The sequence below is a fragment of the Ambystoma mexicanum genome, chromosome 8 (genome assembly GCF_040938575.1).
Source record: "Ambystoma mexicanum isolate Mex_15411 chromosome 8, UKY_AmexF1_1, whole genome shotgun sequence".
Taxonomy (NCBI): Eukaryota; Metazoa; Chordata; class Amphibia; order Caudata; family Ambystomatidae; genus Ambystoma; species Ambystoma mexicanum.
The window spans coordinates 979,541,834-979,686,012 of NC_090929.1; positions in this window are offsets into that span (position 1 = coordinate 979,541,834).

Consider the following 144,179-nt stretch of genomic DNA (forward strand, 5'->3'; position numbering starts at 1 on the left):
AAGGTCAGTGGCCACCTATACAGTTATACATATACAGTTAAATTAGTGAGCTGAAGACTCTGACATGTTTCGTTTTCTTTATGATGTTTTCATTTTATAAGTTCTGTTCCCAACCTTTCCAGTTTTGGGGCTCTTGATAAAAGTTTGGTTTAGAACATTTCCTCCATTAACATCCAGCAAGTCAAACGTTATCAGCCTCTCTCAGCCTCTCTGCTCCAAAGTGCCAAGACCCCTTTAAAGGTTTTAAGGAGAAGAGGCAATCCGGTCTGCATCGAATATTTTATTTACATTTCTTTATGGAACGCACAATACATGCTTTTCAACTCACTTGTGCTTCTGTAGCATGTCTACAATGTGCTCCACACCCATTCTTCAAAGATCACAACCCTTTACCTGATGCACTGTCAAACCTGCATCGCTGCAGTGGGTGTGCTCCTTGCACATATTCACTGCACTGTAATGCAACCCTGCATATCAGCATGTCATCCAACTACCACTATGCACATATGCTCCACTGGCACCAGCACTCCTACCCAACCTCTGCACCGCAATGGAGCTGTGCAGCATAAAATGCAACAGTTACCATACTCTGCAAACATTACACGGTCTCCGGCTCCCCTACACCCTTTCATTCACATACTATGGTCTTACCCACTTCCACTCAGAAAGTATTGTCACTGCCAACCTAACCACAAAGTGTTCACAACATTGCCCCTACTCCAAGCAATGTGCACACAGCACACTATCCAAGCACATATAAGCTGTGCTTCAACCATACCCTCTTCCATACTGGCAGCATGCAAAAACTGCACCCAGTGCCCACACTGTGTGTCTTTTCACTGCACCATCTCCAACCACACATGAAAAACTTTACCATGTTCTAACAGTGACCTCACCTGCAAAACCAAACATACACGCATGGCAGCTCACTTCTGCTGCTCTATTCCATCTGAAATGTGCTCCACAATCATTCCATACAAGTCACCACCTTCTAACTGATCCAGAGAAAAAAATGCATTACTGCCGTGGGTGTGCTCAAGCCTTAGGCTCTTGAGTGCATGGCCTATGGCCTACGGCCTTCAGCCATGCACCTAATAGTTTAGGTCTTGAACACACCCACCGCAATATAATGCACCATGCATGTCACCATGTCACCAACTACGACAATCCACATACACAGCACTGCCACCAACACTCATACCCAACCTGTGCACTGCCATGGAACTATGCAGCAAAAAAATGCAACAGTAATGCATTGCTGCAGTGGGTGTGCTGAAGCCCTAGGCTCTTGAGTGCATGCCCTACGGCCTACAGCCTTCGGCCATGCACCCAATAGTCTGACCTTTCAACAGACCCACCGCAACTTCATGCACCCATACATGCCACCATTTGCCCAACTACCACAATCCATCCGCAGAGCACAGCCGTACGTGCTCCCACCCAACCTTTGCATTGTGCAATTCTCTCCCCTTCTGAAATTCACCTGCCTCCGCTCACCACGGAAAGAGGTCGCTGCAAACAGGCCACAGCAGAAGCTATCTGGCCGTTATGACAGCTGCCTCGAATCACCACCCAAAGTAGTCGCCTGTCTAGGTATCTGCAAATTGGCGCAATACGCACGAATACTGAAGGCACTCCATCTTCTTCCACCTATTTACATATGTCACATGAACCCTTTCTCACTCCCCCGCCCTTTCCTTCCCTTCCTACTACCAACACATGGCATACGGTACATTTTCCAGACCCTTCCGCCAGCGCACAGTCCTCCGATACACCATGGCGACGTTAGCCAAAAATGTTGATCACAGCATGCTTCCCTCCAGCCAACCACCGCCGTGTCCAAAGGTTTCCGACAGCATGCCGTACCGCAAGCCAATTACATTTCTGTCTGTGGAGGGAACAGAGGAAGGGGTCCGCATAGCGGACCCAGATATCACTAATTTTTAGAGACGTACATTTCAGTTGTTTGCAACAAAAGTACTGAACGGATTCTCACCAAACACACAAAAGCACACATTCTGACCCAAGCCCCATCTCCTGCTGCAAATTTAGTGCAAATCCGTCCAGCCGTTCAGGCTGTAGCCGTGCACAAAGTTTTTGCCCATTCAGTCTATGGGGAAAAAAAATGTGGGAACCCCTATAACTTTTCCCCCCTGCATGAAACCTCACCAAACTTGCCGAAAAGATTCAGAGCGGACCATATACTTTTTTTATCAAACTTTGGTTCGGATTCCTCCAGCGAGAGAGAAGTTATAAGCCTCTGAAAAGTGGCTATATATATATATATTACATGGCCACGGTAGTGGCCATGTAGTTATGGTTAAGCTGCTGTTTCCATAGGAAGAGCACTTTTTGGGCGGCTTATAACTTCGCTCTCCCTGGACGGATCCTCACCAAACTTTGCAAAAAAAGTATTTGGGTCGCTCTGAATTTTTTTGCAAAGTTTGGTGAGGATTCGTCCAGGGGGGGCAAAGTTATAGAGGGGGTACCAAAACTTTTTTTGCTCGCGCCTACTGCCCAAACCGCTGGAGGGAGTTCCACCAAATTTGGAGCAGGAGCAGCGGCTTGGTCCCGAAAGCGTGCTTTTGCAAATTTGGTGAAAATCCGTCCAGTAGTTTTTTTTAAAATGACCAAAAAGTAGGTCAAAAAAAATTAGTGATATCTGTGTTCGGTTCGCGGACACACTTCCCTGTTCGCTCCGGACAGCGCGGTGAAACTTTGTTCAAAATGTGTATTTTGTAGAGTGTGTTGGTGTGTAGGAGTGTTTGGGGAGGGTGGGAGTGTATGAGATAGGATGAAAGTTGTGTTTTTTATGTGTTAGACGTTCTTTTTGTGTTCGATTTGTTTGCGGACATCACGGGTGTTCTGAAATGTTCTAAATAAACTGACTGGGGGTGTTCTAAGGACTCAATATGTGTCCGTTTTGTTCGCAAGGAAAGTGAAACTGTTCTAAGAACACTCGCGGTGTCCGGGGAGTGTTCGTAGGGGGTGTCCTGAGGACGCTGTCCGTATTGTTCTCTGTCAAGTTGAATGTGTTCTAAGAACACCCGCGGTGTCCTGAAATGTTCGCAAATAATTAAAATGGGGGTGTTCTGAAGACGTTTTTGAGAACACTCCCGGTGTCCTGAAATGTTCGTAGGGGGTATCCTGAGGACGCTGTCCCTATTGTTCTCTGTCAAGTTGAATGTGTTGTAAGAACACCCACGGTGTCCTGAAATGTTCGCAAATAAACAAAATGGGGGTGTTCTGAAGACGTTTTTGAGAACACTGCCGGTGTCCTGAAATGTTCGTAGGGGGTGTCCTGAGGACGCTGTCCGTATTGTTCTCTGTCAAGTTGAATGTGTCCTAAGAACACTCGCGGTGTCCTGAAATGTTTGCAAATAAACAAAATGGGGGTGTTCTGAAGACGCTTCTAAGAACACTCGCGGTGTCCGGGGAGTGTTCGTAGGGGGTGTCCTGAGGACGCTGTCCGTATTGTTCTCTGTCAAGTTGAATGTGTCCTAAGAACACTCGCGGTGTCCTGAAATGTTCGCAAATAAACAAGATGGTGGTGTTCTGAAGACGCTTCTAAGAACACTCCCGGTGTGCTGGAATGTTCATAAGGGGTGTCCTGAGGACGCTGTCCGTATTTTTCTCTGTCAAGTTGAATGTGTTCTAAGAACACTCGCGGTGTCCTGAAATGTTTGCAAATAAACAAGATGGTGGTGTTCTGAAGATGCTTCTAAGAACACTCCCGGTGTCCTGGAATGTTCATAAGGGGTGTCCTGAGGACGCTGTCCGTATTGTTCTCTGTCAAGTTGAATGTGTTCTAAGAACACTCGCGGTGTCCTGAAATGTTTGCAAATAAACAAAATGGGGGTGTTCTGAAGATGCTTCTAAGAACACTCGCGTTGTCCGGGGAGTGTTCGTAGGGGGTGTCCTGAGGACGCTGTCCGTATTGTTCTCTGTCAAGTTGAATGTGTCCTAAGAATACTTGCAGTGTCCTGAAATGTTCGCAAATAAACAAGATGGTGGTGTTCTGAAGAAGCTTCTAAGAACACTTCCGGTGTCCTGGAATGTTCGTAGGGGGTGTCCTGAGGACGCTGTCCATATTGTTCTCTGTCAAGTTGAATGTATCCTAAGAACACTCGCGGTGTCCTGAAATGTTCGCAAATAAACAAGATGGTGGTGTTCTGAAGACGCTTCTAAGAACACTTGTGGTGTCCGGGGAGTGTTCGTAGGGGGTGTCCTGAGGACGCTGTCCGTATTGTTCTCTGTCAAGTTGAATGTGTTCTAAGAACACCCGCGGTGTCCTGAAATGTTCGCAAATAAACAAAATGGGGGTGTTCTGAAGACGTTTTTGAGAACACTCCCGGTGTCCTGGAATGTTCGTAGGGGGTGTCCTTAGGACGCTGTCCGTATTGTTCGTTGTTAAGTTGAAAGTGTTCTAAGAACTATCGCGTTGTTCTGAAATGTTCGTAGGGGGTGTCCTGAAAACGGTGTCCGTATTGTTCGCTGGCAAGTTCAAAGTGTTCTAAGAACACTCACATTGTTCACGGACATTAAAAGTTTCCCATAGATCATAGTTGAAATGTTTGACTCTATGGATGTGATATGCTGCGGTGGTTGTTGCCAGGGCATAGAGTCTTGGGTGCATGGCCATTTGTTGAATGTGTCCTAAGACACATTCAACGTGTCAAGTTGAATGTGTCCTAAGAACACTCGCGGTGTCCTGAAATGTTCGCAAATAAACAAGATGGTGGTGTTCTGAAGACGGTTCTAAGAACACTTGTGGTGTCCGGGGAGTGTTCGTAGGGGGTGTCCTGAGGACGCTGTCCGTATTGTTCTCTGTCAAGTTGAATGTGTTCTAAGAACACCCGTGGTGTCCTGAAATGTTCGCAAATAAACAAAATGGGGGTGTTCTGAAGATGTTTTTGAGAACACTCCCGGTGTCCTGGAATGTTCGTAGGGGGTGTCCTTAGGACGCTGTCCGTATTGTTCGTTGTTAAATTGAAAGTGTTCTAAGAACTATCGCGTTGTTCTGAAATGTTCGTAGGGGGTGTCCTGAAAACGGTGTCCGTATTGTTCGCTGGCAAGTTCAAAGTGTTCTAAGAACACTCACATTGTTCGCGGACATTAAAAGTTTCCCATAGATCATAGTTGAAATGTTTGACTCTATGGATGTGATATGCTGCGGTGGTTGTTGCCAGGGCATAGAGTCTTGGGTGCATGGCCATCTAAGAACACTCACATTGTTCGCGGACATTAAAAGTTTCCCATAGATCATAGTTGAAATGTTTGACTCTATGGATGTGATATGCTGCAGTGGTTGTTGCCAGGGCATAGAGTCTTGGGTGCATGGCCATTTGGCCATGCACCCAAGACTCTATGCCCTGGCAACAACCACCACAGCATATCACATTCATATTTGCTTATAACTTTGGGTGAAAAACAAATGTATAAGGAACAAAGGTATTAGATACTATGGATGTGATATGCTGCTATGGTTGTCCTTATTATTGTATACTTACTGTTTGGTCTAGTAATGGGAGTCCATGTTTTTCTTCTTCATTTCTGTGATAAAAGAAAATAGCATGTTAGTATTAGTATTTTGTAATGACTTATTACATTGTATAAGCAATATACTTTTATTTTTTTTCGACCCTCATATTTAGTAGAGTACAAATCAGAGTACTGTGCAATTTGCCCAGTTTCTGTATTTGTTGCTAAAATCATTGGGTCTGTGGGAGAAAAAAAAAATCCATGTTGGATTAAAAAAAAAACGTTTTCTGTTATGCTACAGTTTATTTGTTTGTTTGTTTTCAATGTTCACTTTTTGTTTCTGGCTAATGCTTTATACTTTGCTTTGTTGTATTTTTTTTGAAGCAGTAACAGATTCTTCATTTGTTTTGATATTATAAAATTTTGGAGCAGTTAGATACCAATTGGCATATTCTAACTGTCTATTTTTTTAATATATTTTAGTGGTTTTGATTTATCTATTTGGATATTGTTACATTTTGGGACAGTTAGATACCAATTGGCGTATTCTAACTGTGTATTATTTGGCCTAATTTAGTGGTATTCATTTATCTGATTAGTTGTTGTAGAATCTTTGAGCTGTTAGATAGCTTTTGGAGTATTCTAACAGTTTATATTATTTTAACACAAATTTATAATTTTGGGACAGTTAGATACCAATTGGCGTATTCTAACTGTGTATTTTTTGGTCTAATTTAGTGGTATTCATTTATCTGATTAGTTGTTGTAGAATCTTTGAGCTGTTAGATAGCTTTTGGAGTATTCTAACAGTTTATATTATTTTAACACAAATTTATAATTTTGGGACAGTTAGATACCAATTGGCGTATTCTAACTGTGTATTTTTTGGTCTAATTTAGTGGTATTCATTTATCTGATTAGTTGTTGTAGAATCTTTGAGCAGTTAGATAGCTTTTGGAGTATTCTAACAGTTTATATTTTTTAACACAAATTTACTTAAAGGTTTAAATACAGTTTATTTATCAAATTTTGGTTTTAAGAACATCAAATAAGCATTTGTAAGATTTGCTGGTAATCTCTGCTTTAGAGTAATGGTACTATCATTACATTCAAACCATCCACATTTCTTTTTTATATATGCCGTGTAGTGCCCTGAATTGGTTGTGGCTCCTGCGTGGTAGATTATACCTATTGTTGTGAAAGTTTTCTTACCAAGTGATATTTGACTATGTGTGAATCCAGTCAGCTTGCAGTTGTTTTTGGTACCATCTGCATTGTAACATAGAAGCATTAGTATTACGTATTTACTATATGTTTGTATTACTAATGTGGAGCGATTATCTGAATTGCAGGTAGAGCATAATACACCATGGTTTGCATTTTGTACAAGTTGCTGAAATGGAATGGATTCACAATTTGGTATTGATATATATATGAAGCGTTCATTGGGAATTTCTTCTTGTGTCACATTGTTGCACAGAGTGCATGTATGTTTCCACATGTATGAAGATTGGAAGATTTAATTTATAGGTATGTTTTTGTTTTCCAGTACTAATAGTAAGTACATTAGAAATTCTTGTGGATCTTCCTGTGAGTTTATAGTGAATTTCACCATTCCAGCACAGTTGTCCAATTGTCGTCTTATTCCAAAAACACTATATGTGTTGTCAGGATTGTTTGCTGCATTTCTGTGAAGTACTAACATTTGCAAACACAAAGGGTCTGTACTGTGTAAGTAAATGTTGTCATCAATTGGTGGTAATTGAAATAGAATATTCATTGCTACATTTGCATAGCAATTTACACCAACTATATTTGAGAATTTAAATGGTCCAGGTAGTTCTGTATCTAACTGCTTTTTTTGGAGTTTGTCTTCCTTCTTTAAAGAAGTACCTGGTTTACTTTCTCTAATTGATTCTTTTTTGTTTGTGGTACTTGATGAAGTATTCGTTTCTTTTACTCTCTTTGGAGGATTTGCAGTGACGTCCTGTTGCATTTCTGTTTGATTTAGTTTTCTTTTACAACGTTTTAGTTTTTGTGGAACAGAATATGTGTTTAGATGGGGAGTGTATAGTGAGCGAAGTCTATTATATTCTAAAATGCAAGGAATATTAGTGTTTACTTTACTTGCATCAAAGTTGATTAGAAATAGACCGTCAAGTGTACGTAAGCGTGATAGTGCTACGTAGCTCATGCCTTCTTTAAAGACTGTGTTACCAATATCTATCATTGCTTTGTCTAGGGTAAGACCTTGTGATTTATGAATCATGACTGCGTATGCAAGAGTTAGTGAAAATTGTTCTCTGCGTACATACATATCTTTGAAGAGAAGGAATCTAGCTGTTGAGCGTCCTATCCGTTTTACTTCTGAAATTTTGTCAAAGAGTATATTGACAAACTGAATTTTCTTGTCACGTGTGTATGTTTGAAAGCCAACAACTGTAGCCAGTGCTCCATTAACTAGTCCTTGGTCCACGTCAAGGTTACGTTTAAGCATTACTGTGCAATTTAAAGATAATTTTAACATCTTTTCTAAGCCTGCTGTGTTTGAGATTGATTTTTCAAAATTATTTAGTCTTGTTGTGGCTTGGTCACACATGGGTAGTGTCATACCATGCACATCTAGTTTGTCTGTGGTGCTAATTTCCATTATTGGTTGCATTTCTTTACTTAACATTATTTCATTGAATTTGAGACAGCTTGCAAGAGTTGGCATTAAGGCCATACAATTGACATTTTTGTGGGCTAATTGTTCCATAACATCTGTAGCACATGCATTATCGCCATAAAGTGCATTAATGTGCCGGGTTTTCAATGTTGCTTCTGCTTCTTTAGAAAGTATACCAACTCTCAAACTTTTTAAAATGTTGGCATAAGTTAGATCTGCAGATTGGCGCATGTTTTCTGTTAATTCTCTGTATTGGAAATGTTGCCAAAGGTTGACATTTCCAATGCTGCCAACAGTTTTACGGCAGAGTTTGTGCCCTAATGTTTTAAAAATAGGTTCACCTTTTACTGGTGTTAATTGAAGCAGATCTCCAAAAACAATAATGTGTTTTCCTGCAAAGAGACCTTCATTGTCTGTTTTGAGTACTTCTTGTAATCTGAGGTGAATCAAAGCTAACATCGGGTTGGAGACCATGCTCACTTCATCTATTAGTAGCATTTTCATTTTATTTCAATACTCTGCGTAATTCCATTGCAGCTTCTGCAGAAAGTTTGTAATAGTCTAATTTGTTCTGGTGTTCTACTGGTAATAGTAGTAATCGGTGTAATGTAACACCACCTATGTTGTAGGCAGCTAACCCTGTGGGGGCAGTGACAACAGCTGACAGTTTGTTGTTTGTCAATTGTTGAAGGAACTTACTAATGATTTTGATTAGGAATGTTTTGCCAGAACCAGCTTCACCACTGACGTACATTAGTATAGGTTTATAATTATGGCAGGAACATTCTTTATTTTCATGTTTTACACCATGTGCAATTTGTTTTGTTACTTCTTGAAAATGCTACTTTGCTCATTGTTTAGTTTTGATTGTAGTATAGTTAAGTCTTCCTTATCTTCATACTGACACATGGTGTTTTCTACTTCTATCATAGCTAATTCTGCCCCATTTGTTATTAGTGGTTCTCCCAGTGGTTCTTGGCTTCCTGTTACAGAAGGTTGACTACTGTCAGGAGTATCCTTATCTAGTTGGGCTTGGAGTTCTTCTTCATGTTGCTGTTCACTGTGCAACATTGTTTTGTACTGTGTAAAGTTTACATCAGTTATAGTGCTTTCATTTGCTTTGAAAGCATCCTCATATGAGTCATAGTTATCTAGTAATTGTTCTTCTTTTCTCCATGGTTTGAAGAGTTGTACAGGGACATGTAATATACTTCTTTATGTTGAGGAGTCTTCAATGACAATTTGATATGATTAATTAAATTTGGTTTAGTGAGTTTAACTAAGCTGCCTTGACAGTCTGTCACTCTATATTTACCTTTTTTTTCATCAGGTTTCATATTCTTTTTGTATGTGTAGTTTTGGGCTATTTGGTATAGACACATGTTTTCCAAATAATTACTTCTGTTTGGGTAGTATGTGTCCAATAAATTGTTTTTTAAAATGTCTTGTCTGTTGGGATCATGTTTGGCTATTGTTTCTATATCTTCATATGATTTTAGAACTCTTTTTCTAGATTTAGCTGGACCAAGACTTAGCCATACTATATTTTCAGATTTACCATACAATGACGTACCAGTTAAACGATCAGCTGCTTCATAAGATCCACATTCTCTATGGGTGAGCATTTTTATGCCCAAGCTGTATAATTTCTGAGATACTGTTTTATCTGATGACAGGTCATTCCAGAGGTCTTGGAGCTCTGTCTTTTCTGCTTTAGTTAAGTATGCTGTGACATATCATGCAACTGCAGTAGAATTGTCTGCAATGTACTGCACATCTATGTTTGCATTCCATAAGTGGGCAATGATTGCATTATAATCATTGATATATTTTTCTTCTTCTTTTCTTTTTATGTAATATGTATTTTTAGGTGACTTACCTTTAACACTATGTCTAACTGAAGACATGAGGTTGTTTACTTGACCTGTATTTGTAACTGGTCTAGGGAAACCAAATCGGCATTTGGTGTAGTATTTGCCTTTGTTTTTGTATTTGCGACGACAATATTTTCCACATTTGTGTCTTTGAAATTGTAAAATTTGTGCATGAAGATCACTATTTGTGGCTTCTGATGGAATTTCACAAGTGACATATTTTTCAATAAACTGTAAAACAGTGGCATCACTGTCTTGACCAAATTTAGGAGCATCTTTAATCCATAAAAGCATGTGGATATGTGGTGCTCCTCTGGCTTGGTATTCTTTTCTCCAAAAGAAGTGTTGCACTTCTCCAAGGGGAGGAACAGTTTTATTACAAATAAAATGTAGCATAGCAATGAAGCGATGGTGAAAATATCTTGAAACATTAACAGGATCCAAAGAACAAAGTTCTCCAGGTGTTAGAATATCTATGTTTGTTTTGTTTTTATTTGAGATGCGTAGGAAATCATGTAAATCTTCGCATGCATATTCTGCACAACTTAATGTAACAAACCAAGGTGGGTGGGCCAAGGTTTCTGATCATACAACGTACATCTCCATGACGTCAAAACCAGTACTCTTTAGTACCAAGCATATTTGCTAATAGATTTGTAATATTTGATTGTAAAACCTCATCCTTTTGTTGCACTTTCTCTAATAATTGTGTAGCTGTCATATTTTGAAAGTGTGATCCTGATTTTAATATGTGTGCAACTCCGTAACATAAAGTTGCTAGTTCACTTTCAAAGAGTAGGTGGAATATGTATTCCACATTTTGTCTAAATCTGGGATCTTCAGAATACATCCGTAATGAGCGGTATTCTGAAGCTGATATTTGAATAGGTCTATCATCATACCTTCCTCCTTTGCCAGTAGGAAAGAGTAGAGGAAAAGCACGTGCTTCTATGCTTTTTTCCCATATACTGATTGGCGATCCTTTTGTTTGACGCATTTGGTAAGTTTCCAGTACATCTTGTACGGTGTCATTACAGTGCAAAGGATGAATTGTATAATGGTCTAAAGTATTTGATATTGTAGCAGGATCTAGTAACTCAAATTGACCAGCTTCTTCTGTTTCTTGAATTATTTCAGTTGTATCTTTCAAGTTTTCTTCCATTTGTACACTAGACGTTCTGATTCAGTTGAATGGAGGGGTAATTCTAAGTTTTCAGGGCATATTTTTGTAAGGAGTACTTCTTGTTCCATTATAGTATTATTCACTTTTTCATAACCTCGACCACTGCTATTTATGGCAATTGTATTTGTTTGCTTTTGTTTGTACGCTTCTTCATTAAAATATGGTTATGTGCTCGTAGTGTGATTCCATTCACCTCCGCAGATACTTAAGAAGTTCTTTCTGTTGACATTTTGCTTATTGAGAAGTCTTTTTTGTAATTTAGTTATTAGTTTCGTTAGTGGTTTCATTTTGTTTAACAGTAAAATAAATACATTTCTTTTGAGAAGAATTGCACTGTCCATCAATGCTTCTAAGATTAATTTCCTACGATAGGTTTTAAGCTTTGAACCTGATTTCTCTCCTGTTTTTATAAGATTTTGAAGGACTTTGTGACGGTATATTTTGGCTAAAATACTTTTCTTGGTATGCTTACTTTGCACTATATTAAAATTTGAAGAAGTAGTTTTATATGTACTGATAGCTGATTTTCTGTTAATTGTTTTTTGGTTTGTTTTACATTTTGATAGAGGAAGCAAAGTTGTTGAACTTGAAACTTCTTGTGTTTCACTAAATGATTGTATTAGCTGTTTTGTTTCAACGTTTTTTACAAATTCTGCTAGAGATGGATGCATATGTTGGACACCTTTATTTTCATTTGCTCTACTTTTGCGTTGCTTTCTACGGACTTGACTTTTGGTAGGCATTCTTTAGGGTCTGTTGAAAAAAATAAAGAAGATATGGGGTGGGGTGTTCTAGAATGTATGTGTGCTGTGTGCATGAGTGTTTGAGTAAGATGATAAAGATGTATGTAATGGTGTGTGATTGTGCATTGGGAACTAAAACTAGTAGGGATAGGTATTCTTGAATTTATGTGTTACTAAACTGGGGTTCAGATGACAAAAAAAAGTAAGCTAGTGGTGTGGAAAAGTACAAATAGTAAATCTAATGTATACAATTAAAACAGTTGTTTGTTCTATAATATGAAAATTGTAGTGGTTCAGTTGGGTAATTTGTGTGTCCAAAAATAGAAATTTGTGGGCCATTCTGGCTGTAAATCGCTGTTTAAGACATGGAAATTTTTGGACAAAATGGTACAAAATCTCTATTTTTAGAAACCAAAATAGCTTGTATTAATGTTATAGTATATTTGATTAAAAATACAAATATTATGGTGATATTTTACTTACTTTTTTTTAAAATTAACAGGTAACTTCTTAGTTTTTCTTTCTTCTTCGAATTCGACTGCTTCTTTTCAGGAAACTGGTCTTCACTGCAATTGTAAAAGCTTCAAATTAGTAACTTTGTTTGTATATAGCACTGTTTTTAATTTAGATATTGATTTTTTTAATTGAAATCCTCAGTGCCTTCTGTAAAACCATTAAACTAATTTATTTACATAAGATACATTGCATCAGTTCAGTACATATGATATGTTCTTAATGAACAAATTGTATTGAATGACTAACTGTAGCAAAAAAAATATATCTTTACTAAGTCTTGTGAAATGTATAATATATTAGTGAATACCACTATTTCTGTAAGTAAACTGGTCTAGGTAATAGCGCCTCAATATCATGTCTAATTTAAAGTAATTAAGTAAATAAATAAATAAAAACAAAAAATATGAAATTGTGTAAGTATTTTTATAAAGGTTTAAACATAGATTGTGTTTGCATGCAATTTTGTTTGAATATATGTAGTCTATATATTTCATTTAAAAAATGTTAGTTTAACATGATTTGAGTGTGTGTGTATAAAGAAAGTAAATAGTATAAAGGTCAATAAGTGATAGTTGATTTTAGGAAATTGAAAAAAGTACAGTACATTCATTTTACAGATTTTACAAGGTAAAAGTCTGTTTGAAAATGTGTTCATCTACTATACAGAAAATATGCATACCTGAAGTTTGTGTTCATGCATATGGATATGCATGGAGCTGCAAGTAGAAATCTTGAAGACTTGTACAGTATTTCTGGTAGATGGTGCTTGCCAATGATATGACACTTGTACTCAGAGAGATTCAGAGTACTTTTGTAGTGCTGATCTATGATGATGCAGTTAGATGTAGAGGTATTGAATGTGATTGGTGCATGGTCATGTGATTTTTGAGGTACATTCAATGAGGGAATGGCAGAGAGAGTGTAGTGGAAATGGTAGAAGGGCTGTTCATGTTACGATATGTCCGCGGACATGGCGGTAGTTCGCGGACATCGGGAGTTACATCCGGGGATTTTTGGGTTCAGAAGTCATGCAAATGAGAATAAGCACTGAAAGGGATTGGTCAGGAAAGTTTGGTGGGTGTGTTGTGCCAGGAGAGATTTTCTCAGATACTCATTTTGCTGAGAGAACAAAAGATAGTTATGGCTGTGTGTTTCAGAAAACAGATTGTTTGGATTTTAGGAGATTTGTGGATACATTGGTTGAAGGTGCATGCAGAAAGCTGTGGAGTAGCTGTAGATCTTGGATTCCCACATGTGGAAGTACACTGGCATGGAGTACGTGGAATGAAGTGGTTGGACTTGCTACCTCTCTGTGCTACTTTGGAGACAGAGCAACATCCAGACATAATTGTAATTCATTGTGGAGGGAACAGTTTAGGACATGTGACTAGAATTTTTTAGCAATTTGCTATGAAAGAAGGATTTAGGAAGGTTATGGACATGTTTCCTAATTCTCAAGTGATATTTTCACGGATTGCGCAGCGACAAATGTGGCTTCGTTCTTCTTCATTTGGTCCACAAATGGAAAAAGCAAGACGCAATGTTAATAAGGCTGTTTGTGCCTTTCTAAGAGATTTTGCCATGTCTTCTTTTCACAATGAAAATATTATGTTTCGTAGTACATACATTTTTCGCAGAGATGGAGTCCATCTTACTTATGCTGGCAATCAGATTTTTCTGAGAAATGTACAAAATGCATTGCAACCTTTTTTGGAATTACAACAACGATTTTGAAGTAGATGTTAAGCAATTACAATTTTTGACTTACAAACACCACCCAAAGGCTCTTTTCAGAGCCACCACTTCTTTCCAGAGAAAATTACAATGTTTGTGATGGAGTAGCAACCCAATTCTTTTAATGTTCGGGAACTGTCTACGGACTTCTAAAAAATACAAAGAGCCCTGCTTCATTTATTTTCACTTCTATTTTTTAACTGGGAAAGGCGGCTCTGAAAAGAGCCTTATTTTTTTTTTGATTTTTGTAATTTTGTATTTTTTTTGGTTTTTCAGACACGGTACACTAGGAGAGGAGGGTAAAGGAGGGTAAAGGGGGGACACCAACCACAGGGATAAGAAAGGGCAAGCTGAGAGAGGAAGATGTAGAGTGGGTTTTATTTGGTTAGTGAGCAGGTCTTCCCGTGCTCTGAGACGATAGTCTCAAAAGCACTCCGAAGTCGCTCCCCCTGCAGAGTACTGTGTCACAGTACATACATACAACTGTGACCCTTGAAAGGTAAGGGTCATCAGAATTCTTTATGGCCTGTGAGGCAGCTTGAGGAAGACGCTGTCCCACAGAGGTGGTCCTTGTGGTGACAGGATCAGAAACAGAGGATGAAGTAGAGGAAATCAACCTGCTACGTTCTTCGCAAGGTACAACCCTGCGAATAGCCCCAGAGTGAAATGACCTTATGTGTCGCTTCATAGTAGTGGTCCCAAAGCTGTACTTACCGTGCTTCCCGCGACTGAGTGTCATTTTGCACTCATTGCAGGTAACACGGTTCGCACGAGCCTTAGGAACATTACCATGAATGGTAAATAACCGCCACACCCAACACTCACGCCTAGTGCGGGTAGTAGGGTTTTCCTCTACCTCATTCTCATCATCCTCTTCTTCCTCCTCCGCATCCTCACTCCTGTTTCCCTCTTTAGGCCCTTGGGGAGGTGGTGGTGGTGGTGGTGGAGGGGGTGGGGGTGGTGCTGAAGCAGGTGCAGCACCAAGTGGCAGTTCATCACTGTGTTCTGAAGAATAGCCAGAAACACAATGGGAATAAGCTCTTGGGCGTGGTCTTTTATAGGGGTGCTTGTGCACGGTTCGCGGACATGCGCACTGTCCGCGGACAGATCGAACACAAAAAAAGGATCGGAAAGTTTCAAAAGGTATATAGAAACTCAAGATTGCTATGTGGGACTTGTGCCATGGTGAGATTTTATTGAAAAATATTATGGATTAACTGAAAATGTACTTTTAAATTGTTCGGGGACACGAACAGTGTCCGCATTTCAGGACACACGATGAGCGTGGGTGCGGTCATATGATCCGTTCGCGAACTAGTCTGCGAAGGAAGCGCCTGTCCGCAGGACACCAAGTGCACGGAGATTGGTTAGCGCATGCGCATTGATGTCCTACGGACACTGTTCGGGTTCTGAAGTAATTAAAAGTGCGTCACACGTGAAACGAACATTTCAGGACACCGCGTGTGTTCTTAGAACAGTTTAAACTTGGTAGCGAACAGTAAGGACAGGTATAGTGTTCTTCAGGACACGTGTAATTTAGGTTATGTACGAACATTTCAGGACACCAATTGTGTTCTTAGAACAGTTTCAATTGGGTAGCGAACACTACGAACAGGTATAGTGTTCTTCAGGACACCTCCATTTTCGTTTACGTACGAACATTTCAGGACACCAATAGCGTTCTTAGAACAGTTTGAACTTGCTAGCGAAGAGTACCAGACAGGTATAGTGTTCTTTAGGACACTTTAATTTTTGTTTGTTTACGAACAATTCAGGACACCTCGTGTGTTCTTAGTACAGTTTCATGTTGCTAGCAAACACTACGAACAGTTGTACTGTTGTTCAGGACACATCATTTTCGTTTATTTACGAACATTTCGGGACACCAATTGTGTTCTTAGGACAGTTTTAAGTTGATAGCGAACATTACGGACAGATATAGTGTTCTTTAGAACACTTTAATTTTTGTTTCTTTACGAACATTTCAGGACACCACGTGTGTTCTTAGAACAGTTTCAACTTGCTAGCGAACAGTACGAACAGGTGTGGTGTTCTTCAGGACACCTCCATTTTCGTTTATGTACGAACATTTCAGAACACTCGCACTGTCCGCGGACACTTTTATTGTTTAAAAAAAAAACCGAAACTGTTCACAATACAATATAAAAATTAAACTTTATTTAACATATATTAATAATTTATGACAGAGAAGCTGAGGCAGAAACAAAAACAAAAACAGGAGAATTTGGGGTTTCAACATGATTGGTATTAGGTGAAGAAGGGATGGAAATCTCATCAAAACGTTTTGGATTATGGAGAGGGTTTGGGGATAATTGACTGGGATATGGTGAGGAGAGACAAGTACATGTGGGGCAATGGTACAAGGTTTTTGGTTTGAAATGATTTTCTACAAAAGTTTTTAAATTATTAAAATTAGCCAACAATACATGCATTTTTTCTTCTATATTGTGAAGACTGTTATCCATAACAGGGTTTTCGGAAGTTTTTTCTATTTTGGTATGCTCTGTACAAAAACATAATATATATGTTAAATGTATATAAAAAAAATAATAAATAAATGGTTTATATTATAAAGTGTTTACCATTAGTTTCACTATCTTGTGACATTTCTTCATGTGCAAAATTGTCCTCTAGCCATTCCAGAGTACTAGACATTTCTGTGAGAAAAAAAAAAAAAGATAATATATTTTTTAATCTAATACAGAAAGTTTATAAATATATGAGTAAAATGAAGTACACTTACTATTTCTGGTAAGATAAGTCCTATGTATTCAGTGGGTCTGGTCTTGTTCTCAGTTCTGTTGTGTCTGTGAGGTAATTATGTTGGAAGCCAATTTATCTCTCATTGTGGTATATTCCATTTCAGAACATATTGTATTTAAATGAATGGTTAGTGTGTTACATATATGGGTTACATTTCTTATGTATTACTATATATAATGTGTTTGTGTGCTGCTTTTTGAATTTGTTAAATGTTCCTATATTATGATATAACAATCAAACATACCCCACCACCCCCCCACAGTTTTTAGGTAGTGGTACTGTTCTCCGAACATGTCTGCAAACATTAAATAAGTTCGCGGACATCAAGTTCATAAGAAGAGATATAGTCAGTTCCATATGACATGTGTATAAAGTCAAAGTCATTATTGTTAGGTTGTGCTACTAAAAAACTATGAAATTCAGTGAAAAAACGTTGTTAAAGGGACGTTATGGTTAAGTCGCGCTACTAAAAACCTATGCAATTCAGTGAAAAAAACTTTGTTAAAGGGACGTTATGGTTAAGTTGCGCTGCTAAAAACCTATGAAATTCAGTGAAAAAACTTTGTTAAAGGGACGTTATGGTTCCAAGTAAAACCGAAAAACCCTTGAAATTCGCCAGTTATGGTAAGCTAAGCAACCATAACTCGCGCCACCACCGTGCACTGCTAAGACTAACACCCAGGACATCAAAGATGACATCACAAATATCATTGATGACATCACTGATGACATCTCATGTCTGGCTCACTATTTTTTCTTTTGCTGACATATCTAGGCCACATGGTTTTCTTCAGTAACAGTCAGAAACTAAGAATTTTATTTTATTTGTAGACATATCCTTCTAGTAGGTTCTTACAGTAATTCCCTTAGAGTACAGTCACATCATATGAAACATATACATATGGGAAAACACGAGCTTGAAAGACAGCAATCCTTTTTGTGCATAAAGATAATCACTAGACTTATGAGCACTTTCTGACAGTTCTGTTTTTTTTATGGCTGTACTTTCCCTATATATGGTCATATTTGTATACATTGTACTCACACTACTTTCCTTAGGGTCCAATCACATCAAGTGATACATATACATAGGGTAAATAGCAGCTTCGAAACAGAGCAATCATTTATTTGCATGAAACTAATCAGTTAAGTTATGAATTGTTTCTGCTACTACTTGTGCTTTTTTGCTAACTTCACTTTCCCTGTATATACCCATATTGGTATGTGTTCTTGTGTCTTTGTGTTTTGTATATAGTAATGCAATTATGTAATACATGGGTTTTATTAGCTACTTATTACATATTTCACAGTACACAAAAATCTATTAAGAAAACAATTATCATTTCATTATTCAACATATTAACATTACGAATATCATACCTTCATCTTGTACGCTGCACACAATGTTATGTTTCTGTATGAGTAGATTAGTATACTAGATAGAACCCCATAATAGGATGCTATTTATATCAATGCATCGTTCAATGCACTTATTAGGGTATATTTCTTTCAATGATTCTTGACACTTTTTTCGCAACATAATAAGAATCCCTTCTACACATATTTCATGAGAAGTACATACACATGTGATGTCGTCAGTGATGTCATCAATGACATTTGTGATGTCATCTTTGATGTCCTGGGTGTTAGTCTTAGCAGTGCACGGTGGTGGCGCGAGTTATGTTTGCTTAGCTTACCATAACTGGCGAATTTCAAGGGTTTTTCGGTTTTACTTGGAACCATAACGTCCCTTTAACAAAGTTTTTTCACTGAATATATATATATATATTACATGGCCACGGTAGTGGCCATGTAGTTATGGTTAAGTTGCTGTTTCCACTTTCTGGGCGGCTTATAACTTTGCTCCACCTGGACGAATCCTCACCAAACTTTGCAAAGTATATGACCCACTCTGAGTATTTTTGCAAAGTTTGGTGAGGATTTGTCCAAGGGGGCAAAGTTATAGGGGGGGGTCCAAAAACTTCTTTTTTTCCCATAGACTGAATGGGGAAAAAAGTTTGCTTGCGCCTACAGCCCACACCGCTGGACGGATTTTCACCAAATTTGGACCAGGAGTAGTGCTTTTGTAGATTTGGTGAAAATCCGTCCAGTAGTTTTTTTTTAAAATGACCAAAAAGTAGGTCATAAAAAATGTGTGATATCTGTGTTCGGTCCGCGGACACACTTCCCTGTTCGCTCCGCGGACAGTGTCCTGATTGGCCAATCGGCTTGCGTCATGTCCGCGGACATGTGGCGTGTTCGCTGATTGGACGGCGTAGAGCGTGAAGCGCGTCAGACTTGCGGTAGCGCCCACCATCTTGGATTCGCGGACATCCGCGGACAGCACAGTGAAACTTGGTTTAAAATTTGTATTTAGTAGAGTGTATTGGTGTGCAAGAGTGTTTGGGGAGGGTGGGAGAGTATGAAATAGGTTAAATGTTGTATTTTTTTATGTGGTAGACCCTCTTGTTGTGTACGATTTGTCTGCGGACATTACCGCTGTTCTGAAATGTTCTAAATAAACTAAATGGGGGGGGTGTTCTGAGGACGCAATATGTGTCCGTTTTGTTTGCAAGCAAGCTGAAACTGTTCTAAGAACACTTGCTGTGCCCTGAAATGTATGTAAATAAACAAAATGGGGGTGTCCTGAGGACGGTGTCCGTATTGTTCTCTGGCAAGTTGAATGTGTTCTAAGAACACTTGTGGTGTCCTGAAATGTTCGTAAGTAAACAAAATGGGTGTGTCCTGAGGACGCTGTCCGTATTGTTCGCTGGCAAGTTGAATGTGTTCTAAGAACACTCGCGGTGTCCTGAAATGTTCGTAAATTAACAAAATGGGGTGTTCTGAGGACGCTGTCCGTATTGTTCGCTGGCAAGTTGAAAGTGTTCTAAGAACACTCGTGGTGTCCGCTAAATGTTCGTAAATTAACAAAATGGGGTGTCCTGAGGACGCTGTCCGTATTGTTTGCTGACAAGTTGAATGTGTTCTAAGAACACTCACGGTGTCCTGAAATGTTCGTAAATAAACAAAATTGGGGTGTCCTGAGGACGCTGTCCGCATTGTTCTCTGGCAAGTTGAATGTGTTCTAAGAACACTCGTGGTATCCTGAAATGTTCGTAAATAAACAAAATGGGGGTGTCCTGAGGACGCTGTCCGTATTGTTCTCTGGCAAGTTGAATGTGTTCTAAGAAGACTCGCGGTGTCCTGAAATGTTCATAAATAAACAAAATGGGGGTGTCCTGAGGACGTTGTCCGTATTGTTCTCTGGCAAGTTGAATGTGTTCTAAGAACACTCGCGGTGTCCTGAAATGTTCGTAAATAAACAAAATGGGGGTGTCCTGAGGACGCTGTCCGTATTGTTCTCTGGCAAGTTGAATGTTTTCTAAGAACACTCGTGGTGTCCTGAAATGTTCGTAAATAAACAAAATGGGGGTGTCGCGAGGACGCTGTCCGTATTGTTCGCTGGCAAGTTGAATGTGTTCTAAGAACACTCGCGGTGTCCGCTAAATGTGCGTAAATTAACAAAATGGGGGTGTCCTGAGGACGCTGTCCGTATTGTTTGCTGGCAAGTTGAATGTGTTCTAAGAACATTCGCGGTGTCCTGAAATATTCGTAAATTAACAAAATGGGGGTGTTCTGAGGACGCTGTCCGTATTGTTCGCTGGCAAGTTGAAAGTGTTCTAAGAACACTCGTGGTGTCCGCTAAATGTTCGTAAATTAACAAAATGGGGGTGTCCTGAGGATGCTGTCCGTATTGTTTGCTGGCAGGTTGAATGTGTTCTAAGAACACTCGCGGTGTCCTGAAATGTTCGTAAATTAACAAAATTGGGGTGTTCTGAGGACGCTGTCCGTATTGTTCGCTGGCAAGTTGCATGTGTTCTAAGAACACTTGCGGTGTCCGCTAAATATTCGGAAATTAACAAAATGGGGGTGTCCTGAGGACGCTGTCCGTATTGTTCGCTGGCAAGTTGAATGTGTTCTAAGAACACTTGTGGTGTCCTGAAATGTTCGTAAATTAACAAAATGGGGGTGTTCTGAGGACGCTGTCCGTATTGTTCGCTGGCAAGTTGAAAGTGTTCTAAGAACACTTGTGGTGTCCGCTAAATGTTCGTAAATTAACAAAATGGGGGTGTCCTGAGGACGCTGTCCGTATTGTTCGCTGGAAAGTTGAATATGTTCTAAGAACACTTGTGGTGTCCTGAAATGTTCGTAAATTAACAAAATGGGGGTGTTCTGAGGACGCTGTCCGTATTGTTCGCTGGCAAGTTGAAAGTGTTCTAAGAACACTCGTGTCCGTTAAATGTTCGTAAATTAACAAAATCGGGGTGTTCTGAGGACGCGGTCCGTATTGTTCTTTGGCAAGTTGAAAGTGTTCTAAGAACACTCGTGGTGTCTGTTAAATGTTCGTAAATTAACAAAATGGGGTGTCCTGAGGACGCTGTCCGTATTGTTCACTGGCAAATTGAATGTGTTTAAGAACACTCGCGGTGTCCTGAAATGTTCGTAAATTAACAAAATGGGGGTGTTCTGAGGACGCTGTCCGTATTGATCGCTGGCAAGTTGAATGTGTTCTAAGAACACTCGCGGTGTCCTGAAATGTTCGTAAATTAACAAAATAGGGGTGTTCTGAGGGCGCTGTCCGTATTGTTCGCTGGCAAGTTGAATGTGTTCTAAGAACACTCGCGGTGTCCGCTAAATGTTCGTAAATTAACAAACTGGGGGTGTCCTGATGACTCTGTCCGTATTGTTCGCTGGCAAGTTGAATGTGTTCTAAGAACACTCGCGGTGTCCTGAAATGTTCGTAAATTATCAAAATGGGGGTGTTCTGAGGACGCTGTCCGTATTGTTCGCTGAAAAGTTGAATGTGTTCTAAGAACACTTGTGGTGTCCTGAAATGTTCGTAAATTAACAAAATGGGGGTGTTCTGAGGACGCTGTCCGTATTATTCTTTGGCAAGTTGAAAGTGTTCTAAGAACACTCGTGGTGTCCATTAAATGTTCATAAATTAACAAAATGGGGGTGTTCTGAGAACGCTGTCCGTATTGTTCTTTGGCAAATTGAATGTGTTCTTAGAACACTCGCGGTGTCCTGAAATGTTTGTAAATAAACAAAATGGGGGTGTCCTTAGGACGCTGTCCGTATTGTTCGGCGGCAAGTTGACTGTGTTCTAAGAACACTTGCGTTGTCCTGAAATATTCGTAAATAAACAAAATGGGGTGTTCTGAGGACGCTGTCCGTATTGTTCGCTGGCAAGTTGAAAGTGTTCTAAGAACACTCGTAGTGTCCGTTAAATGTTCGTAAATGAACAAAATCGGGGTGTTCTGAGGACGCTGTCCGTATTGTTCTTTGGCAAGTTGAAAGTGTTCTAAGAACACTCGTGGTGTCCGTTAAATGTTTGCAAATTAACAAAATGGGGGTGTCCTGAGGACGCTGTCCGTATTGTTCACTGACAAGTTGAATGTGTTTTAAGAACACTCGCGGTGTCCTGAAATGTTCGTAAATTAACAAAATGGGGTGTCCTGAGGACGCTGTCCGTATTGTTCGCTGGCAAGTTGAATGTGTTCTAAGAACACTCGCGGTGTCCTGAAATGTTCGTAAATTAACAAAATGGGGTGTTCTGAGGACGCTGTCCGTATTGTTCGCTGGCAAGTTGAAAGTGTTCTAAGAACACTCGTGGTGTCCGCTAAATGTTCGTAAATTAACAAAATGGGGTGTCCTGAGGACGCTGTCCGTATTGTTTGCTGGCAAGTTGAATGTGTTCTAAGAACACTCCCGGTGTCCTGAAATGTTCGTAAATAAACAAAATTGGGGTGTCCTGAGGACGCTGTCCGTATTGTTCTCTGGCAAGTTGAATGTGTTCTAAGAACACTCGTGGTATCCTGAAATGTTCGTAAATAAACAAAATGGGGGTGTCCTGAGGACGCTGTCCGTATTGTTCTCTGGCAAGTTGAATGTGTTCTAAGAACATTCGTGGTGTCCTGAAATGTTCATAAATAAACAAAATGGGGGTGTCCCGAGGACGTTGTCCGTATTGTTCTCTGGCAAGTTGAATGTATTCTAAGAACACTCGCGGTGTCCTGAAATGTTCGTAAATAAACAAAATGGGGGTGTCCTGAGGACACTGTCCGTATTGTTGTCTGGCAAGTTGAATGTTTTCTAAGAACACTTGTGGTGTCCTGAAATGTTCGTAAATAAACAAAATGGGGGTGTTGCGAGGACGCTGTCCGTATTGTTCGCTGGCAAGTTGAATGTGTTCTAAGAACACTCGTGGTGTCCGCTAAATGTTCGTAAATTAACGAAATGGGGGTGTCCTGAGGATGCTGTCCGTATTGTTTGCTGGCAAGTTGAATGTGTTCTAAGAACACTTGTGGTGTCCTGAAATGTTCGTAAATTAACAAAATGGGGGTGTTCTGAGGACGCTGTCCGTATTGTTCGCTGGCAAGTTGAAAGTGTTCTAAGAACACTTGTGGTGTCCGCTAAATGTTCTTAAATTAACAAAATGGGGGTGTCCTGAGGACGCTGTCCGTATTGTTCGCTGGCAAGTTGAATATGTTCTAAGAACACTTGCGGTGTCCTGAAATGTTCGTAAATGAACAAAATGGGGGTGTTCTGAGGACGCTGTCCGTATTGTTCTTTGGCAAGTTGAAAGTGTTCTAAGAACACTCGTGGTGTCCGTTAAATGTTCGTAAATTAACAAAATGGGGGTGTACTGAGGACGCTGCCCGTATTGTTCACTGGCAAATTGAATGTGTTCTAAGAACACTCGCGGTGTCCTGAAATGTTAGTAAATTAACAAAATGGGGGTGTTCTGAGGACGCTGTCCGTATTGATCGCTGGCAAGTTGAATGTGTTCTAAGAACACTCGCGGTGTCCTGAAATGTTCGTAAATTAACAAAATAGGGGTGTTCTGAGGGCGCTGTCCGTATTGTTCGCTGGCAAGTTGAATGTGTTCTAAGAACACTCGCGGTGTCCACTAAATGTTCGTAAATTAACAATCTGGGGGTGTCCTGATGACTCTGTCCGTATTGTTCACTGGCAAGTTGAATGTGTTCTAAGAACACTCGCGGTGTCCTGAAATGTTCGTAAATTATCAAAATGGGGGTGTTCTGAGGACGCTGTCCGTATTGTTCGCTGGAAAGTTGAATGTGTTCTAAGAACACTTGTGGTGTCCTGAAATGTTCGTAAATTAACAAAATGGGAGTGTTCTGAGGACGCTGTCCGTATTATTCTTTGGCAAGTTGAAAGTGTTCTAAGAACACTCGTGGTGTTCGTTAAATGTTCGTAAATGAACAAAATCGGGGTGTTCTGAGGACGCTGTCCATATTGTTCTTTGGCAAATTGAATGTGTTCTAAGAACACTCGCGGTGTCCTGAAATGTTTGTAAATAAACAAAATGGGGGTGTCCTCAGGACGCTGTCCGTATTGTTCAGCGGCAAGTTGAATGTGTTCTAAGAACACTAGCGGTGTCCTGAAATGTTCGTAAATAAACAAAATGGGGGTGTCCTGAGGACGCTGTCCGTATTGTTCGCCGGCAAGTTGAAAGTGTTCTAAGAACACTCGTAGTGTCCGTTAAATGTTCGTAAATGAACAAAATCGGGATGTTCTGAGGACGCTGTCCATATTGTTCTTTGGCAAGTTGAAAGTGTTCTAAGAACACTTGTGGTGTCCGTTAAATGTTTGTAAATTAACAAAATGGGGGTGTCCTGAGGACGCTGTCCGTATTGTTCACTGGCAAGTTGAATGTGTTCTAACAACACTCGTGTCTGTTAAATGTTCGTAAATTAACAAAATCGGGGTGTTCTGAGGACGCTGTCCGTATTGTTCTTTGCAAGTTGAAAGTGTTCTAAGAGCACTCGTGGTGTCCATTAAATGTTCGTAAATTAACAAAATGGGGTGTCCTGAGGACGCTGTCCGTATTGTTCGCTGGAAAGTTGAATGTGTTCTAAGAACACTTGCGGTCTCCTGAAATGTTCGTAAATTATCAAAATGGGGGTGTTCTGAGGACGCTGTCCGTATTGTTCGCTGGCAAGTTGAAAGTGTTCTAAGAACACTCGTGGTGTCCGTTAAATGTTCGTAAATTAACAAAATGGGGGTGTTCTGAGGACGCTGTCCGTATTGTTTGATGGCAAGTTGAAAGTGTTCTAACAACACTCGTGTCTGTTAAATGTTCGTAAATTAACAAAATCGGGGTGTTCTGAGGACGCTGTCCGTATTGTTCTTTGCAAGTTGAAAGTGTTCTAAGAGCGTGGTGTCCGTTAAATGTTCGTAAATTAACAAAATGGGGGTGTCCTGAGGACGCTGTCCGTATTGTTCACTGGCAAGTTGAATGTGTTCTAAGAACACTCGCGGTGTCCTGAAATGTTCGTAAATTAACAAAATGGGGGTATTCTGAGGATTCTGTCCGTATTGTTCGCTGGCAAGTTGAAAGTGTTCTAAGAACACGTGTGGTGTCCGCTAAATGTTCGTAAATTAACAAAATGGGGTGTCCTGAGGACGCTGTCCGTATTGTTCGCTGGAAAGTTGAATGTGTTCTAAGAACACTTGCGGTGCCCTGAAATGTTTGTAAATTAACAAAATGGGGGTGTTCTGAGGACGCTGTCCCTATTGTTCGCTGGCAAGTTGAAAGTGTTCTAAGAACACTCGTGGTGTCCGTTAAATGTTTGTAAATTAACAAAATGGGGGTGTTCTGAGGACGCTGTCCGTATTATTCTTTGGCAAGTTGAAAGTGTTCTAAGAACACTCGTGGTGTCCGTTAAATGTTCATAAATTAACAAAATGGGGGTGTTCTGAGGACGCTGTCCGTATTGATCGCTGGCAAGTTGAAAGTGTTCTAAGAACACTCGTGGTGTCCGTTAAATGTTCATAAATCAACAAAATGGGGGTGTTCTGAGGAGGCTGTCTGTATTGTTCTTTGGCAAATTGAATGTGTTCTAATAACACTCGCGGTGTCCTGAAATGTTTGTAAATAAACAAAATGGGGGTGTCCTCAGGACGCTGTCCGTATTGTTCACTGGCAAGTTGAATGTGTTCTAAGAACACTTGCGGTGTCCTGAAATGTTCGTAAATTAACAAAATGGGGGTGTTCTGAGGACGCTGTCCGTATTGATCGCTGGCAAATTGAATGTGTTCTAAGAAAACTCGCGGTGTCCTGAATTTTTCGTAAATTATCAAAATGGCGGTGTTCTGAGGGCGCTGTCCGTATTGTTCGCTGGCAAGTTGAATGTGTTCTAAGAACACTCGCGGTGTCCACTAAATGTTCGTAAATTAACAAACTGGGGGTGTCCTGATGACTCTGTCCGTATTGTTCACTGGCAAGTTGAATGTGTTCTAAGAACAATCGCGGTGTCCTGAAATGTTCGTAAATTATCAAAATGGGGGTGTTCTGAGGACGCTGTCCGTATTGTTCGCTGGAAAGTTGAATGTGTTCTAAGAACACTTGTGGTGTCCTGAAATGTTCGTAAATTAACAAAATGGGAGTGTTCTGAGGACGCTGTCCGTATTATTCTTTGGCAAGTTGAAAGTGTTCTAAGAACACTCGTTGTGTCCGTTAAATGTTCATAAATTAACAAAATGGGGGTGTTCTGAGGACGCTGTCCGTATTGTTCTTTGGCAAATTGAATGTGTTCTAAGAACACTCGTGGTGTCCTGAAATGTTTGTAAATAAACAAAATGGGGGTGTCCTCAGGACGCTGTCCGTATTGTTCGGCGGCAAGTTGAATGTGTTCTAAGAACACTTGTGGTGTCCTGAAATGTTCGTAAATTAACAAAATGGGGGTGTTCTGAGGACGCTGTCCGTATTATTCTTTGGCAATTTGAAAGTGTTCTAAGAACACTCGTGGTGTCCATTAAATGTTCATAAATTAACAAAATGGGGGTGTTCTGAGAACGCTGTCCGTATTGTTCTTTGGCAAATTGAATGTGTTCTTAGAACACTCGCGGTGTCCTGAAATGTTTGTAAATAAACAAAATGGGGGTGTCCTTAGGACGCTGTCCGTATTGTTCGGCGGCAAGTTGACTGTGTTCTAAGAACACTTGCGTTGTCCTGAAATATTCGTAAATAAACAAAATGGGGTGTTCTGAGGACGCTGTCCGTATTGTTCGCTGGCAAGTTGAAAGTGTTCTAAGAACACTCGTAGTGTCCGTTAAATGTTCGTAAATGAACAAAATCGGGGTGTTCTGAGGACGCTGTCCGTATTGTTCTTTGGCAAGTTGAAAGTGTTCTAAGAACACTCGTGGTGTCCGTTAAATGTTTGCAAATTAACAAAATGGGGGTGTCCTGAGGACGCTGTCCGTATTGTTCACTGACAAGTTGAATGTGTTTTAAGAACACTCGCGGTGTCCTGAAATGTTCGTAAATTAACAAAATGGGGTGTCCTGAGGACGCTGTCCGTATTGTTCGCTGGCAAGTTGAATGTGTTCTAAGAACACTCGCGGTGTCCTGAAATGTTCGTAAATTAACAAAATGGGGTGTTCTGAGGACGCTGTCCGTATTGTTCGCTGGCAAGTTGAAAGTGTTCTAAGAACACTCGTGGTGTCCGCTAAATGTTCGTAAATTAACAAAATGGGGTGTCCTGAGGACGCTGTCCGTATTGTTTGCTGGCAAGTTGAATGTGTTCTAAGAACACTCACGGTGTCCTGAAATGTTCGTAAATAAGCAAAATTGGGGTGTCCTGAGGACGCTGTCCGTATTGTTCTCTGGCAAGTTGAATGTGTTCTAAGAACACTCGTGGTATCCTGAAATGTTCGTAAATAAACAAAATGGGGGTGTCCTGAGGATGCTGTCCGTATTGTTCTCTGGCAAGTTGAATGTGTTCTAAGAACATTCGTGGTGTCCTGAAATGTTCATAAATAAACAAAATGGGGGTGTCCCGAGGACGTTGTCCGTATTGTTCTCTGGCAAGTTGAATGTGTTCTAAGAACACTCGCGGTGTCCTGAAATGTTCGTAAATAAACAAAATGGGGGTGTCCTGAGGACACTGTCCGTATTGTTCTCTGGCAAGTTGAATGTTTTCTAAGAACACTCGTGGTGTCCTGAAATGTTCGTAAATAAACAAAATGGGGGTGTTGCGAGGACGCTGTCCGTATTGTTCGCTGGCAAGTTGAATGTGTTCTAAGAACACTCGTGGTGTCCGCTAAATGTTCGTAAATTAACGAAATGGGGGTGTCCTGAGGATGCTGTCCGTATTGTTTGCTGGCAAGTTGAATGTGTTCTAAGAACACTTGTGGTGTCCTGAAATGTTCGTAAATTAACAAAATGGGGGTGTTATGAGGACGCTGTCCGTATTGTTCGCTGGCAAGTTGAAAGTGTTCTAAGAACACTTGTGGTGTCCGCTAAATGTTCGTAAATTAACAAAATGGGGGTGTCCTGAGGACGCTGTCCGTATTGTTCGCTGGCAAGTTGAATATGTTCTAAGAACACTTGCGGTGTCCTGAAATGTTCGTAAATGAACAAAATGGGGGTGTTCTGAGGACGCTGTCCGTATTGTTCTTTGGCAAGTTGAAAGTGTTCTAAGAACACTCGTGGTGTCCGTTAAATGTTCGTAAATTAACAAAATGGGGGTGTACTGAGGACGCTGCCCGTATTGTTCACTGGCAAATTGAATGTGTTCTAAGAACACTCGCGGTGTCCTGAAATGTTCGTAAATTAACAAAATGGGGGTGTTCTGAGGACGCTGTCCTTATTGATCGCTGGCAAGTTGAATGTGTTCTAAGAACACTCGCGGTGTCCTGAAATGTTCGTAAATTAACAAAATAGGGGTGTTCTGAGGGCGCTGTCCGTATTGTTCGCTGGCAAGTTGAATGTGTTCTAAGAACACTCGCGGTGTCCACTAAATGTTCGTAAATTAACAAACTGGGGGTGTCCTGATGACTCTGTCCGTATTGTTCACTGGCAAGTTGAATGTGTTCTAAGAACACTCGCGGTGTCCTGAAATGTTCGTAAATTATCAAAATGGGGGTGTTCTGAGGACGCTGTCCGTATTGTTCGCTGGAAAGTTGAATGTGTTCTAAGAACACTTGTGGTGTCCTGAAATGTTCGTAAATTAACAAAATGGGAGTGTTCTGAGGACGCTGTCCGTATTATTCTTTGGCAAGTTGAAAGTGTTCTAAGAACACTCGTGGTGTTCGTTAAATGTTCATAAATTAACAAAATGGGGGTGTTCTGAGGACGCTGTCCGTATTGTTCTTTGGCAAATTGAATGTGTTCTAAGAACACTCGCGGTGTCCTGAAATGTTTGTAAATAAACAAAATGGGGGTGTCCTCAGGACGCTGTCCGTATTGTTCAGCGGCAAGTTGAATGTGTTCTAAGAACACTAGCGGTGTCCTGAAATGTTCGTAAATAAACAAAATGGGGGTGTCCTGAGGACGCTGTCCGTATTGTTCGCCGGCAAGTTGAAAGTGTTCTAAGAACACTTGTAGTGTCCGTTAAATGTTCGTAAATGAACAAAATCGGGGTGTTCTGAGGACGCTGTCCATATTGTTCTTTGGCAAGTTGAAAGTGTTCTAAGAACACTCGTGGTGTCCGTTAAATGTTTGTAAATTAACAAAATGGGGGTGTCCTGAGGACGCTGTCCGTATTGTTCACTGGCAAGTTGAATGTGTTTTAAGAACACTTGCGGTGTCCTGAAATGTTCGTAAATTAACAAAATGGGGTGTCCTGAGGACGCTGTCCGTATTGTTCGCTGGAAAGTTGAATGTGTTCTAAGAACACTTGCGGTCTCCTGAAATGTTTGTAAATTATCAAAATGGGGGTGTTCTGAGGACGCTGTCCGTATTGTTCGCTGGCAAGTTGAAAGTGTTCTAAGAACACTCGTGGTGTCCGTTAAATGTTCGTAAATTAACAAAATGGGGGTGTTCTGAGGACGCTGTCCGTATTGTTCGCTGGCAAGTTGAAAGTGTTCTAAGAACACTCGTGGTGTCCGTTAAATGTTCGTAAATTAACAAAATGGGGGTGTTCTGAGGACGCTGTCCGTATTGTTCACTGGCAAGTTGAATGTGTTCTAAGAACACTCGCGGTGTCCTGAAATGTTCGTAAATTAACAAAATGGGGGTATTCTGAGGATTCTGTCCGTATTGTTCGCTGGCAAGTTGAAAGTGTTCTAAGAACACTTGTGGTATCCGCTAAATGTTCGTAAATTAACAAAATGGGGTGTCCTGAGGACGCTGTCCGTATTGTTCGCTGGAAAGTTGAATGTGTTCTAAGAACACTTGCGGTGCCCTGAAATGTTTGTAAATTAACAAAATGGGGGTGATCTGAGGACGCTGTCCCTATTGTTCGCTGGCAAGTTGAAAGTGTTCTAAGAACACTCGTGGTGTCCGTTAAATGTTTGTAAATTAACAAAATGGGGATGTTCTGAGGACGCTGTCCGTATTATTCTTTGGCAAGTTGAAAGTGTTCTAAGAACACTCGTGGTGTCCGTTAAATGTTCATAAATTAACAAAATGGGGGTGTTCTGAGGACGCTGTCCGTATTGATCGCTGGCAAGTTGAAAGTGTTCTAAGAACACTCGTGGTGTCCGTTAAATGGTCATAAATCAACAAAATGGGGGTGTTCTGAGGACGCTGTCTGTATTGTTCTTTGGCAAATTGAATGTGTTCTAATAACACTCGCGGTGTCCTGAAATGTTTGTAAATAAACAAAATGGGGGTGTCCTCAGGACGCTGTCCGTATTGTTCACTTGCAAGTTGAATGTGTTCTAAGAACACTCGCGGTGTCCTGAAATGTTCGTAAATTAACAAAATGGGGGTGTTCTGAGGACGCTGTCCGTATTGATCGCTGGCAAATTGAATGTGTTCTAAGGAAACTCGCGGTGTCCTGAATTTTTCGTAAATTATCAAAATGGGGGTGTTCTGAGGGCGCTGTCCGTATTGTTCGCTGGCAAGTTGAATGTGTTCTAAGTACACTCGCGGTGTCCACTAAATGTTCGTAAATTAACAAACTGGGGGTGTCCTGATGACTCTGTCCGTATTGTTCACTGGCAAGTTGAATGTGTTCTAAGAACACTCGCGGTGTCCTGAAATGTTCATAAATTATCAAAATGGGGGTGTTCTGAGGACGCTGTCCGTATTGTTCGCTGGAAAGTTGAATGTGTTCTAAGAACACTTGTGGTGTCCTGAAATGTTCGTAAATTAACAAAATGGGAGGGTTCTGAGGACGCTGTCCGTATTATTCTTTGGCAAGTTGAAAGTGTTCTAAGAACACTCGTTGTGTCCGTTAAATGTTCATAAATTAACAAAATGGGGGTGTTCTGAGGACGCTGTCCGTATTGTTCTTTGGCAAATTGATTGTGTTCTAAGAACACTCGCGGTGTCCTGAAATGTTTGCAAATAAACAAAATGGGGGTGTCCTCAGGACGCTGTCCGTATTGTTCGGCGGCAAGTTGAATGTGTTCTAAGAACACTAGCGGTGTCCTGAAATGTTCGTAAATAAACAAAATGGGGGTGTCCTGAGGACGCTGCCCGTATTGTTCGCTGGCAAGTTGAATGTGTTCTAAGAACACTTGCGGTGTCCTGAAATGTTCGTAAATAAACAAAATGGGGGTGTTCTGAGGACGCTTTCCGTATTGTTCGCCGCCAAGTTGAAAGTGTTCTAAGAACACTCGTAGTGTCCGTTAAATGTTCGTAAATTAACAAAATCGGGGTGTTCTGAGGACGCTGTCCGTATTGTTCTTTGGCAAGTTGAAAGTGTTCTAAGAACACTCGTGGTTTCCGTTAAATGTTTGTAAATGAACAAAATGGGGGTGTCCTGAGGACGCTGTCCGTATTGTTCACTGGCAAGTTGAATGTGTTTTAAGAACACTTGCGGTGTCCTGAAATGTTTGTAAATTAACAAAATGGGGTGTCCTGAGGACGCTGTCCGTATTGTTCGCTGGAAAGTTGAATGTGTTCTAAGAACACTTGCGGTCTCCTGAAATGTTCGTAAATTATCAAAATGGGGGTGTTCTGAGGACGCTGTCCGTATTGTTCGCTGGCAAGTTGAAAGTGTTCTAAGAACACTCGTGGTGTCCGTTAAATGTTCGTAAATTAACAAAATGGGGGTGTTCTGAGGACGCTGTCCGTATTGTTTGCTGGCAAGTTGAAAGTGTTCTAAGAACACTCGTGTCTGTTAAATGTTCGTAAATTAACAAAATGGGGGTGTTCTGAGGACGCTGTCCGTATTGTTCGCTGGCAAGTTGAAAGTGTTCTAAGAACACTCGTGGTGTCCGTTAAATGTTCGTAAATTAACAAAATGGGGGTGTCCTGAGGACGCTGTCCGTATTGTTCACTGGCAAGTTGAATGTGTTCTAAGAACACTCGCGGTGTCCTGAAATGTTCGTAAATTAACAAAATGGGGGTATTCTGACGATTCTGTCCGTATTGTTCGCTGGCAAGTTGAAAGTGTTCTAAGAACACTTGTGGTGTCTGCTAAATGTTCGTAAATTAACAAAATGGGGTGTCCTGAGGATGCTGTCCGTATTGTTCGCTGGAAAGTTGAATGTGTTCTAAGAACACTTGCGGTGCCCTGAAATGTTTGTAAATTAACAAAATGGGGGTGTTCTGAGGACGCTGTCCCTATTGTTCGCTGGCAAGTTGAAGGTGTTCTAAGAACACTCGTGGTGTCCGTTAAATGTTTGTAAATTAACAAAATGGGGGTGTTCTGAGGACGCTGTCCGTATTATTCTTTGGCAAGTTGAAAGTGTTCTAAGAACACTCGTGGTGTCCGTTAAATGTTCATAAATTAACAAAATGGGGGTGTTCTGAGGACGCTGTCCGTATTGATCGCTGGCAAGTTGAAAGTGTTCTAGGAACACTCGTGGTGTCCGTTAAATGTTCATAAATCAACAAAATGGGGGTGTTCTGAGGACGCTGTCTGTATTGTTCTTTGGCAAATTGAATGTGTTCTAATAACACTTGCGGTGTCCTGAAATGTTTGTAAATAAACAAAATGGGGGTGTCCTCAGAACGCTGTCCGTATTGTTCACTGGCAAGTTGAATGTGTTCTAAGAACACTCGCGGTGTCCTGAAATGTTCGTAAATTAACAAAATGGGGGTGTTCTGAGGACGCTGTCCGTATTGATCGCTGGCAAATTGAATGTGTTCTAAGAAAACTCACGGTGTCCTGAATTTTTCGTAAATTATCAAAATGGCGGTGTTCTGAGGATGCTGTCCGTATTGTTCGCTGGCAAGTTGAAAGTGTTCTAAGAACACTTGTGGTGTCCGCTAAATGTTCGTAAATTAACAAAATGGGGTGTCCTGAGGACGCTGTCTGTATTGTTCGCTGGAAAGTTGAATGTGTTCTAAGAACACTTGCGGTGTCCTGAAATGTTCGTAAATTAACAAAATGGGGGTGTTCTGTGGACGCTGTCCGTATTTTTCGCTAGCAAGTTGAAAGTGTTCTAAGAACACTCGTGGTGTCCGTTAAATGTTCGTAAATTAACAAAATGGGGGTGTTCTGAGGACGCTGTCCGTATTGATCGCTGGCAAGTTGAAAGTATTCTAAGAACACTCGTGGTGTCCGTTAAATGTTCCTAAATCAACAAAATGGGGGTGTTCTGAGGACGCTGTCTGTATTGTTCTTTGGCAAATTGAATGTGTTCTAATAACACTCGCGGTGTCCTGAAATGTTAGTAAATAAACAAAATGGGGGTGTCCTCAGGACGCTGTCCGTATTGTTCAGCGGCAAGTTGAATGTGTTCTAAGAACACTAGCGGTGTCCTGAAATGTTCGTAAATTAACAAAATGGGGGTGTTCTGTGGACCCTGTCCGTATTTTTCGCTAGCAAGTTGAAAGTGTTCTAAGAACACTCGCGGTGTCCTGAAATGTTTGTAAATAAACAAAATGGGGGTGTCCTCAGGACGCTGTCCGTATTGTTCAGCGGCAAGTTGAATGTGTTCTAAGAACACTTGCGGTGTCCTGAAATGTTCGTAAATTAACAAAATGGGGGTGTTCTGTGGACGCTGTCCGTATTTTTCGCTAGCAAGTTGAAAGTGTTCTAAGAACACTCGTGGTGTCCGTTAAATGTTCGTAAATTAACAAAATGGGGGTGTTCTGAGGACGCTGTCCGTATTGATCGCTGGCAAGTTGAAAGTATTCTAAGAACACTCGTGGTGTCCGTTAAATGTTCATAAATCAACAAAATGGGGGTGTTCTGAGGACGCTGTCTGTATTGTTCTTTGGCAAATTGAATGTGTTCTAATAACACTTGCGGTGTCCTGAAATGTTTGTAAATAAACAAAATGGGGGTGTCCTCAGGACGCTGTCCGTATTGTTCAGCGGCAAGTTGAATGTGTTCTAAGAACACTAGCGGTGTCCTGAAATGTTCGTAAATAAACAAAATGGGGGTGTCTTGAGGACGCTGTCTGTATTGTTCGCTGGCAAGTTGAAGGTGTTCTAAGAACACTCATTAAAGTTCCCATAGGCCATAGTTGAAATGTTTGACTCTATAGGTGTGAAATGCTGCAATGGTTGTGGCCAGGGCAGAGTGTTGGCTATGCACCCAAGACTCTATTCCCTGGCCACAACCACTGCAGCATATCACACACATAGTGGCTTATAACTTTGGGATCAAAAACAAATTTATATGGAACAAAGTTATAAGCCACTATGGGTGTAATATGCTGCGATGGTTGTACTTATTATAGTATACTTACTGTTTGGTTTAGTAACTGGAGTACATGTATTTCTTGTTCATTTCTGTGATAAAAGAAAATAGCATGTTAGTATTGGTATTTTGTAATGACTTATTACATTGAATAATCACATTTTTTTTTTTACCTTCATATTTAGTGCATTGCAAACCAGAGTACTGTGCAATTTGCTCAGTTTCTGTGTTTGTTGCTAAAATCATTGGGTCTGTGAGAAAATAAAAATCCATGTTGGATCAAAAAAAAAACTTTTTCTGTTATGCTACAGTTTATTTGTTTGTTTGTTTTCAGTGTTCACTTGTTTCTGGCTAATGCTGTATATATTGGCTTGTTGCAGTTTTTTGGAGCAGTAACATATCATTTATTTGTTTGGATATTGTACAATTCTGGAGCAGTTACATACCAGTAGGTGTATTCTAACTGTCTATTCTTTGATATGTTTTAGTGGTATTGATTAATCTGTTTGGATTTTGTAAAGTATTGAGACAGTTAGACACCAATTGGCGTATTCTAACTGTCTATTTTTTGCTCTTATTTAGTGGTATTAATTTATCTGATTAGTTGTTGTAGAATCTTTGGGCACTTAGATAGGTTTTGGAATATTCTAACAGTTTTGTATTTTTTACTACAAGTTTACTTAAGGTTTAAGTACAGTTTAGTTATTACATTTTGGTTTTAAGAACATTAAATAAGCATTTGAAAGATTTGCTGGTAATCTCTGCTTGAGAGTAATGGTACTATCATTCCATTCAAACCATCCACATTTATTTTTTATATATGGAGTGTAGTGCAGTGAATTGGTTGTGGCTCCTGTGTGGTAGATTAAACCTATTGTTGTGAAGGTTTTCTTACCAAGTGATACTTGACCATGTGTGAATCCAGTCAGCTTGCAGTTGTTTTTGATATCATCTGCATTATAACGTAGAAGCATTAGTATTACATATTTACTATGTGTTTGTATTAGTAACGTGGAGCGATTATCCGAATTGCAGGAAGTACATAATCTACCATGGTTTGCATTTTGTACAAGATGCTGAAATGGAATGGATTCACAATTAGGTATTGATATATATATGAAGCGTTCATTGGGGATTTGGTATTGTGTCACATTGTTGCAGAGAGTGCATGTATGTTTCCACATGTATGAAATCTGAAAGATTTCATTTATAGGTATGTTTTAATTTTCCAGTACTTGTAGTAAGTACATTAGAAATTCTTGTGGATCTTCCTGTGAGTTTATAGTGAATTTAACCATTCCAGCACAGTAGTCCAATTGTTGTTTTATTCCATAAACACTGTACGTGTTATCAGGATTGTTTGTTGCATTTCTGTGAAGTACTAACATTTGCAAACACAATTGGTCTGTACTGTGTAAGTAAATGTTGTCAACAATTGGTGGCAATTGAAATAGAATATTCATTGCTACATTTGCGTAGCAACTTACTCCAACTATATTTGAGAGTTTAAATGGACCAGGTAGTTCTGTATCTGATTGATTTGTTTTTAGTTTGTCTTCCTTCTTTGATGAAGTACCTTGTTTACTTTCCCTAATGGGTTCTTTTATGTTTGTGGTACTTGATGAAGTTTTAGTTTCTTTTACTCTCTTTGGAGGATTTGCAGTGACGTCCTGTTGTATTTCTGTTTGATTTAGTTTTCTTTTAGAACATTTTACTTTTTGTGGAATAGGATATGTTTTTAGATGGGAGGTGTATAGTGAACGAAGTCTATTGTATTCTGAAATGCAAGGAATATCAGCGTTTACTTTACTTGCATCAAATTTGTTTAGATATAGACCGTCATGTGTACGTAAGTGTGATAGTGCTACGTAGCTCATGCCTTCTTTAAAGACTGTGTTATCAATGTCTAACATTGCTTTGTCTAGGGTAAGACTTTGTGATTTATGAATGGTGACATGGTAGTGTCATACCATGTACATCTAGTTTGTCTGTGGCGCTAATTTCCATTATTGGTTGCATTTCTTTACTTAACATTATTTCATTGAATTTGAAACAGCTTGCAAGAGTTGGCATTAAGGCCATACAATTGACATTTTTGTGGGCTAATTGTTCCATAACATCTGTATCACATACATTATCACCATAAAGTGCATGAATGTGCTGGGTTTTAAATATTGCTTCTGCTTCTTTAGAAAGTATACCAACTCTGATTCTTTTTAAGATGTTGGCATAAGTGAGATCTGCAGATTGCTGCATGTTTTCTGTTAATTCTCTGTATTGGAAATGTTGCCAAAGGTTGACATTTCCAATGCTGCCAACACCTTTACGGCAGAGTTTGTGTCCTAATGTTTTAAAAATAGGCTCACCTTTTACTGGTGTCAATTGAAGAAGGTCTCTGAAAACAATAATGTCTTTTCCTGCAAAGAGCTCTTCATAGTTTGTTTTGAGTACTTCTTGTAATCTGAGGTAAATCAAAGCCAACATTAGGTTGGACACCATGCTCACGTCATCTATTAGTAGCATTTTCATTTGTTTCAACACTCTTCGTAGTTCCATAGCAGCTTCTATAGAAAGTTTGTAATAGTCTAATTTGTTTTGGTGTTCTACTGGCAGGAGTAGTAATCAGTGTAAAGTGACACCACCTATGTTGTAGGCAGCTAAACCTGTGGGGGCATTGACAACAGCTGACAGTTTGTTGTTTGTCAATTGTTGAAGGAACTTACTGATGATTTTGATTAGGAATGTTTTGCCAGAACCAGCTTCACCACTGACATACAGTAGTAAAGGTTTGTAATTTTGGCAGGTGCCTTCTTTGTTTTCATGTTGTACACCATGTGCAATTTCTTTTGTTACTTCTTGAAAAATGCTATGTTGCTCATTGTTTAGTTTTGATTGTAGTATAGTTAAGTCTTCTTTATCTTCATACTGACACATGGTGTTTTCTACTTCTATCATAGCTAATTCTGCCTCATTTGTTATTAGTGGTTCTCCCAGTGGTTCTTTGCTTCCTGTTACAGAAGGTTGACTACTGTCAGGAGTGTCCTTATCTAGTTGGGCCTGGAGTTCTTATTCGTGTTGCTGTTCATTGTGCAACATTGTTTTGTACGGTGTAAAGTTTACATCAGTTATAGTGCTTTCATTTGCTTTGAAAGAGTCTTCATATGAGTCATAGTTATCTAGTATTTCTTCTTCTTTTCTTCATGGTTTAAAGAGTTTTAGCAGGGACATGTAATATACTTCTTTATGTTGAGGAGTCTTTAATGACAATTTGATATGATTCATTAAATTTGGTTTGGTGAGTTTTACTAAGATGCCTTCACAGTTTGTCACTCTGTATTTACCTTTTTTTTCATCAGGTTTTATATTATTTTTCTATGTGTAGTTTTGGGCTATGTGGTATAGGCACATGGTTTCCAAAGTGGTACTCCTGTTTGGGTAGTGTGTGTCCAATAAATTGTTTTTTAAAATGTGTTGGCTGTTGGGATCATGTTTGGCTATTATTTCTATATCTTCGTATGATTTTAGAACTCTTTTTCTAGATTTAGCTGGACCAAGACTTAGCCATACTATATTTCAGATCTACCATACAATGCAGTACCAGTTAAACGATCAGCTGCTTCATAGGATCCGCATTCTCTATGGGAGAGCATTTTTATGCCCAAGCTGTATAATTTCTGAGACACTGTTTTATCTGATGACAGGTCATTCCAGAGGTCTTGCAGCTCTGTCTTTTCTGCTTTGGTTAAGTATGCTGTGACATATCGTGCAACTGCAGTAGAATTGTCTGCAATGTACTGCACATCTATGTTTGCATTTCATAAGTGGGCAATGATTGCGTTGTAATCATTGATATATTTTTCTTCTTCTTTTCTTTTTATGTAATATGTATTTTTAGGTGACTTATCTTTAACACTATGTCTAACTGAAGACATGAGGTTGTTCACTTGACCTGTATTTGTAACTGGTCTAGGGAAACCAAATCGGCATTTGGTGTAGTATTTCCCTTTGTTTTTGTATTTGCGATGACAATATTTGCCACATTTGTGTCTTTGAAATTGTAAAAGTTGTGCATGAAGATAACTATTGCACTTCTCCAAGGGGAGGAACAGTTTTATTACAAATAAAATGTAGCATAGCAATGAAGCGATGGTGAAAATATCTTGAAACATTAACAGGATCCAGAGAACAAAGTTCTCCAGGTGTTAGTATATCCATGTTTGTTTTGTTTTTGTTTGATATGCGTAGGAAATCATGTAAATCTTCCCATGCATATTTTCCACAACTTAATGTAACAAACCAAGTGGGTGGGCCAAGGTTTCTGATCATACAACGTACATCTCCATGACGTCAAAACCAGTACTCTTTAGTACCAGCATATTTGCTAATAGATTTGTAATATTTGATTGTAAAATCTCATCTTTTTGTTGAATTTTTTGTAATAATTGTGTAGCTGTCATATTTTGAAAGTGCGATCCTGATTTTAATATGTGTGCAACTCCGTAACATAAAGTTGCTAGTTCACTTTCAAAGAGTAGGTGGAATATGTATTCCACATTTTGTCTAAAACTGGGATCTTCAGAATACATCTGTAATGAGCGGTATTCTGATGCTGATATTTGAATAGGTCTATCATTGTACCTTCCTCCTTTGCCAGTAGGTAAGAATAGAGGAAAGCACGTGCTTCTATACTTTTTTCCCATATGCTGATTGGTGATCCTTTTGTTTGACGCATTTGGTAAGTTTCCAGTGCATCTTCTATGGTGTCATTAGAGTGCAATGGATGAATTGTATAATGGTCTCAAGTATTTGATATTGTAGCAGGATCTAGGAGCTCAAATTGACCAGCTTCTTGTGTCTCTTGAATTATTTCAGTTGTATCCTTCAAGTTTTCTTCAATATTAATTTCTTTGTAATATTCATTATTCTCTTTAAGATATTGCAAGGCTTCTGTAACTTTATGTAAATCTACCAGCTGTTGCCAATTTTTTTTGTCTTTTGTAGGTATTCCATTTACTAAGATAATTAAAGATTGCTGCATTGGACGTTGCACTCCTAGAGTGTGCACATTTTCTTTTAGATCTAATGGTAAATACACTACTTTTCCACGAATACCTTTCACTAATTCAGAGGGAGGTAATTTTGCAGTTTTTGGTTGAAGGCGTATTATTGCTTGAAATGGGTGCACTGTTTGAATTATGATGCTCTCATATAAATTAAGTTGTTGAAGGGGTTTTGATAGTGGATATAATTCCAAATTATTTGTGAAAGCACGTGAAGGAGTTTGGTTGTTGTCAAGTTTTGTAGTGCAGTAAGTATTAAGGGGGTAATTCATAGAATTCAGCGTACAAGTGGCGCACGTGGCTGGCGCACAGTGTGCGCGTGCGAATCCCTGCGCCAGCCGCGTGCACTAAAATCCATTTCCGCACACAGCGTATTCATGGATTCCAGCCACCAAAACCAGCCGTGGTGCACAGTGGCGCAGCGACCCTGCAGCAGCGCCAGTTACGCCCACAAGAACGCCTCTCGCGCAGGGAAAAGCCATCAAAATCCCCAATCCAGCGCAAAGGGCTGCGCTAACCCTGTACCAGCACGGCAAGCGGGCTACGTGTATCACTGGGGTGTGCGGGAATTTCCACACGCGATTGGCCCCATGCGAGCAGGGTACGCGTATTTCAGGGGTGCGCGGGAAGTTCCACACGCGATTTCCGCCGGGTACGTGTATTTCAGGGGTGCGTGGGAAGTTCCACACGCGATTTCAGCAGGGTATGTGTATTTCAGGGGTGCGCGGGAAGTTCCACACGCAATTTCATCAGGCTACGTGTATTTCGGGGTGCGGGGAAAGTTTCACACGCGACATCAGCAGGGTACGTGTATTCCAGGGGTGCGCGGGAAGTTCCACACGCGATTTCCGCAGGGTACGTGTATTTCAGGGGTGCGCGGGAAGTTCCACATGCAATTTCAGCAGGGTACATGTATTTCAGGGGTGCGCGGGAAGTTCCACACGCGATTTCATCAGGGTACGTGTATTTCGGGGTGCGGGGGAAGTTTCACACGCGACATCAGCAGGGTACGTGTATTTCAGGGGTGCGAGGGAAGTTCCACACGTGATTTCAGCAGGGTACGTGTATTTCAGGGGTGCGCGGGAAGTTCCACACGTGATTTCATCAGGGTACGTGTATTTCAGGGTGCGGGGGACGTTTCACACGCGACATCAGCAGGGTACGTGTATTCCAGGGGTGCGCGGGAAGTTCCACATGCGATTCCATCAGGGTATGTGTATTACTGGGGTGCGCGGGAAGTTCCATACGCGATTTCATCAGGGTACGTGTATTTCGGGGTGCGGGGGAAGTTCCACACGCGATTCCATCAGGGTACGTGTATTACAGGGGTGCGCGGGGAGCACCACACGTGAATTGCACGTGTGGGTCCTCCCAGGTGTTCCCTCTACACCCTCCACACACCACAGGGGCCTACCCTGCACATGTCCTGCAGGCACCCCATCCACCATGGCCATGGCCCCCAGCCAACCCACATGTCAACTTGCACTACTGCCCACCAACGCATGTCCCCCTGCACCCCCAGCCACCAGGGGCACCCTCCACCAGGCCCCCACCCATGTCTCCCACCACCCCCACCCCCCAGCACTGTGGGGCACCTGCCAGCAGGCCCCCACCCATGTCCAACTCATGTTCCCCACAACCCCCAGCCCCCAGCACTGTGGGGCACCTGCCAGCAGGCCCCCACTCATGTCCAACTCATGTTCCCCACCACCCCCACCCCCCAGCACTGTGGGGCACCTGCCAGCAGTCCCCCACCCATGTCCAACTCATGTTCCCCACCACCCCCACCCCCCGCACTGTGGGGCACCTGCCAGCAGGCCCCCACCCATGTCCAACTCATGTTCCCCACCACCCCCACCCCCCAGCACTGTGGGGCACCTGCCAGCAGGCCCCCACCCATGTCTCCCACCACCCCCACCCCCCAGCAGTGCAGGGTCACCCTCCACCAGGCCCCACCCATGTCTCCCACCACCCCCACCCCCCAGCAGTGCAGGGTCACCCTCCACCAGGCCCCCACCAATGTCTCCCACCACCCCCACCCCCCAGCACTGTGGGGCACCTGCCAGCAGGCCCCCACCCATGCCTCCCACCACCCCCACCCCCCAGCACTGTGGGGCACCTGCCAGCAGGCCCCCACCCATGTCCAACTCATGTCTCCCACCGCCCCCACCCCGCAGCACTGTGGGGCACCTGCCAGCAGGCCCCCTCCCATGTCCAACTCATTTTCCCCACCACCCCCACCCCCCAGCACTGTGGGGCACCTGCCAGCAGGCCCCCACCAATGTCCAACTCATGTTCCCCACCACCCCCAGCCCCCAGCACTGTGGGGCACCTGCCAGCAGGCCCCCACCCATGTCCAACTCATGTTCCCCACCACCCCCACCCCCCAGCACTGTGGGGCACCTTTCAGCAGGCCCCCACCCATGTCGAACTCATGTTCCCCCCACCCCCACCCCCCAGCACTGTGGGGCACCTGCCAGCAGGCCCCCACCCATGTCTCCCACCACCCCCACCCCCCAGAAGTGCAGGGTCACCCTCCACCGGGCCCCCACCCATGTCTCCCACCACCCCCACCCCCCAGCAGTGCAGGGTCACACTCCACCAGGCGCCCACCCATGTCTCCCACCACCCCCACCCACCAGCACTGTGGGGCACCTGCCAGCAGGCCCCCACCCATGTCCAACTCATGTCTCCCACCACCCTCACCCCCCAGCAGTGCAGGGTCACCCTCCACCAGGCCCCCACCCATGTCTCCCACCACCCCCACCCCCCAGCAGTGCAGGGTCACCCTCCACCAGGCCCCCACCCATGTCTCCCACCACCCCCAACCCCCAGCAGTGCAGGGTCACCCTCCACCAGGCCCCCACCCATGTCTCCCACCACCCCCACCCCCCAGCAGTGCAGGGTCACCCTCCACCAGGCCCCCACCCATGTCTCCCACCACCCCCACCCCCCAGCACTGTGGGGCACCTGCCAGCAGGCCCCCACCCATGTCCAACTCATGTTCTCCACCACCCCCACCCCCCAGCACTGTGGGGCACCTGCCAGCAGGCCCCCACCCATGTCCAACTCATGTTCCCCACCACCCCCACCCCCCAGCACTGTGGGGCACCTGCCAGCAGGCCCCCAACCATGTCCAACTCATGTTCCCCACCACCCCCACCACCCAGCACTGTGGGGCACCTGCCAGCAGGCCCCCAACCATGTCCAACTCATGTTCCCCACCACCCCCACCACCCAGCACTGTGGGGCACCTGCCAGCATGCCCTCACCCATGTCTCCCACCACCCCCACCCCCCAGCAGTGCAGGGTCACCCTCCACCAGGCCCCCACCCATGTCTCCCACCACCCCCAACCCCCAGCACTGTGAGGCACCTGCCAGCAGGCCCCCACCCATGTCTCCTACCACCCCCACCCCCCAGCACTGTGGGGCACCTGCCAGCAGGCCCCCACCCATGTCCAACTCATGTTCCCCACCACCCCCACCCCCAGCACTGTGGGGCACCTGCCAGCAGGCCCCCACCCATGTCCAACTCATGTTCCCCACCACCCAGCACTGTGGGGCACCTGCCAGCAGGCCCTCACCCATGTCTCCCACCACCCCCACCCCCCAGCAGTGCAGTGTCACCCTCCACCAGGCCCCCACCCATGTCTCCCACCACCCCCACCCCCCAGCACTGTGGGGCACCCTCCACCAGGCCCCCACCCATGTCTCCCACCACCCCCAACCCCCAGCACTGTGAGGCACCTGCCAGCAGGCCCCCACCCATGTCTCCTACCACCCCCACCCCCCAGCACTGTGGGGCACCTGCCAGCAGGCCCCCACCCATGTCCAACTCATGTTCCCCACCACCCCCACCCCAGCACTGTGGGGCACCTGCCAGCAGGCCCCCACCCATGTCCAACTCATGTTCCCCACCACCCCCACCACCCAGCACTGTGGGGCACCTGCCAGCAGGCCCTCACCCATGTCCCCCACCACCTCCACCCCCCAGCAGTGCAGGGCCACCCTCCACCAGGCCCCCACCCATGTCCAACTCATGTTCCCCACCACCCCCACCCCCCAGCACTGTGGGGCACCTGCCAGCAGGCCCCCACCCATGTCCAACTCATGTTCCCCACCACCCCCACCCCCCAGCACTGTGGGGCTCCTGCCAGCAGGCCCCCACCCATGTCTCCCACCACCCCCACCCCCAGCAGTGCAGGGTCACCCTCCACCGGGCCCCCACCCATGTCTCCCACCACCCCCACCCCCCAGCAGTGCAGGGTCACCCTCCACCAGGCCCCCACCCATGTCTCCCACCACCCCCACCCCCCAGCACTGTGGGGCACCTGCCAGCAGGCCCCCACCCATGTCCAACTCATGTTCCCCCCACCCCCACCCCCCAGCACTGTGGGGCACCTGCCAGCAGGCCCCCACCCATGTCTCCCACCACCCCCACCCCCCAGAAGTGCAGGGTCACCCTCCACCGGGCCCCCACCCATGTCTCCCACCACCCCCACCCCCCAGCAGTGCAGGGTCACACTCCACCAGGCGCCCACCCATGTCTCCCACCACCCCCACCCACCAGCACTGTGGGGCACCTGCCAGCAGGCCCCCACCCATGTCCAACTCATGTCTCCCACCACCCTCACCCCCCAGCAGTGCAGGGTCACCCTCCACCAGGCCCCCACCCATGTCTCCCACCACCCCCACCCCCCAGCAGTGCAGGGTCACCCTCCACCAGGCCCCCACCCATGTCTCCCACCACCCCCACCCCCCAGCAGTGCAGGGTCACCCTCCACCAGGCCCCCACCCATGTCTCCCACCACCCCCACCCCCCAGCACTGTGGGGCACCTGCCAGCAGGCCCCCACCCATGTCCAACTCATGTTCTCCACCACCCCCACCCCCCAGCACTGTGGGGCACCTGCCAGCAGGCCCCCACCCATGTCCAACTCATGTTCCCCACCACCCCCACCCCCCAGCACTGTGGGGCACCTGCCAGCAGGCCCCCAACCATGTCCAACTCATGTTCCCCACCACCCCCACCACCCAGCACTGTGGGGCACCTGCCAGCAGGCCCCCAACCATGTCCAACTCATGTTCCCCACCGCCCCCACCACCCAGCACTGTGGGGCACCTGCCAGCAGGCCCTCACCCATGTCTCCCACCACCCCCACCCCCCAGCAGTGCAGGGTCACCCTCCACCAGGCCCCCACCCATGTCTCCCACCACCCCCAACCCCCAGCACTGTGAGGCACCTGCCAGCAGGCCCCCACCCATGTCTCCTACCACCCCCACCCCCCAGCACTGTGGGGCACCTGCCAGCAGGCCCCCACCCATGTCCAACTCATGTTCCCCACCACCCCCACCCCCAGCACTGTGGGGCACCTGCCAGCAGGCCCCCACCCATGTCCAACTCATGTTCCCCACCACCCCCACCACCCAGCACTGTGGGGCACCTGCCAGCAGGCCCTCACCCATGTCTCCCACCACCCCCACCCCCCAGCAGTGCAGTGTCACCCTCCACCAGGCCCCCACCCATGTCTCCCACCACCCCCACCTCCCAGCACTGTGGGGCACCCTCATCCAGGCCCCCACCCATGTCTCCCACCACCCCCAACCCCCAGCACTGTGAGGCACCTGCCAGCAGGCCCCCACCCATGTCTCCTACCACCCCCACCCCCCAGCACTGTGGGGCACCTGCCAGCAGGCCCCCACCCATGTCCAACTCATGTTCCCCACCACCCCCACCCCAGCACTGTGGGGCACCTGCCAGCAGGCCCCCACCCATGTCCAACTCATGTTCCCCACCACCCCCACCACCCAGCACTGTGGGGCACCTGCCAGCAGGCCCTCACCCATGTCCCCCACCACCTCCACCCCCCAGCAGTGCAGGGCCACCCTCCACCAGGCCCCCACCCATGTCCAACTCATGTTCCCCACCACCCCCACCCCCCAGCACTGTGGGGCACCTGCCAGCAGGCCCCCACCCATGTCCAACTCATGTTCCCCACCACCCCCACCCCCCAGCACTGTGGGGCTCCTGCCAGCAGGCCCCCACCCATGTCTCCCACCACCCCCACCCCCCAGCAGTGCAGGGTCACCCTCCACCGGGCCCCCACCCATGTCTCCCACCACCCCCACCCCCCAGCAGTGCAGGGTCACCCTCCACCAGGCCCCCACCCATGTCTCCCACCACCCCCACCCCCCAGCACTGTGGGGCACCTGCCAGCAGGCCCCCACCCATGTCCAACTCATGTCTCCCACTACCCCCACCCCCCAGCAGTGCAGGGTCACCCTCCACCAGGCCCCCACCCATGTCCCCCACCACCCCCACCCCCCAGCAGTGCAGGGTCACCCTCCACCAGGCCCCCACCCATGTCTCCCACCACCCCCACCCCCAGCAGTGCAGGGTCACCCTCCACCAGGCCCCCACCCATGTCTCCCACCACCCCCACCCCCCAGCAGTGCAGGGTCACCCTCCACCAGGCCCCCACCCATGTCTCCCACCACCCCCACCCCCCAGCAGTGCAGGGTCACCCTCCACCAGGCCCCCACCCATGTCTCCCACCACCCCCACCCCCCAGCACTGTGGGGCACCTGCCAGCAGGCCCCCACCCATGTCCAACTCATGTTCTCCACCACCCCCACCCCCCAGCACTGTGGGGCACCTGCCAGCAGGCCCCCACCCATGTCCAACTCATGTTCCCCACCACCCCCACCCCCCAGCACTATGGGGCACCTGCCAGCAGGCCCCCACCCATGTCCAACTCATGTTCCCCACCACCCCCACCACCCAGCACTGTGGGGCACCTGCCAGCAGGCCCCTACCCATGTCTCCCACCACCCCCACCCCCCAGCAGTGCAGGGTCACCCTCCACCAGGCCCCCACCCATGTCTCCCACCGCCCCCACCCCCCAGCACTGTGGGGTACCTGCCAGCAGGCCCCCACCCATGTCTCCCACCACCCCCACCCCCCAGCACTGTGGGGCACCTGCCAGCAGGCCCCCACCCATGTCCAACTCATGTTCCCCACCACCTCCACCCCCCAGCACTGTGGGGCACCTGCCAGCAGGCCCCCACCCATGCCCAACTCATGTTCACCACCATCCCCACCCCCCAGCACTGTGGGGCACCTGCCAGCAGGCCCCCACCCATGTCTCCCACCACCCCCACCCCCCAGCACTGTGGGGCACCTGCCAGCAGGCCCCCACCCATGTCCCCCACCACCCCCACCCCCCAGCAGTGCAGGGTCACCCTCCACCAGGCCCCCACCCATGTCCAACTCATGTTCCCCACCACCCCCACCCCCCAGCACTGTGGGGCACCTGCCAGCAGGCCCCCACCCATGTCCAACTCATGTTCCCCACCACCCCCACCCCCCAGCAGTGCAGGGTCACCCTCCACCAGGCCCCCACCCATGTCTCCCACCACCCCCACCCCCCAGCAGTGCAGGGTCACCCTCCACCAGGCCCCCACCCATGTCTCCCACCGCCCCCCACCCCCCAGCACTGTGAGGCACCTGCCAGCAGGCCCCCACCCATGTCAAACTCATGTTCCCCAGCCAACATGTCATCACAATCTAGATCCCTGGTCCCTATGGTCAGCCTCCAAATGCAAAACACCCACCCGAGTATTGCATCCACCCACTCATAATTGGCAATTACATGACAGAACACCAATTGCAAGTTCCGAAACAAACACATTTCCCTCACATACACCCAATGGGTGTCAGTGAATCTCAAAACCCATATCATGATATGCATGAAACCAATGAGATACTACACATTGAAGTTCGATAAAAAAATATGTATTAAAGGAAACATAAATAGAATCAAAAATAAAGAAACAGAAATGGGAATGTACAAAAATGAAAAGAAACATGTCCGTGAAAAAAAGCAAAACCAAAAATCATAATCCAAAGTAATGGTGTCCAAAGTCACTGTCCACAAAACAAAATCCAATGGGAAATAAAATTGAAAGCCATTGCTCCATGGTTAAAATGTGAAAGAAAAATACAATCCAACAGTGAACTATGTACATACGAACAAGCCAGGGTCCATTATCCCAACAAAAGAAATGAAACCTATATAACTACACTAACTAATAAAATAAACTATATACAAAAATGTGGCCAATGTCCAAAAGGTCCAAAATAAATTTTAAAAAAAGGAAACCTAACACTACCTACATAACTATGTACAAGGGCAGCGGGCTAGTTTGACGGCTCACTTTTGGATGTCCCGGGCCAGGGCATCATCGAACTCCTGCTCAATGTCCCGGAGGCGGTCCTCCTCCATGGCCCCGAGGGTCCGCAGGGCCGTCGACGTGTCCACCTCCAAACCCCTGCAGATTGCCTCGAGGCACTCGGCCCGCCTCAGGGCCCTCCGCATGGAGTTCTCCGCCCTGACCATTGTGAGCCGTGCCTCTTCTGCCCGCTGCCGCTCCGCATCTATGGCGTGGCCCAACCGCTTCCACACGGAAGACACTCTCTGTCCTGGGTCCTCCTGCCCTCCGGCCGATGCCTTCCCCTCCGATGTTGAAGGCCCTGAGCCTTCATGGCTCCCACCACGTTGCTGCTGCTGCTGTGCCTCTGCCCGTGCACTGCCTCCTGCTGCCTGCACATCCTCTGCCGGCTGGGGTGCAGTCGTTGATGTGGCCACCCCTGCTGGACGTCCCACTCCAGACTGTGGCAGGGATGCCTCCTCCACCAGCCTGGCCGCACCGTCAGAGGCAGCTCCACAGGGCACCCAGGTGACTGATGGGTGAGAAGACGGCACGGAGGACGACTGGCGCGTAGGGGGTTCAGTTGAGGAGGGGGTCGTAGCAAGCCCTATCATACGGAGGAATCCGGCCTGGGTGACCTGTCCCAGCAGGCTGACGTGGTCAACGAGCCATTCGAGATGACGTGCAGTCTCCTCATGAAAAGACTGCAGTTCACCTCGCATGGCCCGTTGACGCAACGCCACACCAGTCAGAACAGGCTCAACCCGGACCCGGATAGCCACGTCCGCAGGCAGAGGAAGGCCAGTTGTCGTTTGCTCATCCCCTGCCTGAAAACGGGTCTGGACGTAGGCATCCCTGCTGGTGCAAGATGATGCAGGGACAGGATCAGGGACAGGATTGCACACAGGCACCTCCGCGGCAGCCTGTGCTGCCTCCTGTCCCTGGTCCTGCAATGCACCACTAGCACCAGTGGGATTCCCACCTCCAGACCCCGTCTCTGTTGCTTGCACGGCCTCCTCCTCCACCAAACCCCCCACCAAACTGGATGACTCCGTGCCATCTTCCCCCGTTGGGCCCTGTGGGGTCCCAGCTGCCCCTTCTGCTGCCGAGGAGTCCAACTCCAACCTCCGCCTCTTGGACCTCCCCCCGGCAGCTGCGGCCTGGGACGCGGCACCGGACTCCTCACTCCCCGACGAGATGACAACATGGGAGGGGAGCCGGGCCTTGCGTCTCCGGCTGGCGGTGGGATCCCCGCCGCTGTGCTCCACACCACCTTCTCCGCCCTCTTCATCAGTTGACGCTGCAGGCAGGGAGAAATAAAACACAGGCATCCGGGCACTGTACAATGGACACATACACACATGACAGTTGTACATGAGTGGCATTGGCAAACCTCAGACATGCCATCACAATCCCCAACACACATGTCATTTCAACTCGCACACATGAGCCATACCACAGCCATATCGCAACTGCCAGCACCATCCATACCCATACAACAGCATGAGCAGGCAAAGGTGAGCCAGACATCACATGCAACACAGGAAGTGCACCACACATGTACACACACCACCACACTTGCATGCATGTGTACACCTCTGCCAAGTGTCGCAGTGTTCAGATGGGCATCCATGTCACATCTGCCAATCAGGCTTCCACATACCGCTGTCACATGCATCCATGTTGCATCACTGTTGCACCCTAGTCAAATACACACAGATGCACATGTACACAGTGCTGATACATGCAGCTGAAAACAACATACATGCGTGACATCACGGACATGTCTACTTACATACACATTCATCCAAACATGTGTGCCCACACAATTGCATTTGGCATGCAAGCCTACACACACAAGCACCATCCATGTCTCACACATTCCAGCCCTTGCATGTGTTAGCCCCACGGCCCTGTACACCCCCACCCATACTCGACCCCATACAAACAGATGTGCAACCTGCACACTACTGAAAAATCACCACACGCACAGCTCACAATCAGGATGCATGTACACTTACCGCTCGACTCCAGACGGGTCTGCCTCTCAAGGACCTGGACGTGGAGCGCTGGGGATATGCGTTCCAGGACCCTCATCTGTTCTTCCGACAAGTGGCCCCAGCGCCCCTTGGCATCCGCTGCCTTCAAGAGGCGCCGGTCCTTGTTCAGGGTCCTGGACCTGAAGTCCTCCCAGCGCTTCTTGACATGTTGGAAGTCGCGGACTGCCACCCCCTCCGCGTTGATGGCAGTCACGATGTCAGTCCAGATCCGAGTCCGTCCTTCCTTGTCGGCGCGGGAACTTCCGAAGAGGGCATCATACTGCCCCAGGACTTGCTCCACCAGGACACCAACTTCAGTGGCACTGAAGCTGGTGCCCCTCTGCCTCTCTGGCCGGGGGTTGTCAGTGGTCTCAGATGGTGTTTGCCCCGACATGACAACCCCAGAGGCAGGAGTGGGTGGGCAACTGGGTCCTGGGGCTGGGCTGTGGACCGATGGAATCCCAGTCGGGAGTCTTCGGTTCCAGCAGAGGTGGTCACAGCAACAGCACCCCTGGCTGATGTGCAGGCAGCAAATGGCAGGGCACGTGGGCAGCAGGCAGTCAGGCAGCAGCAGATGGCAGGTGGGAGCATGCTCAGGGCTCTGGGGGGCAGTAGTTCGGCCTTCTGGGCAGGAGCGTGGTCTTCCGTGTGCTTACGCGTGGCCAGCTTGATACGGAGTGATTTGGCACGTGAAAATTCGGCACGTCAGCGTGTAATTCGAGGAAAGGCCCTTAGAGCGTAAGCGCATCTGCACACATATGCAATTTCATTGGACAGAAGGCCCCTGAAGCGCAAGTGCCCCTGTGACGTGACACGCACAGGCGTGCATAGGCATTTCAGCACGTGTGAAAAACTGCACGTCCGCATGTAATACGAGGAAAGGGCCCATGTGCGTAAGTGACGTGACGCGCGCGTGCTTTTCCCTCAGCACAGGTTAAAGGTGAGCGGGCCCAGCAGTTCGCTGTAAGTGCCTTTCGTGGAGACCGACGTGTGTTGCTGCTTCCTGTTGTTTCACGCGCCATCACAACTTCACAGCTATCAAGGACGTATCTCTTCTTTTGGCGGGGTTATTGGCTACGCGTGTTTTTCTGCATCGCGCTAGTCAGACGGTGAGTCGCACACGCTCTTTTTCCCACTGCGCACCCATTTTCGATGTCATAGTAGCCTGCGTGTCCCACGCGTACGCGTTATTCGTGTTACTGGGTGCCACCGCGTACTGCGGGAGGTTGAATCCACGCACATAGGCTGCAGGGTTGCATGCAGGTTTTACTACAGTTTTGGGGTGCCTGAGCATTGCGTGACCCGTCACCACATCACCGGGGTCACATACAGCCTTGCAGGTTCAGGGGGGCTGTTAACATCTTGCTTCCCACCCCCTTCACCCCAATTGCCCAGGTCAATTGTGGTGTACACCTCCCATTGGCACCACTCCATCTGTGCCAGCACTACTACATCAGTGCCATGGTTGGGAGGCCACCAAAGGTGAGGGGCGCCTCAGCTGGGCGTCCTCCTCGTGGCGGGCGTGTTCGGGGACGTGGCCGTGGTGACCAGGGATTAGGGGGACTCCAGGGTGTCCAGGGCGGCCACAGAGGGGGAAGAGGCAGGGGTGCGCCACTTGAGCACAATGTTGTGCGATGTGTCGGTGCAGTCATGCCACCACCCCCTGTGGTTCCGGGGGATGCAGCTCCTGCATCTGGCACTGGCACCCGTTTCACCCCGCAGTCCGTTCCATCGACTGCCACGGGCCCAAGGGTAGTGGTAGCTGCAGGTGCAGCTGTGGACACCGCCACCCAGGCTCAGGGTCTGCCAGCGCAGGCTGCGTTGGCACTTGAAGAGCCCTTGGTAGATCTCCAACAGGCCAGGGGGGAAACCATAGGGGCAGGCCGGGCTGCTCAGACCAAGACACGTGTCCCTGGGGCAGTCATGTCATCTGCTGCCCCGAACAGCCGGGTGTTGGCAAGTGCAGGGGCAGATGCACCCAACAGCACCCCGGTGGTGAGTCTGCCAACCAGGACTGTTGCGGTCAATGACCCTGCCACAGTTGATGTTGCTGCGCAGGGTCCATTAGTGGGCACCCAGCTTCCACTGACACAAGTCAGGCCTTTGGTCATCCCTCCACCTGCCACACCCTTGGCTCAATCCACCGAACCCACTGGCCATACTGGTCAGGGCGACATTAGCCAGCCAGGGTCTGCGCCACAGTCCAAGAGGAGGAAGGTTGCACCTGCAGCACAGGCTGGGACCCCACACACAGCCACGACCTCCTGCACGTCGAGGAAGAAGCCTTTCTGTAAGCAGGAACTGGACTTTCTCGTGGACTACGTGCGGGGCCACAGCCGTGACATGCTAGTGGGTGCCAATAGTCAGTCTACGGCTGCCCAACGTGACACCCACTGGAAGCATGTTGCGGAACATGTCAGTTCATTCGGCCATGAGGTGCGCACGGCGCAAGAGTGCAAAAAGTGTTGGAATGACATCAAGCGCAGCACTAAGGCTAAGCGTGCCTCTAATTACAACTTGACTCTGGTGACTGGCGGTGGGCCTGCACCAGAGGAGGAAGAGCTCACTCCGCATGAGACTCGCGTTGCGGAGTTCATACCACCTGAATTTTTCGAAGGAGTGGGAGAGATGCTGGACTTTGATGCGCAGTCCAGTGAGTGTTGATGCTTGTTTGTTGAGGACGTGTGTGTTTCACTTGTGGGATGTGTTGTGCATGATTGCCGCTACATGTGACGTGTACATGGTTCTGATGTGTAAGTAATGCAATGCTTCCGTCATGCATGTCTCCTCTGCCTGCATGCGGGACTCCATGTAGGCATGCTCCCTTGCCCCTCCTCCGCCACTCTGCACCCCAGTTCCACCTTTGCACTGGTCTGCTTCAATCTTGCCAATGCGTACTTTCTTGTTCATGTGTCCTGTGTAGATGCTAACTTCCAGCGTAGAATCTGCCAGACATATGCCGTGGGGTACAGCCTTATTACTCGATGCAGGCTATCTCACTTGTACTGTGCATGGGTCAGATGTCCTGCAGGGACATGAGTGCCCATTCATGCCCCATGTGCATTGCACGCATGCCCCTATGTGTCCTTGACTGGATGATCACTGTAATACAAGTCCTTGGTTACATACATTGCCTGCCATCTCATCAGCCTTCCCATGTCAACTGTGGCTCAGTCCTGCGTTGCACACATGTTTAGGCTCTGACAATCTGTGTGGCTCATAGGCTTCAGCCTGTTCAATGGCCAATGACTCTGTACAACTCTTGTTGTGTCTTCTTCACACGTGGGCGGCCTCCAGAGTTTTCATCATGTGTCCTGCCTACTGTCCCAGCATCATTTGCAGTGTTGTCACTTGAATCACATTAAGCTGTTGATGCCAGTCAACACTGCCTGTCAATACACAGGTGTATGGTCAGCCTTTTGATACCATGCTAGGCATCCCTGCTTTGGTACTGGGGTGGAGGGGTGCTTGGCTTCTAGATATCGAACACATTGAATGCACAATGCACGTGATGTCTAAATTTGACATTGCACTGCCTTCACATTTGCTGGCACACACCATGGAGTCCTTGTACATGTAGGTAGTGAGTGGCGTACACATTTTCTGCACTGCATAGACCCACTTCCATGGAAACTGCCACCTTTCAACAGGTCTGATCACAGAAGCTATTCAAAGTTGACCCAGCATGCATGCCAGGTTATATGTTGTGTGTCACATGTCTGCCGGATGCGTTTGCTGTCGGTGTGTGTGTGTGTTGTGTGCTTCTGACATGTGTAGTGACCTTTTTTCTCTCTATTTTTCAGGTGATGACGCAATGGAGGCGGAGGATGGTGTTGTCATGCCAGACACAGGGTTGTTACCACCACATCAACCCGGCACTAGTGGTGGTCGTGGGGTGGTAGGCCACAAAAACCCCCAAGTGCTGCAGTCTATCTTGTCTCTGGCTGCCTATGAGTCCAGCCTTGATGACGACTCTGACGTCCATGTTGAGTTGGATGAGCATCAAGTCCATGTGTCAGGGGTAAGTGATTCTGATGTGGACACTCCTCTGTCTGCGACCCCTGCACTGAGGGATCAGACAGTCTTGGTTCCTCCGCCCGTGGTGGATCGGGATGCAGGGTCACCCTCCACACCAGTCACTGATGTGCCTGGGACATCACGTCGACGGAGGCATGTAGACGTGCAGCCGCGGGCGGTGCCAACACAGCGAGGACCCCCCGTCCTTGGGTCCCGCAGGGGTCAAGCCCGGCAACGCGGTTGCCGCGCGCAACCGCAGTATACTGAGTGGGAGCAAGACATGACTGCCAATTGCGAATGGCAGGGGGCAGCAATGGAGAACATTGCTGAGAGCATGGAGCGTGTGGCCCGATCTGTGCTCCCCCCTGCTAGGCAGGTGCTTCTCCAGCAGCAGGCGGCACGGTCCACGGCCCGCTCGCTCAGGCTGGGCATAGCGGCCTCAGACAGGGCACGCCAGGCTGAAATGTCGTCTCTACGTCAAGCAATTGCTGCTCACGCAGAGGCACACATAGATGCCCTGAGGGAGGAGTATGCTTCCCTCAGATCCACTCTGGGTGTCCTTATGATGTCCCAGAGGCAGCAGGCAGAGGAGAGGTTTGCACAGCTTGAGCGTACCATCTCAGCTGAGTTACAGGCTTGCCGGGAGGTGCAGTGGTTGTCCAGCCAGGCCTTGCAGGAGGAACTCCGTGTTACACGTGCTACCTTGCAAGAGGAAACACGTGTATCACGTGAGGTTCTGCATGCAGACCTACGTCACATCGCCACACAGAACCATTCTCACCCGTCCAGCAGACTTGCTGCCGACGAGGGGTAAGCTGCAGCTAGGCGTGGCCAGGCTACTGTGCCACATCCTCCTTTACAGGATGAGCCAGACTCGGACGACCATCTATCTCCCACATAGGTCGGGCTGTGCAGGCGTTGAGCTCATGGAGGTTTTTTTTTTTGGCTCAGCATCATCGCATGTGGATGTTGAGCAGCACCATGTACCTCCCCCCTCCTGTGTGCCTCCCCTCCCCCCCGGGTTATATGTGGCCATTTTTGATTTTTCTTTTAGTTTAGTTAGTTAAGTTTTTGTTTGATAGTTAGTTTAATTAGGTAATGTAGGTTTTCCATTGTTAGTGTAATTAGTTAATAGTTGATTTAGTTTAAAATTGCTAGTCTATTGTGCTTTCATGTGACGGTGCGGTGCTTTGTGGCTTTTGAAGGCATCCACTGTCTGTTCCAGCTGGGCCCTTCAGGCTTGTCTTGTGTATGTGTTTGCTGCTTGGGGTCCTTGACTCACATATGCCACTCCTGCCTCCCTTATCCATGGGCTCGCAAGGATGGTTCGGTGTTACAGATTTTTACACAAGGGCTTTGGACTGTCATATCTGTGGCATGTCTGGTGCTGTGTGACTTGTGTTGACACCCCTAGTGGGGATGATTTTGGTGTTATTGTCCACTGTTCAGCTTTTGCTATATGGGGTGTGTCATGATTAATGTGTACATTAATTGCTATGCATTGTGTAGTATGTTTCATATCTTTACTGTACACGTGCTTGTTGCAATTCATGCTGTAGATAGTGTTCCACACTTTGGATGTGAAAGATGGACTGATGGTGTGAGTTGTGATGTGACTCGCTGACAGGGTCAAGTAATGAGATGCCTGATGAGACACACACAGATGACTTTGAAGCATTAATCATGTGTTACATGCCCTTTCTGCAGGGGGATGAGCCTCCAGAGCACCTTTGCCAGCAGACATGGCCCATTGGACTACGGAATTCTGGACACGTTTGTTGGTGCCCACATGCACATGTGTGCACAAGCAGAGGCACAGGGATTGCAGACCCACATCCTAGAAATGCTGACATGTTCCAAGGAACTCCAGGCAAGGTGAGCAGCACAGGGGGGCCACAACACAGCAAAGCTTGCACCAGGCGAGTTGCACATGCAGGCTTAGTCACAGCACTGAGGGTGAGCTTAGACGAATATTGGTGTTGAAGCACACAATGCAGCTCAGATGTGTTGGTGGACTGATGGCTGTTGATTGTAAGGTTGTCTGGCACACATGCAGGGGCAGTGGCACATACCCTCCGGTACACCAAGGTCCATTGAGGCACTTGTATCAACCATGTAGCCTTCCGAGACATGGAAAGGGGCAGCTCACAGGCACATACAGCAAGGGACATACTCGGGTGCAGTGCATGTCTTTTCCATGTACTTTATGATAAATGCACTGCCAACTTTGTTTCGGTCATGGTGGTACGCAACTTGCTCAGAAGTCATGGCTTGCTATATGGGTCTGTCTGCTTACCCAGGGAACATTGCATGTTGTGTGAATTGTGACACATTGGTGTTCCATTTGCCACGCACCCACCGGCGGCTGACTTACTGCATTGACTGTGTATGACCCGTCACAGGGGTGATGTTATATATGGGTACGAAGCATCTACACCAGATTGTCTGTTTGCAGAGTAATTTGTTGCTATGGGGCATGTTTGGTGTTGTGTTTTGTGTAATTGGCACATACAGGTTGTTGACTGTGGCTCTCTTTGCAGCATTGCAGTGCTCCTGTAACCGGACCTGAGAGTGCGCAGGCAGGAGGCCAGCACTCAAAACCAGAGCTAAGTGTCTTGTTGTTTTTCTTTCAAACTGCTCTGCATAGGCTTGCTGGGGAGTGTACTAATGCATGGATGTATGTGTGGTTCAATTTGGTATGTTTTTTCCCCCCTAATCACCCGTAATCCTATGCAATTTTGAACCCTCTACCCTCTACCCGGTGTTCCTGCTTCCCATACCTATCCAAGCAACGTTCACTGACCCTCTTTCCCCGCTGGGGTTGCGGATGCCTGTGTAAGCCCCGAACTTGCAGGCGCCAAAACCCTAGAGGGGGTGGTTGATTCGTACCACTCCTGAGCCTGGACTACAGAAGGCCATGACAATGATGTCCAAGTTTGTTTGGATTGTGTATGTGTTCATGCAGGTAGTACATTTTCGTGCATTCCCTAGTTTCATGTGTCATTCCTCCTCCCCTCTCCTGACACTCATTCCAGTCATCCAGTGTGTCAACACCTGTCCCGACTGCATATCCCTGAACCTCCTTCCCCACCAGGGTCTCAGGGGCCTGTGTGAGTTTGACCTTGCAGGCACCCGGCACATGGTGGGGGTGGTTGTTTCGTGATACTCCCGCGCCTGTGCAGGGGACCTGTGACAGTACACATCCGTTCATGGTGCATCATCCTATGTCATGTACCACACATGTTTCACATCCTGTTGTGACATTGTTTTACTGTGCTACCTTGGTTGTTGCATCATTGTGGTAGTACTTAGCCTTTGTGAGGTACTGCTACGTCAAGTCATCTACTGGAGGGTGTTCTGGTTCGTTTTTCTGGCTTGGATTTTGTGATTTTGGATATGAGGGTGCAGGCACCTTTTTACACACAAGGTGGGAGATGGTGACGAAGGGTAAAGGTGATCCTGTGGCCAGGTGGAATTGAGGTTTGAAGGCTCCATGACCCAGGTGCAGTTGTTCAGTGGGTCATGGTGATTTGTGAGGGGGGGGGTTGTTGTTGATAGTTGCCTTGCCCTGCAGTGTGATGGGAACTCTGACATTGTAATGGTGGTATCCTATGTACATGTTGTGTTCTGCTGATCAATGCCTGTTCATGTGTTGTGTTTACCTTTCAGGTGCAAGGGGATAGTTGTGGTTTGACATGCTGGGGTGTACACATGGTGAATGTTCACATGTGATGTGTAGAGAACACTAATGGTCACTTGAGTGCACATGCATATGTGGAGTGCATGTCCTTGCAGAACCACACACTTGCATTCTGATGCACTACATGTACTCCCACCCTTGCATATCCACGTGTACACTGTTTGCCTTCTGGTGCCCACTGTGTCCCTGCAGCACATGTTCTGTGACCGATTATGGATCCTTTACATGCCTAATTTGCTGTTTGATGTGGTCTGTCACTTAGATGTGATGCTCAGGGTGTGCATCACACACAATGGCTGTTCACTGTGCTGTGCGCTGAGCAGTGTGTTGCAGGAGTAGGACACAGCACACATGAGCTGCAGTGTTGATTTTGCAATGCACAATGTGCATGTAGACAAGCATTCATTGTTATGTTACGTCTACAACTCTTGTAATGCATTTGGAAATGACTTATTTTGGGTGGGAGATTTTGTTGGTCTGTCATTTCATCTGATTCCGGGTCAGGCATCATTGCCTGATGCCACTGTAGATTTAGGACATGGCAATGTGTACCTTATTGTTACTGTGTTGGTGTATGGGTATTGCTTGCCATGTCATGTTGTGGTTTGGGAGGGCTTGAGTGACATTACAGTGATGGCCATGGCCTGTTTTGCAGGTGTGTGTGATGCACACCTTGCATGTCAGGGTCATCCGCTTCTCAGAGCAACTAGCTGGGGGTAGATCTCTCTCCGCGGCAGGGCCCTCCCTCTGGAACAGCCTTCCTGCCTCACTTGAACTTGAGGGGAACCATCCCCAGTTCTGGAAGCACCTCAAGACCTTCCTCTTTGCTTCTGCTTTCTCTCTGCCTCTCCCTTGCGGAATTCTTCACTGGAACTGCACTGGAGCTGCAACTGGGCCACTCTCACCGACCTCGGTCCCTGGCCCAGCCACTCTCCACTTGCAGTGCCTCCCTGGCAACCCCTGCACTGCGGTACTGTCTCTCTATCCCTACAGCCCACCCTTCCCAGCACTTGTCCTTTGCAGTTGCCACCAGCCGACCTATGTATTTGTTTTTTGGTCTACTTCCCCTGTACTGCACTCCCCCCTTCCCCTTGCACTTGCACAATCTAAATGACACCTGGCCTAGTAGTACCGTTGTCTGTCTTCCCTTGTTCCCTCCTCCCTGCCTCATCACACCTTGAAATACTTGTGTATAGGCCATATCATGTCATATGTCATATGTGTGCCTTTTGGTCACACGGGATAGCTTGTGTTTAAGTAGCTAGGGATGCAGACGATGTGGCACTTCCATGGCAACTATCTCAGGGTGGTAGGGTTGTGACAGTTGACTGTCTCTTTGTCATCATCGATTGACACCTGGTATGTGCCAGGCCTGTGTGCACTCCGCAGTGGTGGGAGTTTAGGTGAAAAATATGGCCACAAGCTGGGTCCGGGCTTCCTCGCCACGTGCCCTGTCCCCTCCCATGGGCAGCGCCTGTGCCTGTGGTTGGGGATGTGGGGGCACCACCATGTCCACCGGGACGCCCTGCCGTGTTGCAACATTGTGCAGGACACATGCTGCCACAATGATCCTGCACACTACTGGTGGTGCATAGAGTAGTTGCCCGCCAGAGCGGTCAAGGGAGCGGAAACATGACTTGAGCATTCCGAATGTGCGCTCCACAATGGCCCTGGTTGCAATATGGGCGGCATTGTATCTTACCTGGGGTGGTGTGGTGGGGTTCCGGATTGGCGTCATCATGTGGTTGCTCAGAGGGTAGGCACTGTCCCCTGGGGAGGTGATAATAGTTGAGATTATTAGGGTTTGGGTATTTGTCTGTGTGTGACTTGCATGCATGTGCAAGGGCATTTGTACTGACCTAGGAGCCATGTGTCGCCATGCTGCCCAGCTTCCAGGGCCCGGCTCAGGGCGGACATTCTGTATATGAAACTATCATGGGTGGAGCCAGGGTAGTTTGCATATACAGAGGTGATGATTCCCTTTGCATCGCATACCACCTGTACATTGATGGAATGCCAGTGCTTGCGGTTTCGGTAGATGTGCTCAGTGGCCCTAGGTGGACGTAGGGCCACATGGGTGCAATCTATGGCACCGAGCACTTTGGGGAAGTGTGCCACCCTGAAAAAATCCAGGACAACGGCCTGCCTTTCTGCAGGTGTTCTGGGCATGTATATGTGCCTGCGGACTGAGGGGCGCGCTGTCATGATTGCCAGTACCTGGTGTAGGCAGCGTGACTGCGTGGCCTGTGAGACCCCCCCACTATGGCAGTAGTCCGCTGAAATGACCCAGTGGCCAAAAAATGTAGGACATTGAGCAGCTTCTCCAAGGGGCTCAATGCTTGGGCGCAAAGGGTGGGGGATGTAAGGTCATCTTCCCACTCCCTGACCAGGTCTAGGATGATATGGGGTGGAAACCTATACCTGCCATAGACCTGGTCGTCAGGCATCCCAAAAAGGCTTGTCCGTGGTGCGAAAATGCATGCCTTGGCTATTCTTCTCCTCCTGCGGTGTCCCACGATCAGTGCTGTGATAAATGGGGCATTCATCGTAGCTGTATATACGCGTTTGTTGTTTGCGCGCACTTTTATACTGGGCGCGGGGACGCTTCCGCCTGCCTTCGTGTGGCGGACGCGTTGACGCCTGTGCGCGTCTTTTGCCGTGCGCGGGTTTCCCGTATTCAGAGCCATGAATACGGGTTGTTCGCGTGCGTGTGGGCGTTCCGTGTAGTTCCCTGCAGTACTTCCCCAGTTACGCCTTCTTTTTCACGCGTTGTTCCCCATTCCGCGTGTTACGCCCACTGTTCTGCCCACTTTGGTCGTGTGCGCCACGCTATGTGCGCTTCTGCTGTGCGCGTAGCGCACGCCGTGTATGCCTGCGTGCGCCATGGCTGGATTGGGCGCACGGACAGCGGGAAACACGCGCAGCGTCTTCCTTGAATCGCACGCGTGCGCGTGCGCTGCGTTTCTCACGCTTGCGCTCCCTTGCGCCTGCTTGCGCATGGATTTTCGGCGCACGTTTGTTCCATGAATCGGCCCCTAAGTATTAAGTATTAAGGGGTCAGTTATTTTGTATTTGTTTCTGCTATAAGGTAGAGAGCTAATTCAAACCATTTAGAATCTTCATTGTGTTCTATTTTGTATGATAGGTCTACAGTTTTTGTGTTACTTTTATAAAAAGTTCTGCGGCAACATACACACACACATGGTTTGGTACTTTTAAATTTTAGTATTTCTTTTTTGTATGTGTAGTAAAAGGTTGCCATGTGTAGAATTGTTACTAATTTGGTTTACATCTATTTCATTCTGTAAGTGGCTTTCACTTCCAAAATATTTTTTCTGGATATAGTCGATTTCTTCAAGTAGGTCTTTTGCTGTACCATGTAGAAGAATGTTATTTAAATTGGCTAGTGCTGAAGCAGGACTTTTAGCATAGTACAGTTTATAAACTAGATTTCTTATAGTTGAATGATGTGTTGATTTCCTTTTGATATCATGGAAGGTGGTTTTGCAAGTAGGTCCTGTAATGCAGGCCAATGAATGTCCTTGTAGTCCTGTGTACTTGCGTACTGGACAGGTATCCATATTTTGCAGTAGTTTAATTTTGATTTTGTCTTTGCTTGTCACATATTGATTGAGGAATTGGCGTAAAGACTTGAATATTTTTTTAGGAATGTTATACATTGACGTGCATGGCCATTTGAACACTAGACGTTCTGATTCAGTTGAATGGAGGGGTAATTCTAAGTTTTCAGGGCATATTTTTGTAAGGAGTACTATTTGTTCCATTATGATATTATTAACGTTTTCATAACCTCGACCACTGCTATGTATGGCAATTGTATTTGTTTGCTTTTGTTTGTATGCTTCTTCATTAAAGTATGGTTCTGTGTAGTGTGACTCCATTCACCTCCGCAGATACTTAAGAAGTTCTTTCTATTGAAATTTCGTTTATTGAGAAGTCCTTTTTGTAATTTAGTTATTAGTTTTGTTAGTGGTTTCATTTTGTTTAACACTAAAATAAATAAAATGTCTGTCAGCGCTTCTAAGATTAATTTCCTATGATAGGTTTTAAGGCTTGAACCTGGTTTCTCTCCTGTTTTTATAAGATTTTCAAGGACTTTGTGGCGGAACATTTTGGCTAAAATAATTTTCTTGGTATGCTTACTTTGCACTATATCAAGCAGAAGCAGTTTTATCTGTAGTAATAGCTGATTTTCTGTTAATTGTTTTCTGGTTTGCTTTACATTTTGATAGAGGAGGCAAAGTTTTTGTACTTTAAACTTCTTTTGTTTCACTAAATGACTGTATTAGCTGTTTTGTTTCAACTTTTTTTAACAAATTCTGCTAGAGATGGATGCTTATGTTGGACACTTTTATTTTCATTTGCTCTACTTCTGCGTTGCTTTCTGTGGACTTGATTTTTGGTAGGAATTATTTAGGGTCTGTTGTAAAAAATAAAGAAGGTATGGGTTGGGGTGTTCTGCAATGTATGTGTGCTGTGTGCATGAGTGTCTGAGTAAGATGATACAGATGTATGTAATGGTGTGTGATTGTGCATTGGGCAACTACAACTAGTCGGGATGGGTATTCTTGAATTAATGTGTTACTAAACTTTGGTTCAGATTACAGAAAAAAGTAAGCTAGTGGTGTGGAGAAGTACAAATAGTAAATCTAATGCTATACAATTAAAACAGTTGTTTGTTCTATAACATCAACATTCTAGTGGCTGAGTTGGGTAATTCGTGTGTCGAAAAATAGGAATTAGTGGGCCATTCTGGCTGTAATGGGGATTTTTGAACAGAATGGTGCAGAATCTTTATTTTTAGGCACAGAAATAGCATGAATTAATCTTACAGTTTGTTTGAGTAATAATAGAAATATTATGGTGGTATTCAACTTACTTTTCTTCCAAAAGGAGCAGGTTACTTCTTAGTTGTTCTTTGTACTTCAAAATCGACTGCTTCTTTTCAGGAGAATGGTCTTCACTGCAATTGTAAAAGAAATATATTATTAATTTTGTTTGTATATACCACTGTTATTAATTTAGACATTTATTTTTTTAATTGACATCCTCAGCGCCTTCCTCAAAACCATTAAAACTATCTTATTCACATAGCATACGTTGCACCAGTTGAATACAAATCATATGTTGTTAATGAATAAACTGTATTGCAATGACTAACTGTAGCAAACAAAATATCTTTAGTATGCCTTGTGGAGTTCATAATGTACCACTGAATACCACTATTCCTGTAACTAAGCTTTTGCAAGTAATAGTGCCTCAATGTCATGGGCTGTCCGCGGACAGATCGAACACAAAAAAAGGTACAAAAAGTTTCAGAAATTATGTAGAAACTCATGATTAGTATGTGTGACTTGTGCTATGGTGAGTTTTTATTGAAAAATATTGTGGGTTACTTGAAAATGTACTTTTAAATTGTTCATGCACACGAACAGTGTCTGCATTTTAGAACACGCGATCAGCATGGGCGCGGTCACATGATCGCTTTGCGAACATGTCCGCGAAGGGAGCGGCTTTCCGCAGGACACCAAATGCACGGACATTGGTTTGCGCATGTGCGTTGATGTTCTACGAATAATGTTCGGGTCCTGAAGTAATTGAAAGTGCGTCACACGTCAAACGAACAGTTACGGACAGGTGTTTGTTCTTAGAACAGTTTCAACTTGGTAGCAAACAGTACGGACAGGTATAATGTTCTTCAGGACACCTCCATTTTTGTTTATTTATGCACATTTCAGGACTCCGTGTGTGTTCTTAGAACAGTTTCAACTTGGTAGCAAACAGAACGGACAGGTATAGTGTTCTTCAGGACACCTCCATTTTCGTTTATTTACGAACACTTCAGGACACCACTTGTTTTCTAACAACAGTTTCAACTTGCTAGCGAACAGTACGGACAGTTATAGTGTTCTTCAGGACACTTCCATTTTCGTTTCTTTACGAACATTTCAGGACACCGCGTGTGTTCTTAGAACAGTTTCAACTTGCTAGCGAACAGTACGGACAGGTATAGTGTTTGTTCGGGACACCTCCATTTTTGTTTGTTTATGAACATTTCAGGACACCGCGTGTGCTCTTAGAACAGTTTCAACTTGGTAGCAAACAGTACGGACAGGTATAGTGTTCTTCAGGACACCTCCATTTTCATTTATTTACGAACTTTTCAGAACACCCGCGCTGTCTGCGGACACCTAAATTGTTGTTTTAAAAAAAATGAAATTAATTAAAATTAAATTAATTACAACGCAATATAACATTTTTACTTTATTTAACATATATTAACAATTTATGACAGAGAAGGTGAGGCAGAAACGGAAACAAAAACAGGAGAATTAAGGGTTTCAACAGGATTTGTATCACGTGAAGAAGGGATGGAAGTCTCATCAAAACGTTTTGGGTCATGGAGAGGGTTTGGGGATAATTGACTTGAATATGGTGAGGGGGGACAAGTACATGTGGGACAATGGTATGAGGTTTTAGGTTTAAAATGATCTTCAACATAAGTTTTCAAATTATTAAAATTGGTCAACAATAAATCAATTTTTTCTTTTATGCTGTCAAGAGTGTTATCCATAACAGCTTCTTCAGAGGTATTTTCTATTTTGGTATGCTCTGTACAAAACAATATATATATGTTAAATGTATATAAAATAATAATAATTAAATGGTTTATATTGTAAAGTATCTACCATTAGTTTCACTATCTTCTGACATTTCCTCATGTGGGAAATGCTCCTCTAGCCATTCCAGAGTACTAGACATTTCTGTGAGAAAAAAAAAGATAAGACCATTTTTTTTAATCTAATACAGAAAATGTATAAATATATCAGTAAAATGTGGTACACTTACAATTTCAGGTAAGGTATGTTCTGAGTACTCTGTAGGTCTGCTCTTGCTCTTAGTTGTGGAGTGCCTGTGAGGTAATTATGTTGGAAGCCTATTTATCTTCTTTTGGTATATTCCATTTTAGAACATATTGTATTTAAATGAATGGTTAGTGTGTTACATATATGGGTACACTTTCTATGTATTACTACATATCATATGTATGTGTGCTGGTTTGTGAATTTGTAAAATGTTCATATGTTATGATATAACTATCAAACATACCCCCCCCCCAGAGTTTTTAGGTAGTGGTACTGTTGTCCGAACATGTCCGCAGACATTAAAATAGTTCGCGGACGTCAAACTCAATAGAGAAGGTTCAGTATGTTCAATTTTACATGTAGATAAAATCAGAGTTATTATTATTAAGTTGTGCTACTAAAAACCTATGAAATTTAGTGAAAAAACTTTGTTAAAGGGACGTTATGGTTCCAAGTAAAACCGAAAATCCCCTGAAATTCGCCAGTTATGGTAAGCTAAGCAACCATAACTTGCGCCACCACCGTGCACTGCTAAGACTAACACCCACGACATCAAAGATGACATCACAAATGTTATTAACCATTATTAAGGCCCACATATTTGAAATTCCAAGCGAAATCTGAATCCTCAAATATATAACATGCTTAAAAAAACCTATAATATGACAAAGTTATAGAAATAAGTCCATTTATAAATAATTCCAATATATTGTATGTGGACTTATTCTATGGGCAAAACTTTGTTTGTTTGTTTATTTTATTTATATATCGCACCTGACCCAGACGTATCTGGCCACTTTTAAATATACTGTTATAGACAAAGGAAATGCAATTCAGCAGGGGTTGTATATGCATAAAGATAGTAGGTAAATTACAGATAAGAGTCAATATACATTTAGAAACAAAGGCAGTGATAAAGAGTTACAGTACCATAGGTGAGTAGTATACATGGTAGGAGAATGGGCAGGACATATGTAGAGAAGCATAAGTTTTGTAGAGCGCTGGAATGTAGACAATTCAGGGAAAACAGATACTTAAGATTGGGAATAGTACAATCAGATAGTTACTTTAGATGGATTGTGAGGTAGTGTTAGGGGAGCTAGGCAGCTGTTAATTAGTTCTTGCTAAGTAACTACTAAATGACACTTCTTCTGAAGTTAGGGAATATTTGGATGGATCTGAGGTCAGATGGAAGGGTGTTCCATAGTTGGGAGGCCATGACCGGGAAGCTAGATCCTCCAGATCTTTTTAAGTTGTATCTTGGGACCACCAGACAGGATGTGTCAAAAGATCTAGTAATACGTGTAGATGATCTTGGGGTGAATTTTTCCATGAGGTACAGTGGGGAAGAGTGGTTCAGCACTTTAAAGGTGAGGCATAAGGTTTTAGGTTCAAACTTTTCTTTGATGGAGAGCCATTTACATTGTTTTCTCGTTGTAGAGATATGCTCAGTTCTCTGTATGTTTAGTGCAGCTTGGAGCGTGTTGTTCTGCATTATCTGAAGTTTGTTAAGTACAGACTTGTTAGCGCCTAAGTAGAGATCATTACAGTAATCCGGTTTGGATACTACGAGAGCTCTGGCTATTATGAGACAGCTTTCTGTGGACAGCATTGGTCTACAGGCTCTTATCAGTTTGCCCGTGTAGGCAGTGGCTGAGGCGGTCATGTTCACTTGTTTGTTTAGGTTAGGGGTGGCATCAAAATAGAAAAAAAGTGTTTTTACTACTTTTTTACTACTTTATATGTTGAACATATTGTAGTTGGGGCTTAATTTGTTTAGGTTAGCTGATGAGCCTACTAGAAGGAGTTCTGTTTTGTTGTCATTCAGGCACAGGCCATGAGCGGGCATCGATGCCTGAATGATGGTGTAGATTTAATTTACATGTTGTACATCTGTGTCATAAATGGCTGTAAGGGGTAGGAGTATCTGGGTGTCATCTGCATAATTAGTGTAGGTGACACCCAGATGGTCTAATTCATCAAACAATGGCTTTGTAAAGATGTTGTACAAAGTTGGCGAGACACATGAGCCTTGGGGAACACCACAGGTGATAGGTAGGGTGTCAGCTGCTGCGGATGGAGCGAAGACTCGCATGGTCCTATTGTTTAGGAAGGATTGTATCCACGTGATGGCTGACTTGGAGAAATGGGTTGCTTGCACAAGGTGTTCGCCTAGTACCTTATGATCAACCAAGTCAAATGCCGCCGACAGATCCAGGAGGAGCAGGATAGCAAGTCTACCTTTGTCTTTGAGATCGTCAATGAGGGCGGTTTCTGTCCCATGTTTTGGTCTGTAGCCAGATTGCTGAGTTCCCAGGGGTTTGTTGGTCTCTAGTTAGTCTTGGATTTGCAAATATGCAACCCTGTCCAAGACTTTTAACAAAAATGGGACCGTAGTTATAGGTCTGTAGTATGAAGGGATGGTGGGGTCTAGCACGTATTTTTTGAGTAGTGGGAGTACCCATGATTCCTTCAGGTTACTAGGTACTATGCCACTTGAGAATGATGCGTTAATAAGTTTGGTGATGAATGGTGCTAGGTCTCTGGCCGCATCTTTGATGATCTGTGCTGGACAGCTATCGCCCTTGCAGTTAAAAGGTTTCACAGAGACTATAATTTTTTGTACTTCAGGTACCGATACATTAGTAAATTTAAAGCCTTGGGGCTGTGGGGTGAGTGGTTCTAGGGAGGGCTTGGTAAAGGCAGAGTTAATGAGTAGTCATCGTTTGTCTGCTATTTTGGTTTGCAGATTAGCAATTTTGTTGGTGAGCACATTTTGAACGTTTGTCACCAAGTTTTGTCTTTTAGGCATGAATCAGTGGGTGGGTTAGGCATCTCGATTTCTCTCAGAATGGTAAGAAATTCTTTAGTGTTAGAACCTGTTTGTTTTATTCTATTGTTGTAAGTGTCACGCTTGGTGTGATAATTTCTTCTTTGTATTTAGTGGAGATGGTAGCTAGGTTTGTTTTGTTTTCAAATGAGGGGGTAAGTTTCCAGAGAGCTACAAGTTTTTTTTTTCAGAGCGAAGTGCCTTCAGCTCGGGGGTAAACCATGAATTCACTTGGGCTCTTGGTTTCCCTTTGTGCATTTTAAGGGGTGCAACTGTGTCTATAGCTTTCTCCAGGGAAGAGTTATAAGCGTCTACAAGAACATTGCAGTCATTCGAGTTAAGTAGAGCATTTATGGTGAGGATTACAAGGGGCATGAATGCCTCCGCTGAAATGTTGTGATTGTTCCTGGTGGGGCACAGAGGTGGTATGGGGCAGGTTTTGTTAGGTGTTTTGTCGATGTTAAACTCATAAAAGATAAGGTAGTGGTCAGTTCAAGTTTGCGGTAGGATTTCATTGACTAAAGTGTTGCAATTTAGATCTGCTACCCAGTCGAGGGTCCTTCCTTTCTCATTGGTAGGTTGGGTGATTTTTTGAATGAATCGTGTTCATCCAGGGCATTAGTTAGAGAGGTTGCAGGGAGGTCATTGGGATCGTTACAGCCTAGGTTGAAATCTCCTAGGATTAAGGTTTGTGAGGTGGTTTTGATGTTGTCAGAGTGTAAGATTGTTATGTACTCCTTGAATGACCCTGTGGGTCCCGGAGGTCTGTAAATAAGGTGGATTGAGCTGGTGCTTTTGTGCGAAGTTTGAGGTTTCACTGAGAGGATTTCGCACGAGGAAAGTGCTGGTGAGGAAACTAATCTCATGTCTAGTGTGTATCTGAAGATGAGGGCAATGCCTCCTCCTGTGGATATTGGTCTGTCAACTCTAATGATAGAGTAGTTATCTGGGATTTGCAGCCAAGATTCTGTCACAGATAGGAAGTCCAGGTTGTTGGTTAAGATGGTGTAGGCTATGTCAGTAGCATGAGCTACTAGAGACCTTGACTTAATTAGGGCTCCTCTGATGGACGGTATATGGTCATCCGGTATGATATTGACAACTTTGAGTTGTTTCTGGTTCTCGTTTAGGCTGAGGGGGGTGAGATTAGTGGCTGGAGGTCCCTTAGGGCTGATAGGGTTTATATTGGGTACATGTTGATAGTGAGAGGATAGCCTGTTGCAGAGTCTAGGATTCCTGTCCTTAGCACTAGGGCATGTGGTCAGTAAGTTGTGGGTGTGATATGTGGCTCTCCTGGTTGTAGTGGGGTTAGGTATCATTACTTCTTTGATTCTGGGAGTGTCTATGTGTAGTTTGGGTAAGAAAGTGCTGGACTTAAGTGTGGCATCCAAGAAGCTGATGTTCAGTGTTCGTAGGAACAAGGTAGCTTTGATATTAGGGTCTGTGATTTTGGGGGGGTCATATTGTGGCATGACTGGAATTCAGTTGGGGTGTGCCAGATATCAATTATGGTGAAGGCTAGTAGTAGTGGCAGTGAGATGAGTGTGGTATACATGGTGCACAGTTTAAGCGTGGCTTCAATTTAGAGAGTGAGGTGCTTAATTTCTTGCTGAATTAAAATCTGTGTTTGGTTCTTTAAACAAGCCTAGCATTACAAAGTTATAACTGATGAGGTGATTTCATTTCGGTGCAGGCAAACCAAATACTACATTACATTTGGCAATTTCTGTTATGTCATGTTATGTTATGTTACTTTTCGTTTATATAGCGCCTTATGTACCATTAGTATGATCTCAAGGCGCTGGTAGATTGAACACCCTCAGGAACCGTAGTTCATGTCAGTAGAGAGAGAGAGAGAGAGAGAGAGTCATAAGGTGCGCGTGTGTGCACCGGATATGTGTGCAGCAGGTGTGCACTCGTATGATAGCTGCTTCTAAGCGGTAGGTGTGGTGCTTGGGAGATCAGGAGTATGTATTCATTCTAGCAGGTGATACCAGACTGATTCTGGCTGTGTTAGGCCTGAGGAGAACGCCTAGCCTGGCGGGTGTGCAGCCAGCTGTGTTTGGTTAGGATGATGGGGAGTATGTGGCAGGTGTTGGTATGAGAACATCTATACCGAATGTGTCATAGTATTGCTGTATTTTAGCTGAGTGGTGATGTATAGAAGAGAGTAAGTGTGGTGGTGTGATATGGTGGTTTTCAGTAGGTGCTTGAGATCGAGCGCCTTCATGCTCCATGCATGCCATGCACTTCAACCATTCCATGCACTCCAACCGTTCCATGCCCTCCAACCGTTCCATGCACTTCAACCATTCCATGCACTTCAACCATGCCATGCTCATCAAACGTTCCATGCTCATTAAACGTTCCATGCACTCCAGCCATTCCATGCACTCCAGCCGTTCCATGCCCTGCAAGCGTTCCATGCCCTCCAAGCTTTCCATGCACTCCAACCGTTTCATGCACTCCAACCATTCTTGTACAATGTCCATTCTATGCCCCCTAACTGTTCCAAGCATTTCATCCGTCGCATGTACTCCCTCGGATCTATGCACTACATCTGTTCAGTCAGTTCCATGCATTCCATCCGCTCCACACTCTCCATCCGCTCCACACTCTCCACCCGCTCCACACTCTCCACCCATTCCACACTCTCCACCCTCCACACTCTGCACCCGCTCCACACTCTCCACACGCTCCACACTCTCCACCTGCTCCACACTCTTCGCCCACTCCACACTCTTCACCCTCTCCACACTCTTCACCCACTCCACACTCTTCTCCGGTTCCACCCACGTCATCCATCGCACGCACTCCATCCATCGCACGCACTCCATCCGTCTCATGCACTCCATCCGTCCCATGCACTCCATCCATCCCATGCACTAGATCCATGTCATGCACTCGATCCATCTATTCCATTCGTTCCGTTCATTCCATGAACTCTGTCATTCCATGCCATCTATCCGTTCCATGTATTCTATTCCGTGCACACAATCCGTATCATGTACTCATCCTTTCCATCCTCTCGTCCACTTTATTCCTCTCGTCCACTTCGTTCCTCTCTTCCAATTCATTGATTTCATCCATTTCCTTTATTTCCTCCACTTCACTGCTTTCATGCAGTTTATTCCTTTCATCCACTTTACTAATTTCGTCCACTTCACTCATTCTATTCAGTTTATCTGTTTTAATTTACATTGGCGGTTATTAGTTTTCGATTTCTGCTCGGATCGTGATGTTGGATTGTTATTTATGATAAAGCAGCTTTGGGCTAAGGTCATTGATGGCTGTTATTCAGTTTGAGTTAAGAGTCGATTTTAGGGGAAGAGCCATGTTCTCAGTAATTTGCGGAAAGACATGAGGTCCTCGGTGAGTCGGATGTGGGGTGGAAGTGCATTCCACAGAGTGGGGGCCAGGGCTGAGAATGATGATCCACCTAACCTGACTGAGTTAGTTTTTGATATGACTAGGATGCTGGCAGAGCTTGATCTTAGAGTGAGTGGAGGATGGTAGGGTTTTAGTTTGTCTTGAAGATATTGAGGTCCGGTTTTATGCATTGCTCCGTGAGAGATGCATAAGGTTTTGAAGGTCACCCTTCGGGCACCCGGAAGCCAGTGCAGAGTTTTGAGGGCTGGAGAGATGTGATCTCTAGGGCCTAGTGCTAGTAGCAGTTTGGCTGCAGCGTTTTGTGCTCTTTGTAGTTTAGTCAGTTGGTACGCGTGGACTCCGAGGTAGAGGGGGTTAGCATAGTCCAGTCTTGACATAACAATTGATTGGACTGCAGAGAGTCTGTTGGGAAAGGAGGGGTATGGGAAAATGCACCTAAGAGTTTTAAGGTGATAGTGGCAGGACGTTGTTCACTTGGAGTCAGAGGTTTAGGTCTGGGGATAGGGTGCATCCATGTTTTTTTACTGACTTTGAGAATGTCGGGGAATTGCCCATGGCAAATGGCCAGGGTAGTGGGTAAGGAAGAAGTTCGGTGTTGCCACATACCATGATTTCAGTTTTGGAGGGGTTTAGCAGGAGGTGGTTATAGCACAGGATATTGTGCGAGCGGATTATTCGTGGGAGGGTGGACATATAGAGGTTAAACAGGAGGGCTGATAGGCATGGTCCTTGTGGAACTCCAGTGTTGACTGGGCGGGCGTGGGAAGCATAGGTGGAGAGTAGGGTTATTTGGTTCCTATTGTCGAGGAAGGATGATATCCATTTGAGAGTGTTTCCACGGATTCCCAGGGAGTGGAGGCGGTCAAGGAGGATTGAGTGGTTGATTGTGTTGAAGGCGGTGGATAGGTCAAGAAGGATTAGTGCAGCACATCCTGCAGAATCAGCAGTGTTTTTAAGGTCATCCCAGATTGAGGTTAGGGTGGTTTTGGTTCTGTGTCGGGCTCTGAGCCTGATTGAGCGGGGTATAGGAGATTGTTGGCTTCGACAAAGGCATTTAGTTGGGAGTAGGCGGTTCAGTCGATGAGTTTGGCAAGGAACCTGGTGTTTGAGATGGGGTGGTAGTTTTTGGACTCGAGAGGGTCGAGGGAAGTTTTTTTTAGAAGAGGCTTTACATGAGCAGTTTTGAACGCGTCAGGATAAATTCCTGAGTAGAGGGATTCGTTTATGATGGTTCTTGCGTGTTCTCCTGCACAGGTAGATGCAAACATTTCTTTGAGGGTTGTGGCTGGGCAGGGGTCGAACAGTGAGCCAGATGGTTTACGGGCAGAGAGAAGTTTGAGAAATTGGTCAGTTGATGTTGGAGTGAAGGAGTCCAAAGTCGGTTGGCTATCGGTCGCAGGCGGAGGGATGGCAGGTAGGGTGGGTGGTTTGCGTGGTGGGTGTAAGAGAGCTAGTTTGTTGGTTAGAGAGTTTGTTCTTTCAAGAGCTGTGGTGTAAACGTGTAGAGAGAGTGAGTCAGACAGTGATTGTGAGCGGGTGGGAAGGGTGGTGGTACATGATGGTTTGGTGAATTCGGCGATGATTTTGTGAAGTTCTTTGCTGGGGTTTTTACAGTTTAGGATTCGGGAGTTGTAATGGACTTTTTTAGCTTTCTGGATTTCGGCCTTATAATGGCGATGGTGCCAGGCCAAGGAGGATCCGCTCAGCGCTGTTTTGTCTTTCCGCCATTTGCGTTCTAGGGATTTATATAGCTGTTTAGTGGTATTCAGTTCTGGTGTGAACCATCTAGGAAAAAGGCCATGACGAGCTGATGGTTTGCAAGAGGGGGTGAGAGGGATTAGTGAGCTGTTGAGCCATGAGTCAAATGCGTCAGAGGTTAGGGGTTCGTTGGGTAGGCGGGTAAGGGGAGGAGACTGAAGGAGTGCATCGGCTCGGTCAGGAAGGATTCTTAGTTTCTTACAGCATTTGCGTAGATTCAGAGGTTCTGGTTCAGGTAATGAGAGCGGGTCGGGTGAGCGAATGGTGAAAGAAACAATGAAGTGATCGGACCAGATCATAGGAGTGGGGGGTTTAGATGTATCAGGTTATGGGAGCTGAAGATGGCATCAAGTATGCGTCCTTTATAGTGAATTGGCCGGTTTATGTGGGTATGGAGGTTAATCGCATCTAGGCCGTCAACCAGAGAGTAGGTCATAGGGTTGGTGGGGATGTCATGCCATATGTTGAAGTTTCCTAGAAGGGTGAGGGTGGGATGGTTTAGTTGGAGGGTGGCAATAGAGTCGCAGAGGTTGTTTGAGAATTGTTTATCATAGCCAGGGGGTCTGTAGATGATTTGGAAGCTGTGGGAGAATGACGGGGGAGGGATTGTTTTACGAGGAGTAATTCACAGGAAGGAATGGATGGCTGGTTGTTGATGATTGAGGCATAGAAGTGAGACTTGAAGGCGATTGATATTCTTCCTCCTCTAGAGGGACGTTCAGTGGGATGAGGGAGTAGTCTGGGGGGAAGGCTTCATTGGCGATAGGGGCGAAGTCGTAAGAGAACCAGGTTTCCGTGATAAAGACCAGGTCCGGTTTGTCAGAGGTGAGGAGGTTAAAGATGCTGTGTCTGTTTTTTGCTACAGATCGGGCATTAAAAAGGATGCAATTTACTTCAGTACAGGAGGATGAAGAGGGAGTTGCGGAGGTGGGGGTGGGAGGGGAGAGGGTGGGGAAAGGGGAGCTAGAGGAGGGGGTGCTTGGTGGTCAATGGGAAGAGTAGGTGGGAAGTTGAGTTGGTGGGTTTGGCGGGAGGGGTTGGACTGGTGTGATGGGTTGATTGGATTTGGGTCAGAGGATTTGAAGGTGGGGTGTGGGGGATTAGGAGTTTCAGTTGTGGTCGGTGAGAAATTCAAGAGAGAGGGGTTTCAGGTAGGGTGAGGCAGGGTGGTGGGTGGTGATGAACGAGATTGGGAGGATGAGGAGGTGGGTTGAGACAGGAGTGGCGATGAGTACTGAGAGATTGAGGGAGACCAAGTATGTTTTCTCTTCAGTGTTTTTGTTGCGGTTGGTATGTGAGAGAGGGTAGGGGGGCGGAGGGGGAAAGGGAAGCACCTACTGTTCTTGCCAGGGCAAGGCGTGCAATTTTTAGGGAGGGGAAGGAGTGGGGTCAGGGGGAGATGGTGATAGTTGAAGAGGGGAATGGCGGGTGGATGGTAGCGGTGCAGGGTGTGCTTGGGAGGTTAGGCTGGGCGTTAGTCGGGGGAGTGGGGTCAGCACGTATGGTGATAGTAGGTGGGTGGGAGGAGGGGATGGGAGGAGGCGTGGTCTTAGGATGGTTGGCTCGTCATCGTGCCCCTCTGGCTTGGTGTTTGGATAGGGGATGGGTAGGGGATGTGGTGGAGGGCAGGATGGTTTAGGGAAGGGGGGGTGAGAGGTAGGGCGGGAAGGGATGCGGGCGCGAGGGGGTCATTTTCGGCGGACCTTGGTGGGTTGGGAGGACTCATGGTTTGGGTTAGTTTAAGCTGTGTTATAGTTGGCGTTGGATGATTTCGATTCACACCTTCCCACTTCAACTATACCACCAGATGCTAGTTGTACACACTCTCCATGATTAACTATACTACCGCTGTACCACAGTGATAATTCACACTTTCTAAATTCAACTATACCACCGGGTGAGATCATTCACAGTTTCTAAATTCAACTATACCAATGGGTGAGATTATTCATATTTCTAATTTCAAGTATACCATAGGATGAGATTAATCACACTTTCTAAATTCAACTATACAATCGGGTGAGATTATTCAGAGTTTCTCAATCCACCTATACCACAGGGTGAGATTATTCACAGTTTCTGAGTTCAACTATATCACAGGGCTATATTATCCACGGTTTCTAGGTATAACTATACCACAGGGTGAGCTTATTCACCGTTTCTAAGTACAAATATATCACAGTTTCTATTTAGACTTTCAGAATGCAACTAGACCACAGATATGCTATTAGGCAGACTTACTAAATGCAACTAAACCAGTGATGTGCTTTTAGGCAGATTTTCTAAATGCAACTAGACATAGATATGCTGTTAGTCAGACTTTCTAAATGCAACTAACCACTGATATGCTATTGGGTGGAGTTTCTGAATTCTACTAGGCGACAGTTATGTATTAGGTGGACTTTCAAAATGCAACTACATCGCTGATATGTTGTTAGGCAGATTATATGCATGCAACTAGACCACAGATATGCCATTATGCAGAGTTTCTAAATGCAACTAGACCACAGATATGGTGTTAGGCAAACTTTCTAGATGCAATTACACCACAGATATGCTATTAGGTGAACTATATAAATGCAGTTACACCATGGATATGCTATTAGGCAGACTTTCAAACGCAACTACACCACAGATATGCTATTGGGTGGACATTCTAAATGCAAACTAGACCACAGATATGCTATTAGGCAGACTTTCTAAATGCAAATACACTACATATATGCTATTTTGCCTACTTTCTAGATGCAACTACACCACAGATATGCTATTGGGTGGGCTTTCTGTCATGACCATTGCCCCTGGTACTCGGGCCTCTGGGCCGCATCACAGTGCCCCTACATGGGCCTTTGGCAACAGGCTCATATGGCAGAAGGGGGGCCTGGAGCTTTCAATGGCAATAGCACAACATGGATGCCCCCACATGGTTCAGTTCCAGAACTGAACCATGCGGTCTAGCATTTAGGGTGTGGTTAGGCCTAAAGTCACCTGGGATGCCTGCAGACTATTTAAGCCATGCCCAGCTGCAGAACACGCTTCACGTTGCTCTGCACTCGCAGCGTGACGTTCACCGCGGTCTGTCCTCTGCATTCTAGGCCTGCACCTGCAAGAAGAAGAAGAAGGAGAACATCATTAGCCATCCTTACCTGCTAGTTATTGCAGCTTCTGTCGTTCGCTCCAGTGTCCCGAACCTCCAGCATCTCGGTGGACACTCGGTCTCTCCTTGAAGCCGCAACCTGGTGAAGGAAATAGAAAGACAGCATTAGTAAGCATTTGCATCTCTCATTTAAACAACATTCGGAAGCACGCTTACCTGAGCGGAACTCGCTGTTGGTTTATTCTCGTTCAGGCCTTCCATTAACCTGCATGAAAAGGCAAGGCTGATTAATACGCATACTTACTCGACGGCAATTCAGACAACATCTACTCATCGCTCTGCATCCTCCCGGCAGTTTACCATCCAGAATATCACGGCGACCTGCAAGAAAAGGATAACACAGATTAGCACACCGCAAAAGCGCACATAGCGCCATGCTCCGCGCATTCACTTACCATCTCGAGCACAGCCCCAGCCAGCTCAGCATCTCATCATTCCTCCCGCACCTAAGAGAGAAGGAAAGACATTAACTGGGGCAATTACAAGTACAAACAAACTATCAAAACCATAGACTTACCTGAAGAACTGAGTTGCAGCAGGTCTGGACTCACAAGCCTGCGCCAGTGAAGCAAACTCGGCGATGAAGCGCCCATCCACGACACATCCCTGCACAGAACTGCAGGACGGAGAGCGCACCATATCGAAATACAAGGTGAGGAAAGCTCTAAGGGGGTTGTTGGGTTCACAAGGGAGGTGGGCCCAGAGAGGTAGAGATGGTGGGCTAAATCGAAACCCTTTATTCCAGATTAAATTCTCGGCAGAACGAGAACCCGGGTTAGGTGGGTCCAGGTTGGAAGCAGTCCAGCCAGATCGGGTTGCGTCCCTGTGGATACCAGGTGAGCGTTACACTTTCTAAATGCAGTTACACCAGAGATATGCTATTAGACTGACCTTCAAACGCAACTACAACACAGATATGTTATTAGGTGGACTTTCTAAATGCAACTAGACCAGAGATATGCTATTAGGCAGATTTTCTAAATGGAACTACACCACTGAAATGAAATTAGGTGGACTTTCTAAATGCAACTATCACAGATATGCTATTAGACAGACTTTCTAAATGCAATTATTCCACAGATATGCTATTAGGTGGACTTTCTAAATGCAGTTATACCACAGATATGCTATTAGGTGGACATTCTAAATGCAAACTAGGCCACGGATATGCTATTAGGCAGACTTTTTAAATGCAATTATACGAAAGATATGCTATTTGGCACACTTTTTATATGCAACTACTCCACAGATATGCTATTTGTCACACTTTCTAAGTGCAAACTAGACCACAGATATGCTATTAGGCAGATTTTCTAAATTCAAACTAGACCACAGATATGCTATTTGTCAGACTTTCTAAATGCAATTATACCCTTAATATGCTATTTGTCACACTTTCTGAATGCAAACTAGACCACAGATATGCTATTCGGCACACGTTCTAAATGCAGTTATATCACAGATATGCTATTAAGTGGACTTTCTAAATGCAAACTACAACACGGAAATGCTATTATGCAGACTTTTTAAACGCAATTATACCACAGATATGCTATTTGTCACACTTTCTAAATGCAAACTAGACCACAGATATGCTATTAGGCAGACGGTCTAAATGCAACTACCACAGATATGCTATTAGGCCGTCTTTCTAAATGCAAACTAGACCACAGATATGCTATTAGGCAGACTTTCTAAATTCAAAAACCACAGATATGCTATTAGGTGGGTTTTCTAAATGCAAACTAGACCACAGATATGCTTTTAGGCTGACTTTCTAAATGCAACTACCACAGATATGCTATTAGGCGGGCTTTCTAAATGCAAACTAGACCACAGATATGCTATTAGGCAGACTTTCTAAATGAAACTACCATAGATAGCTATTTATTAGGCAGATTTTCTAAATGAAACTACCATAGATATGCTATTAGGCGGACTTTCTAAATGAAACTACCATAGGTATGCTACTAGGCAGACTTTCTAAATGCAACTACCATAGATATGCTATTAGGCAGACTTTCAAAATGCAACTACCACAGATATGCTATTAGGTGGACTTTCTAAATGCAATTATACCACGGATATGCTATTAGGCAGATTTTGTAAATGCAACTACCACAGATATGCTATTAGGCGGGCTTTCTAAATGCAAACTAGACCACAGATATGCTGTTAGGCAGACTTTCTAAATGCAACTACCATAGATATGCTATTAGGCGGGCTTTCTAAATGCAGTTACATCACAGATGGAAGAGTTTACAATGGTTTAGCTTCCAGGGTTGAGTGGTAGGGTAGTATGGCGTGAAGTAATTGTTTCTGTCCCCGCCCTTGCCACACTCACTTATTGTTGGCTTCTTGCTTCTCCTGTGGATACCTGCAGATACTTCCTGGAGCCGTCTCTGTGGGAGCCGTCCTTTGCCTCGGGTCCTTAGCCGATGGGCTGCTGGGCAGAGGGCTCCCCTGGGAGGGTCAGTTATGACCGGGTGAGTCAGCCAATCAGGGCAGTGGCCGGGTCGGGAGGCAGGAGGGACCATGGGCACCAGGAAGAGGGAAGGGGGAGGGGGACGTAGGCAAGGGGGACGCAAGCAGGGGTGCGGGCCCAGTGGCAAGGCTAAAACAAACTGCAAAACAGGTGACTACACGCTTGCAGACACTCACCAAGCTCCAAGATGGGAAATGGAGCAGGTGGGGTCAAGCAAGCCGGTACACACGTACCAAACACTGGAAGCACCAATGGGAAGGCAGTGGGCGGGTCACGAGGCGGGAGGGACAGCGGGCACCAGGAAGTGGGAAGCGGGAGGGGGACAGAGGCAAGGGGGACACAAGCAGGGGCGCAGGTCCAGTGGCAAGGCTAAAACAAACACCAAAACAGGTGACTACACACTTGTAGACACTCACCAAGCTCCAAGATGGGAAGTGAAGTCGGTAGGGTCACGCAAGCCAGTACACACGTTCCAAACACTGGAAGCACAAATGACAAATGGGAAGGCAGTGGGGGGGTTGCGAGGCTGGAGGGACTGTGGGCACCAGAAAGAGGGAAACGGGAGGGGGACGGAGGCAAGGGGGACGCAAACAGGGGCACGGGCCCAGTGGCAAGGCTAAAACAAACAGCAAAACAGGTGACTACCCGCTTGCAGACACTCACCAAGCTCCAAGATGGGAAATGGAGCCAATGGGGTCTCGCTAGCCGGTACACACGTACCAAACACTGGAAGCACCAATGGGAAGGCAGTGGCCGGGTCGGGAGGCGGGAAGGACCCCAGGCACCAGGAAGAGGGAAGCGGGAGGGGCCGGATGCAAGGGGGACACAAGCAGGGGCGCAGGCCCAGTGGCAAGGCTAAAACAAACAGCAAAAAAGGTGACTACATGCTTGAAGACACTTCCCGAGCTCCAAGAAAGTCCCTGTATTGGTAACTTTGGGGGGAGCAGATGCCACAGGCAGAGTCGTCTGGGCATGTATCTGTATTGGTGTATACTTTGTAAAGTGCTACGTTGCTTCTCGAAGCTAGGTCCGTAATCAACAAAAATAATAATTGAGCCCATTGATAATAATGTTCTGCTTAACTTGTGCCTCAGCCTACAGAGCGTGTTTCTAACTGTTCCCCAGGGAAATTCAGCAACAAAGCTATCTGCTGCTGTAAAGGAGAATAGTGACACGGCTCCCTGCACATCTACTAACTTAACAAAATCACCAGACCTAGCACGCATTGCAGCGAGTTTATCTACGTCCTCTCCTGCCCATAAAGCTTCATTCACATCTTCCAATTCATCCAATGAGGAAGAAATGATGGACCCAGAACATCTGGTTATATTAAACGCTCTCTTTACGTTGTGTAATAACATATTTAAAGAGTAACAAAAACGAGGTTATGGCAGATGAAGTCACAGGTCCATAGCGCTTGTATAACAATTAAAGAGATCAAACACCAAGGCTGCAGGTGTCTGGGTGGTGTGGGTATACTGCCAGTATAAATCCACAAGATAAGTTATGAAGAACAAAGGAGGTCCCAGTCTCTCTGCGCCAAGGAATTGGAATTTATTAGAGGTATGGAAAAACGCCTGACACGTGTTTCAAGCTGCGTACAGCTCTTCATCAGAGGCTACAGATATACAAAAATGACAAGCAAATTATAAATAAATTACAATATATACAGTTGGTGCAATGTATCAAAACAAACAAAGATACAAGGGAAGGGAAAGGAACCAGGGCAAGGTGCAACCACAATTTACACATGTGCAGTACGTGTAAAAAACCAAATAATAAATGAGGGTGAATTACCGCAAGCTGTCAATTTCATTTGTAGCAGCACGTGTGCATGGGAACAATTGCAAAAGAAAATTAAAGCACAATTTTAGAAACAGAGGTTGACCATAGCAGCGCAATCAAGTACCAAACAAATCAATCAGATACGTCTTGAAATAAAAGACTAATATGTGCCCCAAATTGTGAAGTAAACGGTTTACCTTGAATTACAGCAATTAGTCGTCACAATTAAACGTATGACAATGCCAGGATAAATTCTGAAAAAAAACCAATATGCAATGAATATAATCAACCAAAATTGAGGCACAAACATTTATAACCAAGATACCAGGATCATTAAAGATTGAAACATACCTCAAACTGCCTCGCAATTGCGGAAGGCTAAAATTCAACAAAAACAAAAGAAGAAAAACTGAGTCTCAATTAATGTTGCATAAAGGCCAGCAAGAACCCTTTTAAACCACTAATTGGCTCCTGATAAACAAGGAATTAAATACATCAGCAGTAATTGTGCCATAATATACAAGAAATGCGAAGATAATTGTACCAGGAAACAACCAATTAGGTCCTTGACCATCCATAATTCGGGGGAGCGTATGAGCATGTCTTACCGCGGCGACCGTAAGTTTGTGTCTGCTCAGAATTCCATCGCGCGATTCGCAAAATAGTAGTAGGTCTACATATACTTGAGTCTGGAGGCAGTGAAATGTATAGTCATGCAACCATGGTGTAGCAAGTTGGGGAAACACGCCACCATGTTGGATGAACAGAAAGAGCCTTACAGGGAGCCTCACTGCATTAAAGGAGGCCCGTAGGCCCAGTGCGAATAATGCATTACAGAGCTGAATAATTAACCGAGGAAAGGACTGAAAAAGACTGATATATTAGTAACCAAGTCAATTAAATTAATAATGATGCATTAAAGAAAGAATTGATGAATAAAACCACGAACAACTATGAATAGAATTGAATAATGAGAAAAAAGTTTGTAAACCACATGTTAGCGGCTAAAATAACAGGACGTGAGTGCGCTGCTACAGGTCAGCATTAGGCATTATGGCAATACATAAACCAAAAAGTGCAATAAAGGGGACACAGCCCCATGGACAAGAAATAATGATACCAAATTTCACAAAAGATAGATTAGAGGCACTTGTCAATCTCAGTCAATAATGTGCATCCTGAATTATAAAAAGGTGGCAAACTCATGGTCCGAATTGAGTCTAGAAGTGACAGTACGATAGTTACAAACTAATTTCGCCTCCAATTGACGTAAATTTAATGTGAGGTTGCCACCGCGTGGGGGCAATGTAACTTTACACAGCCCCACAAAGCGAATATCATCCTTGCAGTCCATTTGGTGTGATTGTTGCCAACGGTGTTCAAGGGGATATTTGGCTTCCTGGCTACCAATTGTAGCCAGATGTTCACGGATCCTGATTTTAAGTGGGCGAATAGTGCTCCCTATATATTTAAGGCCACAGGTACAGATAATGCAATACACGACAAACTTAGAATTACAATTAATAAAGGACTTAATTTCATGATCACCACGTATACCAAATGTGACTAATGATGTTTCAAATGTAAATTGGCACATATTGCAACCACCACATTTGTGCAAACCTTGGACTCTGGCGGAATGAAGCCAAGTCTTAGGTGTGGGTAACAGACTCATAAATGAAGGGCACAAATTGTTTTTAAGAGATTTGCCTTTGCTGTAAGTCACACTTGCATTAGTGTCCAACCAATTTGCGATATCTTTGTCGAGATGTAACAAGTGCCAATGCTTCTTCAAAATATTATGAATTTTGTAACTGTCAGAACTATATCTGGTAATTAGCCTGATATTTTGAGAGGATGATAATTTGTCCCGAATTTTTGGTACTAGTAGATCACCTCTCTTAAAATGTCGTACTGTAGCTGATGCCCGTTCAACACACATCTTATTGTACCCTCTATTCAGAAATCGAGATTTTATGAGGGCACTTTCTTGATCATAATCCACTGATTGGGAACAATTTCTCTCAGCACGTATAAATTCACCTTTGGGAATATTGGCTATGACATGTTTTTTATGGCAGGATTCTGCATGTAGAGTAGCATTCACAGAGGTAGGCTTACGAAAGGTTTTTGTGATAAGACCGTCAGAGGTTAAATCAATAGAAAGATCCAAGAAGTCAATATGAGTTTGGCTGTATGTTGAAGTAAATTGTAAACCTCATTCATTGGTGTTTAAACAAGAAACAAATTCTACAAGTAGTTCCTGTGTGCCAGTTCACACTAAGATGGCATCATCAATATATCGTTTCCACAAATATATAAATGGTAAGTACAAAGAATTAGAGAACACACATGTCTGTTCGAAATAATGCATCAAGGCATTAGCCAGTGCAGGTGCGAAGCTCGCACCCATGGCGACTCCAATCAATTGCTTAAAATACATGTTATTGAAGACGAAAACATTGTTTTGTAAAGTATATAACAGTAGTTCTTTAACCATTTCTATATGTATATAACAGGAACAGCTTCAGATGAGAACAGTGATGCAGGCCCACTGGCTGAACATTGCAGTTTTGAATTTTAGATGCTTGGAACCTCACAGAAATACAGCTTCAAGGTTGTAAGTGTGTACCTTTTGATGCATTTGCCACATTATGTGCTACCACTGACTTCTGCAATTGTATTCACTCTCCCCTCTTGCTTCTACACTCTTTTGACTGCTAACTCTCTGTTCTCTTCTCCTTTCCCTTCTCCCTTTTCTTATCTCCTCCCCTTACTTTCTCCTATGCACTTACTCTATCAGAATTGTCCCTGGACCTAGTTTGATAGCAATCTTGTCTGTCTCCTCCTCCCTCCCCTTACTGGTTTTTTCCTCCCCACCTCCACCCTCCAGCACTATCTGAAATTTCATCAGGCCTAGTATGATAGTCGCTTGTTTTGTTCCTCCCCTACCTTTCTGCACCCCTCTTCCTCACCTCTTGTTTTTTTCCGGCTCTACCAGAAATGTCGTCAGGCCTAGTACGGTAGTCGCCTGTCTGTTTCCATTTCCTTCCCACTGTCCCCCTCCCTTCCTTATCTATGTCTTAGCTCTTGCACTATCTGAAATGTCGTCAGGCTGAGTACGATAATTAATTTCACATGCTTACTGTTCATGGCCTGTAAGAATGTCATTGTTTTTTCCCTTGTTCCCTCCCTTGCCTTGAAGCACTTTGAAACACATTGTGTATAGGCGCTATATAAATAAACTATCATATCATATCATATCATGTTCGAAATAAGAAGCAGAAAATTCTCAAAATAAGAAATCAACACTTTGTAATGCTTTGGAATGAGCTATTGAAGTATACAAAGCTTTGACATCTAGGGTAACCAACCAACAGTCTCGATCAAATTTGAGATGATCTAACATTTCCAATATATGCATAGTATCAATAATATATGTGGGGGTCTGCAATACCTCTGGTAGTAAAAATTCATTGATGTAAACAGAGATTGGTTCAAGTATCCCACCACCTCCACTTACTATCGGTCTCCCTTCTGGTATGTATAGAAATTCCTTATACACTTTCGGAAGGAAGTACACAGTAGGCATGATCGGCCCATCTACCGTAAGAAAATTTCTTTCTACATCTGTTAATAGGCCTAATTTGTGCCATTTCAAAAAAAGTGAATTTGCTGTTGCATGAATAGAATGTAAAGGATTATTCGGGATAATCGAATAGCAACCTGCTGAGTTTAGATGATGCATACCCATTGCAATGTAGTCACTCCTATTCATAATGACCACATTGCCACCTTTGTCGGCCTCTTTAATAATCAAATCATCGTTACTGGACAACTTGTGAATTGCATCTATTTCAAGTTTATTCCAATTCCAATTCACGTGAGAATTTCGAATAGAAACAGAGTCTTCCAAATGATGAATGTCCTTTATCACCGCCTGGTAAAAGTTGTCAATAATGTTATCAGACGGGAGTGTAGGTGAACATTTTGATTTCCTAGATAGTTCTTTAATGCAAACATTTTGTTGTACAATGTCAAGTTCTTTAAGAACATCTGAAATACTAGTTTGAGTTTCAGATACTGGATCATCCAAGGTCATAAGCACATGAGTGGTAAATAAAGTTTGGAGTGAAATTTGAGACGGAATTGGTGTCGGTGGTGTAGGTTTGTAATTACGAACCTGTGTTGCGAAAAATTTCTTTAATTTAAGTTTCCGAATAAACTTAAACAAATCAATTTGAATGTCTACAAAATTATTCTTAGCTGTGGGGACAAAGGAAAATCCCTTATTCAGCATAGTCGTTTCAGCTGAAGAGAGCAGATGTGTACTTAGATTAGTAATAAGATTCACGGATTCTGGTTGGGTAGTTGTTGCTGTGACATGGCCCTGGTTTGTCTTCGGGAAGGTGGTGCGGGTCCGCTGACTTGGCCTACCACCCCTTGTGCCCCTGGTTGTGTGCCTGGGGTTGAAATATTTGTGGACGGTGGAGTCTGAAAACAGACTTTTTTTGCTGCAGCTATTCTGTTGCCTTTTTTGTAACGCCTGAGTTGTTGCAAAAAAGGCGAGGGGCCTGATGGTAAAATTTCTGAATCAACTAAATCATCTTGTGAATTATCATGTGTAGCAGATAAGATGGGATCAGTAAGTCTTCATGCATTATTTCGAACAGACGTGTGTTCTCTAATTCTTTGTACTTACCATTTATATATTTGTGTAAACTATTTATTGATGATGTCATCTTAGTGTGGACTGGCACACAGGAACTACTTGTAGAATTTGTTTCTAGTTTAAAGACCAATGAATGGGGTTTACAATTTACTTCAACATACAGCCAAACTCATATTGACTTCTTGGATCTTTCTATTGATTTAACCTCTGACGGTCTTATCACAAAAAACTTTCGTAAGTCTACCTCTGTGAATGCTACTCTACATGCATAATCCTGCCATAAAAAACATGTCATAGCCAATATTCCAAAAGGTGAATGTATACGTGCTAAGAGAAATTGTTCCCAATAAGTGGATTATGATCAAGAAAGTGCCCTCATAAAATCTCGATTTCTGAATAGAGGGTACAATAAGATGTGTGTTGAACGGGCATCAGCTACAGTACGACATTTTAAGAGAGGTGATCTACTAGTACCAAAAATTCGGGACAAATTATCATCCTCTCAAAATATCAGGCTAATTACCAGATATAGTTCTGACAGTTACAAAATTCATAATATTTTGAAGAAGCATTGGCACTTGTTACATCTCGACAAAGATATCGCAAATTGGTTGGACACTAATGCAAGTGTGACTTACAGCAAAGGCAAATCTCTTAAAAACAATTTGTGCCCTTCATTTATGAGTCTGTTACCCACACCTAAGACTTGGCTTCATTCCGCCAGAGTCCAAGGTTTGCACAAATGTGGTGGTTGCAATATGTGCCAATTTACATTTGAAACATCATTAGTCACATTTGGTATACGTGGTGATCATGAAATTAAGTCCTTTATTAATTGTAATTCTAAGTTTGTCGTGTATTGCATTATCTGTACCTGTGGCCTTAAATATATAGGGAGCACTATTCGCCCACTTAAAATCAGGATCCGTGAACATCTGGCTACAATTGGTAGCCAGGAAGCCAAATATCCCCTTGAACACCGTTGGCAACAATCACACCAAATGGACTGCAAGGATGATATTCGCTTTGTGGGGCTGTGTAAAGTTACATTGCCCCCACGCGGTGGCAACCTCACATTAAATTTACGTCAATTGGAGGCGAAATTAGTTTGTAACTATCGTACTGTCACTTCTAGACTCAATTCGGACCATGAGTTTGCCACCTTTTTATAATTCAGGATGCACATTATTGACTGAGATTGACAAGTGCCTCTAATCTATCTTTTGTGAAATTTGGTATCATTATTTCTTGTCCATGGGGCTGTGTCCCCTTTATTGCACTTTTTGGTTTATGTATTGCCATAATGCCTAATGCTGACCTGTAGCAGCGCACTCACGTCCTGTTATTTTAGCCGCTAACATGTGGTTTACAAACTTTTTTCTCATTATTCAATTCTATTCATAGTTGTTCGTGGTTTTATTCATCAATTCTTTCTTTAATGCATCATTATTAATTTAATTGACTTGGTTACTAATATATCAGTCTTTTTCAGTCCTTTCCTCTTGGTTAATTATTCAGCTCTGTAATGCATTATTCGCACTGGGCCTACGGACCTCCTTTAATGCAATGAGGCTCCCTGTAAGGCTCTTTCCATTCATCCAACATGGTGGCTCGTTTCTCCAACTTGCTACACAATGGTTGCATGACTATCCATTTCACTGCCTCCAGACTCAAGTATATGTAGTCCTACTACTATTTCGTGAATCGCGCAATGGAATTCTGAGCAGACACAAACTTACGATCGCCGCGGTAAGACGTGCTAATACGCTCCCCCGAATTATGGATGGTCAAGGACCTAATTGGTTGTTTCCTGGTACAATTATCTTCTCATTTCTTGTATATTATGGCACAATTACGGCTGATGTATTTAATTCCTTGTTTATCATCAGCCAATTAGTGGTTTAAAAGGGTTCTTGCTGGCCTTTATGCAACATTAATTGAGACTCGGTTTTTCTTCTTTTGTTTTTGTTGAATTTTAGCCTTCCGCAATTGCGAGGCAGTTTGAGGTATGTTTCAATCTTTAATGATCCTGGTATCTTGGTTATCAATGTTTTTGCCTCAATTTTGGTTGATTATATTAAGTGCATATTGGGTTTTTTCAGAATTTATCCTGGCATTGTCCTACGTTTAATTGTGACGACTAATTGCTGTAATTCAAGGTAAACCGTTTACTTCACAATTATGGGGCACATATTAGTCTTTTATTTCAAGACTTATCTGATTGATTTGTTTGGTACTTGATTGCCCTGCTATGGTCAACCTCTGTTTCTAAAATTGTGCTTTAATCTTCTTTTGCAATTGTTCCCATGCACACGTGCTGCTATGAATGAAATTGACAACTTGCGGTAATTCACCCTCATTTATTATTTGGTTTTTTACATGTACTGCACATGTGTTAATTGTGGTTGCACCTTGCCCTGGTTCCTTTCCCTTCCCTTGTACCTTTGTTTGTTTTGATACATTGCACCAACTGTATATATTGTAATTTATTTATAATTTGCTTGTCATTTTTGTATAACTGTAGCCTCTGATGAAGAGCTGTACGCAGCTTGAAACACCAGTCAGGCGTTTTTCCATAACTCTAATAAATTCCAATTCCTTGGCGGAGAGAGACTGGGACCTCGTTTGTTCTTCATAACTTACCTCGTGGATTTATACTGGCAGTATACCCACACCACCCAGACACATGCAGCCTTGGTGTTTGATCTCTTTAATTGTTATACAAGCGCTGTGGACCAGTGACTTCATCTGCCATAACCTTATTTTTGTTACTTTTATGTCACCATACCCAGCAGCTGTAGTATGGCGGAAGCAGCTGAATACTTACTTACTCGAGATGATGATGTTAAAGCATTATTTGCCCCACTGGGCTCACCATTGAATCCTTTTAAAAGACTGAATACTGCTAAAACAGACCTTAGATCCCTATTTTTCAAATTAGAAAAACTAAGCATCAAGGAGATAAACAAATTCTGGGAGAAAACAACTCTGGCTCACTATCTTCATGAACAAAAAATACCTAGGGGGCTCAGAATATTAATATTACCAGATTTTGAGGATCCTTTAGATACTGATCTTTTATCTGAATGGGAAAACAATCTTACAACCAGCTCTAATAAAATACTGGAACTCTTAGTAGAACATGCTACCCGGGAGCACTCCCGTATCGTTATTGAAATAGATAAAATCAAGGATCAAATAAAATCATTTGAGGCTCCCAGTTCCAAGATTGACAAGAATTTCAAGACACTTTATGAAATCTTGCTTAAACACCAAGACAAGGTCAAATTACGCAAATCTAGGACATTTTCAAGGGATGATAGAGATTACAGAGACAATAGAATTTACACATATCAAGCTAAATATGATGAGGTTTCGAGATCTCGCTCTAGCAGTTTGGCGTCCACTCCAGCTAGCTCAGAGATGTATAGTGACTCTGAAATAGCGTCTCCCAGTACATCTAACGTTGTACCTACTGATCCCATCTTATCTGCTACACATGATAATTCACAAGATGATTTAGTTGATTCAGAAATTGTACCATCAGGCCCCTCGCCTTTTTTGGAACAACTCAGGCGTTACAAAAAAGGCAACAGAATAGCTGCAGCAAAAAAAGTCCGTTTTCAGACTCCACCGTCCACAAATATTTCAACCCCAGGCACACAACCAGGGGCACAAGGGGTGGTAGGCCAAGGCAGCGGACCCGCACCACCTTCCCGAAGACAAACCAGGGCCATGTCACAGCAACAACTACCCAACCAGAATCCGTGAATCTTATTACTAATCTAAGTACACATCTGCTCTCTTCAACTGAAACGACTGTGCTGAATAAGGGACTTTCCTTTGTCCCCACAGCTAAGAATAATTTTGTAGACATTCAAATTGATTTGTTTAAGTTTATTCGGAAACTTAAATTAAAGAAATTTTTCGCAACACAGGTTCGTAATTACAAACATACACCACCGACACCAATTCCGTCTCAAATTTCACTCCAAACTTTATTTACCACTCATGTGCTTATGACCTTGGATGATGCAGTATCTGAAACTCAAACTAGTATTTCAGATGTTCTTAAAGAACTTGACATTGTACAACAAAATGTTTGCATTAAAGAACTATCTACGAAATCAAAATGTTCACCTACACTCCCGCCTGCTAACATTATTGACACCTTTTACCAAGCGGTGATAAAGGACATTCATCATTTGGAAGACTCTGTTTCTGTTTGAAATTCTCACGTGAATTGGAATTTGAATAAACTTGAAATAGATGCAATTCACCAGTTGTCCAGTAACGATGATTTGATTATTAAAGAGGCCGACAAAGGTGACAATGTGGTCATTATGAATAGGAGTGACTACATTGCAATGGGTATGCATCATTTAATCTCAGCAGGTTGCTATTCGATTATCCCGAACAATCCTTTACATTCTATTCATGCAACAGCAAATTCACTTATTTTGAAATGGCACAAATTAGGCCTATTAACAGATGTAGAAAGAAATTTTCTTACGGTAGATGGGCCGATCATGCCCACTGTGTACTTCCTTCCGAAAGTGCATAAGGAATTTTTATACATACCAGAAGGGAGACAGATAGCAAGTGGAGGTGGTGGCATACTTGAGCCAATCTCTATTTACATCCATTAATTTTTACAACCAGAGGTATTGCAGACCCCCACATATATTACAGATACTATGCATATATTGGAAATGTTAGATCATCTCAAATTTGATCGAGACTGTTGGTTGGTTACCCTAGATGTCAAAGCTTTGTATACTTCAATAGCTCATTCCAAAGCATTACAAAGTGTTGATTTCTTATTTCGAGAATGTTCTGCTTCTTATTTCGAACATATAGAAATCGTTAAAGAACTACTGTTATTTACTTTACAAAACAATGTTTTCGTCTTCAATAACATGTATTTTAAGCAATTGATTGGAGTTGCCATAGGTGCGAGCTTCGCACCTGCTCTGGCTAATGCCTTCATGCATAATTTCGAACAGACATGTGTGTTCTCTAATTCTTTGTACTTACCATTTATATATATGTGGAAACAATATATTGATGATGTCATCTTAGTGTGGACTGGCACACAGGAACTACTTGTAGAATTTGTTTCTTGTTTAAACACTAATGAATGAGGTTTACAATTTACTTCAACATACAGCCAAACTCATATTGACTTCTTGGATCTTTCTATTGATTTAACCTCTGACGGTCTTATCACAAAAACCTTTCGTAAGCCTACCTCTGTGAATGCTACTCTACATGCAGAATCCTGCCATAAAAAACATGTCATAGCCAATACTCCCAAAGGTGAATTTATACGTGCTGAGAGAAATTGTTCCCAATCAGTGGATTATGATCAAGAAAGTGCCCTCATAAAAACTCAGTTTCTGAATAGAGGGTACAATAAGATGTGTGTTGAACGGGCATCAGCTACAGTACGACAGTTTAAGAGAGCTGATCTACTAGTGCCAAAAATTCGGGTCAAATCATCATCCTCTCAAAATATCAGGCTAATTACCAGATATAATTCTGACAGTTACAAAATTCATAATATTTTGAAGAAGCATTGGCACTTGTTACATCTCGACAAAGATATTGCAAATTGGTTGGACACTAATGCAAGTGTGACTTACATTAAAGGCAAATCTCTTAAAAACAAATTATGCCCTTCATTTATGAGTCCGTTACCCACACCTAAGACTTGGCTTCATTCCGCCAGAGTCCAAGGTTTTCACAAATGTGGTGGTTGCAATATGTGCCAATTTACATTTGAAACATCATTAGTCACATTTGGTATACGTGGTGATCATGAAATTAAGTCCTTTATTAATTGTAATTCTAAGTTTGTCGTGTATTGCATTATCTGTACCTGTGGCCTTAAATATATAGGGAGCACTATTCGCCCACTTAAAATCAGGACCCGTGAACATCTGGCTACAATTGGTAGCCAGGAAGCCAAATATCCCCTTGCACACCATTGGCAACAATCACACCAAATGGACTGCAAGGATGATATTCGCTTTGTGGGGCTGTGTAAAGTTACATTGCCCCCATGTGGTGGCAACCTCACATTAAAATGATGTCAATTGGAGGCGAAATTAATTTGTAAATATCGTACTGTCACTTCTGGACTCAATTCGGACCATGAGTTTGCCACCTTTTTATAATTCAGGATGCACATTATTGACTGAGATTGACAAGTGCCTCTAATCTATTTTTTGTGAAATTTGGTATCATTATTTCTTGTCCATGGGGCTGTGTCCCCTTTATTGCACTTTTTGGTTTATGTATTGCCATAATGCCTAATGCTGACCTGTAGCAGCGCACTCACGTCCTGTTATTTTAGCCGCTAACATGTGGCTTACAAACTTTTTTCTCATTATTCATTTCTATTCATAGTTGTTCCTGGTTTTATTAATCAATTATTTCTTTAATGCATCATTATTAATTTAATTGACTTGGTTACTAATATATCAGTCTTTTTCAGTCCTTTCCTCGGTTAATTATTCAGCTCTGTAATGCATTATTCGCACTGGGCCTACGGGCCTCCTTTAATGCAGTGAGGCTCCCTGTAAGGCTCTTTCTGTTCATCCAACATGGTGGCTTGTTTCCCCAACTTGCTACACCATGGTTGCATGACTATACATTTCACTGCCTCCAGACTCAAGTATATGTAGACCTACTACTATTTTGCGAATCGCGCGATGGAATTCTGAGCAGACACAAACTTACGGTCGCCGCGGTAAGACATGCTCATACGCTCCCCCGAATTATGGATGGTCAAGGACCTAATTGGTTGTTTCCTGGTACAATTATCTTCGCATTTCTTGTATATTATGGCACAATTACGGCTGATGTATTTAATTCCTTGTTTATCAGGAGCCAATTAGTGGTTTAAAAGGGTTCTTGCTGGCCTTTATGCAACATTAATTGAGACTCAGTTTTTCTTCTTTTGTTTTTGTTGAATTTTAGCCTTCCGCAATTGCGAGGCAGTTTGAGGTATGTTTCAATCTTTAATGATCCTGGTATCTTGGTTATAAATGTTTGTGCCTCAATTTTGGTTGATTATATTCATTGCATATTGTTTTTTTTCAGAATTTATCCTGGCATTGTCATACGTTTAATTGTGACGACTAATTGCTGTAATTCAAGGTAAACCGTTTACTTCACAATTTGGGGCACATATTTCAAGACGTATCTGATTGATTTGTTTGGTACTTGATTGCGCTGCTATGGTCAACCTCTGTTTCTAAAATTGTGCTTTAATTTTCTTTTGCAATTGTTCCCATGCACACGTGCTGCTACAAATGAAATTGACAACTTGCGGTAATTCACCCTCATTTATTATTTGTTTTTTTACATGTACTGCACATGTGTAAATTGTGATTGCACCTTGCCCTGATTCCTTTCCCTTCCCTTGTACCTTTGTTTGTTTTGATACATTGCACCAACTGTATATATTGTAATTTATTTATAATTTGCTTGTCATTTTTGTATAACTGTAGCCTCTGATGAAGAGCTGTACGCAGCTTGAAACACGTGTCAGGCGTTTTTCCATACCTCTAATAAATTCCAATTCCTTGGCGCAGAGAGACTGGGACCTCCTTTGTTCTTCATATTTAAAGAGTAACAGTTACTAAAGTACGGCTTGTTTAAACTAGTCTATATGCTAAATAACATAGAGTTAGAATGCCCTGATAAATTGCTGATAGAGGAATACCCCACACAGATACAGGCATGTAGGGGACCTTAAAGAAGGGCCAAAGAAAAAGACAGACAAGTAGAAATGGAAATCAGTCTAAGAAAATGAAACATGATCATTTCAAATAAAGCTCTTAAAAATAGTGCTAATGTTGCCACACAATCCTTGGTGATAACTTTTCCGAAAGATTTGATATGCCAAGAGACGCAGAGCAGATTCGAGATTGCACCTGCATGCTATACTAGGGTCACCTGGAAGTAATCGTAAAATAAAACACAAGCTGGCTCATTGGATACCTGGCTAAACAAACACCTTTACACTCCTCCTGCCTTGGCATATAGGTGGCACCTGGAGCTTCAACAGAACTGCAAAGTGGGTCAAATGTTAGCCCTGGGAATGGACATGTACCTTTGTTACCCATATTGTTGCCTAACTGCCAGATAGAGGGGCCTGGTGCTTGGAAGGCCACTCAAACTATTCCCAACCTATTAGAGAACCTTAAGAGCAACAAATATCCCCCCTCAAAGAAGATCAAGATTTCAGATATGTATGCCACCTCAGATGGCCCATTTTTAAATCGTGCTAATGTACTTGAATTGATCCATCTTTTGCCTCTATTGAAAATTATTACTACTAGTGATAATGCGTGTGGTGAAATTCCTTCCACCGTAATAGAGGCCACCTGAGCACTAAAGCATTTTGTTTCAGTGGTTATTTCAAAGCTAATTATGTCTTATGCTCATAGGTTCCTGGAATTGGGCTAGTATTTTATTAGATCTGTGCATTTGGGGTTCTCATCAAAGCTAATAATTAAGTTAAAAGGCTGGTTTATGCCCCAAGCCATGAAAAAGACATCCACAGATGGCTGTTTATGACCCTGCCACAGGTTATGAAAGGTTGACGTCTGCGGAAAGCTTTTACTAAGCCTGTGATAGACACAAAAATCAAATGGTTGCATTTTTAAGCATCATGTATACTTTACTCAAATGTTTCTTTTCAGTTAGGCTAATTGATTCGTTATTTACTGTCTGATGATGTGCTTTTGTTCTGCAAGAGAACTGAACGGTACTCTTGGAAAGAGATAATGATAGTGTATAGGACAGGGTATCAACTGCATTTAAAACATTTCACAACATGTCTTTACTTTGCATGAAAATAAAAGTATATAGTCAAAACGATGTCACCCTTGTTTCAGTCTCCTAATTCCACACCCTTACATACCCTACAAATGCAGTAATTACTTTAAATATCTGCAAGTTACAATTTCATGCTCAAAGCACTTGTGTAATAGACACGTTAAAAAGACTCACTTTAACAGCAGTTTACAGAGGTATTGTTACTGTGTCAATCTACTAATATTACATGCCTACAAACACTAACTTGCATACATGTTTGGAACTTTTGAAGTAATTATTATGTATGGCCGATGAGTTGGCTGCATTAATGTCTATAGATGCAAGGTGCAATACAAAACAGAAACACCAAAATGATTGACTTTTAGCATTGCCTGTTTTAAGAAAGGAAGTTAAGCAATGCCCCAGGATCTTGAAAGACACTCACATGGATTTAATGTTTAGTATGAATGTTCAAATCTGACAATGTTCAAAAGCAGTAATGCACTCTATCGTCCACCGTACAGATACACCCGACTAATCTGAAACTAGTAAGGGGTCATTTTTAGCCTCCAATTAGATGTAATCCTTATCACTAAAGGTATCATTACACTTAAAAAACATTCCACTTCAGTTGCTGTTTTATGGAAAAGAGGTAACTTCACCTATAATAAGAAAATGATCAAACTGCACACAAAAGCACATTCACAAAATTGAATAGAGCAAACCTATCTGGGTGTATGCAATCTTAAAGGATAGTTCCGGGACTTTTTTTTTATTGTCCCTACGGGTCGGCCATGTGTTTGTAAGCATAAATCGGTAGATCGTAGGAAACTTTCCTATGGACCTTACCCGACTTTTCGCCCATTATCGCACTCGAAATCAGCCTCCATTTTGTGATAATCCTATCATTTCGCCCCATCGACCTGGCTCACCTGCCTTTGCGGCACTAAATCAAATCCCCCGCCCCTGAGCCTGACATCAGCAGACGCGTACTGCCCATTTCAAGCACGTCTCCTGTCAACAATCGCTGCGCCTCAGCTATTGACGTGTTGCCATGGAAATGGCAGGACGCCTCTTTCCCCAATAAGTATAAACAGACCGTTTCACAACATACAGCAGCAGATTTTCGATTCCATTCCTCTCTCTGTGTTACTTTGAGTATTCTGTGACTCGTTTCAGTGCTCTGGTCAGCTACCTTCGCCGCTTGTAGCCCGTGTGAACACCTGTACCATCTCTGTAAATTATTTTACTATCTTTACCGCACAATGGCCACAATAATGCCGTATATGTACGAGCCCGAGTACACCGAGGAGGAACTACTGGAAAGGCAAGCACGCGAAAACGATGGGGATTCGGACGGCAGTTGGGAGGACCAGTCAACGGATGAAGAGCCTGGACCATGTCGCATGGACGGCGTCTCCACCTGGTGCACGTGCAATCGGTGCGAGCTAATGCCAACTGAGGAGGAGAACTGCTGCTGCCGTGAAAATTCCGGGTGCTTGGCCTACATTTCGGAAAGCGAGCAAAGTCTGCAGGAAGGCGAGCAAAGTCCGCAATGCATCACCGAGCTGCCAGAGTTCAGGGAAGCCTGCCTCTCACGGACCGTGTTGAGGATGATGATGGTGCTTATGCACGAACTTCGTGGCACTGTTCGTCCGCGTAATCCGAGTAACGAGTAAGTATACTCTGTTTGTGATGTCAGTGATGCCACTACTATTTCATGGTCGTCTCCCACATATAAAATTACATTTACATATCATTCGAACGCATGTAAATTGGTTCCATATAGTGCATTTTCTAGATATAATTTTTTTCTAAGAAAAATGACACGTGTTACCTGAATCGACATTGATAAGAAAGTTTGGTCAGTTTAATACAGTTTGCATCTTTTTTTTTCACAGGTGGTACAGGCTGGTGGCCTATCGTTGCTTCACTTGGTGGCTTCACGGGAGGCTCGGACACCGCGTTCGGAGAGTAATACCTGCCTGTGCGGTACTTGCCATTAGACAACATTTCCCCAGTGACAGTGGACAATACCGCGGATTTTCCCTCGATGTGCTGCAACCTCAACTTTACAATGTGTAATGTTTATTATTTATGTTTAATTAAAATCTAAAATAAAGCCCAACATATATTTTAACAATGGTTGTTTTGATTTTTTAAATGAATCTAGTGTGTCTCCGTTGAATAGCCTTCCAGTGCCTTGTCTTGTCACACCACATGTCTCCGGCCAGCATCCTCCCTCACGCTGGCCGCACACCTTCAATCCACATAACCGTTGAACCCATATATGCAGCAGTCATACATATATTATTTTGTGGGTTGGCATCAAGCGTTGGCAATAAAAAGCTGTTGGATTTTATTGATACAAAACATGGTTATAGGTAAATAATAAATATGGTTGATCATAATAAATCCTCTTTTTGGGCACCGGGTACAGAGATGACCCCCATATATTCTCCTGGGAGGGTGAGGTATTTATTAACTCACCCCCCTGCCTTCCATGTAGTAGATCCTGCAGCCATCCTCTTACATTCAGTTAGATGGCCTCTCCTTGGTGAGGCCCTGCGGCAAACGGGTCTTGTCTGCACGACCACCGCCCCGATCCACCCCCCGCCCTATCAAAGGCAGTTCGCACCAGGGTACTTGCGCTGCTGGCAAGTGGAGCTGTCAGGGAGCGATAAAGGCCAAGAGGTGCCAAAGACCATGTACACTTCAAAGTGGTCTATAGAGCATGGGTTGTTGTTCCCATGTCTACCTCCAGACCCCGTGTCTCCTGCCAAGCATCCCCCCTCACGCTGGACGCCCCCCTGCAATCCACATAAGTGTGTCTCCATTCACGAGTCTTCCTGTGTCTTGTCTGCACGACCACCGCCCCGATCCACCCCCCGCCCTATCAAAGGCAGTTCGCACCAGGGTACTTGCGCTGCTGGCAAGTGGAGCTGTCAGGGAGCGATAAAGGCCAAGAGGTGCCAAAGACCATGTACACTTCAAAGTGGTCTATAGAGCATGGGTTGTTGTTCCCATGTCTACCTCCAGACCCCGTGTCTCCTGCCAAGCATCCCCCCTCACGCTGGACGCCCCCCTGCAATCCACATAAGTGTGTCTCCATTCACGAGTCTTCCTGTGTCTTGTCTGCACGACCACCGCCCCGATCCACCCCCCGCCCTATCAAAGGCAGTTCGCACCAGGGTACTTGCGCTGCTGGCAAGTGGAGCTGTCAGGGAGCGATAAAGGCCAAGAGGTGCCAAAGACCATGTACACTTCAAAGTGGTCTATAGAGCATGGGTTGTTGTTCCCATGTCTACCTCCAGACCCCGTGTCTCCTGCCAAGCATCCCCCCTCACGCTGGACGCCCCCCTGCAATCCACATAAGTGTGTCTCCATTCACGAGTCTACCTGTGTCTTGTCTGCACGACCACCGCCCCGATCCACCCCCGGCCCTATCAAAGGCAGTTCGCACCTGGGTACTTGCGCTGCTGGCAAGTGGAGCTGTCAGGGAGCGATAAAGGCCAAGAGGTGCCAAAGACCATGTACACTTCAAAGTGGTCTATAGAGCATGGGTTGTTGTTCCCATGTCTACCTCCAGACCCCGTGTCTCCTGCCAAGCATCCCCCCTCACGCTGGACGCCCCCCTGCAATCCGCATAATGCCACGACATATACACGTCATTCATTCACAAACACACCCCTGTTTCGAATTCTTTATAACCCACTTCATATTTCTAATGAGAACTTCTTTGCGCTTTGCTAGTCAATCCGTGAAGGTGCTGGTTATCTGCTCTTCGTCTCTGTGAACTTCCGTGACCACTTTGAGCAAACTCGTCAGTTTGCAACCTGTGAACTGCTCCCTGTTCTACGACAAGAAACTACTCTGATCCCTGCATCTGTTTGTTCGTCAAGGTAAGTCCATGTACCATAATCATTTTGCGTCCAATTTTTTAATTTACATCTATTTGCTAGTAGTCATCAAATTGCATCCATGTTTTCTTTTCGTTCACGACAGTACATGCAAGGAACTAGTCACATGTTCTGAGTTTAGTCAAATTACTTTTTCTATTTTTTGAAAGTTATTGAAATACTTATCCGCATGTGAATAACGTGTATAGTTCCAAGAACCAAAACGGACCTTGCATTGAACCTTTTATGTGTCATTTAATGTTTTAACACATTGGTATTCATAGAGAATTGTTGATCTTTACTTTTCAGAACTTTCCATAATGCCTGCCTGTTCCATTGGCGGTTGCCCTTCGAAGACCCATAACAAATCTGAAGGTACTATAATGCATGTTTTCCCTAAAACAATAGATCAGATAAGAGAATGGGTCCGATATTGCGGATATCCAGCCTCTGAGCTACAAAGTAGAGTCCTAGAAGTCTTTGCGGACAAGAGGGGTGATCGATACCGCATCTGCAGCAGGCACTTTAGCCCAGACATGTACTCCACATCATTGCTAATAAAGAAGAAAACACCGCGAGCGAGGCGAAAATTGCTCTCAACCGCTATTCCCACTCTATTCGTCCACATCCCTCCACTGGTGAGTCAAGTTTACGTATTTATCTCTCGGCATTGCGGTAGTGTGTAGCATTAGCTAACAATAATTTCCCCATTTATGTATCCACTCAATATGAAGGCGGAAGATTCTCCATCCGTGTCGTTATTGCAGTCATCAGCCACTTCAAGCGCCTATCGGGTAATCTTACTTAGCTATTCTGACACTGACTTGTTTTAGGCATGTAAATCAATAGTTTTAATTGATCGTGTAATTATTTTACCTAATGGTACACCACAGTACTCGTCCTCTAGTCTTTGTTTTCAGTTATAATTATTGTTATCCAAAATAATGCAAGTACTGTCTTTCAGGGAGATGCTGAGGAGTCCAACGCAATGACGACAACCGTAGATGTCACTCAGATGCTCGAGGTACGTTTCCGGACAGTTCCATCGATGGAGATCATCAGATCTTGCATTCTTGTAGCGTGATTGTTACACACAATGTTTCTTTCGTTTTTAGCCATTGGTATGTCCTTCTGTCGTCGCCCTCCTATGTGTCTTCTTTTTTCAATATTGTGTTCATTACTAATGAAAGTCCTATGTTTCAGGGAGTCGATGGAGCATTAGTCCAAGAAGAAGGGGGAGCATGCAGTTACGGGTCGGCGCAACAGCTTGCAGAAGTGTGCACCGCAGTTACAGCGTCCCTTGATGTTCTTATGCATTTCGAGGTATGGATACTGACAGATCAATCATGCGAGATCAAATGACGTGATTACATCCGCTATACTTCCTTCTTTATTAACGCAAGTACTATGTTTCAGGGAGCTGACGGAGCTTCTTCAACAAGAACATCACCCCTAGTAGTTGATGCAGATCTCTGGGTGGTGACACTTCCAACGATGGAGCAAATCGAATAATATTTAGATATCCATTATTTATTTTAGACAACTGATCATTTGTGCAGGTCTATTTAGATGAGCCGTTGACGCCTGCAGAAAGTTTATGTTCTTTTAAACAAAATAGAAAACCATACTAATGCAATTACTGTGTTTCAGGGAGTTGCTGAAGCGTCATCTTCAATAATATCATCAATGGAAGTCTATGCGGAGCCCGAGGTATGGATCTTGACAGTTCAATCTAACTAGATCAAAAATACGTGAACTATTGTCGTTTGAATGTTCTACACAATGCGTTCATTCGTGTTTTGCTATTGAGATGTACGTATGGGTATTGGTCCCCAAGTACATTTTGTGTTTTCAATATTATTATACATACTAATGAAAGTTCTATGTTTCAGGGAGTCGATGGAGCCTCAGTGAGTGATGGATGTGCTTATCATGAAAATATAGTCGTTGCAGCGCGAGAGGAAGTGGAGACATGCACACACGAGTCGGAGCAACAGCGTCCAGATGTTGAAGTTCGAGGCAAGAAAGTTTCAAAGAAAAGAAAGCAAAAGAAGGTTAGTGTCCTGTTCACTATATTATGTTGTCTTTCACTGTCAATAGTTCAATACTGTAAGTTGTGTTTAAACTGAACATCCCTTTTCTAATCTGTCCTCTAGTTGCGAGTGGGTGTAAGAACTAGATCTACACAGACAGTGAAGCGAACGAGAGATGTTGCTTGTCAAACCTTTTGGCAGGGACTTGAGACTGGAGATGCATCGTGCCAATGGGAAGAATATGAAGTGATTGACAACGGAGCTATACCACCACCAGCCATTGATAGTGAATGTCCTCCTGGTAGTTTGGATGCAGTCGGAGATCAATTCACAGAATCCACACCCGCAAAAAATAAGAGCGCGCGAAAGTTGAAGACATTGTTTTTTTCTCCCATCTCCGGACAAGGAACAGTTGTTGCAGTGGAAGAGAATGACATGGACGACAATGAAACACCATCAATATCACTCAGCATAGCGGAAGACGATATCAGAGATTGTACCTTTCATGCGAGTGACATGTCCTCAACGTTACAGGCCGAAACAGCTGGGATGCAGAGTGACAGTATAAGGAAAGAGGCCAAATTCATTGTATTCGATAGCTGTTTGATGGATATTATTATGATGATGAAATGTGGGCATTGGGTTGGTGGGGAAGTATGTGGGGAGCCATTGATTAATGTGACTCGTGCAATTCGAGGCACTAACCTTAAAATACATGCCACCTGTACACAATATCATCCGTTCGCATGGTCTGCACAACCCATGCTGGGGCAACTGCCAGAAGGCAATCTACTTTGTGCAGCGGCCGCACTTTTTAGTGGTTCAAGTTTTAAAAAGTTACAGTATTTCTTTCAGTTTGTGGGAATCCATTTCATTGCGAAAACTCAGTTCTACAAATACCAAACCGATTATCTATTTCCAGCCATCAGCGAAGCTTGGAGAATGGAAAAAATGTCAATGGAAAGTACATTCGCGGGCAAACGCTTCAGGCTAGCCGGTGATGGACAGTGCGACAGCCCAGGATTTTCAGCCAAGTACTGCACCTACCACTTTCAGGACATGGAAAGTAAGAAAATTGTGAGTTCGGTGGTCGTGCAGGTGTCACAAAGTACATCCTCAGTGGCCATGGAGAAAGTTGGCTTTGTAGCATCATTGCAAGAACTACAATCGCGGGGAATGGTGATCGACCTGATAGCCACGGACAGACACGTTTCAATTGCCAAGACAATGAGAGAAAAGTACAAAAATATAAATCACCAATTTGACGTATGGCATCTTGCAAAAACAATCAATAAAAAATTGTCGACTGCAGGGAAAAAAAAAGATATGCAAGGTATTTCACAGTGGTCCAAGTCAATCAGCAACCATCTTTGGTGGAGCTCAAAAACATGTGAAGGGTCGTTGGAAATTCTACTGGAAAAATGGCGGTCAGTAATGTTGCACTGTAGCAACGTACATCGATGGTCGACAAATGAACATTTCCACAAATGTGAACATGGCCATTTGTCCACAGAGGAGGCACGGAAGAAGAAGTGGTTGATTCCTTCATCACCCACTCACAAGGCCATTGAAAAGATTGTATTTGATAAAACTATAACAAGAGATTTGAGGGGACTCACGGAATTCTGCCACACAGGAGATTTGGAGGTGTTCCACAATATGTGCCTAAAGTACAGGCCCAAAAGATTGCATTTTGGCATGGAAGGCATGATAAATCGGACTCTTCTAGCGGTCTTGGCACATAACCATAATGTTGGCCGTCAACAAAGTAGGACGACCGGAACTTTAGGGACGCTTCGCTACAATAAGGCCTTCACTAAAAGAAGTAAACAATGGGTGATCAAACCAGTGTTTGAGGATATGCAATATGAGTTTATTGAGAGACTTATCGTAGATGTCCTCGATAGGCACATACATGGAGTGGTGAACGAACCTATGCAGGGGACAACTGCATTGCCACCCAACATTGCCTCTGTTCCATGTCCACCTAAAGCAGAGCTCATTGAGAAATACACATCACGGTTTAAATGATTGTAATTTGATTGTCTGTTCTCTCGAGTCTCCTCATGTTGCAGGCCCAAACTAGAAATGTGTGCTCGCTCAAAGTGAAGGTCAGCTGCTTTGATGTTTTGCTCGGGTGGCGGAACGGCCCACGACCCAGTATAAGGTTCTATTGTGATTTGACCTTGACAGGCCGGGACCATCCCGAAAGACTAAGAAAAGATAATGAATAAAATTTCAGAAACGAAACGATGAGCCACGTTCATTAGAAGAAGTAACGTCGGCAAAGAAGGAGTGGTGTTTCGGGTCTGCCCTACACAGAGACACAATGGAAAATGCAAATATAATGTAAGTAACTTTTGATGAGTTTATACCGCAATTTCATTACTATACAGTGGCTTTAAAGACGGGTTCAGTTGTACTTGTTCGTTCTATGTGGCATATTGTTTTCTACCGCGCACTATCTTGAGGAGAAACATCTGCTTTTACTGAAGTACCTCAAAACCTTCCTCTTTGCTTCTGCTTTCTCTCTCCCTCTCCCCTGCTACAACTGGTCCACTGTCTGCGACCTCGGTCCTGGGCCCTTCCACTCTCCACCTGCACTGCCTCCCTGTCAACCCCTGCACTGGGGGACTGTCTCAGTATCCTACAGCCCCCCCCTTCCCAGCACTTGTTCTGCACTTACCTTGCACTTGCCACCAGCTGGCCCTATTTATTTATTATTTTATGCTACTTACCTTGTACTCCACTCCCCCCCCTCCATGCCTCGCCACGCCTTTAAACACTTGTGTACACCCAGTAGCGCTGTCCTCGCTATGAAATGAATAATTTTAATAAGGATCTGATGGTGAGACTAATTTAATTTTTTATGTTTTTAGGTACATCATTCACTACTGTCTGTGTCACGAGTACCAGACACCGGCGGACGGCTTCTACAGCCGCCAGTTGCTTCTCCGCGTGAACAACGTTACCACCCTGACCATTTTATGGGACGATCGCCAAGTACAAGTATGCCCTTACGCGGTACTAACGGTTAGATGCAACATACCTACTGTTGTGGTGGCCTAGTGCCTCGTTGTTGGAACAGCCATGCGATTATCAGTGCGACCGAAGAGCTTATTTTTATCGTAAACCAACACCCTGTGTACTGCACATGAACATCGCTTCCCTCAATACGAACTTTTTGGAACATGAGCAAATAAAAATGCAAATCGCTGAATATTCTCTAAACATTTGATGTCAAATAAATGTACTTTACCACATTTACAATCTTGCGGTTTGATTTCAAAGTACAGTTTCATATTCCGAATTGTGGTGCGCTGTATTGTGAGCTGATCTGTGTTGATTTCCGGGGTCTGTGTGGAGTCGCGTAGAAGACGCCTGGGCGCGTTTGCCTACGCAGCTCAGTCACGTCACGGATAGAGGCGGGGAATATGAATGTTTTGATAAAGTCTGTTTCAGGGGCGGGGGATTTGATTTAGTGCCGCAAAGGCAGGTGAGCCAGGTCGATGGGGCGAAATGATAGGATTATCACAAAATGGAGGCTGATTTCGAGTGCGATAATGGGCGAAAAGTCGGGTAAGGTCCATAGGAAAGTTTCCTACGATCTACCGATTTATGCTTACAAACACATGGCCGACTCGTAGGGACAATAAAAAAAAAGTCCCGGAACTATCCTTTAAAGCACTTATCCTACACTTCTTTCATATTGGCAAATGATAGGTATACAACCCAGTTGTCCTGATAGGTTATATCCTTCATTTGTTCTGTTTTGGCTCAGAGAGGAAAGGTTTTGCCACGTATGGGGCAAAACTAATGCCTTGAGTGTCGAGAGGGCTTGAGTGCACTGCTGGATACCACGAAACTCTGTATTGAGACCCTATATCTTACATATAGTCACACTGCACCAGACATACCATCGCCCTTGTGGGGCTTTTGAGGCTGCCATTGGCATATAATGGAAGCACTTGCCAGGCTACTTACCTTTCATTCAGTTACATATCCAACCACAGGATGGTCTTCTTGGAGCAGTTGGTACACTAACCATATAATGATAGCACCTGGAGCTGTAGAGCAATACCTCACACTTGAATACTATATCACCAGGCAAAATATTGAATTATTGGGGTATTTGAGGCTGCACTTGACATATGATGGCAGCACCTTGACATGTGGTGATATACCTTACAAGTAGTTACTGAAATACTTGACATGTGATAGCAATAACAGAGCACTTGGCATTTGATGGTAAAACTCTTCTATTTGGCGCAATCCTGAAACACAACGCTTTCACGCTTCCCCAAGCGCTTGATCACCTATGGAGAACGAGGCTTGCAGACCCAATAAATCTGTAGGCATAGTCCCTTCATTGTTTCACCTGTATCCACTAGAAGGTTATTCTATGTGTAGTAGCCGTGGCGGCCATCTTGGAATGGACACATATCGCACTGTGCAGAGCAGGATCTCACATAGGGCACACAAAATAATGGGAAGACACCAAAAAGGTAAGTTTCAATAGATGAAAATATTTGATAACACCCTAAGTAGGCAATATAAGCGAGGCCAAAGATAATAATAGTAAATACACCATCCAAAATGGCTAGCCACGGGTATCACATAAATAGAAAAAATCCAAGAATATATATCTGGCAATGGACCCATATCTTAAAGCCCATAAGATAAATAATCACATGATAAAAAAGATCAAACAATATTTGCACTTGCATATGGACCCAATAAAATATTCATGCTGTAAAATAGCACCACATAGGCAAAACCCATAATTAAAATGCATACATGATACTGCATCAATGAATATCAAGACACACAGAGATCAGGATTCCAGGAAAAGTGCAAGAAAGCTAAAACATTCAATAAAGTTCTTTCATAAAGTGCTAATGCAGATATGCTCGTGCAGTTACAATATATAATGCAGATGCAATAGCATATAGTTTGGGAATAAAGTGCAAGTGCAATAGTGAACAATTATCTCCACATTTAAAGTGCATGTACAATAGTATACCCATGAATCCTTGTTATGTCCTAGGTCCTATACTAGAGAGCAGACACTATTAATAGTCAAAGACTGCTTGCTAAAGTACAAATGCAATCATCCTGCCACACTGTGGTCGATACATATAAGTATATATGAAACAGTACTGCACATAAAGTGCAAAACTACCCAAGCACTGTAAAGAGCCTTATTAGAAAGTGCTAATCCAAGTATGCCAGCATAATTTTAGGTTGGTAGGGCATCTGTAGTGGCTTGTGTATTAGTTAAAAAGGACTGATGCTGTCATCATGGTTAAACTCCTGGTTGCCTTCAACTATGAATTATATACACAGTGACGTAACTATCAATCCTTATTACATCCCCAATAACAATGGGATCAGGACCATCTTGAAATTGTTGAGGACAACAACAAAAGACAAATAATGCAGATGCAGCAATGATACCAGAAAGATATGTACAGGTCAAGGGCCAACTTGCAATGAACTTATTCAACCATGTGAAGAATAAACAGTGAACGTGAAGGAACAAAACAAGAGAAGTTAAAATATACTTCATCCTGCAGTTAATACCCATAGACATTCCCCAGAGGTCTAAAGAGAAAAAAGCAGCTATAGATCAGAAGAATAGGATCTGCTATAAAAAGAAAAAGGATTTAAAAAGCCGTGGCAGGCCAAAGACATTCAGCATAAATATCAGATGGATGTACACTAGTATCAAAGAAAAATATGTGGTAGCCCCAAGGAATAATGGTAAGGGAGGAGCTGAAAATATCATGTTCCCAAAAAAGTATGCAGTTCCTCATCCACATTGTGGCCCTTGGGATGTTTTGTGTCAAAATCACGGATGAACTTCGTTTCCAGTTGTCGTAGCTTCAGAGTTCGATTGGTGAATAGGGACATGAGACACTGCAAAAAACATTAGTAAGCAAAAATCATTTTCATGTTCTTGCTTAAAGTGTTTGGCCATCGGGTATGTGGGATCAGAATTTCTGATGGCTCTTAGATGCTGAAGAATACTAAGATTCAATTTACATGTAGTACAGCCAATGTACCACTTCATGCAAGGACATGAAAGAGCATACACAACAAATGCAGTGTCACAGTTAATGGACTTTTTGATCTCAAACCTATGATCCGTAATCAGATGCATACCTTTTGACTGTACCTAAGTTCAAGTTGAAATCCGGGTTGGGTAGATCCTTTCTGGTGCTGGCTCCTAAATTATGGAACAGCGTTCCTGAAACTCTAAGGTCTGAAGTAAATCACCTTGTTTTCAGGAAGCAGCTGAAGACACACCTTTTTAGATGATGAATTGGGGGAATGCAGTGTTCAGGGTCACTCATCAGTCCGCAGTAATCGTTACTTAATGTCTGTCGTGCAGCTGCTGTGTTGTAAGTTTAAGTGCCCTGATGCCCTCGGGCTACCGGCGCTATACAAAAATAAAATACATACAAAAATAAATACATAAAAGATTTCTGTACCGTGACATGTGGATAGACCTTACATTTTGAACACTTAGTAAATCCTATCGGTAAGCCCGAAAGCCAGTTGGTAACAGAAGAGCTCTTCTCCATAGGAGGCAAAAGACTAGAAACCAGTCTGTCCCTTAGTGATGGTACTCGCTTATAAATCAGTGTTGGACGTTTAGATAATATAGGACAGAGATCCTTGTCCAGAGTAAGGCTACGCCAGTGTCTCTCAATGATTTTGCGGACATCATGTGAAGCATTATCAAATGTAACAATGAGCCGAGGATCATCGTTCCTAATATTTTTGTTAGTCCTAGTACTATGAAAGAGTGTTTCGCTTGAAAGTCCACGTGCCCTTAAAAAGGCCATTTCAATAATTAATTTATCATAGCACTGTTGTAAAAAATCTGCAGCTGCCGTAGCACAGCACTGATCATACTTTGAAACAGCAAAAACAAATAAATTTGCCATGCAGAATGCTTTTCTTACATGAGCCACCAAGAAATAATCTGTGTTGGAAAAACTCAACAAAAGTAAATCAGATAAGAAAGTTGCCTCCCACCACCCCATAGTCAAATTAGCATAAAATGGGGTGAAGGCACTGCCCATAGCAGTTCCCCTTACTTGACAAAAAAGCCTTCAAATAAAAAATATCGTTAGTCAAACAAAACAGTAACATGTCCAAAATCATAGAACTATGTCCCAAAAGATTCAGTGATCGAGTGTCCAAAAAATATTTACAAGCCACCAATCCAACATTGTGATCAATAGAGGTGTATAAAGAGACCACATCAGGTGTTGCCAAAATAAATCCTTCCTCCCAAGGTCTATCTTTGATATGTCTTAAAAAGTCCTTGGTATCCCGCAGGTACGATGGCAGAACTGAAACAAGTGGAAATAAAGTTTCATCAATAAATTGTGCCTGGTGTTCTCATAGATACCCACACAAAGTAACTATGGGCCTGCCTGGAGGATGGGAAAGAGATTTGTGTGTCTTTGGCAAAAAGTAAATAGTGGGTATGCTGTGACTAGCATAACAGAACCATGAGCAAAAGGAACAGAGTTTCTGGACAACAGGAATGTATAGAACCAAACCACAGCATCTATTTATGATTGGCATAAAACGTGTTCCACACAGAATTTATTCTGAACCAACATGGGAGGCATTTTATCAGCGGCCCCTTATGTCTCCTGGCTCCAAAAGGTCAGGGCCCTACCTTCGCAGGTGACTTCAGGGAAACACTGCTTCCTGGGTAAACAGAGATGAACACACATGAAATTTGACATTATAATGCATTTTCCCACTGTGACATCTGTACAATTGGCAATAAGTTATTAAGTGTCAATAGACTTCCATACATATGTACAATATACGTGTTTTTCAGGCTCCACAGAAACTATTGAGAACTAGACGGTTCAAACTACAGAAGCAGCTGACCAAAAGCATGGGCACCCAAAGAGCCCTGCTTCGAGAATGGCGCTGCAGCAGCTGAATATAAACCACTATTAGGTAAGCAGATTTATAACTAAGCTTAGCCCCAAAGGGATGCTACCTGAACAGAAATTACAGGAGCGTGGGAATCTGCCCTTGAGGGTTTTACAGCACCCTTTTGGTTTCTTTGCCCCGTGCTTGGCAGTGGCACAGGAATCGAATGGAAGGGGGAGAAGAGAATCAACAAAGGAAGGGAAAAGGAAGATGCCAAGCGTGTTGCGAGGCAAGTATACTTGGATGCAAATTGGAATTTAAGAAAACAGTATACAAAGAGTTTTAGAAATATAAGATTAGCTTATATGTTTTTTTATGTCAATTTATTTTCAGGGTTGCGTAATACCAAGAGGTCCTGAAGAAGGCAGTCTAATTCTTACTCTGTGGAAACATCAAATTAGCAGAAGGGGTCAGCCAGATCATTTTGCTAGCTTTCTACAACATACAAAAAAACTTTACAAACTCATTCTCTGTGACATAGACCCTCTTATATAAACATAATGTATAGGCACCTAGATGTTTAGAGATTTTGTTATGTGCAAATTGTATATGTTGACTCTTAGGTGGTTAGAGGAATCACAGTATAAGGTGATAGTGAGAAAGGTATTCTGGATTTTGTTCAGATTGATGTTATGATTTATTGTATGAAATAGACTTTGTACAATGCATACTTGTACAAATGAAATTAGTCAGAAACAGTGTGCATAGAATGCAGAGAAAGGCTCTGAAAGAAGAAAATGAGAACCTGAAATAGTGAAAGGTCAAAAAAATACCAATAAATAATATAATTGGTTTATGATATTGAGTTCCATGAATTGTTATTCATTTACTTTAACCAACCTAAAGAGAAATTGAAATAATTGAATGAAAAACTATTTGGCATATCAGTGTAAATATATTAGTTCTAACCCATTATACTCAACAAAAGGGTGTTCCCTTATGTAAAGGCGGAGAAACCAGCATTTGTGCTGCTTGCCCTCCTAGGTGATTTATTTACAGAATGAGGATGATTTAATCACTGACTAAACCATTCATGTGCTGAGTGAGACAGTGTTTTATTTACAGTGATACATGTATTTACAAGCTGATCCACAGATGTTTATTTACAATATGCAGACTGAATGCAAACAAGACCGCTTGAGACCATGCTGAGTGACCCAAAATATATGTTTGCAGAGTCCTATAATGTATTGTTTTGGACAGACGGCCCTCCTTTTAGGCAAAACCCATCACTCTTTAGGCAGACAGCCATGCTAGAACCCCATTTGATTTTGCATCCCACTTAAAGCACAGACCATAATCAAGCATCATGCACCAGTTGCAGTGCCAGGGGGAGTGGGTGGTGGTTACACCCATTGTCCTCTCCTTCATGTCACATCTGACTCTCACTGTGATGACCTGGCATCAAAGTATTGCCTTACAAAAGGTGTGGAGGGAGTGAGCTGCATGCTCTGCTGATCCTACAGTGTTCAGGCACCCATTTTGGAGCCCACCAGTTTCTAGGTAACCAAGCTATAGCCGCCCTCAATGCCAAATTTGTTCTGGAGTGCAGTCATTCCCCTGCCTAGTACAAGAGAATACCGCCAAAGCAGCATCATGTGCATTTGAAGGTACATTCAGCCAAAAAACTGTATGTGTTTGAACGTATTTGTGTGTGTGTGTGTGTGTGTATGTGTGCGCTTGTGTCTGCGTATTTGTGTGTGCGTGTAAAAGAGCAATGCATGCAGGTGTTTGACAGCAGGGGCTGCATCATGAATGTTGTTTTTAGTGACATTGATGGTTTATTATGCTTGTACAAATGTGCGGTCGCTGTCCTCAACAAACAGGTACTGAGGACAAAACTCAAGTCTTACAACAAATGTCCCTGTTATTTCTAACAATACAGTCATTCAAAATTGTTTATAAACATATACGCAAACCTTTATTCATGGGACATCAAAATATATACAACCATTAAAAACCAGTGACTCCATTTACCATTTACATACAGTACATGTGTGTTGAATAAACATTTAAAAATGTGCAAAAGTGATCCCAATAGGGAAACATACCTCTAAAGCGCTCTTCCAAAGTGCTGGTTCTTGTACATACAACATGAATGCCTACAAATAAAGATTTTAAAAAGGTAAATATCAGTTTTCACAATTATCTAAGAATTAATCATCGAAAGCCCATTTAGGTTATGCATTCTCTAAAAAGAAAGGGACATAATCGGTCGGTCAACGTCACAACGACATTTCCGCATTTGTTCTTTTTAGTGCGCCTATGTCAGGACCCTTCAAAATCTCATATTAATGTTATGCTGTCATCCTTAAATAATTCCGGACGTCTTCCATAGATGGTGCTCACCATGTTAAACTCACCAAAGCTGAGAGGGCAACTGAAACATATCTTTGGTCCGTATTACAGTAATGTGCCAAGCCAAGCTAAGTTCCATCTGTGCGCGTCTCTGTATGAAATGCAGAGGACAACCAAGATAAGAAATATATCTGAGAGAAAAGGTATCATTTAGCATCCTTAAAAATGATAGTACATCATATATACAGAAAGGTGATGCCTCCAAAGTGATGCAGTATTAGATATTATGTAGTCATCACTCTCTATGACAGAATGTGCTTTTATAAGTCATGTAAATGATATAAAGTCACTATACTTCTCACCTCTAAAGTTGGACTGATTCAAAGGGCCTCATCGGAAGTTGGGTGGTATCCAGGCCGTAAATGCGCCGGGATACTGCCCAACGCAAATTGCGTTAACGCAAACCGGTACTACTAGTGCCGGCTTACGAGTTGTGGGGGGGTGGTAAGTCCCAATTCCCATTGGTTTTGGGGGCATTGTGGGTGCTATTACCGCCAGTGCTAATAGTGCCTCAGTAATAGCGCCATTATTCGGACGGAAAGTTGCAGATTTACCTCCAGCTCAAAGCTCTGAATTGTTTTTGTGTGTATCTTGCATCATATCCACTTGAGTAGCGTAGAATGCTAGAGGACAAATATATATCCATATTCTCAACTATGTTCATCTATACTTCAGAATGGAAAACGCTGGCGGACAGGAACCCTGTTCTTGCGTCTCTCTCCCGACGTGAGTACTTTTCTTCTCTCGGTTTGTCATATGACTTTACAACTGAGCGTGGACGTTCCAATGCTACAGAGCACTCACAAGCGTTTGCACGAGCAAACAGATCAGAGTGCCATATGCACAGATTAAAAACTAAGGTTATTTCAGCACAACATTTGAAACTACTGATTCAAAACAGTAACTTTTCTTTGCTCCAAACTCCATCTGTAAGAAATGGGTGTAAATATAAATATGCAATGCTGATATTAAAAAAGTTGTTATAAGCATAAAAACAAAAAACATTTTTCAAATGATTTTCAGCACTTATTGTAACAACATGCACAATTCAAGCAAACATTAGAAATATAACTCACTTGTAGTAGCATAGTTGCACCATTACAAATACAGCTCTATTGTGGGGTCACACTGATTGAGTTTTTAAACACTTACTGTAACAGTGACATGTCCAAAAGAATACATTCACAAGTCACTACTTAGCCTCGCCCATAAAATATAGCTATATTATTGGATTACACTGATTGAAAAGATTAATCCAGGCCCCTTATGGGTGTCTGGAGCCAATGGATCCATTGTGATTCTTTATGTAGCAAAGCTCCTTCGATGATATTGGAGCTGATAACAGTATCAATCACCCATCAAAATATTTGATCATGGGTGTGTTGTTTCTCTACATGATGTTGGACAACAGGTGCTCCAATTTTCTTGCATTTAATTCTTGACCTGTGTTCTGCTATCCTGATCTGTATCTCTCTACTAGTCTGGCCCGCATATAGTAAGTCACAGGGGCACTACACACAATACACAAATCTACATGTTCTGCAGTTGGTCATAGTTCTTAAACACAAATCTTTATTGCCAACTTTAAAGGAAATAACTTTTCCTGTGAACTTAGATGGAGCACAAGAGCAACAGGAAAAATGGCCCACCAGAGGTCTCAAATTCAAGTCGATTCCTGTCTGATTTTGAAACATGTCTGGAATGAACCAGATGGTTCTTAAGATTTTGGGCTTTTTTAAGGGCAAACCTAGGTGCCTATAATTCCGGTAAATGTAATCTCATCAATGCCAAAATGCATTAATAACTTTCTTTAAACTGTTAGTGAGAGGGCAAAAGTTAGAGGCACAAGTTAGAACTTCCTCAACCTGTCTTTTTTCACAATCAAAAAGCAGGACATCCCTTGGGGAATTACAGGCTCCCTTTTTTTAATGTGTGATCAGTATAGTATTGTATTGTATGACCGAGAGGCATCAAGTCACTGGGAAGGAGTGAGAGAAAGAGAGCAACTTCAAACACGTAGGGCTAAAGCAAATGAGTTTGTTATTCCGGGATATTACGAAGCTCAGGCAGCAAAGCATTCCAGAGCTTGGGGTCAAGCACCATAAAGGATCTTCCTCCAGCTCTGGCATGCCAGAATCTTGGAATGCATAGCACAGATTGATTAGCCGAACGAAGAAGCCTGCTGTGCTTATAGGGTACAAGGCTGGATCGTAAAATGCCTGTCCCAGACTCATGGGTGGCACGATGAACTAGACAGAGAATTTTAAACTTGACTCAGCTCCTAATAGGGAGCCAGTGTAGTTGGCAGAGTAAGCCCGGGGAGTGTGTTAGTCTGGGAGCTCCCAGGGCAAGGCACGTGGCTACATTCTGGAGAGTCTGCAGGCATTGTAATGGAGCCTCATGTTCGCCAAGATAGATGCTGTTGCAGTAGTCTAGGGATCCCATGATGGACGCCCTCCAGTCTTTTAGGTTAACCTCTTGTTCTCAATGTGTTATCTAATTGTGATGCTTGGTGTTGAAAATCCTCCATTAGAGTACAATTCTTTCTCAGCCTAAGGTATTGACCATATCGCAAGTTGTCTTTCAAATGACAGGGATAAAAGCTTTTAAAATGCAGCAATGTGTTGTGATCCGAGGTCTTACGATATAGATCACATATAACACTCCCTCCTTCCACTCCGATCACCAAATCCAGAAGATGAATCTTACAACCATAATACTCGGTTGTTAACTGTAAACTGTATTTGTTATTTATATGTATTTAGCCAAATACTAAACATCTTAAGGGACTATGCATTTCGCACCCAGATCATAATCATGTCGTCTATATATTGACGGGATTCTTTAATTTGACACTTAAATGGGTTTAGATCAGAGAGGATATAGTGGATGATTACAGCTTTCCCGGTATCCCACCGGTAATTCTGGTGGGACACCAGGAAAGCTGCATTACTGTCTCTGCCAGCTGATACCCCGTTATTTCTGCGATATTACGGGTGGCTGAGTAACGTAGGACTCGATCGGATGGGAACCACTGAATCACTGGCACAGCTGTTAACAGTGCCAGTGATTCAGTGTATTCACTGCCGGTAGGGGGTTGAACTACCGGCATGTCAGATATGTCTGTAGTTCACTACCCCTACCAGCAGACTCGGAGTATGCCGGTCTGGAAAAGTTGCCAGTACATGTTGTTACCAGCACCTTATTTTAGGAGAGGCATATTCATAATGACCCCCATAGTCATCTTCATACCTTGCCTTAGAGAGTGTTGGCAAATTCGGGGAAAAAGACACACCCATGACAGTAGCACTCATTTGTAAATAGAATGTATCTTTGAATTCAAAGTATTTTTTCTCTAAACTCAGACTGAGAATTCAATGACAGACTCTCGAGAAGCCAATTGTGGATGTTGGCTACTTGTCAGGAATACTCGAGTCACTTCAATTGTTTCAATTTGAGGTATGGGAAAGTGTAAAGGTAAAGTGAAGCAATATCTAAAGTGACAAGGAGGTCTTTGCTTGTATCAAATGGCATGTGTTCAACAATATTAAAGACTGAAGTACTGTCTTATAGATATGTTCTAGTTTTTACAAATATTGGTTTTAGGAACAAATCAATACATTGACAGAGTTGTTTTAGCATTGAACCACAGCATGCCACAATGGGCTGCCTTAGTGGATCAGACATAGATGTATCCACTGTGAAAAATCAGAGGGCGTCACTTCTTTCCCCAACATATCCACCTCCCATGAGGCCAGGGAAAGGCTGTCACTTTTGGATACTGATCCTGGCGGTGGATATGTGTTGGAGGATCACCTGGGTGGGGGAGACTTGTGGAGTGGGGATGAGGCATCCTTGGTTGAGACACAGTATCCTCATTTCCCATTTCAAATTAGCCTAATATTTCCCAGGTCTTTGTAGGATATTCTCAATCCCTACCCAATCCCTACCCTATTTTTTCTAGACAATATCCTCCCAACACACACCACTAAGGCACTGGGATGAGGACGCCACTAGTTGTTAAACTCATTATCATGGCGCCGGGAAATGTAAAACAGGCTCAGCTGAGAGATTTGAGGAGAAGCACGGCAAGCGCGAAGGAGAGTTCCAGGGCAGCTGACTGGAGCTCCACAGCAAGCAGTGTGGAAGCGAGGAAGCTGTGGAGAATGCTGAACGCCGGCAAGGAAACCAGCACGAGCAGACCGTGAAAAGAGATGATTCTCCAGAAACGCCGCCAAAAGTGGAAATCCAACTGTAAGAAAGCTGATGAGTCCACCTGGGAGAAAATGGGGCCCCGGACACAGTGGATGGGCGGTTTTGATGCCAGTGACATTTGAGTTTAAATATCTGAATTGAATGCAAGGAAAAAGTGAATATAAGGAAATCAAGAGGAAAAAGTGATGTATATGATGAGAAGCAAATAAGCAAGCGCTGCTAAGAATTGAATAAGCTATCATTGCCAAGAGTTAAACCAGCAAGCATTGCTAAGAATTGAATAAAGAGGCAAGTGGTGCAAAAGAACAGAAACAGTAGCAAAGCCGATATGCAAAGAGGACAGGTTTCCTAGCAGGAAAGTGCACTGGGAAGCCTACGATGGATTGTGCAACCTGAACCATAACAATAACTGGGAAGCCTATGTTGGTCTTGCAAGTGAAAGCTACTGGAAAAGTGAATGTTAACAAAATCTGTGATAATACAGCTTCAAGGGAAGTTGAAAGTATACCGAGCCAAGTCTCATTGTGAAAGTGAAACTGTGGCAAGAAACTTATGAAGCACAACCAAGAAAGGTGTGTCGGTTGTGTGACCTGTAACGGGTGACCTGTAACGGGTGGTACGTGTGCTCTGACAACTCCGCCTGACCAAATACCCCCACCTGAGTTAAAGCCACGTTGTGAATTAATAAAGGAAACCTATGTGAACTGAGATGGATTTGATGAGCTGAACTTTATAAATGGGTGACAAGTAACCAAACTTGAAGAGCTGGGGAAATATCCCAAGGAACTGTATTATATTGAAACATTAACTATCCCGAAGAATGGTTTTGTTTTGAAACATTGGAAGATATGAAAGGCAAGTGAACACCTTTGTTGGGAAGGGAAAACCCTTTTACGGTTAAGAGCTGGAAGAAGCTCTGAACTATTATTTGGAATACTTCTCATTTGATGCTGACATCCCTACACATTGTATTCAGTTGGACATGAGGGTAAGTATAGGTTTTGGACACAGACAGACATTTGCTTTGGACTTCCTGACACAGACTATCATTAGTTTCATTTAGGTAGGGAAATCCCACCTTAGTTTAGGGCAAGTTATGCATTTTCCCAACCCTCCTTTTTAGTTAATAAAAATGTGTACATCAAAATTCTATCTAGTTGTCTGTGTCTCATTCATGATGCCTTCACACCACTTTGAGTAGTGCATGCAAATTTGGCGAACGTGGGTTAACTATATTTAAAAATGAAAATTCTTTTGGACAAATCCAATGTCTTCAAGAGCAAAAGTGGTAATATTAAGGACTGGGGCTGGTATCTCTTTGAGAGGATCTCCACGCAATATACTATAGTTGCTTTCTACTTCCAACAGTCGCAATACTGTTCTATCATATTTGTCCATGTCCATCAGGACAATTGCCCCACCTTTATCGGCCTGTTTTATCACAATCTCTGTATTATTCTTTAGCAACTCTAAAGCCATAAGGTTATTATGTTTGTGCAGCATCACCCAAAGTACTATATTGAGAATTCTATTATGGACTGTGGACACAGCTTCAACATCAACGAAATGTAACCTGCCACTGCTAATATATATTGCAGCTGCATGAAAGGTGCGTATAATGGCAATGCTGGCACTTGTTGTGGACACAGGTATCATGAACATGTTGTAAAATGCTTCTGTTAGTGAGTGGCATCTACTGGATGTTTGCGTGTGTTACCCAAGCTAAGCATTTGTAAATTGAAGGTGTTTTACCCGCGAACCTCCTTGCAAGCACTACTCTCAGTCAATTGCGCTAATTCGTGGCAGATGTTAATGCATCTCAACTAAAAACATTAATCTGCCACCACTCACCTTGAATCATTTATGATCTCACTGCCCCCTCGGGTACTGCCTGTGCCCCCAGCACCATAGCCTGTTTTCACCACTGACATATGCATAATAATGTTACTAGCTGTCTACAATTATAGCTGTGCAAAGGATGTTTTGGTGCAAGGCATGCTCCCTTTTTTCTACACTAGTTTGAATGTGTACATTTTGATTCACAAATCTTTTCCTAGTGCAGCATGCCCTTATAGTAGTATGATCATCATGCATTGGACATGTGTACTGACCCAGACTGTCCAGGAAGCGTGTGGTGTGACATGGGCATCTATAAGTAACTTGGGGAGCACAGTCTACAGGGCTCATACGGAGGCCTCTCATTTTGTGCCTCACGACAAGTTTCCAGATCATTCTTCCATCAAGCACTTCCAAGTATGTATCATTATTTCAACTGGTTGCACTATACCTCAATGTGAGGCTGAGTGGCTGTATCCACCTGAGGTTCAAATAATAAAGACAACCCTCCAGAAAACAGACTCCAGGTTTACCAGAATGTCTCTCAGTCCAAGATCCCTTCTTGGAAATAGTCTGTGGTTCTCAGTCACTCACAGTCTGGAGGGTTTTTATGTCCCTGCACATTTGTCATGGTTTCTTTATCTTGGTTCTTCTACTTTGCGCTCTGATTTCTTCGATCCTTAGAAGACCCTTCCACCTAGGTCTCATGTCCTGGGAGCACTTTCATGTTAGACCTTAACAGCAGCAATAGGGAGGGCTGAGTATCACCAAGCCACCAAGGGCAGGTCTAGAAAAAAAGCATCTTCTCCCTTTCTGCACAACCTGGCAGTACTTCGCCACACCCTGTCTTCCTCTACCCTCTCGATGAGCTGGGACAATCACATATCTAAGGGTGCCTTCCCTACTTCTCTCCACTTGAAATTTGAAAATTGAAGCTAATAAAACTAAGCGCAAGAATGATTCTGCGCACAGCTCTTTTAGCTCTTCAGCTTTGTGTTTTTAGCTTCAATGTTTTATTTCACTTGAGGCTGAGAAACAGGGAAATTAAAGTGTGATTCCTGTATGATCTCTATCGCGGTGGGGCACAGCGCTAAGTGTGCCATAAGTGTTTTTACTATTTTCTGTTGCCTTTTATGTTTTTAGGGCATGCCTCTACCTGTCCCCTTACCCTAGATAAGCGGCACACCATCGCTTCCTAGGGGCTAGACATCACAAGAGGGTACAGTTAGTTTGGTTGGAGGGCAATTAAAGATGTACAAGATGACATGATTAAATTGTGATTAGTTAAACATAACTGTACAAATGTTGTGTGATTAAGTTAGGGCTTAGTACTGGTTACTTACCCATTCAAAGTCCCCTAGTGTGCTTACTCAATGAACTACAACAACAGTGGAAAACATTCCCTTTACTGTGCAGCATTTAGGCGTGCACATGTTTACTCTTACAGCTTCACTCAAAGTTCCTACATTAACTTCTCCAGGAAAAAGGCAACAAAAAAGGACCTGGAATTTCAAAAATTCCCCAAGTTTACAATTTTTTACCTTTTGAAAAAGCACCATACTAACCTTCAGACCACACTGAATGGATTCAAAATTGCCAGCCGCTTTTGAAAGACTTCCCACTAGTTCTGAAATACAAAGGACCACTCCGAATCAGATTACTGAAGGGAACCACTTGACTACCCCATTGAATCAAGGACCAGACACCTGAGCCAGGAAGTATAAAATAGGCTATGGTCCTGGGTCTGGGTGAGGGGAAGGTGAGGTGAAGTGCAGATGTGCTTTGCAAAGCAGTGAGTGTAGCGCCAGAGCGAGGACCAGGAGAGCTGGGAGGAGAAAGGGGGGTCACAGGCCTGGAGAGACTGCAGAGACAGGTGGAATCTCCTTCTGAAACAAAACATGTGTGATATGAAACGAGGTGCCATGGAGATTTGTCCGTAACGTATGATGATCTAACAGCTGCTGTCAAGATGAGCTGTCTGTCTAAAAATGAATCCGAAATATGTTGTTTCAAAGGGAATTCCAGTAAGAAATTAAAACTGAACAGGTTTTGATCAAATTAGTTTTACAGATCAACTACTGTTTTTGATAGAAGAAGGAGAGATGAAAGGGAACGAGTAGTGAAGTATCTATTTCTCTTCAAAGTGCTTCCATAAAGAAAGGTAACCCAGACTAGTCCAGCTCTTCATTTTCAGAGGAGCCAATGGAGCCAATGCAAATTGGTTCAGTGCATTGCATCTTTTCTCAACAGGAAAAAAGGCAACAGAGAAAACTAAGACTGTAGTTAGATTTTTGTTAGAGGCTCTTCCGATCATTCGATGAGGGTTACTGCAAACAAGGCCACCCCATTCATATGATGTTGGAGGGGTCGATTGGATCTATTTGTTTACGAACTGGATATATACACTAATAGGCTCATCCTTACGGCACCAGAAAATCTAGCTTAAAGTGCCTGACTGCTACTGCTATAGAGATCTGAGCCATCTGCTAGATTCCCAATATTCACCTCAATGCTTGTGTATAGGCGCGTTATAAATGCCACATCATATCATATCATATCATATCACAGGAAGCAGTCTCAGGATCGGGAAGCTGAGCGCACCCCAGGCTCGCATGCCTGTTACCTTTTCATATAGTGAAACCCTATGGACTGTTGCCATGTGCGCATCTGTGCATGGTGGAAATCAGTAATGCAATGAAACACCTGGACATTGTCATTACAATGGATCCTTACTGATAGCGACTGCTTTTTATCAGTCACAAAAAAACAGGCACAGTCATTACTTATCAAACCTCTGCTTGGGAATCAGAATGTTGATTCTGCAGAGATGCTTCAAGATTTCCTGTGTGATGTGGTGAATCCCATAGGAAAACATCCATATAGAATGGTGTGGGTCTGAAATGTCTTTTCTGTGATCGTCTTCCCTATATAACTCCCTAGAATAAACATTGAGTGTTGAAGTGCTACCAGTATTGACTCATTGATAATGTTACACATTGCTGTTATCCTTTGTGGTCAGAATATATATGGATCAAACCTTGGCTAAGCATGTGGACACTCCTTTAGTTCCCCAAGATCATGATCGATGTGGTCCACACTGTGGTTGGAATCATCTTGGATTCTCTGTATTTTGGCAGATTGTTTGAGTGTGTTGAAGCTTACTATTGTTTAGCTCTGTTTTCTCATATGTTGTACTGAATGAGGAACACCTGATTCCTGATACAGGAACCACCCATTCTATAAAGACTCTTCCCGAGCGCAGAGCTCAGAGCTCACACAGAGTGTTAGAGCTTACTATTGTTTAGCTCTGTTTTCTCGCATGGCGTACTGAATGAGGAACACCTGATACTTGATACCAGATCCACCCACTTTATAAAGACTCTTCCCCTGTGCGGAGTGCATGCGGAGTGTTGGAGAGTGTTGGAGCTTACTATTGTTTAGCTGTGTTTTTTCGTACGGCATGCTGAAGGAGGAACACCTAATACCTGATAGCGGAAGCAAACAGGCTATTAAGACTCTACCCCTGTGTGGAGCACACACAGAGTGTTGGAGTTTGCTTCTGTTTAGCTCTGTTTTCTCGTCCAGCATACTGAATGAGGACCACCTGATACCTGATACCAGAACCACCCAGTCTACAAAGGCTCTTCCCCTGCACAGAGCATACGCAAAGTGCTGGAAAGTGTTGGAGCTTACTATTGTTTAGCTCTGTTTTCTCATACTGCTTACTGAATGAGGAACACCTTATACTGGAAACACCCAGTCTATAAAGACTCTTCCCCTGCGTGGAACGCATGCGGAGTGTTGGAACGTGTTGGAGCTTACTATTGTTTAGCTCTGTTTTCTCATACGGCTTACTGATTGAGTCACACCCGATTCCTGATACAGGAACCACCCAGTCTATAAAGACTCTTCCCGAACGCAGATTTCGCGCAGAGTGTTAGAGCTTACTATTGTTTAGCTCTGTTTTCACATAAGGTGTACTGAATGAGGAACACCTCATACTTGATACCGGATCCACCCACTCTATAAAGACTCTTCCCCTGTGCGGAGTGCACGCAGAGTGTTGGGGAGGGTTGGAGCTTACTATGATTTAGCTGTGTTTTCTTGTACATCATACTGAATGAGGAACACCTGATACCTGATACCGAAAGCACCCAGTCTATAAAGACTGTTCCCATGTGTGGAGTGCACATGGAGTGTTGGAGTTTACTATTGTTTAGCTCTGTTTTCTCCTCCAGCATACTGAATGATGACCACCTGATACTTGATACCGGATCCACCCACCTTATAAAGACTCTTCCCTTGCGTGGGGCGCATGCAAAGTGTTGGAGAATGTTGGAGCTTACTGTTGTTTAGCTCTATTTTCTCATCCAGGATACTGAATGAGGAACACCCAATACGTGATACAGGAACCACCCAGTCTATAAAGACTCTTCCCTTGCGTGGGGCGAATGCGGAGTGTGGGAGAGTAGTGGAGTTTACTGTTGTTTAGCTCTGTTTCTCCATCCGGCATACTGAATGAGGTACACCCGATTCCTGATACAGGAACCACCAAGTCTATAAAGACTCTTCCCGAGCGCAGATTTCACGCAGAGTGTTAGAGCTTACATTTGTTTAGCTCTGTTTTCTCACAAGGTGCACTGAATGACGAATACCTGATACTTGATACCGGATCCACCCACTCTATAAAGACTCTTCCCCTGTGAGGAGTGTTGGCGGGGGTTGGAGCATCCTATTGTTAGCAGTTTTTTCTTGTACGACATACTGTATGAGGAACACCTGATACCTGATACCGGAAGCACCCAGTCTATAAAGACTCTTCCCTTGCGTGGGGCGCACGCAGAGTGTCGGAGAGTGTTGGAGCTTACTGTTGTTTAGCTCCGTTATCTCATCCAGCATACTGAATGAGGAACACCTGATACCTGATACCGGAACCACCCAGTCTATAAACACTATTCCCCTCCGCTGAGCGCATGATGAGTGTTGGAGAGTGTTGGAGTGTTTGAATTGTTCACAGTGGTTGGGAGCTGATAGCTTTTGTCCTTGTGACTGCTCCCTACTGAAGTAGACTGGAAGACTGGGAGCTGCCCTTCGTAAACATGCTTGTAATTAAGCTTTTCCTGAGTACTGTGCGAACTCCTTGATGTGAAAGTTTGCGCTTTGAACTGTTTGAAACTCTCTACTAGCATGCACTTGTGTCTATGGAAGACACACAGCCACACGCCCCCACCACCGCCTTAAACGAATTTAAAAGCAAGAATTGTGCTGTATTAATCATAACGTACACTAACCAACAGAAGATTGGTATTTCTTTCAAACTGGTATTTTTCATGCATTTGGTTTGAGTGTGTTTGAATGAGAGCTGCTTCACTGTCCTCCACTGATAATGCTGTCAAAGGGGAAATCTAAGTACAACCTTAGGAAAGAGAAAATACCGCCGCCTAAGGCAAATATGTCCTCTCAAAGAGCCCTAACTCCGGTGGGAAAAGTAGTTAATGTACAGACAGAGGAAGCCAGAGTTGAATCATAGACTGAAATGATCTAATTTTTTCAGACGGAATTACCAACGTCACCTGTAGGTGAATGTCGGTCGGAAGAAATGCCAATAACCAACGCAGTAGTGGTGCATTACCCAATGAGGGGAGTTTAAATCTAGGGGAATAGACATCTCCCTACTGGACCTATGTTATTGGGTGCAGTGTGATTTCGATACAACAGATAAGTATGCGCCATACATTGGAAGCATAATTGAATCCTCACCAGGGCGTGAGGCGGGAGTAACGGTTGCAAATAAACATTCAAATAGTGGTTCGGCATCACCTAACCTATTCCCTCACTCTGAATCAATGTTCTTAGAGGAAGAAGTGAATGCCTGTCTGGACCCACTCCCAGAAATTCAAACCTACATGGCGACTATGCAATTCGCCATGAAGACTCTGTTAAAGTTATGAGAAAAATCCATGAGAATCAGTGGTGAATCAAAAGAACATTGGTGCTACAAACCCGGCAACACGCATACCTGCTGTACTTTCCTTAGGACAACCGCATGACCATGAGCAAGTTCCAATCGCTGCTTTCACGGAAGAAAGACACAAGGAGCGAACAATTGAAAATCAGGCACAAGCAGAGGTGGCAATTGAAAGCGAAGTTAATGATGGACCAACCCCCTCGATCTCTCCAGACATTTTTCTATCTCGGAAACACAGGATATTAGCAATTAAAAATGGAGAAGCTCACTTGAAATTCAAATCTATCGCAGAGCAATAAAAGCCTGATCAAACCGTAAAACCATTAAAAAAATCGAGAAAGAAATGGCCCGGAAAATGAAGCGCCAATCAAACCAAGCTGGAACACTGACAAGCTAGTTATTAAACGCTGATCAGACCGTGGCCAGTATTAATACTGAGGAGGACTCGGCCAAGTCAGTGCGGGAACTGGGCAGCCCAGTAGTAAATAGAATAAAAATGAGCGACTACAGCCCTGTCACAAGAAAAGAGAAAGTGGTCTATCATCGCCTTCTATAAAAGTAATGGCTAGAGAAGACCTAAGAATAACCACACAACAGCCCAAAGACAACAAATTAGCCATCAAAACCTTGAATCAAAAAAACAGTAATAGATGGTTAAATCGGTCTGCCTTTGGAAGATACTTCCCCAAATTCCACAATTAAGGGTTTAAGTATTGGATGATTTCTACTTTATTGTGCCCGTGGAATGTGTCCATTCCAGTGTTACATGGCTACATTGCAAGACCCATAAAATGGTTTTGTTGATACGTATCCATGAATGTCAGATGTTAAGCCTGGGGGTAGAACTGGACATGGACGTCAATAAATCAGACCCTGGAATATCAGTGAAGGTCCCAAATGTCAACTAGGTAGGATCAGTGGGGCCAAAGCATGTTAAATGGACGAACAAAGGGCGATTCGCAGGAGAATTATACCTGGCCGTCTGGTACAAAGAAGGCGGCTCTAGACTGTCTCTTTGTTAACGCACCTATACTTTGTTTAATTCAAAGCATGGAGGCCGTTTTAAATAATTTCAGCAATCATGCAACTGTGTCTATATTATCTGCCATAGCAGGAATAACTATCCAAGTAAAATTGGGGCAATTGAAATAAATTCAGGTAACCGCATACATCGGTTTGTCCAAAATGTAATGAGAGCCAGTGAGCTGATTGGTGCATTGGAAAGATACCAATACTCTAACCTCAAGTTGTGAGATGCTGATGGCATTGAAAGATGGTTCTTGGAAATAACCAGAAATATAGCAATTCATAAAACTTCTCGCATATTTTGAGAAGACAACAGATCATTCAAATTCAATAGCACCATAAGAGATAATAAGCAGAGAATGCAAAACAAATGTGCATAATTCAAAATGTGGGATACGCCCTTCAAAACGCTTTAGTAGGAATTAAGAAGATCAAAAACAAATATCGAAATTGGGTTTAGTGGTGCAGAATGGCAGAGAATAGTGGTGGCTCTCAACTCTATAAACACCAGTAGCACATGGAAGCTGCTGGGTGAGGCCAAAGGGAATAGAAGTAATAAGATAAACAACCCCATAAGTGAGACTCTATGGTGCCAGCACTTACAGGTTTGTTCTGCTCAAGGTAAAATGGTAAACCCATATCTGTGTAAGAATGATAGCCTTAAATCCATGCACCAGATTGAAAAGTGCGATATAATAAGTAAAATCAGTAGATTAAAAACATCAAAATTCCCAGGCCCGAATGGCATAGCCAGTATAGTTCTAAAGAACGACCCAGAAACATGGGCCGACATCCTAGAAATTCTACTTGCAAAGGTAATAAGAAAAGGCAAAATGTTGCGATCCTGGCAAATGTCACATTCTGATACCTGTCCATGATATGATATGATATGATTTATTATTTATATCGTGCTCATACACAGGTGTTCCATAAAAAAGGAGACCCTACAGTACCTGGAAATTATAGACTATTGTCTATGTTGGACATCACAGGTAAAATATTCACCTCATTCATGCTATGAACTTCAGAAATGGTCGGAGGCATTGGGACTATTGGATAGGTTTCAGACAGGATTCAGATCAGGGTCATGAAATGCTCACAATCTATTGCTTATGGATCTATTGAAGGAAAGAGCAAAGATAAAAGCAAAGCCAGGCCTGTATGCTTGTTTAATCGATTTTCAAGTGGCATTTGATTCAGTGAGCAGAGAAGAATTATAGCTGAAACTCGAGGCCTATGGCTGTCCAAAGTATATCATTCACATTTCAAGGCAGTTCCATGAGGACAATGGGGTCAAGTTCACGTTGGACGGGGTGCGGGGCCTTGACTGACCCTATCCTGATAACAAGAGGGGTTAAACAGGGTTGTGTCCTGGCCCCGCTCCTATTCAACTTGTACTTGGTGGACCTCCCAAACTGCTTACGAAGGGCGATGGACTTGCCACCAAAGATAAGAGCACATCACTGTGCATGCCTAGCATACATGGACAATCTGGTGGTCTTTGACCACACTTTCTCTGGTTTCATTATAACAAGTAAAGAACTGCGTAAGTATGGGGAAGCTAAACAACCTAAACATAAATAGAAATAAGACCCAGATTGTCCGGTTCGCAGTTAAGCAGATAGGGAGACCTATATTAACAGTGATTGGATACATCGACTGTGCCCACTCCTATAGAAATTTGTGAGTGGAGGTGAAGATGCATTACGGGTAGAAGGAATGTACAAATTCCTGAAACAGAAAGGCACTATAGCCCAAAGCACTTATTAAGAAATGTACTGAGAGCACTGGAGGTTTTGCTCTTGAGGGCACTAAGCGTTAATATAAACAATTCTTTAACCCCGCAATAGTATATGGGTTAGAAAGTCTCAACATCATGGACATGCCATGGCTGCAGAGAATGGAGAGTCACTTTTGGAGACAAATATTGGATCTTCCAAAGTGTTTTCCAATGGAGGTACTGCGATTCGAACTGGGTCTTATCTCCTTGGAAGTCACTGTCATGAAGAAACAAGGCCCAATATACATCAAGGCCATGACTCAGAGGTCAATTGTAGAATCATTTACTACTGTTGACTGGCAGTCATATTGGTACAAAAACGTATGAGCTTAAGGCAAGCTTCGAACGAAAATTAGACCAGTGGGATTATTGTCAAAATATTATTCACCTAGCGATATTGAAATCTTTTGCACATGTGCTGGAAATGTCATACATGTATGTGAAACATCAACCATACTTAATGTTATGCCCTTCTAAGAATCTTTGTAGATTTATTTTACTTCTTCGTATTAATAGGCTCCCTTTACTTTCTGTACTAGGACTTGCATTAAAACTGTCTGTGGAGGACAGACGCTGTAAAATATGCAAGACCCCAAAAATATTAGAATTTTCCAGATATGAACTAACCGAGTGTTGCAAATTAGGTCCGATGTACATAAGAAATTTAGGGGAATACGTACATGATTTGAATTCTATTAAAGATCCAACATTTTGGAGACTCTGCATGAATACTAAGAGCAATGGACTCCACATAGCACTATACCGAGTATAGATCATTGTGTCCCAATAATAGGATTAAAAGGAGGTTACTGAATGCATCCCCTAGTAGATCAAGGAGTTACAGGAATGTTGCCTTTGTGGATCTTAATGTTGATGACGATTAAAGCTTCAGAGTCTCTGGTCATGAAGTATGAATTTCATTGTATTGAATTGTAAAATTGTAACATTTGAATATTGAATTGTATTTTATGAATTTTAGATTTATGAAATTTAAGAATATGTAATTATTATTAATAGATGTATGTGTAAAGTTTTATATTGTAACACATTAATAATAAAAAACATTAAAAACATGTTACACAAAGATTAGCTGTCTAACCCATATGGAAACATATCTTTCACCTAATTTTCTTTATGCGATCCTTGGGTCTACTCACTCAGTAACCATATATGTACTCACTTTGACTTTATTGGTTTTTCTTTGTGTGAAGAGACCATTCAGCTGCCACATGGTTCTAAACTCCCACAAAGGTGAGTTGGAGGTTCCTGGTAAGGATTTAGTTGGCGAGTTGGTTATTGCAAACCCTTCAGAAGATTTACCACATGTTTTTGGGTGGAAGGTTTGTTCAGAATGCTGACATTTTATATTTGGGGCTTTTTTTATCATTTGAGATCTAGACAGACCACAGCATGCTTCATGTCTTGTGTCAGTCAATCTCGGAATAGTTGTCAGGAGTTTTAGGATTATTTATTTGCCCTTCATGATTCTGGGGCAGCTTGCATTGAAGGCCTGAATAATATTGAGGCTGACATTGTGTCATGGTTGTGCCTGGAAAAAGATCAAGAGACTGTTCAGCACCAGACCATGCTTGTTTTTGACCAGACTGTAGGTTTAGTACATCATTTCTGGTTAACGTAAAAGAAGCTCTGCGGCTAGTGTTGAAGTTTTTCCCCTTTGATTCAACAGACCCAGAGATATGGGACATTATTTGATTGTAGCCATATGGAATTGGGGCTGTGTCACGATACATTCCAAGGTGGTCATAGAGAGCTAGAGGCTACTCTGGTACTGATTCAGAATTATTTTGTCTCACTACGTTGTCTACAGATGCTCACCGAAATGTGTTTGTATGTCAGGTGCGCTCAGAACAAGTCTTTGCATCAAAACCAATGGGGTTGTGGGTTTTGTTAGAGATTGCACCAAACCTGTGACATACTGTCAGTACTGATTATATTGTTAGATTTCCCATTTTGGAAAAATATTCTGTGATCATGGATCTCTTGGATACCATTTCCAAGACAGGAAACTCCACTGCCTTGGAAGGGATACACTGTGCATATGAGCTGTTTAGTGTGTGCTTGGTGGAATATTTGTCACCACTATTTACTTTCATAGACTATTACTTTGAAATAAAGGGTCTCAGTATGGCTCTCTTGCCTGGCAAACATCCACAGATAAATAGTTAGACAGAGAGAGTAACCTGAATACATGAGCAGTACTTGTATCTCTTTGTTACTATGTCTGAGTAAACAATGGGTTGGCTCTCATGCTTGCTAATGTAACATTTTATTACACTTTGATGTATGCGTTGTGTGTGTCTGGAGAGGTAAATGTGTGGCATTGTAACTGTCTTTTTTCCTCCATTTGAGTGGAATGTTTATGTGTGAACCAATGCCATGGGAAAATGGAGAATTAGTGTAATTTTGTCAGGATACTAAGAATTGTAGTTCTAGATATCTAATATGTAGAGGTTGCCCTTGCTGAATGGTTTCAATGGACCCACATTATCGATTGCAACCCTCTAAAAGGGGAACCTCAAAGATAGGCACTAGGGCATTAGGTTCTGGTTGGTGGGATGTCTTTTGACAAATACCACATTGTTCTACAGATCCTCTGAGGTAATTTCAGATACAAGGACAAGACATGATGTTGGGAATTAGTCACCCACTGGTGTCATGTTGAAGATGCCTCCTGCTGCAAGCGTGTTTGAACTATTAGTTGGCACCAATCCCGACGTAACCCTTGAAGCTGTGATTTATCTGATATGAAATACACTGCTACTTGTTAAATATGGGCCTTGATGGCGACTTTCGGTTGCCACAGGGATGACCTATTGAAATGCATCACTTAAATCGGGATCACTCCTCTGGGTGCTTGCAAACCAGGGAGTGGAAATGTCATATATGATGAGTGCTCTTCCGCTCAAAATGGACTCTGGTCTTTTCTGCAAGAGTTAAAGGCGAGTGAGGTGGTGCAAAATCCATCTCTTTCCTTTCTGCTGGTTCCTAGTGACTTCACCACTTTGACCTCAGCAGAAGAATTACCTTACAGCCGAATTTTGCAATGGTGTTTCCAAGGTAGACATGGACATCATCATATACATCAATGGAAAGGCCCACATTTATCTCCCTTGAGTCTTGATCAAAAATCCCTAATTGTACACCAACTTTGTATGGAGAGCAGGACTGGATCCAGAGGCAATTTGACTGTATTACTAGACAACTGGATTTTGAGTCCAGTTGTAACGCATCTGCTGGGAGGGTCAAATTCTCCACACTATAGAGGTCTAGACCAGACAAGCCAGGAGAGGCTCAGGTTGGTAAAATGGTTTCAGGACAGGTCTCTAGGAACTTCAAGGTCTCTACTGGTGGCTTTGAGACATTGCCTCATGACCCAGAATCCAGCTGTTGACACCATGTGTTGTTATCTGAGTAGGGAGATGTATGGGACTGTACAAGTTGGGTTCAACTATCTTTACTGATTTACATTGGAAAGGAGAGGGAAAACAAACTCCTAACATCCATAGGGGATAGCTAGGACTCAAAACGATCTATCCAAAGGGAGCTTTGGCCTGAATAACTCAAATCTGGGACTGCTATTGATAGTTGCATGCCTTACCCCTTTTTCCTGTTAAGAATCTCCCTATTCTTAATAAGTTGTCTCTCCTGAGACACCCTAAGCTATAAGTGAAAATCCAAAAGATGGGCATCAAAATTCTCAAAACCTAATCGTCAAACGTCATCTGTCAAGCAGCTTCCCATAGCTGACAACACAAAAGATCCGATGTATGGGCCAACTCAAAGGTTCATAACATCTATATACTTCACCAGTCCATTCCTAGAATGGTATAGAGAGTTCTTGAATGAGTTACTCACAGTCTAGGTTCCTCCTCACCATCTCTTATCACTGTTCCTTCTCCATATTCTCTTGGCATCTTTGTTGAAAGCCTCTGTCACCTCTTCTCCAGTGGCAACATGTCCTTTAGTGTAATGCACCAGTTGAGTGTCTTGACTTTTTGAGAAAAAAACTAATGAGTGGGTTACTAGCAGTTTGGTTTCACACCCCGGTATTCGCTCAGACAATATCTTCATACTTTGCTTGCTTCTATCAACAGTTTCACATGGGCCACTAGCAGCCTAGATCTGCCACAATCTCATGGGATGTCACCAGTCCTCCGACTTCTGACTGCTCCTTTCCTGAATTCTCTCTGTTTGTATAAAGGGTTCTATGTGAAATGCCTGCACCTTCCTAAGATGTCTCCCAGAGACTTTTCTATGAGGTCTCTCCCCGGTCCCTTTTATCTTCAACCTAATGCGGCTGGGTCTCGTTTCTTACCCCCTATTGGTCACCTCTCTTTAAATGTTGAGAGTGGGTCACTCATTGGTTAATTATGTATAAGCCCCATGGTGTCGCAATTGGTGTTAGCAAAGGGTTAAAGATCAGCAGTGGGACTCGCAGCATCCTGAGAGCCAAAACAGACATTGGGCCCCATTACAACCCCGGCAGTAGCTGTGCCGATAAAACCAGCAGGCTGCCACCAGAGTTGTCATTTTTTCCAGCCCCGGCGGTCAGGTATGACCTGGCGGGCGGGTCGGCAGCCACCCACAGAGCTTGGAGTTTTCCCGGTCCGGTAACAACGGTGCCTGTATGCTTACTGGTAAAAGTTGTTACCGGACCAGCACACTTGTAATGAGGCCCAGTATCCCTGTTTTTCTTTCTCAAACCTCTTCTAGTTGCATTTAAACCTCTTCTAGTTGCATTGAAGCCAGGTTCGACATATTCAAACCAGGAGGACCAAAAGGTGCTGCCTTTGGTACTCATTCAAACTCTTCAAACTGCTGCTACTGCATACTCGAACCAGTTCACTGATGCACTACACCAGCTGAGCATGACATTAACTCTGCTCGTACCAGAAGCTTGCCGCCACGGATGGACTTCAAACCGCTGACCAAGCGCCTGGAGCCACCAGCATCTTCGTCTTTGACCTTTGCTTGAACATCGAACCGACTCTGGTGACCCAATTGACCCACTACATTAGAACTCTGCATCAAACCATATTGTTCCCCATTTCAAACCAGACTCAATGCTTGCACTCCGTCTGGATAACTGCAACCTATCACATCCAAAGCTCATTTGAACCACTTGCACAACAGCTTGAAGCACAGCTCAACACTGTCGAACAACCAAGAACAGATGGCGGCACTGTTTGGAAGGGCTCAGCTACCTTGCTCCATTTGTTGGGACCCTAGAGACTCGGTGAGTCCCTTTTTGCACGTTTTGAAGATTGTGATGATTTCTTGCCTTTTTTCCTCAATGCTTAGAATCCAGAGTGCTTGCATGTTTACATTCTGCATTTTTCTGTCTCCCTTTTCAGGGGTGGGTTATTGTTATTGTATTCTAGTACCGTTTTTTATTGACATTGATGTATTTAATTAAAGTATATATAGTTTATGGAACCTTGATTGGACATTCCTTTATTTTGTACTGTTGAACTATCACTGTTTGGGTTGCTACTTTTTCACATTCACACCCCTCTTAAGATTATAGCCTGCCCTCTGCATTGTCACCTCAAAAAACAAAGTAGGAATATCTCTTATGTGTGCCTCTTCCACCTTTAAGAATGGGATCACCATTATTCTGTAGAAGTGTGAGGACTGAGTAAGCAATTTAGCTACTACTCATCCTCGTATTCCTCCGAGCAAAAGTTGTTTCATCACAGTACAATAGTTCTATTTGTTCTGCCATTCGAGCATTATATTTTATGCATGTCGGTTCTGCTTTTCCAGTATCATATTTCTGTTATGTTGTCATGGTATATATCCACAAGTTTGTGTAGATGTTGTCACTCCTTGAGAAACAGTGCCCACTTATTCTGTGATCTGTGGCAGACTATTTGTTGGATGGGAGAGCATCTTTGTGTGTTATAGGAAGCTGTGAAAAAGTCAGTTGATTATTCCAGATATCGAAGGTGCTAATATTTGGTATTATTTGTGCCTTTTGCCTGCACATCTTTTGACAGTTAACTCATGATTATTATAGATCAGTTGTGATGGAACATGTCATTAATCCTGTGACTCTTCATCTTCCTTCAATGGAGAATTACAACATACAGTGAGAGTTCCATGTTTCTGAAGGACCCTTTTTGAGATGCTATAATTCCACTTACCACTACTGTTTAGTTAAGTGATCATAAGGAATTTGTTCTTTCTCAGGTGTGTGATGTTCATAACAGCTGGGGCTGTTTGCAGTATTTATTTCAATGGAAACGTTATCTGATACATGCACCTCGTTTTTCATCCCGCACTACTGATACATTACTGAATTTGATGGGGGTATAATGTCAAGCCTGCTCATCAGTACCATCTGGTGGTCAGGAGGAGAGGGTTGGTGGGCATAACAAAAGGTGATGGCTGGAAGCTTTAGAATGAATCCTAACCTCTGATATCTCACTGAGCAACTCTCCAGACCATCGTTCTTCACCTGCTAAGCCCTTTCTGAAAAGGGAAAGACCAAATGCAAATCAGGTGATGTATCCTAGTCGGTAATGAAAGTCTGCCACTAAGATATGTTAAGTATTAGTAACTTTATTCCTTGTTACAGTGCGGGTCCTCATTAGGAGAGATTGTGAGCGACACCGGCAACACCCCACCCGGCGGCAACTGTCACCTCAGCCGCCACCCTTAGAATGCCCATACGCCATCCCGAACTGTGCGCTCTCACGTCCATGCGCCCATACAACACATTACGACACATCTTCCCCTGTTCACTGTTACAAAGAACACTTCTTTGGAACACATCAAACCCCATTACACAACATGTGGCCAGCACGGAATGTACCCAACAACACTCAAAAAGTACACCTAACACAAACAACGTACCCACCATACTCCACCTCACCACCGAACTAGCAGACACAAGCGCCATCCAAACCTTCAAATGATCCAAAAGCAACCAAAAGTATCCACATAACCCCTAGATCACTTCAGTCACTACAGAAATGGCCACCACAACGGTCCTAAAAATGAAACACTCCACGAGATAGAACTCCAAATACTTAAAACTATCAACCACAAGTACCACCCTGACACCGGAACCCAACCAACGAGCACTAAAAATAATAAACTGAAAATCCACCGATCCTGAGCTGCCCCTTAGGACATGGGCCTGCCACACCCACAACATCCCAAAATGTACCCTTACTAACACTCGACCTCAAACAAGCACTAACTCCTCCCGCCCTGAGCTGCCCCTCAGGGGAATGGACCTGCCACGTCCGGGCACATTCCAGCTCGTCCTAGAGCAACCACCCGCAACTAACTAGTCAGCCCGGCCACCACAAGTCGTTACTCCACAAAGAAGATATCACACCAAAAGCCACCACACTCAAAACTCATTACACACCAAAACCACCCTTGTAACTCCAAGCCACTGCCAAATTCACCCAAACTTAATCCCCATGGCCCCATGCCACCATCAAATACAACAAAACATATGGCCCCAACCACTGCCAAATGCATCCAAATTTAATCCCCATGGCCCCTAGCCACTGCCAAATACAACAAAACCATGGCCCCAAGACACAGCCAAAATGCAAAAAAACGCAAAATGCAACCCCAAAAGGTACGCCTGGCTGGACAAACCAAAATCCAACGTGTTAACCCCACACCAAGAAAACCCAAAGTAAGCCTAACTGGGACCAGGATGAAACAAAATCCAGCGTGTTAACCCCACACCGGAAAAACCGAAAGTAAACCTAACCGGGACAACCCATTGCCCACATCAATCCCGGCCACTCTACACACCGGGTCAACATCCCTTAATGCCCTAACCACATGGCAACCACAACAAAGTACGGTAAAACCCACAATGCCACTCACCTAGAACCAAAATACCATTGGAGCAAACCCAAACTCCAGCCAACACCCAAGAAACCTGGTAACTCCCATGTATCAGGCATGCATACAAACTAATCATTTACGTGCCCAGGAGACGCACACACATGTACCCCGCCAGTGATAACTAGCACATACTCATACAGATAGTACAATGATATTACGCAATTACATTAATTATCACCAATCGAGTCCAAAATGTAGAACCCCCCTCCCCCACATGTCCATCCTGTAGAAACGAAAATTACATTGCATGGCATAAAAAACACAACTAGTCATACAGTCCATAAAACGTCGGCACCTTCCCCCCCAATCCATCCACCTGAAAGGAACAATGTAATTGCATGACAGTTGAGAAACAAATACACACTTGACCCCTTTAAAACCGAAACATTGGCACCACCTAAAAGTCCATCCGCCTAGAAGGAAAAACGTCATTACAATTTCATTAGACATAACATTTGTCATAGCCTTACAATCCATCTGCCCCGCCCCCCTCGCCCCCCTCTGCAAGGGAAACAGAAGAAAGAATCCTCTAAGTAACGTTCACATGAAGTGAACGCGGTCAAATAGGTGTTCCCAAAGATTACCCACACCTCAGTTACACAACGGGCCACAACATTGACAGTCACGCTAACACACACTCACCACGTAGGCCCTTTACAACACGCAGTACTGAGGCCACAACACCGAAACCTGACCACATACATACCGGCCTCACACAACCCAGAAAGTCACTCTTCAACCAACTTTAGGTTGATTATTTCCATATAGAAGTCACACAGCCCTGGGTCAAATCCGCTCAGAGCATGGAGGAGGGCACGACAGCCCACACAATACCTGTCAAGGAAGCACCCATCCACTTGCCATAACGGACACCATGCCAACATGTCCTCCTTCCGAAATCACTGAAATCACTGTCCTCTCCAGCAAACCTCCTCCTCCTCCTGCTACTTGTGCAACCACCACTTCCGGGAATTCCGATGCCATGGAAGCAAACGCAGAAAACACTTGCACATTGGCCACAGTAATGGATACTTGCCTCCCCTCTGAGTCCATGGGAAACGCACTTCGAACTGGAATCACGCCACCGACGCTGCTCCCAGGAACCTCGCCCACACACATCAGATCCCCTGTTGATGCCTCAACCTGATCAGTTACATTTTCATGAGCAGTTCCGTCCTCCAATGAGGCACTGCGCTCCAGACTGCAGTCATTGGTCATAAAGATATCACAGCCCACCTGAGCCATGCCAACAACGCCACGCTGCACCCAAACTTGACGCGCGCCAGCACCCCTGGCAAAACACTCCACTCAATATCTCCGCCTCACAGAGCCAACCACAGAGCCCCTTTCCAACATGGCTCTGACTTGCTGGGTGCTACGTGCCATCATACAACCATTGCTACAACCTTGCTTGCTGCCTGCGACTGCACTACCCGCTGGACCCTGGCTGCAGAAGGTTACCTTCTAGCGCACTCTCCTCAGAGCAGAAAGCTCACAGCAACCCAGATGGCTCTCCTCTCTTTGCACCCTTCTCTCTGCACCCTTGTCCCTCCTGCAACGGACACCACAGGACCGGACAAGGGACACAGCCGGCAACAACTTCACAGGACTGCGGCTCTCCGATCCCGAAGCCGGCCCTGCCAGGTGGGGTGGTTGTCAATTGGAGGGAAGTGTCCTCACTCGCTTTTCCGCCCCCTCCAGGATGGCAACCATCCTCGTCGCCAGTGACGTATCCTAGTCGGTAATGAAAGTCTGCCATTAAGATAAGTTAAGTAGTAGTAACTTTATTCCTGTTACAGTGCAGGTCCTTATTAGGAAAGATTGTGAGAGACACCGGCAATACCCCACCCGGCAGCAACTGTCATCTCAATCGCCACCCTTAGAATGCCCATACACCATCCCGCACTGTGCGCTCTCACGTCCACACGCCCCTACAACACATTACAACATGAGGCTTGGTCCCGTCGGAACATCTTGGTCACATCCCTTCTGCACAAAACCACAAGCAAACCCAGACATGTTTTGGCCTCAATGGGCATCATCAATGAAGTGCAGCTTGGGTCTCTAGGCCCAGCAGGCTCGGGACCCATGTATTAGCATACTCGTCCCACTAAGGTTGATTAGACAAAAAAAGGTGATTCTTTGGTACAGAAGCTTTGAGTTTGAAATGGTAATCTTTGGCATATGTTCCTACTTGAGAGGATGACACAGTGGGACCAGCTACACAGTGGTGAGCTTCCCCAATGCTGCATTGGTGAGGCTTGTTATTGGAAGGCTTAGGGCCTCAGTCACACAAGCATTTTATAATGGTGAAATCCCATCGAAAAACGCTCCGTGCATCAGGCTCTTTGTTTGTATTACACTAGGAGATGTCTGAGAAGAAGCTTTTTTTACATGCAGATAAACCGACCAAAGATGTGTGTTTCTTCTTGTTCTAAGGTGGCTGGCACTGTTGATATTCTCTTCCTTCAAATGATGTTGGTAGTGAATGTAAGCATCCTGTGCAGGATGGTACATTGTAGAGCTTCTTGCCTCTGGCTTCTGCTTGACTTCTTGATTCACTGGTTCTTGGATCATCATAAGCGGTTTTCTGAATCTCCAGTCTGATTCCATCAGTGGACAAGCATATATGCATTGCCTAGTGTGGACCGAGTGTGTTCACTGTGTCCAGTGGCGTTTGGCTGGGAAGGCTACAAGCCGACGCAGAGGAGAAATACCTCGCTTGGATGCGACTACGACCACAACTAAGAGGGTAAGGACTTTGCAGTTCCAACTCTAAACGTGGGCTAACCGCTAAACGTTGGCTTTTCTATAGCCAAGACATTTATTTCTTCACTAAGAGTGTGAAGGGACGGTTAATTCTTACACATCGCTCAAGATGCTGGGTAAAGTACGGACCAGAACTAATAATAACTACAATCTAAGAAAGAACGCTCCCTACACTAAAAGCCAGCATGTACAGGGAACATGTGATCGAGCAAAAGACGCCAGGTCAGATAACTCTAAATCACGCCACTAGTTCCCCGCAAAACAATGACATTAAGGAGGGGCGGGGTTCGGGAAATATTGTCACCTACTTTCCCCCTAAGTCAACCCCCCTGCCAGTGGCTATAACTCAGGAGGAGGTTGATTCACTAACACTGCCTGACAATATCAATCACTTGGCACCATCGTTTACCACAATCGATAACAATAATTCCCTCTGGGGTACGTGCTACACGCTGCAGGATTCATTGTCGGACGATATTCTTACAACCATGGGATTACAGGTTCCAGATCCCATGACGACTGATATCATGATACCTCTTGAAGGATCACCCCATGTTTCCTCATTGCAAATGGATGCCTTAGACTCTGGTATAATTCAGAGACTGTCTGCATCCCCTAATATGTGCCAATAGGATGATGAAAGGGGCACTGAGACAATCAGGTCTAAGGAATGTACCCATCATAACGAGACACAGGCACTGTTGTCTGTGGTGTAATTTGCAATGAAGGTGCTTTTGGAAATGTGTGGGAAAATTCTAAATGAAGTAATCAACCTGAATAAAAATAAAGACTTCAGAATGATGGACGATAACTATCTAAATGAGATCATTGCCTCTGCAACAATGCAAGACATTGCTAATAAATCTCAGGAGAAGAACACACTCCAAGGGGAGACACTGAATATTGAGGTGGTGAATGGCACCCTGGAGGAACATTTGGACTCATCGGAAATAATTAGTGACACATCAACTATCTACTTGACACACAAGCAGCGAAGGCTGAAAAAACCCCCAAATCATCTAAAATCTACCTGACCTTTTCCCCCTGACTTGCCTAGTGAAATACCACCTGCACCAGCATCATCCGACGGGATTGTTCCAACGCATAAAACGACAAAACAAAGAAACGATGTAAGAAAGCAGTAAAGGCCAAAGGCACTCTTACGAGCTAGTTTCTTAATGACGAAGACCATCAACATATTCGGGATCAGTCATTAGTTATCGTTCCACCATTGTTGGCACCGGCATCTGAGGAAATATTGCTAGTGCCTTTGACTACAAGATTACCAGTACATCTGCAGGTAGCTCATCACTCTTTGAGGAACCCATGGAATCAAAACACAAAAGATATGTTTGGAAAACATTTATTGTTCTCTAAAAGGGGTTGGAAGAATGCCTATCTTGCCCTACGTCTAAGATGGGAGCACGCTCGACCATCAGATAATCAATAACACAGTCCTAGTGTCAAACCAAATGGCCTATGCTAACAAAACCTATTACCAGCCCTTACACTAATATAACAAATATGTGTGGGGAAAATGTATATGCAAAAAGAATAATGTCCCCAAAATAACATGTCAGGGTGACTGAGCACTGTAGTTCCAGTCCCCATGTTTCAGCACTGGACAAGGTGGCACACTCGGGATTTAGAGTGCACTCTGGCTACTTATGCATGACGATGCAGCTTGGGACACAAGCCAGACCTTCCTCGACAGTCTCTTTGCTCTTCAAAGCATCTTGTTCTCAGAGTGCCTGGGTTACATACTAAGACAAACGTTCCTTCTTTCTAGGATTCACAGTTCACCAATATGCAGGTTCACAGTTCACGATGGGTCTCCCTCAGCCGAGCTCGGTCTCCTTCACACACAGGTTTACAATAGGTATTACTCGGTCTGGCTCAGATCTTCCAAACTCAATTTCTCTCAGTTCATCACAAATTTGCCATTGGTCTCCCTCGATCGAGCTTGGACCTTGCACTCGCAATGTTCCTTAAGTTTAGGAAAATCAAAGAACCGTGCGATGGGATTTACAAAAGACCTACGCATGACCACTTCGATTATCACAATTCTTTCATTTGCTTCCTTATGCTATACTTTAAACAGAGACCTTTGATTGGTTACTTCTGCTATGCCGGACTACTCTGTTAAATTGTATACTCGACTTCAACACAGACCGGCCTTCTCACTCACTAGCTAGGTTGATTTCTGCATTTGCGTCCTTGTTCTGGAAGCCAAGGTCGATTGCCCCCCAACTCGGTCATTCACCCAGATGGGCCGCTGGTATATTTTCCACTCAGGGGACTCCCTCCGTCTGGTTAGGACCCTCTTTTTACAGTTCCCACACGGATCTCCCTCATCTGGGCCCGGACCCCTCGTCATTTGCAAGATTTAAAGTCTTTAGACTTCAGGTCCCAGAATGCACTTTTTCCTGTTTCGCTCCCACTTTGTTAGCTCCCCAAATATGGTATTCTGGCATTTTGGGAGCTGTGGGTGTTCAAGGGGAAATTTTTAAGAAAGAGCGCCTGGTTACTTCCCTGCTCTACCCAGGTGGGTGAACATTTATAAAGTACAATTGAGCAAGGTAATATGAACCCATAATACACAAACACTAATCCTGACAGTGTAGCTACGTATAAATGGTAGCAACAAATACTGCATGTGAATCAAATTCAATGCATCAGAGCAAATGTTACAAATACATAAAGAGAACATAGGACATTTGATAAAATATATACATGTACATACAACAACGAATAAATACATGTGCCAAAATAACTCCTTTTGGACAGATTTTCGATAGCAATTACAGTCTTAATGGTCCCTTGTGGGGGATACCATGGGGAGAGTAATGTAATCACAGTGCATTCACTACTTCATGTGTGAAGATGATGTGACATGGCAAAAGGTCTACACAACTGTGTTTCGACCTCAAAGCAGTTCTTGTGTGGCTGTAACTTGGATGGCCTTCATCAGGATGGAGAAAATTGAACAAGAAGGTCCTATGTGATCGTATCATATAGCACAATGGCTGAAATTCTGATTCTTCAATTCATCAGTAAGGGGTCGGTCGGTCAGATCCAGAATTGTTTACATGTGTCATAGATCGCCGTACTGAACAATGATGTTCAAATAAATGACCAGTCCTGCAAGGTTTCAAAGTTGATGGTGGATGTTCAACCTTGATGGTGGATGTTCAACCGAAGGACTGGCATGATAGTCATCTTTGATGTCCTGGGTGTGAGTCTTAGCAATGCGCGTAGATGGTGCGAGTTATGGTTGCTTAGCTTACCATAATGGGGGAATGAGCAGTGTTTTTTGGTTTTGCTGTGAAGTATAACTATCATTTAACAAAGTTTTTTTACTGAATGTACATATATATGGCAGGGAACGAAAACAAAGGGACTGAACATGTGATGTCGTCAGTGATGTCATCAGTGACATTTGAGATGACATCTTTCATAGTCTGGGTGTTAGTGTTAGCAGTGCACAGAGGCGGTGGCAGGTTTGGGGGCTTAGGTTACCATAACTGTCGAATTTCAGGGGTTTTTCGGTTTTAATTTCAACCTTAAAGAGGAGGTTGAAATTATTTTTTTAGTGAACTGCACAGATTTTTGGTAGGGCAACTTAACCATAAGGTCCCCTCAACAAAGTTTTTTTTAAGTGAATTTTACAGGTTTTTGGGAGGGCAACTTAACCATAACGTCCCCCTAACAAAGTTTATTTTGTAGCGAATTGTACAGGTTTTTGGAAGGGGAACTTAATCATGACAGTGTGTCAATGAAGGTGTTGTGTGGAATATACACTGTGATGATGTGATTTTGAGAGATATGTAGTATAATCTACGTACTTGATAAACATTTAACATAGAACATACAGAACCCCTCCCTATTGATAATAGAAAGGGACGGACTGAGCGCCTGTTTGCGGACGGGGCGGAGAAGATCAACATTACCCAAAGAGGCGGGGGGTATCTGAAAATGTACTATTGTCTTACACAAAAAGTGTACAACGTAGAAGAAGGACATAAAGATATTATAAGTAGTAATAAGTAATTATGGAAACCTGAAGATGTGAAAAGAGAAGGACACATTTAATAAGCATGTAGAATGAAATGGATGGTACCATTTTAAAAAAAAGGATGCCTCCATCGTAATCACTTCACAGAAACTCGGCAGCCTGGAATGACAGTGGACGGACGCAGTAGGAAGAAGGGAGATTACATCAAAAGAGTGAGTGGAGGTCATTTTTTTGTATATGTGGTTTTTTTTGTATGTGGTGCAGAAATAATATCTTTCTGTTGTTTTGACTCAGAAATGGCTTGTACTTTGGAGTGGCTGGAGGAATATTTTCTGCATGGGGAAATGTCTGAAGACAGCGACAATAATGGTACACATTGCTCTGCATATGCAAAATAATTACCAGTATTTTATAGGCATTTAACATATGTATATTTTTTGTGAACAGAGCAGGAAAGAAAAGAAGAAAGGGCAACAAACAAGACAGAAGAAGATAGGATAAAAAGGATTGAGCAGAAAATGGACATATTGAACGAGAATTTTAAAAGTTTACGGGAGTTTGTGGAGGACTGTGTGAGAGGAAAAGTTTGTTACCATTGTCCCACCTGTACCTGCCCCGCTTCTCCATTCCGTAGTGAACCTTCCCCAAACCTTCACGAGGAAAATAGATGTTTTGACGAAATATCCACCCCTTCTTCCCCTCACAAATCTTCTCCTCATAACCAGCCCGTGTTGAATCCTAATTCCCCCATATTTGTGTCAGTGTCCGCTTCCCCCGCTATGTCCTTGGATTGAAGTGTGTGTGTGTGTTTGGAATGTTTTTGTACAGTAGTTGTAGAGAAAGAGTGTGAGTAAAAAATTTTTTTTTAAAAAAAGACGTACAATGTTCGCGAACAACACGCCTGTTCGACCTATCCGTAAGGTATGGAATGTGGGTGCTGTAAAGGCAGTACACCTACCCTTACTAATGTCAAGTAAAATGAACTTGATGTTTGACCGCACCATCTTTTGAAGTTGTGCGTACATAAACAGAAAGGGGTGTCCTAAGGATATTGTACTTCACTGTAACGCTTGTAAACGAGATGAAACATGTTCGTAGAACACACCAGATGTCCGGGATGGCTGTAAATGAGCAAAATGGGAGTGTGTGAAGGACAGTATAGCTGTCCGTATCGGGCGCAGCCAAAATGGTGCCGTCCGTAGAACAGGCGCGGTGGCCGGCAAGTTCATAGGCAAACAAAATGGAGTTGTCCTAAGGACACTGGAACTGTCCGTACAGTGAACATAACATGTATGCACATGCGCAGTACAACCGTAAGTTTAGCGAACATCGTGCCTGTCCCTAACTGTCCGTTGCACTTGTGACGCACTTTGAATTAGTTTGAGAACCCGAACACTGTCCGTAGGACACTTGCGCGAATGCGCACATTTGGTACTCTGCATTTGCTGTTCAGTGGACTCCCATTTCTAGCGCGGATGTGTTCAGGACGTCATCATGTGACCGCACCCACGCTGAGCGTGTGGACTAATTTGCGCAGTTTGTGTGCTTCCACAACAGTCCAAAAGAACTTGTAGACACAAGGCAAAGTATTGTTGAGTGTAAAAATATAATTTCACATATCCCAGACAATAGCTGACCTGAGGACTTGGTGTGTACATTTTTTGTACCGCTTTGCAGTGATGAGGACGGTCACGAGGCACACCCCTTCACCCCTACAAATGGCCACACCCCCGAGCGCATCTTCATTGTCCTTCTAGCTATAGCAGATTGAGGTGTACTGCCTTTACTGCTGTAGTGACCAAAAGGAAACAAATCAGTATGGCTTCCATGGCTGCTGTTGGTTCATTAGCCTCTGCACCACCCCCAAACCTGCCACCACCACCATCTCCCCAAGGGCCTGCAGAGAGATATATGGGTGAGGATGTAGAGAGCGAGGAAGAAGAGGAGGAGGAGAATGAAGTGGAGGAACTCGGCACTAGGAGCACTCGCCGGGAGTCGTGGGTGTGGCGGTTGTTTTCCGTTTATGGGAACGTACCGAAAGCACGTGCGAACCTGGTGAAGTGTAACCAGTGCGAGGTGGTGCTGAATCGCGGGAGACTTGGTTCGTACAGCTTTGGTACGACAACCACGAAGCGACACCTCACTTTGTTCCACACTGCGGACATTCGCACGGTGGTGCCATGTGAAGAGCGTAGTCGATTGAGTTCCTCCACAGCATCCTCCGTGTCCGGTCCTCCCACCACAAGAGACACTCCTGTGGGGGAGCGCCTCCCTCCAGCTGCCGCACAAGCCATTTGCAATGCTGTTGACCCTTACCTTTCAAAGGTGACAATAGTGTGTAAGTATTGTGATGCAGTACTCTGCAGGGGGGAGAGTTTTCGAAGTGCTTTTGAGGCTACGGTCACAGAGCACCAGAAGATCTGCTCCTTACCTAAATAAAGCTCACCCTATATCTTTCTCTGTTCACTTGGCCTTTCTTATCCCCGTGGCTAGTGTCCCTTCCTTACCCTCTTTTGGCCTCTTCTCCAAGTGTGCCGTGTGGTGTGAAGCAATAAACGTGAAAACAACAGAAATTACTGAAAAGGCTCTTTTCAGAGCCGCCTTCCTCAGTTTTAAGATAGAACTATCAAGTAACGGTCTTAGACCCCCGCGGAGTTGTGGAAAAGTTTGCGCACAGTCGTAGGGGAAAAAAGGGAGGGTGCAATTGGAGCAAACACAATGAAGTGTCCGCTGGGAGGTAGTGGTGGCTCTGAAAAGAGCCTTTTCGGTGGTGTGTAGTGTGGGTCAAAAACTGTGGATTGGAGAAAACGTATTGTCAGATAGGTTAGTGTGAATTCAAAAGAGGTCGCAATGCATTTTGTACATTGCGAAGAAAAATCTGATTGCCAGCATATGTGGGGTGGATGCCATCTCTGCGGAAAATGAAAGAGCTGCGAAACAAAATGTTTTCATTGTGGAATGAGGACATGCCAACATCTCTTAAAAAGGCAAAAACAGCCTAATTCACATTGCGTCTCACTTTCTCCATTTGTGGACCAAAAGCAGAAGAATGCAGCCATATTTGTCATTGTGCAATACGGGAAAAAAGTATTTGACAATTTGGAAACATGTCCATGAGCTTCGCAAGAAATTCCAGAGACATGGCCTAAACTGTTTCCTCCGCAATGAATGATAAGTATATCTGGAAGACGCTCTGTCAGTAAAGTAACACAGAGAGGTACCAGGTCCAGCCACCTCATGCCACGCACGCCATGCCAGTGCACTTCCACATGAGGAAATCCGCGATCTGCAGATAAACTGCAGCTTTCTGCATGCACCTTCAACCAATGTATCCATGAGTCTCCCAAAATCCAGATAATCTGTTTTTGAGCATGGTAAGCCATGGCTGTGTGGTCTCCTGTCAGAGAGAAGACGATCTTACTAAAGTGCGCCGTTCAGAACACACCTACTGAACTTTATGGACCAATCCCTAGCTTTGTTCATTATCATTTGCATGCGTCTCCACCCCTGAATCCCCGTTGGTGATATGCGCTGGCTGCAAAGTACCGCCATGTTCGCGGACATGTATAGGATCAGAGCATGACCACGGTACATGAAAGTGTTATTCCCCTTTTTCCCCTTTAAGGTGGGCTCTGAAAAGAGCCATTTTTTTATTTTTGGCCAGATACCGTACAGACATCTGGTATTTTATTTATTTGTTTGTATTTTTTGTCCTTGCTTTACTCCTACAACCATTACAGAACCTTCTCTAAAGCAAGCCTTATGTTCCAAAAGAACATCGCATTTCCCAAAGAAGATAGCGCAACACCATCTGCTTCAAAATAATCTGCAATGCTTGAAGCAATGTTATCGTGGCTGCAGAAAAACATTCCAGCTCGTAACATGAATGCACGCATGCCGCGATTGATGATACACCTCCCAATACTTTGATCTGGACAGAAAACAGAATTGTTGTCCCATTTTACTCTAGGGAGTAAAGCAGAAAAAAATACTTTTGTTGTTGGGAAGATGGTCATGAGTCCTTCAACCAACTGTGCCAAATCTGCCAACAAAGTACATGAACTCACATATCCCAAATGGGAAGCACCGTAGTGCAAAAATACCACATGAGGAGTGGTCATTGTACGCATGTCTCTTCAAACTTGCAGAATTGCCGCAGCATTGGCATCAGTGTCAGCGCTCCACACCACCTCCACTCCTCTCACATCGAAATGGTGTGCCACATGCCTACTCTCGGCATAGTGTTTTAAGCCATGCACAAAAATGTCTCCAAGCACCAAAACCCTGACCCGCTCCACCTCTGCCATCTTCAGTGTACGCACCGTCTTTCGACACAAAAGAGTAATATGAACATCTGATTGGCTGATGGCTACGGTCCCCTTTCCATGCAGGATTTGCTGTAGAAACCCATATGTGACACGCTCTACCTGCGGACAAGCGTTGCCTACGTGCGGCACGTAACTCTTACCCAGTCCTTCCACCCTTTCCACAGCGGTAGCAAGTCGAGTCCCTCATTGGACACAACTAAGCAGTCACACAACCATCCACCAATCACATTGAACATCGCTAATTCTAACTCCGTCATCAACATTGCGCACTTCAAAATTACTGTCGATGAATCTGAATGGAAGTCGCATATCATTGCAAAGCACCTACTTCACAAGCTACTGTGCAAGTATTGTGAATTTCTATGTACAGCTCCATGCATGAGTATAGAATACAGGTATGTATATTGTAATCAGAGAACATGTGCAACCCTTATGATTTAATTTAGACAAATTAATGCCGCTAAATGTGCATAGGCAATACATACCAACGCTCCCCATTTTAAGTGCAAGATGTCCGATTTATCATTGACAAACCGCACGACTGCTTACTGTCTTTTGCGTAACCTATACATACGTTGCAAGCATGCCTATTTAGGGCGGAACCCAATTTTGTATCTGAAAATGTCAGAGTTGTGTACTGTGTACGGGCTACAGTAATGGTACTTGTAATGTAATCGTATGAGAAAAGTAAGCGCTCCCGATT